Source organism: Gorilla gorilla, chromosome 21 (assembly GCF_029281585.2).
Source record: "Gorilla gorilla gorilla isolate KB3781 chromosome 21, NHGRI_mGorGor1-v2.1_pri, whole genome shotgun sequence".
Taxonomy (NCBI): Eukaryota; Metazoa; Chordata; class Mammalia; order Primates; family Hominidae; genus Gorilla; species Gorilla gorilla.
Window position 1 is genome coordinate 23,657,248 of NC_073245.2, and position 132,309 is coordinate 23,789,556.

Below are 132,309 nucleotides of genomic sequence, written 5' to 3' on the forward strand. Positions count from 1 at the left end.
CAAGCTAGACCAATCACAATTTCTGTCCCATATGCCACTTGAGTTGAGTTGCCAAATCAGTTGTTTCTGAGACATCTAGGAGTGGCATTGTTGGGGGAAGGTTTTCAAGGTACTTCTGACTGAGATTCCTCGGGGTACCTGGGTCCTGTCATTTGGCAGATTGTTTAGCATTTAATTTGAATGCATGAGCTGTGTGCATCATTCCACCGTAAATCTCTTATTTACTTGCAAGCCATGAAATGAGGCCCGGAAATGAGACCCAGCTTTGCCCAAAGGTGAGATGGAGAGAGTCAGCATAATCTGAAGATAGGATAAAACGAGGAGAGCCTCTCTCTCTCTCTCAAGGCAGTCAAAGTGGAAAGACAGAAGGTCTCAGAACAGCCAATCACAGCTAGTCTTTGCAAGGCCTTCCAGGCATGGCAATCTGTCTTCTGAGCCTCCAAATCTCACCAGCCAGATTATGGACACCAAGGAGCTAGCGAACTCTACCACTGACATGCTTCCAAAATACTCATCTCTATGTATGGTGGAGGCCTTGGCCATTATGTAGTCTATATTACTAGCTCCTAGATCTAAAATGTAAACGAAGTTTCCCTTTTTCTTATTCTGCACCATTCAACAATACGAACTTAGGACCTTAAATGAGTTTGGTCAACATTTTTACATTTGAATTCACATAAAATTATCTTCAAAGGAATGATCTTGCCCCCAGTAAAGGGTAACTCCAATAAAAAACTTGCCAACCTTATGTGAAAATGAAATGAGTTGTTGGGGAAGGGAAGGCATTGAGAATATTTTCTGAAGTGCAATAGTAATAATAAGGTTAAATATTTCATTCAATCCTTAATACTGCTCTAGGACATAGGTACTGTTAGTATCACCATATTAAAGTTGGAAAATCAGGTCTAAAAGAGCTAAATCACTGGTTCCAAATCACTTATTACTAGTGAATGGCAGGGCTGGGATTCAAAACCAGGTTGACTGACTCCAAATTCTATACAGTTAGCCATTATGCTAGTTCCTACATGCCAGTCACTGTGGGGACCCCATTATTCGTCTCGCATCTTAAAGTGTATTGCTAGCAGGGTCAAAGTCATGTTTTTCAAACCTTTGGATACTGTACTGCAATGGCTTGGCACTAGGGAACATATCCCAATATCTGCCTACCATAGCATAATATAGCCCTTCTCTGAGTCACAAGCAAAGTCATCTCAAAAGGAGGGTAAATCTGATGCGATAGTGGCAGATATCTCACAAGTGGATCATCATAAAAAGTTCATATAAGCAATCATAACAAATAATACATCATTTTTAACATTGAGTTCTCAGAGAAGAGAACTTCTTCCTTGCAGATATGCATAAAAGGCCAGCATGAGGAAACTGAGCCCAGATGGAGAATGAGGTTTCTGTATCAGATAGAATGGGCTAGGTTATGCTGCAGAAACAAATGACTTCCAGTGTCAATGGCTTAAAACAAGGTTTATCTTTTTACTTATGCTATGTGAACAATGTCAGTTGGGTGTTCATTTGGCTACCTTGGGAGTGACCTTGGAAAAGAGGGAGAGAATGTAGTGAGGAAGAGCATGTAGTGAATTCTATATTGGTTCTTAGCATTTCTATGTGGAAGTGATGTACTTTCTTCTGCCTGCACTTATTTCATTGATCAAAGAAAGCACGTGGCCACATGTAACTTTCAGTGCATGGGAACATTGACTTCCATATGCCCAAAAGATGGGGGAGCTGAAACAGAGCAACCACGACTAATGACTACCTTGCTGGCTTGTCAAAGAGACTTGATCGTGATGAAGGTACTCAAGTACTCACTGCTTTCCCTTGTGTGCCTTCCCTCTGAGAGTGAAGAAAACATACTGAAATGCCAAAGACTGCCTGAAAAACTTCCACATTGATGATAAATTGAGGGAAAAGGACACTTCAGAACATATTTGGATCTTTCCATCTTGAAAGGAAAATTTCTTGTGAAGTTTTAAGTGGCCACGCTTGATTATATCAGACAATTTAAAAATATTTCACTGATGATAAAACATGGCAAGTGAAGATTATGATTTCTTGAAGTTTCCCTTAAAGGCCGAGAGGAGAAAAGTCCCCGCTAGGTAGCATTGTCCAACACTCCCAGGGAGATGAGAAGGGAACCCTCAGAGAAAATGTACGGGGGTGGGGGTGACCGAGGAAAGCATAACCTATGGATGCCCAAGTGCTATGAATTAAGGAAGAAACCTTTATGACTTTCCTATTTCTGTAATGTTCTAAAATGTTCCATTGTCAATGTTAACAGTCAAGGTTAGTTCTTGTCCAGGGCAGAGAATATGATAAAATGTCATCGGCAATCATTGGAATGGGATTTTCACCAGATGAGCAGAGGCAATCAGTGTGACCACAGCCTGGAGTTCCATATTGGGCACTTCTTTCTAGCTGGTCTTGGATTCTCATTGCATTTCATGTATCTAATCCCCCACCCTCCCACACTTCCCCAAAAAGGAAAAGAAGAGAGAATTAACAAAATTAATAAATACTCATCAGTCACCGAAAAAAAAAACCCGGTAGTATAAAACCAGTGAATCATGATATAGTTTCTTGTTAGCGCAGCAGACATCTATTGGAGCATTTTTCCCAATCTCTCTGTTTTAGAAACTATTCAGAGAACTGCTTCCTGATTCCCACTGATCACAGCTAATGGGGTGAGCAGCAGATATAAGCTGGGCCTAAACTTTGCCCAATCACATTGTCTCTCCGCAAATTTAGTGCTTAGAATATTTAAAAAATAATTTTAATGTTTTAAAATTTTGAAAAAAATCTCAAAATTTCAGAAAAGTTTCAAGACAGTACAAATATATTTGATTGTTTTTTCTTTTCTCCTTATTTTTCTTTTTTTCTTCTTTCTTTCTTTTTTTTTCTTTTCTTTTTTTTTTTTTTGAGACAAGGTCTTGCTCTGTTGCCCAGACTGGAGTACAGTATAGCGGTGTGATCATGGGTCACTGCAGCCTCCATCTCCTGGGCTCAAGCCATCCTCCTACCTCAGCCTTCTTAGTAGTTGGAACTATAGGGGCAAGCAACCATGCCCAACTAAAAAAAAAAATTTTATTGTAGAAACAGGGTCTGACTATGTTGCCCAGGCTGGTCTCAAATTCCTGGGCTCAAGCAGTCCTCCTATCTCAGCCTCCTAAAATGCACCCAGCCAAATATATCTATTTATTTCTAAACCATATGAGAGTAAGCTACCAACACAATGACCCAACACTCTTGGGGAGCTTAGTGTTTTTTATTTCCTTCAGAAAAAGACATTCTCCTATACAATCAAAATGCAGTCTGCAAAATCAGGAAATCAATACGAATACATCACTACCAGTTAATCCTCAGGCCTCATTTAAGTTCTACCACTGTCCCAATAATATCCTTTATAGTAAAAGGGTCCAGTTCACAATCATTCATTACATGTCTCTTCATTAGGGCTTAGACAACTTAAAGAATTTTGAAAGTTAGTCTGACGCAGTAAAACAAAGCCATATAAACAGACATTCAGGGAAAAGTAAGTCTTCCCTCCTGTGTGACGCCCAGAGGCAATCTCTCTTACCAGTGTCTCATGCATGCTTCTAGACCATTGACCATCTACCATACACAAGCACAGTTGTGTACATTATTGAAGAGGGATGTCCAAGCCTCTCTTAGTTCAGGGAAAAATAAAATCAGGTCTAGGAGTTCTTCCTTTAAGAATGTTGAATATTTATTAAGAACTTTATTGTTCACCATTAAGACAAAGGTTAAAGAATTTCCAAGTGAATATATTCACCAAAATTTGTAATACAAAAGTCACTATTCACTTGGAGAAGATAAAAATTCTTCTATTGTCATACATTTGACATTTTACTTCTCTCTTTATAAACATTAAGAATCCTTTGTCATTTAGTTGTTTCAAATGCTTGGAACATCTTCCAGATTATTACCTAAGTTATAAAATAGTAGTGTGAAAGTTGTTTTTAAAATTGTGTTAGTTGATATATAATATTCACAAGTAAACTTACTAAGCAGTTGTTAATGTTGCATTATGTATAGTAATGTAAGTTTATTTATATAATAATATGTTTTTATCTTAATGACATCAATGTGAAAAATTCAAACTTTATTCCTGAAACTTAAATATAAAGCACAAAATCTTTATTTATTTATTTATTTTTGAGACAAGGTCTTGCTGTCACCCAGGCTGGAGTGCAGTGGTGCAAACATGGCTCACTGCAGCCTTGACCTCCTGGGCTCAAGTGATTCTCCCACCTCAGCCTTTCAAGTAGCTGGGACCACAGGTGTGCACCACCGTGCCCAGCTAATTTTTAATTTTGTAGAGATGGGGCCTTGCCATGTTGCCTAAGGTGGTCTCAACTCTTGGGCTCAAGCAATCCTCCTGTCTCAGCCTCCCAAAGTGCTGGGATTACAGACAAGAGCCACCACATCCCGCTATTTCTTTAATAACATAGAAAATGGACCTATAACTTAAAATGTGAAATTCTGATGTGGTCATCTTATTCCACTTGCCCAGTGGGCTAAGGAGAGAGATGCATTGGCAGCAATATTAGCAAATATCAATACAAATACAGGAAACAGAGATGAGGGGAGGAGCGTTTCTGAGGACATTCTAGTCTCGGCTCCCAGTCCCTTCCTGAGCATCGATTGCTTTCTTGCCTTTGGATTCTATGCTACAAGACTCTACAGTATCCTTCTAATAAATACCCATGCTCATGTCTTTTTAAATTTTGCTTAAGCTAGTTTGAGTTGATTTCTGTTATGTGCAACATTCCTAAGAATATGATTAGGGAAGTGGAGGGTCACTTGAGCCCAAAGAAATCTGAAGAAACACAATTCCCATATGGTTTTGTTGTTTTTCTTTTTTTGAGATGGAGTCTCACTCTGTTGCCGAGGCCGGAGTGCAGTGGCATGATCTCGGCCCATGGCAATCTCCACCTCCCAGGTTCAAGCGATTCTCCTGCCTCATCCCCGCCGAGTAGCTGGGATTACAGGTATGTGCCACCACCATGCCTGGCTAATCTTTGTATTTTTAGTAGAGACGGGGTTTCACCATGTTGGCCAGGCTGGTCTGGAACTCCTGACCTCAGGTGATCCGCCCTCCTTGGCCTCCCAATGTGCTGGGATTACAGGCATGAGCCACCGTGCCTGGCCCCACATGGTTTCTGATGCTCCGTGAGCTCTCCAGAACTGAAAGATTATGACAGACCTACAAGTCTAAATTATGGATCCAAATGGAGGAAATGTGTAAATCAAGTAATTGTTTTCCGAGTTTTTGTTTAGTTGAAAAATGAGCTGTTGTCAGAGTTATCCTGTTCCATCTTTTAGAGTTGTTCCACTTCTAATTAAAATGTCTTTCCTGTTAGTTTAAGTTTAATAATTTTTCCAAAAAAATTAAAAAATTTAATCCATTTTAGTGACCATTTCCTGTCCTGCTCATCAGATGAACTTTTTGAAGTATGATTGAGTACACTATTTCTTACTAATTCAAGAGAAAAGACACTGCTAATTAATTTCAGATTTTAGTAAAAAGACATTTCAAAAACGTAACACTGCCACATTGGGGATAAAATTTCAACATGAGTTTTGGTGGGGACAAATCAAACCATAGCACTTCTCAAGACAAAAAGCATGTGTAGTGATGAAGGATAATGACTCAATTTTAATTTTTTAAAATTCATGAAAACAGCTTATAACCCCAAGGCAGGAATTTCTCACAACTTGCCCCAACACAATATAATTTGTTAGTCTATTTGCTTTGGCACTGTCAGAAAGCATGGAGTTTTCATCTCCACATTTTGGCCAAATTTGGGTAATGTAGAACCCACACTTAAGGTTGGGCACAGACTCTCACTCACACATTTTCATTTTCCTGTGCCTGATTCTGGTTTTCTCTTGGCAACTACTCCTTCATAAACTCTTAGAGGAAGGTGATCATGTGAACCCAGAGATGCTGAAAATAGTTTGTAACTCTTGTGCCAGTAGTGCTTATAGAACAAAGGGTCCCAATTGCCTTCTAAGGGGGTTTGTCTCACTTCTCTTGACTCATGTCCACATCCAGAAAGCTGGGAACCTTACAGTATTGAGCGTTCTATTCCAGGAATGTCAAGTTGCAAGCACTCTGACTACAATGCAATATAAAGAGTTTCTTTAAGAATATGGAGAAATGATCTGCAATGGTCTCAAAATAAGGCAAGATAACCCACAAAGACGATAGCCAAAGGCCACCATATTTGTCTTAGTATTAGGTAGGATATAGATAGAATGGCAAGTAACAGAGACCTGAGAAAACAAGGGCTTAAACAAGATAGGATTTAATTTTTCTATCACATAGAACTTTTGGAAAAGTCCATGGATGAAATGGTGGGCATGCTCTACAAAATCCTCTGTAATCTTGGCTTCTTCTAGCTTACCATCCATTGTTCCTAGTTAATAGTATGGCTTTTGTCTTCAGGACCTAAGATGGCTGCTAAAACTCTAGCTTTTACATTTGCATTCCAGGCAGTAGAGTGAAATGATGGAAGAAGGCAAGAGGCAAAATTAACTAGTCTGATGACTTCAAAGGAAGATCCCTAGAAGCTGTCATTTGCCTCTATACCAGGATACAAAGAAGAATGAGTAAAATAATCTTTATTAGGGAAAGCCCTAAACTCAACTAACAGGTTCTATTACTGTGGAAGACAGAGAGAACAAATATTTGGGAACAACCATTGTTCTCACTTACTATCACTTCAAGTTCCTTGGAGAGCATGCATAACCTTTCTGGTGGTCTGACCTGCTCAGTGATCCTATGCACTATGGCCCAACTGCTGGTAGAGAGCTTTCTCTGCTGATCCAGGGTGTTCTGTTTGCAAAGAATAAAGATTTACTCAGATAATCTCAAATAATAGGACATTTACTATAATGTAATATACTTTATAAAGGTGGGGGGTAGATGTTCACCAAATGGCCAATGAAGCAGATTTCATTTTTCCAATACAACTACAAAACATTTCCAGAAATCCATTTCAGAACTTTGCCACTCCCCCATTAAGGGGTGTATTTCCTCACCTGGGAAGATTTTTTTGATTGCTGTGACTGATAAAGTATGAATGGCAGAAGTGATACTCTGTGTCTACTGAGGCAAGGTCATAAAAAGTAATAGTTTCAGCCGGGTGCAGTGGCTCACGCCTGTAACCCCAGCACTTTGGGAGGCCAAGGCAGGCAGATCACCTGAGGTCAGGAGTTCGAGACCAGCCTGGCAAACATGGTGAAACTCTGTATCTACTAAAAATACAAAAATTAGCCAGGCCATGATGGTGGGTGCCTGTAATCCCAGCTACTCGGCAGGTTGAGGCACAAGAATTGCTTGAACTTGGGAGGCAGAAGTTGCAGTGAGCAGAGGTCATGCCATTGCACTCTAGCCTGGACAACAAGAGTGAAACTCCGTCTCAAAAAAAAAATTAAAAAAAAAAGTGATAATTTTCATCACCTTTGGAACTAAGCCACTATGCTCCCAGCTGACAGCCAGCACTAACTTGTAACTTGTAACACATGTGAAGGAGCCATCTTGGAAGCAAATCCTCCAGCCTTCAGGATAGCCACCTCAGCTGATGCAATGTGGGGAACAGGTGAGCCTTCCCCCATAGCCCTTTGCAAATCAAAGATTCTTGAGAAAATATATTATTGTGGTTGTTTTAAGCTGTGAAGTTTTGGGGCTATAAAAATGAATAACAAGAACTGTCAGAACTCAAGGAAACATCCATGATCAGGAAGTACAATATAGCTGGGCCTTGATATGTACTGGAATATACATTGAGGAACAGGAGGGTCTTTCAGGATCTAATATGGGTCAGGTGACCAGGTTATCTTTGCACACTTGGATATCAGTCAAGATCCAATTAGTAGACAGAAACAGTAACTTGAACAAGGTAAGTTTAAATAATTATTCATTGTAACAGGATTAGAGTAACAGAGAATTGACAACAAAGGAATAACTGGGGTTTGGGAAGAGAACTCTAAAGAATATAGGAATCATGGATATAGGGAACATCCACTATACCTAGTACTGAGATAGAGCATTCAAATGAGAGGCAAATCTGGAAAAGCCTCTTCTTCCCTGTGGGCTGAGGTCCGAACTTCATTGGTGAGGGAGCAGCTGTGGCACATACTGGACTGTGAGAAGTTACTGGGGTGCCACACTGGCAGGACTTGATGGGAATCTGGCTTCTGGAGAGCAGGAGAGAAACCTTCCACAGGAGTTGGACACAGAAAACCAATAGAGAAAAATGAATAAAACCAAAAGCTGGTTCTCTGAAAAGATCAAGAAAATTAATAAACCTCTATTTAGAATGACAAAAAACAAATGGCAAAGACAAAAATTACCATATATTATAAATTAAAAAAGAGATATCACCAGACCCTTCAGACTTCAAAATGATAATTAGGAAATACTACCAAAACACCCGTTAGGTCGAAGTGAGGAGTGCCTCTGCCAGGCCGCCCATCGTCTGGGAAGTGAGGAGCGCGTCTGCCTGGCCGTTGTGCAACCCTCCAAGTGTGAAGTGACAGCCTTGTGTGTGATCTTTCTCCCCTCCCCAAGTTTGCATTTTCGACATTAAAGTTTACTTTTTAATAATAAAAAAAACCCCGTTATGCCTATAAATTCAAGAACTTGAATGACATGGACTAATTCCTTGGCATACACAAACTATGAAAATTCACTCAAGAAGAATAGATAACCTGAATAGTCCTATATAACTAAATAAATTGAATTTTTACTTGAAAACTTTCCTATGAGAAAAACTGGTTTCATTTAAAGATGCTTTTAGTCAGGTGCGGTGGCTCATGCCTGTAATTTCAGCACTTTGGAAGGCAAAGGCAGGCAGATCACTTGAGGCCAGGAGTTCGAGAACAACCTGGCCAACATAGTGAAATCCCATCACTACTAAAAATACAAAAATTAGCTGGGCGTGGTGGCAGTGCCTGTAATCCCAGCTACTTGGGAGGCTGAGGCAAGAGAATAGCTTGAACCCGGGAGGTGGTTAGCTAGCTGGCTAGATAGTTTTATTGACAAATTCTACTAAACACTTAAGGAAAAAATAACACCAATTCAATACAGTGTTTTCCAGAAAATACAAGGGGAAAGACTACTGGCTTCATTTTATGAACTAGATTTGCCCTGATATCAAAACCAGACAAAAACATTGCAAGAAAACTGTTGACCAGTTACCTTCATGAATACTGTTTCAAAAATCCATAACATTATATTATCAAATTCAAATAATAATATATTAAAAAGACAATACATCACAACAAATGAAGTTTATCCCAGGAATACAAAGCTGACTAAAGATTTCAAAATCAATAAATATAATTCACCATTTTAACAGGCTAAAGAAGAAAAACCACACTTGAAAACAACAGATGCTGAAAAAGCATTTGGAAAAAATGCAGCATTTTTTCATGATTAAAAATTTGCAGAAAACTAGGCAAAGGAAGAAACTTTCTTTACCTGATTAAGAGCATCTCCAGGTAATTTTATACTTACTGGTGAAAAACTGAATGAATGCTTCCTTCCTAAAATGGGGAGCAAGATCGCTTCTTGGCCTTTTGGCTAAGATCAGGTGAAGACGGGGAGCAAGATATTATCTGCTCTCACCACCTCTATTCAGCATTATACTGGAAGATCTAGCAGTTGTACTAAGGCAGGAAAAATAAATAAAAGGTATGGAAATACAGAAGGATGAAATTAAAATGTCTCTCTTCATAGATGACATGGTTATCTTTGGAGAAGAATCTTTAAAAATCTACAGTAATCTCCTAGAATTAATAAATGAGTTTAGCAAGCTTGTGGGATACAAGGTCAATATACCAAAATTAATTGTTTTTCTATATTCTAATAATAAACAATTAGAAACGGAAATTTAAAAGTATCACAATAGTACAGAAAATATTGCAACACTTAGGTACAAATTTTAAAAAATATCTGCAGTATACAAAAAAACAGAATACGCTGGTGAAAGAAACCAAAGAGTATAGAAGATATATACCATGTTCACGGTTTGGAAAGATTCAGTATTATTGAGATGTCAATTCTCCACAAATTGATTTATAGATTCAATGCCCTTCTAAAATAAAATCTCAGCAGGCTTTTTTGTAGGTATGAAGAAGCTGATTTTTAAATGGCTTTATATTGAAAGGCAAAGAAACTAGAACAGCCAACACAATTTTGAGAAAGAACAAAGTTAAAAGAATTACTATAAAGCTACAGTAGTGAAGATAGTGTGGTGTTGGAAAGAGGATATAAAAATAGATGAATAAAACAGACTGGAGAATCTGGAAAGAGACCCAAAAAAAAAAAAGGCCAATTTGTTTTTATTTTTTATTTTTAGTGACAGGGTCTCACTGTGTCACCCAGAATGGAGTGCAATGGTGTGATAGCTTACCTCAAACTCATGGGCTCAAGCAATCTCCCTGCTAAGCTTCCTGAGTAGCCCACCACAACCGGCTAATTTCTTAACTATTTTAAGAGAATAAACTAGGTATTGATGAAATGTATCTCAAAATAATAAGAGCTATTTATGACAAACCCACAGCCAATATCATACTGAATGGGCAAAACCTGGAAGCATTCCCTTTGAAAACTGGCACAAGACAAGGATGCCCTCTCTCAGCACTGCTATTCAACATAGCGTTGGAAGTTCTGGCCAGGGCAATCAGGCAGGAGAAAGAAATGAAGGGTATTCAATTAGGAAAAGAGGAAGTCAAATTGTCTCTGTTTGCAGATGACATGATTGTATATTCAGAAAACCCCATCGTCTCAGCCCAAAATCTCCTTAGGCCAATAAGCAACTTCAGCAAAGTCTCAGGATACAAAATCAATGTGCAAAATCATGAGCATTCCTATACACCAATAACAGACAAACAGAGAGCCAAATCATGAGTGAACTCCGATTCACAATTGCTTCAAAGAGAATAAAATACTTAGGAATCCAACTTACAAGGGATGTGAAGGACCTCTTCAAGGAGAACTACAAACCACTGCTCAACGAAATAAAAGAGGACACAAACAAATAGAAGAACATTCCATGCTCATGGATAGGAAGAATCAATATCGTGAAAATGGCCATACTGCCCAAGGTAATTTATAGATTCAATGCCATCCCCATCAAGCTACCAACGACTTTCTTCACAGAATTGGAAAAAACTACTTTAAAGCTCATATGGAACCAAAAAAGAGCCCACATTGCCAAGACAATCCTAAGCAAAAATAACAAAGCTGGAGGCATCATGCTACCTGACTTCAAACTATACTACAAGGCTACAGTAACCAAAACAGCATAGTACTGGTACCAAAACAGATATATAGACCAATGGAACAGAACAGAGGCCTCAGAAATAACACCACACGTCTACAACCATCTGATCTTTGACAAACCTGACAAAAACAAGCAATGGGGAAACGATTCCCTATTTAATAAATGGTGCTGGGAAAACTGGCTAGCCATACATAGAAAGCTGAAACTGGATCCCTTCCTTATACCTTATACAAAAATTAATTCAAGATGGATTAAAGACTAAAATGTAAGACCTAAAACCATAAACCCTAGAAGAAAACCTAGGCAATACCATTCAGGACACAGGCATGGGCAAAGACTTCATAACTAAAACACCAAAAGCAATGGCAACAAAAGCCAAAATAGACAAATGGGATCTAATTAAACTAAAGAGCTTCTGCACAGCAAAAGAAACTACCATCAGAGTGAACAGGCCACCTATAGAATGGGAGAAAATTTTTGCAATCTACGCATCTGACAAAGGGCTAGTATCCAGAATCTACAAAGAACTTAAACAAATTTATAAGAAAAAAACAAACAACCCCATCAAAAAGTGGGCAAAGGATATGAACAGATACTTTTCAAAAGAAGACATTTATGCAGCCAACAGACACATGAAAAAATGCTCATCATCACTGGCCATCAGAGAAATGCAAATCAAAACCACGATGAGATATCGTCTCACGCCAGTTAGAATGGCAATCCTTAAAAAGTCAGGAAACAACAGATGCTGGAGAGGATGTGGAGAAATAGGAACACTTTTACACTGTTGGTGGGAGTGTAAATTCGTTCAACCACTGTGGAAGACAGTGTGGCGATTCCTCAAGGATCTAGAAGTAGAAAGACCATTTGACCCAGCCATCCCATTACTGGGTATATACCCAAAGGATTATAAATCATGCTACTATAAAGACATATGCACACATGTTTATTGTGGCACTATTCACAATAGCAAAGGCTTGGAACCAACCCAAATGTCCATGGATGATAGACTGGATTAAGAAAATGTGGCACATATACACCATGGAATACTATGCAGCCATAAAAAATGATGAATTCATGTCCTTTGCGGGGACATGGATGAAGCTGAAAACCATCATTCTTAGCAAACTATCACAAGGACAGAAAACCAAACACCGCATGTTCTTACTCATAGGTGGGAATTGAACAATAAGAACACTTGGACACAGGGCAGAGAACATCACACACCGGGGCCTGTCGGGGGGTGGGGGGAGGGGGGAGGGATAGCATTAGGAGATATACCTAACGTTAAATGACAAGTTGATCGGTGCAGCAAACCAACATGGCACATGTATACCCGTGTAACAAACCTGCACGTTGTGCACATGTACCCTAGAACTTAAAGTATAATTATAAAAAAAAAAAGAGAGAGATGAAATCTCATTATGTTGCTCAGGTTGGTCTCAAACTTCTGGCCTCAAGTGATTGTCTTACCCCAGCTTCCCAAAATGCTAAAATTACAGGCTCGAGCCACTGTGCCTGGCAGGATTTTTTAATCAAAAGTTTTATTTTGAGATAATGGTAGATGTCCACGCAGTTGTAAGAAATAATACAGATTCTGTGTTTCATTTACCCAGTTTCCCTCAATGGTAGTATTTTGAAAAACAGTAGTACAATGTCACAAACAGGACAATGACATTGATAAAAATCATCTGACCTTACTCAGGTTTCATGTTTCACTTTTATTCACCTGTATGTATGTGTTAATATTTAGTTCCATACAATTTTATCCCATGTGCAAGTGCATATAGCCACCACCACACTTATGACACAGACATTTCCAGCACCATAAGGATCCTTCATGTTGCCCTTTTGTAACCACACTCACTGCCTTCCACACCCCTCCTTTTTTTATTCCCTGGTAGCCACCAATCTCTTTTCCATTTCTACAAGTTTGTCACTTCAATGATATTATATATAAGTGGAATGTTATAGTATATAATCCTTTGGAATTGGCTTTTATTCACTCAGCATAATTCTCTGGATATGTATCCAAGTTGTTGCATGAATCAGGAGTTCAGTCTTTTTATTGCTGAGTAAGGAGTATTCTATGGTGTGGATGTATCATAGTTAAACCATTCACTCATTGAAGGACATCTCGGTTCTTTTGAGTTTTTAGCTATTTCAAATAAAGCTGCTATGAATATTCATGTACAAGTTTTTGCATGAATATGAATTCCCACTTTTCTGGGATAAATGTTGAAGAGCGCAATTGCCACATTGCATGGTTATCGCAAGTTTAGTTTTATGAGAAATGGTCAAATTGTCTTTCAGAGTGGCTGTAATATTTTATATGTTGTTAGTATATAGAAATGTAATTGATTTTGGTATGATCTTTTATCCTGTGACTTTGCTGAACCCACAGATTAGTTTGAGGCTTTTAGTAGATTCTTTGTGATTTTCTTTTTTCTTTTTTGAGATGGAGTTTTGCTCTTGTTGCCCAGGCTGGAGTGCAATGGCATGATCTGGGTTCACTGCAACCTCTGCCTCAAGCGATTCTCCTGCCTCAGCCTCCCAAGTAGCTGGGATTACAGGCATCTGTCATCATGCCCTGCTAATTTTTGTATTTTTAGTAGAGACGGAGTTTCACCATGTTGGCCAGTCTGGTCTCGAACTTCTGACCTCAGGTGATCCACCCGCCTTGGCCTCCCAAAGTGCTGGAATTACAGGCATGAGCCAATGCGCCCAGCAATTCCTTGTGGTTTTCTACGTAGATAACTATGTCATCTGCAAGTGTGGAGAGTTCCACCTCTTCCTTTTCTATCTGTATGGTTTTAATTTTTTTTGCTCTATTGCAGTAGGTAGAAATTCCACTATTGTGTTGAATAAGAGTGGTAAGAGTAAATATCTTTGCCTTGATCTTAGAAGAAAAGCATCTAGTCTTTCACTATGAAGTATGTATGATGTTAGATACGGGTGTTTTGTAGATATTATTTACCAAGTTGAGGCAGTTCCCCTCTATTCCTAACTTGCTGAAGACATTTATTTATTTATTTATTTAGAGACGAAGTCGCACTCTATCACCCAGGCTGGAGTGCAGTCGCATGACCTCAGCTCACTGCAACCTCTACTTCCCGGGTTCAAGTGATTCTTCTGCCTCAGCTTCCCAAGTAGCTGTGATTACAGGCACATGCCACCATGCCTGGCTAATTTTCGTATTTTAGTAGAGACAAGGTTTCACCATGTTGGCCAGGCTGGTCTCACGGGGTTCACCATTTTGACCAGGCTGGTCTTGAACTCCTGATCTCAGGTGATCCACCCACCTCAGCCTCCCAAAGTGCTGGGATTATGGGTGTGAGCCACCGTGTCCGGCCTGAAAAGTTTTTATCATTAATAGATGTTAGATTTTGTCAAATACCTTTCTCATCAATTGATATGATCATATGTTTTTTTCTTAAGTCTGTTGATATGGCACACATCAATTGATTTTGAATGCCGAGCCAGCTTTGCATACCTGAAATAAATCTTGCTTTGTCCTGTGGTATATTTCTTTGCACACATTGTTGTATTTGATTTGCTAATACTTTTTTGAGAATTTGTATGTCTAAGTTCATGAGACAGATTGACTCTCTAGAATCAATCGCATTTCTATATACTAACAATGAACATCATCCTGTAGTTTTTTTTTTATTTATACTGTCTTGTTTTGCTGTCAAAGATATACTGGTCACATAAAGTAAGTTGAGAGGTGTTCATTCTTCATTTTCTCAAAGAGACTGTGAAATTTGTGTTATTCTCAAATAGTTGTTAAAATTCCCCAATGAAGCCATTTGGACTTGGTAGTCTCTTTTTTGGGAGTTTAATTAATTAACTAATTTCTTTAATGACTATAGGACTATTGGGGTTATGGATTTTATGTGGTTGAGTTTTGGTAATTGACCAATTCATTTTTGATAAAGGTACTCAGGCAATTCAGTGGAGGAAGAACAAACTTTTTAATAAGCAATGCTGAAATAAATGAACAGTTATATGCAAAAAAAAAGAGTATCAAGCAAACCCTAACACCTTATACAGAAATTACTTTAAAATGTAAAATGGATCTAAATGTATAACATAAAATTCTAGGATTTTTAGAAGAAAATATAGTAAAAGTCTTTGTAACCTTGGTTTTGTAAGAAAGTTCTTAGATAGGACACCAAGGCAGTCCATAAAAGAAAAAATTGATAAATTGGACTTCATAAAAATAAAACATTTTTGCTCTGTGAATGACACTGTTAAAAGAATGAAAAGACACAGGCCATAGAAAAGGAGAAAATATTAGCTAATCACATACATGACAAAGGACTTGTATATAAGATATATAAACAACTCTGAAAACAATAACAACTCAATTTTAAAATAAGGGAGCAGAAGACATGAACAGACACTTCACCAAAGAAGATATATGGTTGGTAAATATGCACATGAAAAGATGCTCAACATCATTAGTCATTAGCAAAATGAAAATTAAAACTACAATGAGATACAGGTAAATGCTTATTAGAATGGCAAATAAAACAAAAACCCAGTAGCCCAAAATGAGCATCAACAAAAACTGACAATATCAAGTGCTGGTGAAGACGTGGAGCAACTGGAACTCATATATGGGAACATAAAACAGTTCAACCACTTTGGTAAGTAAATTTGCAGTTTACTATAAAGCTAAATAGAAACTTACCAAATGACCTAGGTGGAAAACCTATGTTTCACACAACAACCTATACATTAATTACAGCTTTGTAATTGCCAAAAACTGCAAACAACTTTGTGTTATTTAGACCAACAGATGGTAAATCATTTTTCTACAGAAGAGGAAACCTAAGTAAAGTGTTGATGGTTTTAATAATAACAAACAATTTGTTCATGCCTCCTTGTATGTATACCCCTCTGCATTGTGACTTTGCCACTTGTTGGTTTAGGGTTTGGCCATGTGATTTTCTTTGCCAATGGGACAATAGCAAATGTGACACTGTTGGAGGCTTGAAAATGTTTGTGCATTGGGACTTACTCTCTCTTGCAGCTGGGAACCCTCCGTCACATGTGAGGCCTGGACTAGCCTACTACATGAGAGATCCTCTAGCCACCCTAGAACCATCTGAGTCCTCAGACATGCAGAGTCTCATCAATCCCCAGCTGAGCTGGATCTTAACTGCCCAGCCAAACTATAGATTCATAAGAAGGAATAAATGCCATTTTAGGCCACTAGATTTTGGGTGGTTTGTTAAGCAGTAAGAGCTAACAGATATAGTTGATATTAAATTAACTTGTCTCCAATCTGGTGGACCCAAAAGCAAATTCTTTGGGCCTCCTTTCTTTGCCTCTAAGTGAAGTAAAAAAGTGGTTCTCCATCTTTGCTGAACATTGGAATTATCTAGGGAGCTTTAAAAAATAATGACGTCTGGGCCAGGCGCAGTGGTTCATGCCTGTAATTCCAGCACTTTGGGATGCCAAGGTGGGTGGATCACTTGAGGTCAGGAGTTCGAGACCAGCCTGGCCAACATGGTGAAACCCCCGTCTCCACTAAAAATACAAAAATTAGCTGGTCATGGTGGCACGTGCCTGTAATCCCAGCTACTTGGGAGGCTGAGGCAGAATTCCTTGAACCTGGGAGGCAGAAGTTGCAGTGAGCCGAGACCGCACCATTGCACTCTGCACGCCAGCCTGGGTGACACAGTGAAAATCTGTTGCAAAAAAAAAAAAAAAAAAAAAAAAAAAAAAGATGTCTGGATACTACTGCTATATATATGATTTAATAGGTATGAGGTGCAGCCTGGCCACTAGGGTTTTTGATATACCAAGTGATTCTAATAAAGAGAAAAGGCAAAGATGTTACCTATCTAATATTGGCCTGCTTGGTAACGAACATGGAACAAATGCAGTCTCCACTCTCCTGCTCGTGTCTCTAGCATACCTCTCTCAGAGAATATGTAGTGACGATATTGTGTATCAAGCTGATCTCCAACATTTGCTGCTGGTGAAGCAAATCAGAGCTTCACCAGTATTAAGTTACTTACGACTTTTTCTAGATGATGCTACAGGATTGACCTACTCTCCACGGTCCCAACAGCAATAAAAACTCCAACTAAGTGTGACCTTAAGACCCACCAAAACTCCCCTAATTTGTTTGCTGAATTATGATAGTGGCCACTTTTTAATCCTAAATTTCACTACCTGCAATAATTTGAGAACCCTAAAGTTATTGGTGTAGAATATTTAACACCTGATAATGCTGTTCTCATTTTTTTTCCTACCTAAAAAATATCAACTCTTTGAGAAAAGGAGCCAGGGCTCTGTATGACTTATGTACTCAATTTTTTTTGTTATAATTATGTGCTTGACTAGTAAAATGAGATTTTACAATTAAATGCAGTGACTTAACGGGCTCAAAAACAGAAAAACCAAACCCAATGGCTCAGGTTCACAGAAACCTTAAAATCAGACTCTGATTTTGATTTTTGTGCAATTACTGCATTATGATTAAACAGTTTAAAGAGAACAAAACTTTTCCCCTGCAGAGAATGAAATATGAAACATAAATCTGTTTATAGACCATACTCATAAACATATTAAGATTCATGACCTTTCAGTGGTAATATGGGGAGTTCACAGATGTATCTAAAGAAATAATGTTTTATTTGGCTGAATAATCCAATAATCAGTGCTTTATGATAAAATCAATTCCCTGTTTGGATAGTGTGCATTTTTCTGTTATAATAAGCAATTTAAATGTCCTTTTTTTCTTCCCTTTACAGAGACTATTTATACTCCCTTATTATTTTGATATCACTCTGAGTTTTCCATCATTTTAGTCTTTAAAATATATGCTACATTGGTGACTTTTTTTTTTTTTTTAAATAAGAGACAGGGTCTTGCTCTGTCACCCAGGCTGGAATGCAGTGGTACAATCACAGCTTACTGTAAACTCAAACTCCTGGGCTCAAATGATCCTCCCATCTCAGCCTCCTGAGTAGCTAGGACCACAGGTATGCATCACCACACTTGGCTTGTTATACACATGCATGCGCGCACACACACACACACAGATGTGTATATATATTTATTTTGAGACAGGGTCTCCTGTCGCCCAGGCTGGAGTGCAGTGGCGCAATCTCGGCTCACTGTAACCCCCGCCTCCCAAGTTCAAGTGATTCTCCTGCTTCAGCCTCCTGAGTAGCTGGGACTACAGGCGCATGCCACCACGCCCGGCTAATTTTTTGTAGTTTCGGTAGAGATGGGGGTCTCACTGTGTTGGCCAGCCTGGTCTTGAACTCCTGACCTCAAGTGATATGCCTGCCTCAGCCTCCCAAAGTGGGGGGATTACAGGCGTAGGCTACCACGCCCAGCCTATGGTCTTACTATATTGCCCAGGTTGGTCTCAAAACTCCTGGCCTCAAGCAATTCTCCTGCCTCAGCCTCCCAAAGTGCTGGGATTACAGGTGAGAGCCACCTTGCCTGGTCAGTAGGTTTGATTTTTAATACCCCAAATGTCAAGTTTAACCACAAACCTGGTCAAATTCCTGTTGTCTTTCAGAAGTTACCATATTTATAATTTGCTCCAAGTTACAAGTCTGGTTTTATTTACATTTACTTATACAGCATATCTAATTTGACTGTCACTTGTCTATAATATTTAGACCAGATGAGATCCAAGAGTGTTAAGGCCTTAAAGATGTGTTTTAATTTTAAGAAGAATTAAGGTATCCTTAAACTCTACAGCAGCATATCCATCCTTCTAAAGTATTCCAAAAATCTGAAGGACAGACAGAAGACTTTTCTGTTGCTACCAAACAGAAAAACCACTGGAGAGCTCATGAATATTTCAAATGCAATTTACGAGCAATGCAACTCTAGAACGGCCTTTAAATGGAGTTGTCCTCTTAAAAAGTTAAAATCGGTTTTCAGATATTTTTCCAGAGAGTACTTTGAGATGCATAAAATGGAATAAATCAGTGCTATACAAAATAATGAGAATATTTCACACTTTTATTTACAAGTTAATTTCATAAACTATACTTAACATGACTAAACAACAAAAAGTTCTTGACTTCCATCCTTTATGGCTAGAAAAATAAATTATTTTAATAGTTATTTAAACATGCCTCCTGCTTCCAGAGAAATTAATGTATTAAATATATATATTTTTCAAATTATCCCTAACATTTACACAAACTTGAGTAGATACTGCTCTATTTTTACACAGAATTGTAAACAGCCTTTTAAAAAGCTAGAGTAACTTTCCACTAGTTAGAACTGAACATTGTAAAATATAAAAATTTTATAAACCCTATAATGCAGGTAATTTAATTATGACTAATCTGTAGGAATATACAATAAAAATTTGTCAGTCATCCACAATTAAGTACATTTATGGAGAAAAATTTTACTATGTCCAGAAAAAGATTTTATTCATGTTCTTGTAAGATAACTTTGTTCCCAATAAATATTCCCTCCTACTATTTCTGTACATTTTAGGAAAAGATGTATTCAATTCAAAAATAAGTAACATCCAGTTATTTGACTTTTTGCTTTTTTCTTGCTTGAAACTGCTCTGTTTTGGTTTTTATAGATTTAATCAACATTGACAAAGCAGGATCAATGGACTTCCTTTGTGATTCCTTTTCAATCTCACTCTCTTTTTTCTTTATTGCCTGAGTAAGTTCTTGTTCTTTCCGTTCTCTTTGCCGGGCCTTCTCCTCAAGGATTTTTTCCATAGCTTTTGTTTTCTTGAAATTGGGATCTGAGGGGTCCAAATTGAACAAGTGGGAAGTGTACATTGCCTGAAACCGTGCATCGTTAACATTTACCTGCAAATCCAAAAAAAAAAAATTAATTAATTAATTAAACAAAATTACTAAAGCAAAAGGCCAGAAATGGGGCCAAATTTCGAAAGTTGGTGAGTTGATTATATAAAATACAAACCTGAGTGTTTGTACTGATTCATTAGGAAACTGTTTTTCCATAGCTCTTTATGGCCTACCTTTGGACCACAACTTGTGGGGCACCCTGTTCTTATCATGCAAGGACAATGTATTTCAAAGGGAATTATAGTGGGCCATACATATACATATTATGGCCGGTAACTACAACGACCACTTAGACAAAATGACTGTAGCAGTGGTTTGTGAGGCGGGGCCTTCCCATGCTTACAGCACAAAATCAATTTCTTACCAGCATAAATAAGCCAATCAGAACATCTGCTGGAGGCCCTGAACTCTGAGTACATTTTAAGAAATTTTAATCTTGGTGACAAAAATAAGGAACTATTGAAGGTGATCCATGGATCAAAAGATTTAAAGACCACTAGGGCAAATAATCCATCTGAGATCAAGGTCTGGTCAGACACAAGCCCCAGATTTATCTTCTTTCTATAAAAACTTGTGGTTCCATGTTTAAGAGTATACCCTTAACTGCAGCCAGCCTTTGAGGGTTGCCAGGCAGATGGGTAACCAGCAGAAAGGGAAACACACGAAATACAAGTCCACCTGTAGATAGATTGTAGCTTTACTTAGTTATCACGAGGCCAAGGGACTCGATACCCAGAACAAGGAAAAAAATCCTGTAAAAAATACTTTTTATGCATATATTAATATATGAAGGCAGAATGACTACAAATCATTCTTTGCTTTTCATAAGGAAAGTAACTCAATAAAAACCTAACTGGAATGGGAGCATATGTGAAACTGACTCAAACAACAGAAGCTACAGAGTAGCCCCCAAATCCTTCTATATGCTACTTAGAAGCCATCTGTATGCTACCCTCCATTGTTTGAACAAATTTAAAATTTCCCAAATTTCCCCCATCTTACTCAGGGTCAGTTCTTCCACATTAATGGTTGGAAGTCATTAAGCAGTTTCTAACAGCTGTTTGTAGATTTTTGGCAGACGGCTCAAACTCATGCTTAGGGGACCCTGCAGCCATTAGGAATATGTACTCAACAAAAAGAGGAAGGAGTAATGGAAACAAAAAACACAGCAACTGAAAAAACATGACTTACTGCGCTAGCCACTGCACACAGTGAGTGTGACCCACTGTGACAGGAACCTGCTATTCAAGCAGACCTTTGCTGGTCTGAGGATCACTACATGTGATTCTAACATTAAAAACTACACATTTTTGGTACAATATGGCTACCAAAATACAAGTCAACTATTTCACCTGGTGCTCAACCAAAGAAACAATGATTTCATCCACCCTGGGATGAACTGGCTGTGCTGGATTAAAAGACAGTAGCTTTGGCTCCACCATCAGTCTTTCCGAAGACATTTTCTTTTTTTTCTTTTTTTTTTGAGACAGGGTCTTGTTCTGTTGCTCAGGCTGGAGTGCAGTGCCATGATCATGGCTCACTGCAGGCTTGACCTCCTGGACTCAAGCGATCCTTCCACCTCAGCCTCCTGAGTAGCTGGGACTACAGGTGTACGCCACTATACCTGGATTTTTTTTTTTTTTTTTTTTTCTTTTTAGACAGAGTCTTGCTCTGTCACCTGGGCTAGAGTGCAGTGGCACGATCTCGGCTCACTGCAAGCTCCGCCTCCTGGGTTCACGCCATTCTCCTGCCTCAGCCTCTTGAGTAGCTGTGACTACAGGCGCCCGCCACCACGCCTGGCTAATTTTTTGTATTTTTAGTAGAGACGGGGTTTCACTGTGTTAGCCAGGATGGTCTTGACCTCCTGACCTCGTGATCTGCCCACATCAGCCTCCCAAAGTGCTGAGATTACAGGCATGAGCCACCACGCCCAGCCAGCTAATTTTTTTTATTTTTCATAGAGATGAGGGTCCCACTATGTTGCCCAGGCTGGTCTCCAACTCCTGGACTCAAGTGATCCTCATGCCTCGGCCTCCAAAAAAGTGTTGGGATTATAGGCGTGAGCCACTGCACCTGGCCCCTAAGACATTTTCAAGGGTAACTTTGACTATGCTCAATTTCTATCTGCAGAGCTGACTTTAGATTCAATTCCAGCTTTAAGAGGCTAATGCCTGGTGTCCATGGTTACCTCAAAGTCATCCTCTATTAATTCCTTCTTTTTCATGAGCTGCTTTTTCTTCTTTTTGCTCAGATTCTGGTGCTCCACAATCTTGTTGTAATTGAAGTGTTTCTTACTGTCCTCGTCCTCATCCATCATAAGCAAAGCCATTTCAGCCTGTAGAGAGCAAAAAAAAGTTCAAATGTACAACAGTGCTTTTTTTTTCACCCCCAAAAAGGAGTATAGGGCAGAAGATATCCCTTCTAGAAAGGAAGACTCTATCACTAGAACTCTGGGGTACCACCTGTTGTCTGTAAACTGACTGTGGATTACCAAAACAAAGAGATCTTTGTATAGCAATAAGGTAGAATCTCTGGAAGCAACATTACTGAGAGCAGGAGAGGTAAAACCTTGTAGTTAAAAACCAGGCCCCATTTCACTTAGTGTGACTCATTAGTAGGCTGCAGGAACAAGAGTCCCCAACTACCCTCAAATAAAAAGTTCTCATTTTCACTTTTTCTTTTTGCGCAATGACGCTAAATCTAGCAAATGTTTATTTTGTGATGCAAATTATACTTTCTAAATGTGTAACTTTTAACAAGTAGGTTTTTTTTTTTTGCTTTTTTTTTGGCCTTTACTGTTTCAATACTGATACATTTCTATGAAGGTAGGACCTTAGTATCTGCTTCTGAAATCTAGTAAATGTCTTTTTACACTAAATGGGTATTTTCTACCAACCATGGGATTAAACGAGAACCCTCAAGAATCAAGTAAATAACCATGTACACTAGTAAAAATACAGGGTATGCTCTCGACCTTTGTGGATCTTCCTATATTACCACTTTAGACTGCCTTAATTTCCTTTTGTCACTGGCACTTGTAGCTGGCTTTTCAGAGACATTTTCCACAAAAATTGATTTTCTTTGTTGCTCTTTAGATAACTTTATGTGGCCAGTCAGGCACACTTCTGGACAGTGACATGAACATCAGCCCTAGGGGCACTGCTGCCTTCAATTCCTGCCTCAGCAAAATCACATATGACCCTGTGCCAAAATTACGTGTGACTCCGGACATAGCGGGTCACTGAAGCATAAGGTTCACTGCATTTCCAAGAATGTAATTTTGTACGTTAAATATACGTATTCACAATAAGAAAAACAGAAATTTGCATTTGACAAACCATAACCACAAACTGTATTCCAGGACAGATTCAGATTGAATTAAAACTTATGGCAATATTATTTTGAGGTTTTAAGGGTATTTTCTGCCCCAGGTATAGTAAGTGTTTTTAAAAGTGAGATAATTCCCTCTTAATTTATAAAAGAAAATAAATACCCTTGAATTTGAGGTTAATTTTAACTTTGTACAATTTGGAGAAATTATGTTTGGTAAAAAAAACACTGTATTTAGAAACTACACTGCTAAAATATTTAATTATGTCTCTTACAATTTAGTTATAAATGCCACTGCTAAAATAAGTTGTTTTTTAAAATTAGTGACATGTACAACTTCATTTAAATTGTACCTATGAATTATCCACTAAGCATGTAACAATAATTGTATTTTACCTTTTGTCTTTCTATTTCAATTTCTTCTTCTGGAGATGTGCCATCTTTTGCAGATTTTACCGACTTTTTATTTATACCTGGCACAACAAACCAACATAAGAGCGGTAAAAATTACAGGACTATCAGCAACATTCTGTTTATACTAGGAACAAAAATATAAGATATCTAGGAATAACCTTAATAAATGTGTTGAAACTAAAAGAAAAAAACACGTTACTGAAAGAAGACTGTGGGTATATGAATGGAATAAATACAATGCTTCTGCATGGAGTGACTGCGTGTTACAAAGGAAGAATTTCTTTCAAAGTAATGTATAATTTACATTACCTATTAAAAAAGAAAAACCATAGATCATTTCCACAGATGCAGAATAAGCATGTCCATAAACATAAGAATATTGATTAACATTCAACATCCATTCATAATAAAAGTAGTATACACATTTAATGAAATTCTAAATAAAAAATTCCATTCAAGGAAATCTTTACAAAGATTACATAGATTCCATGTACTAGTGATATAGTGTATTAACGTGTACTGAAAAGTGAAAATAACCAAAAAATTACTACACAATAAAAATGATGAAACAGTATATAATAAAATATAGCATCATCATTAGAAACAGAAAAGATTGTTTAATAACTGCTGTTGAGCAACTTGTTTCATTCTGGAAAAAAAGATCAAATTAAAGCCTTATCTCATAATACATAAGAAAATAAAACGCAGGTGAATTTAAGAGTTAAATATCAAACAAAATAAAACAAAGAACCCCTATGAGAAAATACAAGGGAACAGCTACTGTATCTTAAATAGAAGAAATATTTTCTTAGCATAAGAATACTGGAAGAGACAAAGAAAAAACCCCCAAGTGATTTGAATATATAAACTCAACACTATATATCAAACTCTCATCTGCAAAATGAAAAAACTTACCTTTATAATAATAATTTGACAGTCACTACCTGTAAATATAAGTTTTAAAAAACGCTTTCTCCTTCTCTGAAGAAAAATCTGATCTTTAGTGAACTTTCTAGCTCTATTACCAGGCAATATCACCAGGTAAAGTGGTTCCTGACCGGAAAATAACATGTATTGGGGTCTCTAAATGCTTATAACTTTGGGCTTCCTTGATACCATGACTCCTGTAACTGGTAAAACAGGGATCTGGAAGCTATGTCTAGGTGCTGTTAAAAAGCTCTCAGTTCCTATTTGGAACATGAGACTTCTCGCCCAGGGTGACTACTGTACACTGTGTCTCCTTTTCTTGTACCCAAGCTGTACTGCTGAGTGAACTGCCGTGAAGACTCGATGAAGAGAAACACCCAACACTGCCCTGCTGTGTTTCCTGGGCTAACTACCCATGAGAGCCAAGTGTGACCCACTCAAGCCTTTTGTTTGACCGCCTAGAGAGCCTAAGAAAATCCCCTGCTGGGCACTGTACCACCCTCAGCAAGTCATCTTTGGAACAACATGAAATCCTATGCCCCTAGATGTGATATAATATGAAAGATAAGCATTGCCTATGAAGTATGCTTGCCAAAACCATTCAACATGAATCTAATGGAACCACTCGTCTAACTTCCAGTTTATGGAAAATATAGTGGACCGAGTGGCAAGGAACAGATACATCTAGAATATAAGAAGGCAAATGTTATGGGAGGGGGAAGTGTATATGGTATCTTCTAGACTATAGTGAACTAAAAAGACTACTACTAAATATGTCTATTATATAGTAACATCTTGTGTAAATATATTTTTATGATATACCATAAAAGTATATGCATACACAAGTAAAATGGCAAAATGTTAACAACTGCCAAATACAGGTGCTGTTCACTGTATTATTCTCTCAATTTTTCTCAATGTATAAATTTTCATAATTAAAAACAAGAAATGGCTGGGCGCAGTGGCTCACACCTGTAATCCCGCACTTCGGGAGGCCGAGGTGGGTGGATCACCTGAGATCAGGAGTTTGAGACCAGCATGGCCAACATGGTGAAACTCTGTCTCTATTAATAATACAAAAAAATTAGCCAAGCGTGGTGGCCAGCACCTGTAGTCCCAGCTACTAGGGAGGCTGAGGTGGGAGAATTGCTTGAATCTGGGAGGCAGAGGTTGCAGTGAGCAGAGATTGTGCCACTGCACTCCAGCCTGGGCAACAGAGCGAGACTCTGTCTCACTAAAAAAAAAAAAAAAAAAATGACTGCTTCCATTATAATACTAATATCTTTCACTTATAAAGATTTCATGTAAATGAAAATATTAACACAGAGCAAAGAGAATTCACAGACAAAACCAAATGGTCAATAAACAGAAGGAAATTATTTCGCCTATCTCACAAATGTTAACTGAGCACTTATTATGTTGCGATCACAGCTCCAGGTGCTGGTGATACAAGCCGTGAACAAGAGGTTAAAATCGTCTCTCATGTAGTATACCTTCACTTGGGAAAGACAGAGGCAAAGCAGGACAGAAGGGTTGGAGACTGAATGAGGGGGCTGGTTTTGTTAGGGTAGTTAAGGAAGGCCTCTTCAAGAAGGTGACACACAAACAATGACCTGGATGAAGCGAGGGAGGTGATATGTGAGAACACCTGAAGAAGGGTGTGGCAGGAGAAGGGAATGGTCAAGACGGTTGAAGAACTGCAGCTAATGCGGTAACAGGATAAGCAAAACCTAAAGTCAAAAGAGGCTTTAGAAACTCCTCTGTGTGTATTAAGTCCCTGCGAATACTCTTGCACACCTGTCCAGTAGACATGCCCAGCCAAGAGAACATGCCGGCATAAAAGTGCTGCCAAGCTCACCTATCAGTGCTACCAAGCCATTTGTTTTGCACTTCCAAGAAGAAATATTTATTGTATGCAGCCCTTCTCCCTAGAGAAAATGCTCCTCATCACTGGTCCTATCTGAAATTTTTTTCAGGGAATAATATACAAATCTTAAGAGTATACTCTTTCTCTGTCTTAATGTATGTGTATATCCTTACACATATAAATATCAAGGTTCCACTTGCTTAGGGTATGAACCCCCATTCCCTAAATTTACCACTGCTCCTATGCTCTCAAGCCAAGAGCTCCTTTTGAAATGAATGGACAAATGACATATGCAAAATATTATTCTGTAGCAGGGAGAAAATTAGACTGTATATAATTAATATTTAAAGCAGATAAAGATCTTCACATACAGCTGTGGAAAGTAATTTCAAAGAGCCCACAATAAACTATTTCAGATTTTATAACAACCTGGTGAAGAGTCTTAAAAATAAACTTGAAAGGAGGACTGTAATAAGGGAGAAAGAAAAAAAAATCCCCAAGATAGGGCTAAACATGATATCCAGTTTTAGCATGAAGAAAATTTCTTTGCTAACAAAGAATTTACTATGATGTTAGACTGAAATGTTTAGTGAAAAGATAAACAATGCATACAGATCATTTCTGCACTGTTAATAAGATCAAATATTAAGAGATCACATCTACATTTTTTTAAAAAACATTTTTTCCTCCCTGGAAAATCTTCAGACTTAAGTTAGATGAACAGTACTAGGGAAATGAAAGTTTGTGTTCTAAAATATTGTCTTTATTTTTCAGTCAATCTTTTGTCAAGTAAGGAACCACATCTCTAGCTGGGTGTGGTAGCTCACACCTATAATCCCAGCACTTTGGAAGGCTGAAGGAGGAAGATTGCTTGAAGCCAGGAGTTTGAGACCAGCCTGAGCAACAAAGCAAGACCCCAGCTCCACATTTTTTTTTTTTTAAATTAGCCAGGCATGGTGCTGTATGCCTGCAGTCCCAGCTACTTGGGAGGCTGGGGCAAGAGAATCACTTGAACCCAGGAGAGTTCAAGGCTGCAGTGAGCCATAATAGCACCACTGTGCACTCCACCCTGAGTGACAGAGCAAAATGCTGTCAAAAAAAAAAAAAAAAAAAAAAAAAAGAAACTACATCTCCTGGGACTGCTGCAAAAAATACATATGGATTGATTCTATTAAGTCAATACTAACAGAGACTCCAAGTCAGATATTAGAGTTTTACAGTTAAATAAATCTAGCCAATCCTTACTGAGGCTAGAATCCTTTTAGGCAAAAAATGTAACAGAATACATCCATGGAAAAAGATAGTGTGTAAAAATAAAATTCATCTGTAAAGGAAATTTCATTTCCCATTACTTATAATGTCAGAGACTTGTTCCCATAATAAACTTCCTCCAGAGGGTTTAGTTGAGCAATTCATGTGAGAGAAGCTAAGAAAGTTCACTGGGGGGCAGATGGATGTGGTCTCAGTACTGACCAGATGGGAGTGGTAAGCGCCCTAGTGATTTACTCTTTTGTAGCAAGTTCCTGCATCACTTGCCCATAATCAGATGCAGTCTGTTAAGGATAATCTCCCTCTAGGCTACCACATTCTGGTGCTGCTTTACAATGTTGTAAAATTACAAAAAATAAAGGGAAGCCCACTAGGACTCAGATTCTACCAGCTACCACTGGAAAATTAGCAGATTTTTCTAATATTTCATTTCATTTTCATCTCATTAATGTGCTCATCCTAGATGATATTTTAAAAACTCTCATTTGACAACAAGTTTGTAATTTAGAAGGAAATCAAAGAAAAAATTATAAAAGATAGAAGAAAAAATTATAAAAGATCTCTAACATTGACCCTGGCACCTAATCTGAGCCAAACGCCAGGTCTGGCATCAATGAACTCATTTCCTCCACATTTTGAAGCCACATAAGTTTAGCTCTATGGGATTGCCTAGAGCAAAAATGTTATAAATGTACCCAAGTCATCTGGTTTACAATGTTTTTGTCCTGTTTAACTACAGAACTTGAACTATACACTCAAAACACTAGTGTGCCAAATTCATTATATCTTAAATATTTTTGAAAAGCAAGGTCTATATCCTTAGATAATGACTATATTTTACTTCCACCAGGTACTAAAATCCAAAATTATTTTGACAAACTAATAATGAAGGCAACACTGTAGTAATAAATCAATATACCAATGTAGGTCATCTGAGTTATTTTATTTCTACATTTTAAAAATTACAAACTGGCTGGGCGTGGTGGCTCACGCCGGTAATCCCAGCACTTTTGGGAGGCCGAGGCACGCGGATCACCTGAAGTCAGGAGTTCAAGACCAGCCTGGCCAACATGGTGAAACCCTGTCTCTACTAAAAATACAAAAATTAGCTGGGCACAGTGGCACACGCCTGTAGTCCCAGCTACTTGGGAGGCTGAGGCAGGAGAATCGCTTGAACCCGGGAGGCAGAGGCTGTGGTGAGCAGATACTACGCCACTGCACTCCAGCCTGGGCGACACAGTGAGACTCCGTCTCAAAAAAATAAATAAATAAAATAAAAATTACAAACTGGTAAATTTTGAACCAAAGTCCAACTCTCTTTAAGAGTACCTACTACAGATCCTTATATCTGGAAGGCACACAAAAAACTTCCAACTTCTTCCTGACTCCCTATGGGCATCCATTTCCCTAAGGTTATAAGCATGCTTCCACCTATCCTTAAAACCATCCTCCTGGATCATGAGTACAAAATGTTAACATTCAATATATTCTTCCTTATATCTTCTGGATACTGTTAAGTACAAATTTAGTTTTTGCTGGGGAGGAAAAGGTTCAGAATTGAGTAAAAACTTCTCATTAAATCCATCTATTTGAGCATATACATGATATATATCTAACACATATTTTAAAAGTCCAGTTATACCACAGGTAGTCAGATTAAAATGTAAAGTATGGGAAAACTGTATCATTCTCATATATTTAAATATTTTGTAACATGCTGAAAGTCATATGGGAGGACTGAGTGATTCTGACACTCAATAATTGTTGACTGAATAACCACGTACATGAATGGGGGCACACAGCTTTGTAATGTGCCTTTGAAAAGCCATGTCCAGCATGATTTAAAAGGGACATGCTCCTTTTGTGGCTCAGCTGGTTCTCTCTTTCTCTGCCTAGGCCTCCCATACCGCTGCTCTTGCCACATGTTCCATGGTTTTGGATCTGGCCTGGCCTTCAAATTTATACGCCCCATCTTTCTCCATTTTTGGCCATCCAGACCTGAACATTCTCCTTAAAATTGACAATTAATTTAATCAACCGCCTTAGGCAGTAACCTCCCGCACCTTGCCCCCTCCAATGACCTGTTTCTACGTCCCTACCCTATCTGCTCATGCAGAGTATCTGTGCTTCTGCAAGTGAATGAACAAACAGTATAAATCCATAAACCAATCAGGTAAATCTCTCATCCTTCTGCCACCAAATATACAAATTTATCTGCATTTGTATTTACTTTTATTTCCCCCATTTTCTGTATCTTAGTAACTTCTTTTCTGTTGGAACAATCCCAAGGGAAAGAAAACATGCCCTAAAAGCTCATATCTTTAAAAAAATACCTTCTCCTTACCTACATTCAGGTACTGCTCCACGTCTTTGCTCCCCTTCACAGTGAAACTTCTGAAAAAAGATCTACATTCTTGGTCTCTACTTCCACACCTTTCACCTCAAACTTTAACCCACACTAATCTACTGAAACCTCTACCACCTCACCAAGTGTCTGTGAGCCACTACATTAATACTGTTCCTCCTATTTCCCAGCCGCTCCTTCTCGGCTTCTTAAGCTTTTCCCATCCTTTCAGGTAGCACTTCCTCTAGTATGACAGATTAACAGTGCCTCATGTGGACTTCACCTGACCTTAGGGCCCATCCTGCATCCTCTTCTCTTATCACTGCTCTCTACTCGCACTGCCATGGGTTGAAGTACTATTTATATGCTACTGATCCTTAAGTCTATATTTGTACTCTGATTTCTCTGCTCATCTCTCAGACTTATATCTCAATATCAACCAAACACCTCCATTTGTATATCTAATTGACATCTCAAAGTGATTATGCCACAAATGGACGTATTTACTTTGCTTCCCACTCAAACTTATTGTTTCCACATTTCTTCCTAACTCAGTAAATGGAAGAACATTCTTCCATAGACTCAAACCAAAAACAGAAGTTATGCTAAATTTCTTCCTGATTTAGCAAGTATACTGCCAAAGTATATCTAGAGTTCCATTCTCTTCTCCATCCAATTCCACGAGCGGCATGCCAGGTAAACAACCATTATCTTTTGTCTAGAGCTCGGCAAAAGTCTGGTCTTCCAGCCCTCACCAGTCCTCAAACTGTTCTCTTTACAGGCACCAGGGTAATATGTTAATCTATACCAGATTATGTCTCATCTTTGCTTAAAGACTGTTCGGGCTTTCCACTATCAGTAAAGTAAAATCTAAATTTGTTGTCAGGACAACAAAGCCCTACAGGGGTAGTTTCCACTGAGTCTCCAGCCTGTCCTCGTACCAATTCCCTCTCCGACAATGCTCCAGCCACATTGATGTCTTTCAATTCTTACCACCACACAGTGCATTCTCACCTTGGAGTCTTTCTATCCACTCTCCCCTCATTTGCAATGCTCTTCCCCCAGCTCTTCATGCCTGACTCCTCATTCCACAGGTCTCAGCTCTAATGCCATCATCTCAGAGAAGCCTTCTTTGCCTACCCAATGTAAACTCCCATATCTCCTACTTCTATCCAGTTATATCTTCTATTTCTTTCCTTTAAAACATTTACCATACCCTCATACTATTTATCTGTCTAACATGTCTTTCTTTAAACCAGACTCCATGAGGGAGGCAATCCTGTTTGTATTATCACTACTGTATCTCTAGCCTAGCAGAGAGCTCAGCACCTGGTAGGCAATCAAAACAGTTATTATAGAATCAATAAACAAACATGGCAAGACACTAGCTTTTTGTCCTAAATTTTATGTAAAAAATTCTGGCCTTGCTGTTTTGCTTTTTCAAAACAAAACAAAACCCACTGCAAAACACACACACAAAAACAGAAAAGCCCAGATAGAAACAATTACCCTCTGGGAACATTCTGAAATCAAAAGTAAATTAAAAGCAAGCAAATTTTATCTATACCTTTTTTCTTTGGAACTTCTGGTAATAACTTTAGAGAAAGCTTACTCTCAATTTAAATGTGTTGATTCCAAAAAACTGGCTACCCCAAGCCATCAAACCATTTAACTTATTCTTTGAATCCTATTCTGAGTTCTGCAATTTGACCAGACTTCACATGCCAAAGGAAACATTTTGGATAGAGAACAAGGAAACTATAATGCTTAGCATTTCTCCATTATAAAGTTGGTTTCCTGAAACCAGAGGATAAGGCTAAAATCCATCATCTTCTAGAAATGACCACTCAGGTATGATAAAAAGCAGAATATGCTAAGTTTCCACTTCTCTGTCCAATTCCCAAGAATCCCACATTCTATAATAGACTTTATTTATCTTAATCTCCTTCTCATCAATAAAATGTCAGTACTAAAAAGCTGTAACAATCAGGAAGTAATTTTGAGCAATTCTGACTTTCCTGTTGAGAACTATTCTGGCCCACTAGTCACAAGGGAAAAAAACAGGGAAAGTTCATAAACTCCTTCTCTTTACAATGCCAGCTTGGAGCTGCTCCAGGAGCAAGCCTTTTGGGGTTCTTGTGTGTGGTATAATGATCGGGGAAGGCAAAATGCATGAGAACAAATGGTAAATCCTTACAGTGATTTCTGTACTGACTTACCAAGTATGGCCTGAACCTTACCAAACACATTTACACATACGCATTTCCTCCACATAATGGAGGAAAGAAAGAATGAGTAGTGCATATGAGGTGGAAACAAGGCTCCCTGGATATAGGAAATCAGATACCAGATAATTTAGGGATTCAAGGAAAAAGGAGTAAGGAAAGCTGGCTTTTTAGCTATAATTAAGCATAATGAGTACAAAAGGGATAAAATGAAACATAGATGCTTTTGTATATTTCAGCAGAAAAAGCTTTTATACGAAATTTCATGCATAAATTTTAAAAAATTATACACATATCAACATGCACATAAAAACAAATTCGTTTCATACTTTTAATTCTTGATAGACTTTGCTGAGAGGGACCTAGAATGGATACGCTATTAAAAATCAGTGAAAGCACACAAGAAAATATTTATTCCTCTTTCTATTTCCTCTCATTCTTTTATAGAGTCGATCTGACTGGCACTAAGGATATTTCCCAGAAAAGAATCCCCAGTAAACTATTAACCACATTATCAAAAGCCTCCTATATTAAAATTATCCCTTGTATGTAGAAGGGACAAGTTGACCCTTCCCAATCAGATTAATGACTGTATGCCACAGGACAGACTTGCTTATGTCACTAAGGGAGCTACACAAATACTAGCAATTTTAAAAGAATGATTAGTTTATATTGCTTCCATGTACCTCACCTTTGTCTTTAGATTCCAGTTGAAAACTACAGATATGAGCTGGCTTACCTATTTGTTTAACTTCTTCAGCAAAGTATGGGTCATTCAAATCAACATCAGAGGGAAGTTCCTCTTCACTGGCCTCTTCAGCAAGAGCCTTAAAAGTTGAATATAAAAATACAAAATTTCATTATTACAAGAATTATAATAAATGTATACCAAGAAAAACTGTATGCATTTCTTTTAAACCAAGTAGTTCAATCTAAAAGTAAATCAGTGGCCAAGCGTGGTAGCTCACGCCTGTAATCCGAGCACTTTGGGAGGCCAAGGCGGGTGGATCACGAGGTCAGGAGTTTGAGACCAGCCTGGCCAACACAGTGAAACCCCATCTCTTCTAAAAATACAAAAAAATTAGCTGGGCATGGTGGTGCATGCCTGTAGTCCCAGCTCCTCGTGAGGCTGAGGCAGGAGAATCACTTGAACACAGGAGGAAGAGGTTGTGGTGAGCCGAGATCGTGCCACTGCACTCCAGCCTGAGCAACAGAGCGAGACTCCATCTCAAAAAAAAAAAAAAAATTAAAAGAAAAAAAAAGTAAACCAGTTTTTAAATGGACCAGTTTATAAAACAACTCCCACCTAAGTTATTCTGTTTGTTCAACAAATAATTATAGAGGCTGGGTGCAGTGACTCATGTCTGTAATCCCAGCACTTTGAGAAGCTGAGGTGAGCAGATCACTTGAGATCAGGAGTTTGAGACCAGCCTGGCCAACAGGGTGAAACCCCATCTCTACTAAAAATACAAAAGTTAGCCAGGCATGGTGGCGGGCACCTCTAATCCCAGCTACTTGGCAGGCGAGGCAGGAGAATCGCTTGAACCCAGGAAACGGAGGTTGCAGTGAGCCAAGATGGCGCAACTGCACTCCAGTCTGGCGACAGAGCGAGACTCCATCTCAAAACAAACAAACAAACAAAAAATATAGAATACTTAATAAATGCAGGAAAACATGTAGGCCTTTTGGGAGAAATGGAAGTTATCAGATACATGGTTTCTGCCCTCAAAAATTTTACCATCTATTAAAGGAAATCAGACACATAAACACATAAATAGACAAATACATAAATAAAAATAATTCAAGACAGGAAGGGTTAGGAGAGACAAAGTGATGCAGACATTTGAAGGAGAAGAATACTTTTAGATGGGTGACCAGTGATGGGAGGTGGCATTTTCTCTCATAAAATTGAAAAATGACAGTGACTGAATTACTTGAAGTAGTGCACGGTGAATTATCTCTTAAATTATTAGTTACAACAATTTATTTGTTGGTTAAAGAAAATAATTTTTATTATGAAAATCTAAAACATACATAAAAGTAGGACAATGTAATGAACCCTCTGTTCTCATCGCCCAATTTTAACAATTATCTTGTTTTATCTATAAGCCACCCCTAAAAACTGTCAGGCTATTTTTAAGTAAGTCTGTTGGTTAAATTTTTCCTAATCTAATTTGAACAGACTTTTTACTAAATTAGCAAATTTAAATAAAGCAATCAAATCTATACAATAAATAGAACACATGTGAACTAAGATCAGGCTAACCAGACTGAATTTATCTCTAGCAATCTAAAACATCTCAAGTCATTTAAACAAAAATATTTAGAATGCCATTATTGTTAAACATCCTGCATGCAAAAAGAATCACTAAAGCCCTAAAGAATATTTATTTTGACATTAATGTCCTTTTAAGAACAAGTGCTTCTGGCTTTTTTTTCTTTTTTTGAGACAGAGTTTTGCTCTTGTTGCCCAGGCTGGAGTGCAGTGGTGTGACCTCAGTTCACTGCAACCTCTGACTCCCAGGTTCAAGTGATTCGCCTACCTCAGCCTCCCAAGTAGCTGGGATTACAGGCACCTGCCACCACACCCGGCTAATTTTTTGTATTTTTAGTAGAGATGGGGTTTCACCATGTTGGGCAGGCTGGTCTTGAACTCCTGACCTTAGGTGATCCGCCTGCCTCAGCCTCCCAAAGTGCTGGGATTACAGGCGTGAACCAACACGCCTGGCCAAGAACAAGTGCTTCTTCTTTTTTTTTTTTTTTTTGAGACGGAGTCTCGCTCTGTTGCCCAGGCTGGAGTGCAATGGGATGATCTCGGCTCACTGCACGCTCCACCTCCCGGGTTCACGCCATTCTCCTGCCTCAGCCTCCCAAGTAGCTGGGACCACAGGTGCCCACCACCACGCCCAGCTAATTTTTTTGTATTTTTAGTAGAGACGGGGTTTCACCGTGTTACCCAGGATGGTCTTGATCTCCCGACCTTGTGATCCGCCTGCCTCGGCCTCCCAAAGTGCTGAGTTTACAAGCATGAGCCACCGCAAACAGCCAGAACAAGCGCGTCTAAGAATTTTTTTTTTTTTTACCAAACTATTTTATGGATTCAGCAGTAACATGCTTTTAACGAAGAATATTTGCTATGTACCTACTCAACACATTTCTTTAACTGCTTTATAGATCTAAACAACAGCTAGATCAAAATACTAGATAACATGGCATATATCAGGTATTCATTTCTTCAGTAATAATTTTTCAGTATCAAAATTGAAACCACTGAGGAACAAAGGGGCAAAAATATTTTTAACTTGAAGAAAATTCTTGAAACTCCTATATACAAAGAACCTGTGGAGTCGGAAAGGATCTGTTGGAGTCAAGTCCGGTACTGAGTACTGTAGGGTCTAGAACACCCCGGACACTCAACAATGTATTTTGAATGCTGCTGACAAACGAGTCCAGACTTAGCCCAAATGAATGGAAAAAGTAAAAGCACAAACTCGAAGCTCCCAGCAAATGAAAATCAAACAGAATAGCTGCTACAATTCTCAGAATGACTACTTTATTGACCCCATGAGGGCCCACTTGAGACATCTCCAATAAACTGACAGCTTAACACTTGTGGAGTTATTTCATTTAGAAGATATTTTACTCACTTTGGGAGGCCGAGGTGGGCGGATCACGAGGTCAGGAGATGGAGACTATCCTGGCTAACATGGTGAAACCCCACCTCTACTAAAAATACAACAAAATTAGCTGGGTGTGGTGGCAGGCGCCTGTAGTCCCAGCTACTCGGGAGGCTGAGGTAGGAGAATGGCGTGATCCCGGGAGGTGGAGCTTGCAGTCAGCCGAGATTGGGCCACTGGACTCCAGCCTGGGCGACAGAGCGAGACTCTGTCTCAAAAAAAAAAAAAAAATATTTTACTGCCTACTGAGTTTGAAAAGGAGTTCTAGGGAAGAAGAGAGTTAGTTAGCACATCAATGGGAGCAGGGCTCTTACCCCACGTGGTGTTACATGTATATTATTTTCATACATGGTTTCTGGCTCATAAGTTCCTTAGCCCTTGCTATAGTCTTTTGTGTTCGGTCTTAAGAGCAGGACTGTACTCTTCCCTCACCTTTCTACTTGTGCATCTTAAGACCTTCCCCAGAGAGGGTCCTGCCCTGTAGCTGTGGGGAAGGACTGCTGGCATCATGAAGCTTCCATAAAAACCCAAGAAATGAGTTCACAGAGCTTCTGGATAGCCGGATACATGGAGGTTCCTGGAGGGTGGAGCGCCCAGGGAGGCATGGAAGCTCCACACCCCTTCCCCCATACCTTACCCTACTTCCTCTGTATCCTTTGTAATATCCTTTATGATAAACCAGCAAATGTGTGTAAATGTTTCCCTAAGGTCTGTGGCCATTCCAGCAAATTAATTGAACGTAAAGAGGGGGTCATGGGAACCCCAACTTGAAGCCAGTCAGTCAGAAGTTCTGGATGTCCAGACTTCAGACTGGTGTCTGAAAGGGTGGAGGCAGTCTTGGGGACCGAGCCCCCAGTCTATGGGATCTGACACTATCTCCAGGTAGTGTTGGAATTGGAGGTCACCCAGCCGGTGTCCACTGGTTAGTGTGTGGAGAAAACTCCCTATCCATTTGGTCACAGAAGTCTTCTTCTGTGTTGATAGTTGTAGTGTGACAGCACAGGAAAAACACAGTCTGAAAGAGTTTTTCCCAAAACACCCAATTTCTCCATTTTACTATCCATTTCCACAAACACTGACTACAATAGAAGTATAAAAATTACTCCACTGCATCATTCAGCTTTGCATCTCTCTACCCGTCACAGCGCTAAAAGTCAAAGCTGTACCAAAAGCATTATAAGAACCCACAGTATAGAAACAGTATAGTGGGGAACAGAAGAAAGAACACTGGTCTGAGTAACTGTGGATTCTGGTCTCAGCTTGGCCACTGGTATGCTATGTAACCTCAGACTAATCAGCTAATTTTTTTTATAACTATAAAACAGGGCTGGACTAGAGTTAATAATTTTAAGATTCCCCAAGCTGCAAAATTTTGTCATTATCAGTAACAACGCTCTAAGGCACACCACTTCCAGAATGCTGCATTTCAATCACAAGAGCACTTTTAGTGGCAAAAACCTAAGTGATCTGTACTATTACTGAGGACTCTGGAAAACTCTGGAAAAGATGCTATTCCCTGAACAACATGAGTCAAATCATATTGTCCACAGAAACCATATTAACACAGAGGAAATACTCTTATTTATTTATTTATTTGTTTTTGAGACAGAGTCTTGCCCTGTCGCCCAGGCTGGAGTGCAGTGGCGCAATCTTGACTCACTGTATCTCTGCCTCCTGGGTTCAAGCGATTCTCCTGCTTCAGCCTCCCAAGTAGCTGGGATTACAGATGCGCGCCACCACACCCACCTAATTTTTGCATTTTTAGTAGAGACGAGGTTTCGCCATGTTGGCCAAGCTGGTCTTGAACTCCTGACCTCAGGTGATCCACCTGCCTTGGCCTCCCAAAGTGCAGGGATTACAGGCATAAGCCACCGCACCCAGCCAGGAAATACTCTTGATAAAGGAATTTAATGACAATAAGATGACAGATGAGCCATAAGATAATACTGTAAGGTGAAAATGCAGGTTGAGAGATGGAAAGTATGGCATAATTTCACTCATGTTAAAAACCTCTATGTGCATATATCCTCAAGGAAAAATGTCTGTATGTACCTCTTTCGCTCAGAAACACAGAACAGAATCATACTGCTTATATCTATATATTAACTATGTGTTTTACGTAGGTGGCATGTAAATGTAAAATGTCAGAATGCAGCAGTTGAAGTGGCTCTGGACTGTGACCAGGCTTTGTACACCATTATGTGGCCATGATGAAAAAACTTTCTGCATTCTCATTTTCCTCTTTCTTAAAATTGGGATGATAACAAGGCCTACTTCAGTGAGTGGTTACATTTTGAGATAATGGATTCCAAGCACCTGGTACCATCTGATATATGGTTGGCATTCAACAAACATTTGGTCATAATTATCACTGATACCTTCTGTTTCCTTTTCAGTCTTTTTTTCTCTTTCTTCTTCTCTAAAAATTGTTCCCAAGGGGTCAGTTTATCCTTTCCTTCCAATTTGTTTTTGACCATCTCTTCTGCACTTTCTTTAAGACCTGAGGAAAAATCCAAATAGTTTAGCTTAAAATGTCTTATTGTCTGGCAATCACTTAAACATATAATTTATAAAGACAAATATAATTTATGCATATTTAATAGAGTAACAAAGATAACATGCAATGGTAAATATCTGTAATACCCCAATATCATACAGTGACATAGGACCAACTTCTATAAAAGTTATTTCCTAATAACAAACAATAACCTAACCAAACAAAATCAAAACAAACCAACAAACAAACCTAGCAACTTGATACATGGTCAAGCCACTAAAGAAAAATACTGTATTTAGGCTCAGCCTTCATTTCTCTAAACTTTTTTGTTTTGAGATGCTAAGAAAACTTCTGAACTAATTCTTCTCAGGATACTAATTTTTGTAGTAAAAGACAAGTGGCTTTTCTTGTCTTTAATTATCCCCACTTGCTTCTGTCATCCAAGTGAAAGCCTATGTTCTCTGCAAACTACAGGTTTTGAACAAAAATTGTTTAGTAAGGAATCCCTGTTGAAATATCCCATGAGCAAAGGATTCTCAATCTTTTCTCAAGCATTCTGTGAGGCCACATAGAAAAGATCAGAAGGACCACAAGTTCAGATTCCATTTCATCATATGGTTTAGCTCTTTCAATGCTGCTATTTGCTCTTATATTTCATCTCAAAAGGTCTTTCTTCCTATAGTCTGCTGTTCCCGATTCACGTTTCTAGGTATCTTATGCAATAACTAGAGGGGGTAACAAGGTGGGAGAAAAAGCCCTAAGGCTGATCTATCCGTTTACAAAGACCCTCATTATTGCCAAAGTAAAGGAAATGTAAATACTGTGCTGTCCCCTTTGATAATAAAGATGTTTTTTATTTTGTAGTAGTGTTTAGAGGACATAGTTGGGTGAATCTTTAAATATTTAGATGACACAAAATTCATTAAAAAAAATGAGACATCATCAAACCAGATCATCTTCTCAGATACATTCTAAATTCTAAGAAAGTAGAAACGATACTAAATACAGTTCTCTTTTGTTGATGAGTATATACAGACTGAGAACATTTAGCAATTTGTCTAAGAACATGGAGGTAGGAAGCTGCACAGCTAAATTTTGAATTCCTGGTCATCCTCTCTTCTATTATCAGATACATCTAAAATGCTAGTTTGACCTACAGAATGAAGAAATATATGGCCCAAGAATAAAATCTAAAACTTTGGGCCTCTGGTTGCTTATCTGCAAAATGAATGGTTTAGATCAGAAGTATGCAACCCTTTCCTCCCACGTGCACTGATTTCCCCCCCTCAAAACATTTGGTAAAAGTAAAAATATATAAAACAACTAAAAACACTGCTTTTGGGCCTTGAGCTTCAACCAACAGTTTGAAACAGCTGAAACAGATCTCTAAGACCTTCCTTGGTTTTTAACCCAAGAATTAATCTCCAAATTTCTATAGCTTAGAAAAGTATTAATGTTAACCTATATGCACACCCAAGGTAACACAGATTTGTTTTTATGACATACTGCTGTTAGGATCTCTAACTTACAGGATGCCAAATCAGAACACAATTCTCAATTCAAAAATGTTTCTTATGAGAAAAACATAATTCACTTTAGTAAACAGTTTTCAGGAGAAATGTGTAATATAAAACCATGTTTAGATCTCTGATTCAACAGATAAACAGCACCTAAGAAATGTAAACTGGGATGTTCATTTGAGAGAAAGCAGCAAATTCTGATAAAACAAGTTGATTTCAAAGAACAAAATAATTTATGTATTCTGCCCATAGGTCAGCACACAATCAGTTCAGTCTAAAATTTTAAATGTACAGTGTTGTATTATTACATGTTTAAATAATACTCTTTGAAGTATTCTACTATAATTTCCTCATGCATTAAGACTGCAATACTTCAAAATACTAAACTAATATAGAAATTTTTTCACCAAAAAAGTTATTTTCTGATTTTGATCCAAGCTCTACTTCTGAATCACCATGATGCTAAGGAGGGTTCTATGTTGTTGTCTCTTAGGTGACTAGAGGACTGGGTTGATGTGTCTCAACCTTTTTTGGAGGGATGGATAGCATGAGATTTTGATAAAAGTTATGCACTCTAACACTGTACTGGAAAAACTTGCATACAACGTTCAGGAGGTTTATGACTATCCAAAGATCATCTCTGTGTAATGATCCAAGAGCTTAAGGTAAAGAACATTTATAGGAGCTGAAGAGGTCTAGCCTGGGGGAAGATGAAAGTCCATTCCTGTAACTTTGAAGCTTAACAGCATTGACATTTGTAGGTTCTACATCAGGTTTTCTCAGTTTCAGTATTATTGTTATTTTGGACCAGATAATTCTTTGTTGTGACAGGCTATCCTGTGCACTGGAAGTTATTTAGCAATATCTCTGGTTATCCACTAGATGCTAGTAACCCCAGGTGTAATAATCAAAAATGTCTCCAGACATTGCCAAATATCCTCTTGGGGGGCAAAATTACCTCTAGCTAAGAATCACTGTTCTAGACAATCATTAAAAATCATTTCTAAAAAAAAGGGCTATGTCAATATTTGAACCACATAAGTGATGGTATTTTACTTGGTGCTTGATTATATGTCTTCCCAATTTATAAGTTTCATCTGAGCAGTCCTTTCTTCTAACTAGACCAAAAGCAGCTTAAAGTCACCTTCTTTAGTATTTCATAATATTTAGCATAGTGCCAGACACATAGTAAATACTTAATAAACACTTAATTGATCTGTCTTAAAGGAGGGATTCTTATTTCAAGCCAACTGTTTGATCTTTCATGTTTGGAACATATTCTAACAGAAAATGAATCAAAACTTTAGGATCGAAATAAATGGCCTTGATCCTCAAGTGGTTCATGTGGTTAAAAACAAAAAAGAAAACGACCTATAACTCTAAAATAACTCGTGAAATGTTTATTCTTAGGAAGTAATATTTTTCTGGTACTTTGTTTACAACAATAAAGAAACAGTATCTTCAGTTTAATACAGTCTGTAATTTTTTTTTGCCTGGCTCTCACTTAATACACCCAAATAGCAGCATAAGAAACACATTGCAATGAATTCACACACCACCATGATAACTTAAAAAATGCTTTGTTCTTGTTGTCATCACGAGGTCATTTAAATCTCTTGCCGCAGATCACAGCTGTTTATGTTCTAAGTTCTTAAAAATATGCCCATCCCAGAAGCCTCTTGGCATAAGTACGAGAACATTCTTCAGAGACAGTTTTAGCCTCTGAGAGCAGCCACTATGTGACTGAAAAACAACTTCATCGTAACTGCTTTTAGTTCTGCACAAATTTGTTTAAAAAATTTTAAGTGCATATCCAAGGACTTCTGAATTAGTTAAAAATAACATCAATAATCCTACAAATAAGGGGCAAAAACATCTTTCAGAGCCAACCACAAACATAGATGACTCAATTATGACAATAATAATTTAAGCACAATCCATTCAGAATTATTCTGGCAGTTTGCATACATATAAAAATATTTTTAAATATCCTTGCAAAACACACAAAAATAAGAGTATACATTCTGCCTACCTTATTCATTTGAAATATCTGAAAAGTCTTCAAAGGGCAGGAGATGAACAACTTAAAATAACTCCACTAGGTACTATAATCGGCTTTGGTCATAAAAACAAAATGTATATTTAAACATTTCTGATATAGGCTGAAACCAGCACTCTTTATTTAAACCTGACTCTGTAACACTCAATTCCAAAAGCAGCTTTTAAAATCTAACCAGCCACCACCACTGCCACCAAAACTTCAAATTTGGAATCCACTCTGAGTATAAGGCTTTTTTTTTGAGACAGAGTCTTGCTCTGTCACCCAGGCTGGAGTGCAATGGTGCAATCTCGGCTCACTGCAACCTCCGCCTCCCAGATGCAAGCGATTTTCCTGCCTCAGCCTCCCTAGTAGCTAGGATTACAGGCGCACGCCACCATGCCCGACTAATTTTTTTTTGTATTTTTAGTAGAGACAGGGTTCGCCATGTTGGCCAGGCTGGTCTTGAACTCCTGACCTCAGGTGATCCGCCCACCTGGGCTTCCCAAAGTGCTAGGATTACAGGCATGAGCCACCACACTTGGCCGAACCGAGTATAAGGCTTTTTAGAGGAAAACCACTGGCCATGCCCTGAGGAACAGTGTCATCAAAGACACTCCTTCAAACTCTCCACCCCAATGGTGTAGGGAGAAGGAAGGACACATTCACTCACATAACAGGGGTCACAGGATATTTGGTCCGGATAAGTAAACAGGATCTTTGCCAGGGCCATTTTTTCCTCCCTGGTAAATTAGGGTGACTATGTGCATAGGATATCCTTAAAGCATACTGGATAAGCCAAGTGATCAATCTTTCAAATAAGACATATGAAGATCTGAAGTGTTTTGAACTTGGTTCAGGATCTTACAATTTCTTGTGTGAACTTCTGTAAATCCCTCTCTCCTAAACTTTTTTTTTTTTGGAGACAGGGTCTTGCTCTGTTGCCCAAGCTGGAGTGCAGTAGTGCAATCACAGCTCACTGCAGCCTAGATGTCCCAGGCTCAAGCAATCTTCCTACCTCAGCCTCCTGAGTAGTGGGACCACAGGTGTGCATCACCATACCCAGCTAATTTATTTTACTTTTTGTAGAGACGTAAGTCTCACTATGTTGCCCAGGCTAGTCTTGAACTCCTGGGCTCAAATGATCCTCCTGCTTCAGCCTCCCAAAGTGCTGGGATTACGGTCATGAGCCACCGTGCCCAGCCTCTCCTAAACTCTTACAGTACCATGGTCTTTTATTCTCTAGCATTTGTCACAGTTGGAATTATATATTCATTTGTGGAATTGTAAAAATTATTATTAATGGGTATCTCTCTTAATAGGCTCCAAGCTCCATGAGGGCAAAGGTCATAGCCTGTTTTTCTCTTGCTGGTAACTCTAGTGGCCAGTGAAAGGTGTGACATACAGCACGCACCTTATAAATGTCTGCTGAATAAAAAAGCAAATAAAAGAAAAAAATGAGTCAAATTTGTTCCCAACCTTACAGACTAGGAACAACAATGCATAAAATTAAAAAGTAAAATAACAACTAGCCTTGTGAACAACAGTAAATAGCGAAAATGACCAATCAGGCAGAGCCAACAAATACTCTTTGGGTGCACTTAACACTATGAGAATAGTGTTATACAGAAACAACACAGTCATAAGGATAATAAAGATGAGGGTACAGGAAGCTGCTTAGATAGGCAATTGCTTCTTATATAACCCTCAATTCTATATCTTCCAAAACATTCAGTGAAGCATCCATAGAAAATATGCCCAAAGTATGTGATCAATGAACACATGTTTTTTTGTTGCTGATTGTCTAAAAGCTACTTAACTGGGTAGAAATTGCTTTACATTTGTCTTGAATTTGAGCTTATCATACTCTTCTTCCAAATCGCCTTTTACTTTCCCTTGAAATGATGTCTTCCACTTACAATCATATTTACTTTACTGTAAATCAAGCTGCCCCTGCTTCTTAGAATCAAATATTCTTAAAAGCTAACTTCAAATACAAAACAACATTTGGGCCTCATTAGGGAGCTATTGTTTCCTGTATTTGCCTGTACTTTATTTGTATGTTTTCTTTGTCTTTCAAGTAGTTTGTAATCACAATGTACACAATATCAAGCTATCCTAGTACTGATGAACTAAAATTCTGGCCAAGTCTGGTGGAGTCATTCTGCTAATTAGTTTACGGCAAAGAAGACTGAAGAACTACTTGTTCTATTGTTATTTTTATACATGTTTATGGACAAGGTCAAAAATAAATGAAAACTTTTAGATGTAAGAAAACGAAAGGAATTTCTTGGAATCCAGTCACAATAAGAAAGTTCAAACAAAAAAAAAAAAAAAAAGAAAGCTCAAACGGAAATATTAAACTAGATTAGAAGCAAGGAGTTTTCCTTGGGGACAAACACTGATCTGCTATGGTCTTATATGGATCTTTGGTTGTAATGGGTTGCTGGCGAAGAAGCCAGCACACAGAATTTGAAGCCTGATCACGGTGGGAGGTCCCAGCAGAGACCACTACATTAAGCCAAGATGCTTAAGGGTGCTGTCAGTGGGTGATGTCCCTTCCCCCACAAATCAGAGAGAACACATGCCTGTTTGGGCTTTGGTTATGGGCAGAAAGAGGGAAGTAAAAATACATTTTTCCCCCATAGATTTATAACCACAAACCCCTGGGTTTGTGGCTGGAATTCACACTACTTGTGTGGCCCAAAATAATCCAATCCAAAAACTCAGCTTCAGTTGGTGTTGGATTGGAAGTGCCCTTAGGCATCTGGCAAATATTTTTTAAAAGAAGTACTTTTGACACAGGCTTCTGCAATTCCCTTAGGTAAAGAAAGATTCAAGAACAATGAGATCACAATCAAACTTCACAGAAACAAACTATAAGAACCATAAAGACTATGAATATTGGAATTATCAGATACAAAATATATATCAGCACTTTTAAAAAACAAAAGAAGAAATTAAAAGATCAGACTAACAAAAGGATAAGACTAGAAAAAAAATAAACAGCACACTAGACAGAGGTAAAGAAAGAATTAATGAACTGAAAAACAAAAGTGAAGAAATTACCCAGCATGTTGTAGAGATTCAAAGGGATGGAAAATATGAGTTATCAGATTGAGAGTTAGAATGTACTACACATATTAAACAGGATTTCCAGAAGGAGAAAACAGAGAAGATTGGGAAAATGTAATATTCTAAGAGAAAATGGTGGAAAAGTTTTCAGAACTAACAAAAGATGATAATCTTCAGTATTTTGGGTATTTAATTCCAAGCAAGATTAAAGCTAACAAGCAAAAAATGAGCTACATCAGAGTGCAACTCTAGAACACCTAAAATATGTTAAAAGCCAGGTACCCAAGACAATACTGTAGAGCAAGATCACATCTCTCCTGACAGGATTCAAAAGTGGGCCCCGAGGGATTAAAATACTTGTTCTTTAGTCACACTGGCTTCCTGACTTGCACAGGAGTCAAGAGGAAGTCTTGTGAGCTCACAGTAAAATTGCCCCTTCCCAGAAAGAGGCTAAGACGGGGACTGGCTTGGTGCATCCAAGATAATAGCCAATACCCTTCCCTCCCTAATCCTCAATATTCACAGCCTCACTATCACAATCTGCCCCGAGGAATCATCCCACCAGGAATAATCTATTTATGCCTTTTCTCCCTATTCATTTTGGTCACTGCAAAAAGCCCCTAATCATCTTGTCCCCCTAATATCCCATGTTCTCATCCCCAGAAGGTAACAATACATCAATTCTTCTGCCCCATTCCCTGCCAACTCTCTATCACTAAATTCTGTGGAATTCACAGTACATCATCAGCAGAATCTCATTATATCTCTGAACATTTTCTTTATCTTGTTCTAACTGAAACCTGGCTCTCCACCAAGGATACCACATACTACAGTCCTTTCAATTGTTGCTTTTGGTTTGCATTTTAGTTCATTTTCTTCACAGAACCCCCATACAAACTGGCCTACAGGTGGGCTAGATGTGGTGGTCATTAATGTTCTTCATCCAGTTTTCTGAAGTGTGGTACTGGTCTAGGGATAGGCAGACCAACTGACCAGTAAAACACAGAGCCAAGCAACAAACCCACAGTTCTGAAACTCTGGTACATGAGAGGTGACATGTCAGATGGAAAGGAGAGATTATTCAACAAATGGAACAAGATAAAAAAGATTTTCTATATGGCACAAGATAAAATCAGGTCCCTACCTCATATTAAAAAAAACAACTCAAGGACTTAAATGTCCCAAACCTTACATCTTTTGGTAAAAAATCAAAGGGAACATTCTTCTCATCTGGACAAAAAAGAGTTTCTTAGATAAAACAGCAAATATTAAGTATAAAAGATAAATCTGATAATATTAAAATCAAGTATTCTTGTTCATTAGATGACAGAAGAAAGTGGGAGAAGAGAGGAATTACAAATTAGAAGATATTAGCTGTCTTATACAAGACAAAGGATCAGTATCAGAAGTAAATAAAGAGCTGCTAAAAGCCAACAGGAAAAGCACAAACAGTACAACAGAAAAATGGCCAAAAAACATCTATCAGTATTTCACGGAGAAGGAAACACATGTTCAATCTCATTGGTGACAAGAGAAATGCAAATCAAGTACTGCTGGTGGAAATGTCAAGTAATACCACCACCCTTATAAAGTTCAACATTCATGGTCAGGTGTGGTGACTCATGCCTATAATCCCAGCACTTTGGGAGACCAATGCAGGTGGATTACCTGAGGTCAGGAATTCGAGACCAGCGTGGCCAATGTGGCGAAACGTTGTCTCTACTAAAAATACAAAAAATTAGCCAGGTGTGGTGGTGGACGCCTGTAATCCCAGCTACTTGGGAGTTCGAAACCAGTCTGGCCAACATAGCAAAACCCTGTTTCTACTAAAAATACAAAAAAACTAGCCGGGTGTGGTGGTGAGTGACTGTAATCCCAGCTACTTGGGAGGCTGAGGCAGGAGAATTGCTTGAACCCAGGAGATGGAGGTTGCAGTGCTGAGATCATGCCATTGCACTCCAGCCTGGGCAACAGAGTGAGACTCTGTCTCAAAAAGAAAAAAAAAAGTTCAACATTCATATACCTTATGACTCAGCAATTATACTCCTAACACAAATACCCAGAAAAACTTAAACGTGTACTAGGGGACATGCATAGAAATGTTCCTAATGGCATGATTCATCATAGTAACACCTAAGAACAACTGAAATGTGACAGGAGTATGAATATACAAACTATAGTATAGAAGTTAAATGGATGACCTACAGCTACACAAAATAAATCTTAGCAATATAATATTAAGTGAAAAAAAAATCAGTCCCAAAATGATTTAAAAGTATCCCAAACACACCCACACTTCCTCCCACATTAACAAAGTTAACAACTTTAATATCACAGATACGTGCAAATATCACAATTTTAGAACACTTTCATCTCTTCAAAAAGAAACCCTGTTCCCGCCCTCCCTCCTGTGGCAACCACTAGCCTACTTTCTGTCTCTATAGATTTCCCTGTTCTGGATACTTTTGATAAAATATGTGGTCTTTTTGACCGTCTTCTTTCACTTAGCATAGTATTTTCAAGGTTCATCTATGTTGCAGCACGTATCAGCACTTCATTCCTTTTTATGTACCCATTATCTCTTAAGAATATTTATAAGTTATATAAAACTATATACAATGTTCCAAAGAAGACATACAAATGGCCAACAGGTATATGAAAAGGTGCTCAACATCACGAGTATCAGAGATGCAAATCAAAACCATGATGAGGTATTACCTCACACTTGCTAGGATGCATATTATAAAAAAGACAAGAGATAACAAATGCTGGTGAGGGTGTGTACACGGTTGGTGGGATTATAAATTGGTACAGCTATTATGGAAAACAGCATGGAGGTTCCTCAAAAACTTAAAAACAGAACTACCATAAGATCCAGCAATCCCACTTCTGGGTATATATCCAAAGGAAATGAAATCAGTATCTTGAAGAGACATCTGAACCCCTATGTTCATTGCAGCATTATTCGCAATAACCAAGATAGGGAAACAACCTAAGTGTCCATCAACAGATGAATTAATAAAGAAATAGTGGTACATATATACAACAAAATATTATGCAGCCACAAAAAAGAAAATCCTGCCATTTGTGACAACACAGATGATCCTAGAGAACATATTATGTCCGGTGAAGGCAGACACAGAAAGATAAATACCTAGTAGAGTTCATTTACATGTGGAATCTAAAAAAGTCAAACTCAGAAGCAGAGAGTAAAACAGTGGTTGCCAAGGGCTTTAGGGTGGGGAAAATAGGGAGATGGTCAAAAAATAGGAATGTTCAGTCACAAGATGAATAAGTTCTGGGATCTAGCATACAGAATGGGTGGTGATGGATGTGTTAATATCACGTAGTAATCATTACACAATGAATATGTATATTAAATCATCACACTGTATAGCTTAAATATATTCAATCTTTGTCAATTAAATATTTTTAAAAAACTATATACAGTGGAAAGTAAATGAATAAATACTGAAATCTGGATAATGGTTTCCTCAAGTATGGAGTGGCAGGGGAGGATCAAACAGGTAAATATAAGTTATTGCAAGGTTCTAGCTTTCGTAGTGGGTGGTGGGTTCACTTACTCATTATAACAAACAAACAAACCAATCAATAAAAAGAGGCCCATGCCAGACCATTGATGAGAGACTGTCTTAATCTATAGATTATGATTACTCCAATTATGTACACCAGAGATACTTAAAAATAAAGAGGTTAAGTTTAATGAATTTGACCATATCACACTTCTGTTCTTCAAAAGACACTATAAAGAAAGTAAAATCACAAACCAGGAAGAGACACCTGCAAAACACACTACTGATAAAAGACCAGCCCAGAATATATGAAGAACTCCTAGGAATCAGAATCAATAAGACAAAGAATACATGAATAGACATTCTACACATGAGGAAAAACAAACTGTTCCTCCTCATTAGTAACCAGGGAAATGCCTAAGTATTTCTTTAAAAACTGAAGTCAGGTCACGTCATCTCCATTTCCCATCTCACACAGGGTGAAAGCTAAAGTCCACCCAGAGATGTAGAAAACCCTTTGTGATTTGGCTGCCTCTCTGACCTCATCTTCTGCTTTCCATACCCTGGCTAACTGTGTTCCAGCCACACTGGCCTCCTTATTATTCTTGGACACATCAGTAATGTTTCCCCCCTCAGGGCGTTTGCATTTGTTGTTTCCTCTCCCTGAAATGCTCTTTCCTAGGATAACACATGGTGACTACTATCATTTCCATTAGGTCTTTGCTGAAGTGTCACTGTAGCAGTGAAGCCTTCCCTGACTATCCAATTTAAATTGCTACTCATTCCCAACCATAAACTTCCTATTCCCCATTTAGGCTTTAGGTTTTGGTTTCCACAAGCTTTAATCACCACCTGAGATTGCATATATTTTGCCTATTTGTTTACTAACTTCTCTCCCTCCCCAGGCCACACACAATAGACTGCAGAGCCCATTGAAGGCCTGGACCTTTGTCTATTCTGTTCAATACTCTATGACAAGAACAGAGTCTGGTATACAGTAGGAACTCTCAATATCTGGGAATACACATACTAAAACCATGAGACACCATTACTTATGTACTCAAATGGCAAAAATGAAAAAGCCTGATAATATCAGTTAAAGGTAACGATAAAGAGCTATGGGAACTCATACTACTGGTGAGAGTATAAGATGGCACAAGCATTTGGGAAAACACATGACCTAGTAGAGGTAATTATGAGCATGTTACAACCAAGAAATTCTACATGTATCCAAGAAATTCCATGCATATCTTCGTGAAACATCCAAGAATATTCACAAAGGCACTGTTTCATAACAGAAATAAAGTATAATAATGAGCAATAGAACAGATACATTGTGATAAGTTATACAATGGAATTCTCTGTAGCCATGAAAATGAATGAACCATATACACATATGTGGATATGGCTAACTCTCAAAAATAGAATGTTTAATTTTATTTTTTACTTTTTAGAGATGGAGTCTCGCTCTGTGGCCCAGGCTGGAGTGTATAACGGTAAGATTTTGGCTCACTGCAACCTCCCCTTCCCGGGTTCAAGCAGTTCTCCTGCCTCAGCCTTCCAAGTAGCTGGGATTATAGGCACCTGCCACCACACCCAGCTAACTTGTATTTTTTTAGTAAAGACAGAGTTTCACCATGTTGGCCAGGATGGTCTCAAACTCCTGACCTCAGGTGTTCTGCCCACCCCAGCCTCCCAAAGTGCTGGGATTACAGGCATGAGCCACCATGCCTGGCCCAGAATGTTTACTTTTTAAAAAGGCAAATGACAAGAATACACAGAGGATGCTTTTATAAAGTTCAAAATTAACAAAACTACAAAATAGACTATTAGGAATAGATGTATCTGCGGTAAAACTATATAGAAAAGAAAAAGAATGATTAATACATAACTGGGAAGTCACACAGAGGACTGCAGACACTGGTAATGTCTGTGGCTATATGTGTTCATTTTATTTTTATTATTTGACACAGAGTCTCGCTCTGTCACCCAGACTGGAATGTAGTAGCATGTGATCTCAGATCACTGCAACCTCCACCTCCTGGGCTCAAGAGATTCTCAAGCCTCAGCCACCCAAGTAGCTGGGATTATAGGTGTGTGCCACCATGCCTGGCTAACTTCTGTATTTTTATTAGAGATAGGGTTTCACCATATTGGCCAGGCTGGTCTTGAACTCTTGGCCTCAAGTGATCTGCCTGTCTTGGCCTCCCAAAGTGTTGGGATTACAGTTGTGAGCCACCATGCCCAGCCCATTTTATTTTTCTTTAAACTGTAAATACACACTTTAATATACAAATATACACACATATAGTATTTCTTTAATCTATGACTTTTTCCCCACAATGAAGTATAAACATTTTTTAAAAGACAGTAAAAGAATGTTTACCCTTTGACAACTGTGTGCTAAACAGCTTTCACCTGCCTCTTTGTCAGTTAATCCCCATCAAAATAACTTAAACCTAAATTTTCTGACTTTGAGGCCTCTATGCTCTTTCTGTAATCACAATAAACTGTTAATGCTATCCCAAATTTCATTATAAGCAGGTCCTACAGACTGCATTTGAAAAATCCGCCTGTAAACTGGTGGCTTGACATTCAAGGGTGCCTAATCGTTTTCTTCCCTGGAAGAGTTTCCTGTCCACAGAAGCTATGAATATAGAAGGATATACTGAGGCTGGGGTACAACCTAAACAGCATTTCTAAGTCAATTTCAAACACTTCTTTGTTATAAAAAACAAAAAGAAATGATAAACATTTCAACTTCCCTAGCATTCCAATATTTAAAAACATTTATAACAGTCACAACTAAATTCAAACTTGATTTTTCTTCTTGCAATCTAAATATTTTCTTCCATATTTATTAGGGTGAGTTTATATAAGTTAACCATAATTCCTCTACTTTTAAAAAGACTTTCCAAATAACTACTAAGAAAGCAGTACCTTCCCAACCATTTTCCTACATGGTAGACACAATGACAATGTTTGTACAGCATGATAGAGAAAACGGAGGAAGCAACCAGAGAAGAAAACAGCCTAGGGGCTCTGGTGGGCCTAAGGATGAAAGGGATCAAGATTGTGGCTAATTTGTCATCCACTGGTGGTACGCTGGTTGGGAATCCTTGAAACAGAGTAATCCTTTAAGGTTTACTCTTTCAACTTTTGTATTTGTAATTAACTGGCTACTTCATTGGCAGTGTCCTTTACGCAGTATTTGAAAGAGTATACCAGAGAAAAATGAGCTGTATATTAAAAAAAAAAAAAAAGAGGGCTGGGCATGGTGGCTTATGTCTGTAATCCTAGCATTTTGAGAGGCTGAGGCAGGCGGATCACGAGGTCAAGAGATAGAGACCACCCTGGCCAACACGGTGAAACCCTGTCTCTACTAAAAATACAAAAATTAGCTGGGCGTGGTGGTGCACGCCTGTAGTCCCAGCTACTCATGAGGCAGAGGCAGCGGCAGGAGAATTTCTTGAACCCGGGAGGTGGAGGTTGCGGTGAGCCGAGATGGCACCACTGCACTGCAGCCTGCCAACGGAGCGAGACTCAGTCTCGAAAAAAAAAAAAAGAGAGAAAATATAGAATGAGGGTAATAGAGAATCAAAATAATATTAACATTTAGGACTTCAATAGTCACATGTCAGCTAATGATGGAACACTTTCTGAGAAATGTGTTAGGCATTTTTATTGTTGTGCAAACATTAAAATAGAGTATACTTACATAAACCTAGATGGTGTATAGCTTACCGCACACCTAGGCTAATGTTAAGACCTTTTTATCGTGTGAACATCATAATAGAGTATACTTATACAAACCTAGATGTTATAGCTTATTACACACCTAGGTTACATGGTATGACCTATTGCTCCTAGGCTACAAACCTGTACAGCATGTTACTATACTGAATGCTGTAGGCAATTGTAACACAATAGTAGTATTTGTGTATCTAAACATAAAAAAGGCAATGTGTTGTGCAAAAATATGACAGCACTAGTTGATAAGAACTTTTCAGCTGCACTATAACTCTTATGGGACCACTGTTGTGTATGCAGTCCACTGTTGACTGAAACGTCGTTATACAGGGTATGACTGCATTTTCCACAGCTTGCCTTATAAAGCTCTATTTCTATTCTTGTCAGTTCTCTGATGACAGAATCTACTAAAAATCTGTGACAGTTGTTCTGTCTCCTAGTTTTGTGATCTTAAGCAAGTCTATGCTTCAGTTTTTCTCTCCTGCAAATGGGGTACTAGCCACCTTGAAGAACTTCATGTAATATTGTGTGTGAAGCATGTAGAATAGTTCCTGATACAGCACAAGCATCCAATAAGTGCAAACTTCCCCTTCCTCCCTCAAAGGATATATATATATATATATATACACACATATATATATATACACATATATATATATACATATATATAAATATACACATATATTTTTTTTTTGAGATGGAGTCTTGCTCTGTTCCCCAGGCTGGAGTGCAGTGGCGCGATCTTGGCTCACTGCAACCTCCGCTCCGAGGTTCACGCCATTCTGCTGCCTCAGCCTCCTGAGTAGCTGGGACTACAGGCACCCGCCACTAGGCCGGCTAATTTTTTTTGTATTTTTAATAGAGACAGGGTTTCACCGTGTTAGCCAGGATGGTCTTGATCTTCTGACCTCGTGATCCGCCCACCTCGGCCTCCCAAAGTGCTGGGATTACAGGCATGAGCCACCATGCCCAACCCCTCAAAGGATATTTTAAAACGTAATTCTTCCGGATCAAAATTATGCATCTAAGAATTTTTAAAATTCCCCTGTTTACAGCAATGGGATCCTAAAATAAAATATATTTTATGATGCTCTAAGCTGACAATGCTTAGGAAAAGTCTGATTAAGTCCTACAGAGACAGACTTCCAATTATTATTTTTTTTTTGAGATGGAGTCTTGCTCTGTTGCCCAGGTTGGAGTGCAACGGCGTGATCTCAGCTCACTGCAACCTCCACCTCCTGGGTTCAACCGATTCTCCCACCTCAGTCTCCCGAGTAGCTTGGATTACAGGCACCTGCCATCATGCCCGGCTAATGTTTTTGTTTTGTTTTTTTTTTGTATTTTTGTAGCAACGGGGTTTCACCATGTTGTGATCCACCCACCTTGGCCTCCCAAAGCGCTGGGATTACAGGCGTGGGCCACCGCACCTGGCCCAGACTTCCAATTATTAGGAAAGCATATACCTTCAAAGTGTGTGCTTCAATTTACTACTAAAGCACATCATTCCAAATACCAATGGGAACTCAGTGGTTACTTATCTCTGGGCATACACAGACTTCCAAATTATTAGGAAAGCATATACCTTCAAAGTGTATGCTTCAATTTACTACTAAAGCACATCATTCCAAATACCAATGGGAACACAGTGGTTACTTATCTTTGGGCATACACAGGGTCAGGTTTTCAAGGTCAAGCTAAATAATTTTACAGATAAAAGTTTTCCACATCACTGAATGGGCAGATTGAGCAAGGATATGTCTTTTTTATTTTTTAATTTTTTTGAAATGGAGTCTTGCTCTGTCACCCAGGCTGGAGTATAGTGGCATGATCTCGGCTCACTGCAACCTCCACTTGCCGGGTTCAAGAGATTCTCCTGCCTCAGCCTCCCAAGTAGCTCAGACTACAGGCACGAGCCACCATGCCTGGCTAATTTTTTGTATTTTTAGTAGAGACGGGGTTTCACCATGTTGGCCAGTCTGGTCTCTAACTTCTGACCTCAGGTGATCTGCCCACCTTGTCCTCCCAAAGTGCTGGGATTACAGGCATGAGCCACCATGCCTGGCCGGGTATATCTTTTGATAGCTCATTTGATTACAGCTATCCCACCACCCACCCTCAGTAAAGATTGAATTGAGGAAGGAAAGTACCCTCTCACTCCCACACAAAACCAGCAGATTCAGGTTGCGCAGCCACCAGTTCAAGCCATAGGAGTTTTTACTGGCTTCACCACAGACCTCAATTCTGAAAATTACCATTGCATATTGCAAACAGTGAGCAACTGTCTACAACAGTCTAACTTAAAAGACATTGAGAAAGGCTGCAAATCTTTCAGAGGACAGAAAATGGCAATATGGTCCCAGAGTGAGATTAAATTTTGTATCAAACCAAAGATCTACAGAGAAGTACTTATGCCCTATCCAGGCTGGGCCCAGTGGCTCACGCCTGTAATCCCAGCACTCTGGAAGGCCGAGGTGGGTGGATCACCTGAAGTCAGGAGTTCGAGACCAGCCTGGCTAACACGGTGAAACCCCATCTCTACAAAAAATATAAAAATTAGTTGGGTGTGGTGACGTGTGCCTGTAGTCCCAGCTACTCGGGAGGCTGAGGCAGGAGAATTGCTTGAACGCGGGAGGCAGAGGTTGCAGTGAGCCAAGACAGCCCCACTGCACTCCAGCCTGGGCGAAAGAGCAAGACTCCCTCTCGAAAGAAAGAAACAAACAAAAAAGTAAAGTACTTACACCCTATCCTTTACTTGGCTCCAAAACCTGCTATGGTAGGAATCAGATTTTATTTTGTGTATAATTTTATCAGTATTTCTGAGCTTTCAAAAGTTAAACAATAAAAAGTTCTCCAGCTGGCACAACAAATTAATACAATCCTTTCAAAAAGCAGGGCATGGTGGCTCATGCCTGCAATTCCAGCGCTTTGGGAGGCCAAGGAGGGAGGACAGCTTGAGGCCAGGATTTTGAAGCCAGCCTGAGCAATGTAGTAAGAGCCTGGCTCTACAAACAATAAAAAATGAACTAGGTAGACACAGTGGCACACACCTGTGGCCCTAGATGCCTGAGAGGCTGAGGCAGGAGGATCGCTTGAGCCCATGAATGAGTCATGATCAAACCACTGCATTTCAGCCTGGGCAACAGAACAAGACCTTGTCTCTTAAAAAGATAAATAAATAAATAAATAAATAAATAAATAAATAAATAAATAACACCTGAGAAGAGACACGAAGATGCTATACTCAAAAACGTATCTGTGAGAAAATGTAATAAAAGGTTATTATGTTATCCATTTAGCAAAACTTTATGAAGAACCTACAGCATAACATCAGGGCCCAACTTTTCAATTTTGCAATAATGAAACTGTTGAAAGCAAGTAGTATGACTGAGTTCTGTCAAAATAACACACGGAACATGTGCAACGAAAAGTGACAGCTTACTAGCCAGGCAGTTAGAATACAGATAGAATAATGAAGGACAACCACAAATAAAATAGCGAAAGTTTTGCTTTCCAGACCAAAGAATTCACAACTTCAAACAAATCAGCACAGCTGTGGGCTATGGGAAAACAATACATGTGACAAGTTTTCTTTTCTTGAGCTCATTTGTGGCAGATTGCAAGTTTAAGGCATAGTTATAAAAAGAAAAAAAAGGTATTAACAGTATAGTCTAGAAACGGTGGCTACACATGCAAACAGCGGGAAGGACTGTATTAACAGAATCATTCTAGATCTTTGCAACCAGAGGATCTTGCTGATTTACATATTTTAACTGGAATCCTGTGCAGGGATGTGGGGGGGAACCAGATCAATTAACCTGAAACTTCATAAGGCATTGCAATTTTAGCACTTTCTGAAACTACTAGTAGAAAAATATCCTTGCTTTTTGCGTTAAATCTTTTTAAAAAGCTTCTTGGAAAGTCTCTTTTTAAAAATTAAATCGGCTGGGCGTGGTGGCTCATGCCTGTAATCCCAGCACTTTGGGAGGCTGAGGCAGGTGGATCACAAGGTCAAGAGATCGGCCAACCAACATGGTGAAACCCCATCTCTACAAAAAATACAAAAATTAGCTGGGCGTAGTGGCCCACGCCTGTAGTCCCAGCTACTCAGGAGGCTGAGGCAGGAGAACCACTTGAACCTACGAGGCGGAGGTTGCAGTGAGCCAAGATAGCACCACTGCACTCCAGCCCAGGCGACAGAAGAAGGTCTCAAAATAAATAAATAAAATAAAAATAAAAATAACAATAAATCAATATTATTAAGAGAGAAAACAGTCTATCAAATAATTCAAGAAGCACTGAGAAAATTACCAGCAATCACATGGAGGAAATGTATTAGCATCATTTTTAGATAACTCTTAAGTGCTTCTCATTTTACACATTTACAAATTATACATTTCAAACATGACTCCAATCTTTTTTGCACAGTATGAAGTTATAGCTTATTACCTTACAAACTCCTCATAGTCAACCTGTTAACTGGATGATTCAAGGAAGGAGCTCACGCTTAGGTTTTAAAATTCTAGCCACTTACCAGCTGTGTGACTTCGTACAAGTTACAAGAGTGCACTGTGACCTGGTTTCCTCCCCACCACCAAAATCTGAGGCAAACTACAAATTCTTTTAGCTTATTTTTAAGTTCAGGTTTTCCATTTAATGCCCTCTTCTATACTCGATTCAAAATCTTAAACATCTGGTTATTTTAAAAGTTCTGGCCAAAACAAAATTTTCTGAATATATTTCAAATAATGAGCACATTGGCAATAAATGAAAATGGAGCCAAAACTAAACAGTGAACAGGTTTTGAGACATCTAAAAATTAAAATGCTTGAAACTGGGCTGCCTAACAAAATGAATGCCCAACTAATTCAAAAACATTTTTACTTCTAAATAAAAAGAATGAATAATACAATGGCCACATATGCATGTCACTGATGTCTCTGTTTAAGCTACTCAATGGAACAACTGAACAGAGAAATGGAGATAAAATAAATGTGGCAGGGGAGGACGAAGGATAAAGAACAGACACCAGAATAAAAATGAAATTACAACTGTGAAGAGTGGAGGAGGAAAAAGCAGAACAAAGGAAGAGCTACATCCCTACTCCATGCCCAAGGAATAGGAGTCAAAAAGGGACGCCTCTTGCTGTGTGAGACAGTAAGAGAAGTCCTTGCCAGCGTGAGGCAGTAAGAGGCACCTCTAGTTTTCTGGTTTCCATGTCTCCTTCCCAAGAGTAAGTATTCTAGAACTCTGTGTGCTCCTGCCAAGATATCCCAATGACATTCACATCCCTACCACTATTAAAGCTTTAAGACGATCAAAACTAATCTCAAAATCCCTTTATTCATACTTAAATCTGCCACCACATGAAATTTACAATTTCCAAATCATTCCTTCTCCCAAAACAATGCTGAACATCCTCAATGACTAAAGCCATTCTACTCACTAGTCAGTTTCAGTCAGTCATTAGTCATTAACAAAAGCCCCCTTACCCGTTTATCTGCTAAGTGGAGTTTCACTAAAACTTACCTCTCTTCTGAGGACACTGCTTCCCCTCTATCTCTTTTAGCAGGTGAATTTTTCTCTCCCACTGTCCCTGCGACTCACTGCCAATTCCCATCCACTGGCTGGCCCTCCTCCCCAGTGCCTCCACTCTGAATATCATATTTTCAGGCTATACTAGATAGACTACACTCTTCCTTATTGTAGATATCTTTTTTGTAGGCAAATTCTTCCAGAACCTGATGTAGATATCTAATGACCACAGTTGCTCTTCTCATTTTAATTTTAGCTCACTGCCACTCTTTCCAATACTCCTGTCATAATTCTTGGTGACTTCAGTATCCACACAGATGATCCTCTGAACGTACCTTTGGCCTCACAGTTCACTGACCTCCTCTCCTATGGTTCTACACTCTACCCCATCTCAGAAATTCACTGCCAGGATTGTAAACAGGTTATGTGATTACCCAAAGTTGCAATCCCACCACAATCTTACTTTCCAAGCATCCTACTCTTCTACCACCAGCTCCAATCTTTTCATTTTAACCCATTTATGCCTGAGGTTGCAATTTTTTGAATTTTTGCAATCAAACTTTGAGCAGTAGGATATAAATAACTTCCACATGCTTAGCATTCCAATAATGGACCACTAGGCATAAGTTAATCTCTCTAGTAGTCTGAGACTAACAATTCCCTTGGTGTGAAAGTGGCATCGTGCTTATAATGGAAGCATGTCTTAGTTTTTGAAAGTTACATTTTGAAGTGCTTTTTTTTTACGTGTCATGGTGCTTGCAACTTTCTATCAAATATTTTAGAAAAAGAGTTGCCTCTACTTACTGTCTCTAATTCCTCTCTTCCCATTCTTCCTTCAAACCATACTACTTTCATCCCCCATCATCCCACAAAAACCATTCAATATCACCAGTGAGCTTCACACTGCTAAATCCAATGGTCATTCTCAGCCTGCATTTTATTGACCCATATTCTCACTGAAATGCCTTCTTTATTGGCAGGCTGAATACCCCGCAATTCTGAATTTCCTCCTGCTTCTCTGATAGCCTCTCCAGCTGCTCGGAATGGTCCAGGCTCATGTCCTCTACCTCTAGATGTTAGAGTGCTCCAAGGATCAGCTTTTGAACCTTCCTTTTTTACCTATATTCACTATCTTGTTGTTCTTATTCACTTTCAGAGATTTATACAATGAAGATTCTCTAATTTATATCCCTACCAGCCCTGTACTCTTAACTGTATAACCAACTGATTCCTTGGCATGTCTATTTAGGTATCAATGGGCATCTTGAACTTAATGTATGAAAAAAAAAAATTCTTGATGCTCCCTTGCAAACATGTTTCATCCACAAGCTTCATTATCTGAAAATTACTCCAACAGCCATTTGATTGATCTCCCCAATTTGGTCCTTGCCCCCCACTTTAATCTACTTATCTATAGCAGCAAGAATGATCCTGTTAAATATAAGTCAGATTTGACTGCTCCTGAGCTCAAAACTCTCCAGTGGTTTCTCATCTCAGTCACAGAAATTCATGTCTTTATAATGGCCTACAAGGTCTTCATGTCTGGCCCCAAACTACCTCTCTGATCTCAGTTACTTCTGTCCTCCACTGTAGTCATACTGTTCTCCTTGGATTCCTCAAACACAAGAGACAAAGTATAGCTTCAAGGACACTCCTATGCTACTTCCTCTGCTCACACAGTCTTCCTGGGCCAGGCTCACTCCCTGATCTCTACTTTCTTTAGTTCCTGGTCAAATATGTTTCTTATATATCTGTCACCTGTTTAGTCTCTCCTTCACCGGATTATAAGATCTGTGAGTTCAGGGATTTTTATGTTTTGTTCACACAGTGTATAGAATAATTCCCGGCACAGAGTAGGTATTCAGTAAGTATTTGACAGAATAAGGAAGAGAAGTTGGGGTTCTGTAGAGTGCCGAGTAGAAAAAAGACCAGCTATCCATTTCACTAATATCTATTAAGCCAGAGATAGCTAAGAAAAACAGGACTTTTACCATAATCAAAATTTTAAGATTATAAACAAACATGCCATTATTTATTTCTGGATGGAATTTCATATATATTGTTTATATTCAGCTTGCATTATCTACAAAAAATATTATGTAGATTAACTGGACTATTAATACAGGGGAAGTTATATAAAGAGTTAAAACTGATTACACTTCATTTATACGTGTATTACAAATTCCTCAACGAGGTACATTTCTTGATGAAGGCCCAACTGGCTAATTATATGCATCACCTTATATACTCCTTAGTAAGTTGGCAGGATACCTTTAGCAATGCATTGAGATAGGAAATACAACTTCACATACATCAAAATAATTAAGTATAACTTTCTTTAAAAATTTTATAATTCAACATTTTTACTTATTTATAATCCTAATTAATAAAATTGTATTATTACATTTCCATAGGAACTAAAATATTGATAGAAAGAGTAGCTCATTCCAGTTGTTATGCCCACAAACCTGTTATCAGTTCCCTTAATACTTACCCTTAAGAAATTAAACTCCTCATGTTACTATACTGTATAACCCAATGTAAAAAGGTAGAACGTTTAAATAGTCTAAACTAGAATTTCTTCTGAAAAATCAAACCAAACCACAACAAATGTTAGTGATTAAGAGTACTTATTTTCCTGAAGAGGCTAATATTTTGGAGAGTCAAGCCACAGAACCAATGAATGATATGGTATAATCTCATACTGACCCTCCGTGGTTTACTGAAGCATAACATCAAAAAAGTCCTGAGGTTCAGGGTAACTGTTACTGAAAACACACATTTCTTAAGACATAAATTCACTGAAATACACATGTCATGAAAGTACTTTGTAGTTTATAACGTTTGTAAGTATCTCTAAGCAAGAAAGTGGTATTATTAGTTCCAATTTCCATATGAATAAACTGAGGTACAGAAAGATTGCTCAATGATCTTATATGTATAGCACACAGAAAAACCCTTTACACTTGCATGTGCATGCGTGCATGTACATAAGGATTCACAGATAACAATACCCCATTAGGGGCCTTCAAAATATTACAGTTTAAGACCTTTGAAACTCATTATACATTAAAATATCAATTCTCCCCTATTCAATTAAAAGTAAAAAATATATACCCAATGTTGACGATAATTCCATGAAACTGACACTCTTACTGATTGTTGAAGGTATTATAAGCTGGTACAACATTTTCAGAAAGCAATTTGGCAATAACTTCAAGACACAAAAAGTATTCATGCCCTTTCTTAGTAACTCTATTTCTGGGAAACTATCCTATGAAAATAATTCGAAATATGGAAAAAGCTATAGGTTATTTATAACATCCCAGATACTTGGCATCTGGGATTTAACATTTGAGGTTTTGACACTGGTAGTTTTAACAGCTTGTGAGAGAACCACAGGTTGATCTACAGCACATGTAGAGTTGCTGTGTGAGCAAGGAAGTCATGTAACTAACTAGAGAGTTAAGCCTGAATGCTAGCATCAGCTTCTCATTGTGGCCTGGTTGTTCTCTACTAGTCCTGACATGCTTGGAAACATTCCTAGGCTGGGAGAGACGAAAAACACACCTCTGTTTTAAAAGTTTTTAAAATTAAAAGGCCCTAAAAAGGCAAGCCAATTACTTGGCTGCTCATGAAAATGAAGAAATTTAAGAAAAGCTTGTTATTTGTGGGTTTGAGATCTGTCCTATTTTTTTTTTTCAATGTTATAAGTCCACTGTAGTGAAAGATTAGAAATCTGATTGAATATTCAACAACAGAGAAATGGTAAATTAAACTGTAGTCTTCTTAACCAGTGGTTGAATTAGGATAGTGGAATTACAGATGATAATCTTTCATTTTACATTTTCACTTCATAAGGTCAACATTACCCTAATACCAAAAACCAATACGAGGAATGAAAACTACAGATCATATTCCTCTTTGTCACAAGTACAAATATTTTTAATAAAATATTACTAAATTAAGCTGGGAATATATGATAAGGTACCATGACCAAGGTGGGGTTTATCTGAGGAAACATAAGCAATGCCTATAACTTCCAGTTACAGATAACAGGTGTAAATACCACTTTTAGGTATTTGCCCTACATTACTATGTTTTGTTTGTTTGTTTGAGACAGGGTCTCATTCTGTTGCCTAGGCTGGAGTGCAGTGGCATGATCACAGCTAACTGCAGCCTCAACCTCCTTGAGCTCAGGTGATCCTACCACCTCAGCCTCCCCAGTAGCTGGGACTACAGGCGTGCGCCACCACGCCCAGCTAATTTTTGTATTTTTTTGTAGAGATGGAACAGTTTTGCCATGCTACTCGGGCTGGTCTCGAACATCTGAGGCTCAAGTAATCCACCCACCTTGGCCTCCGAAAGTGTTGGGATTACAGGTGTGAGCCCCTGTGCCCGGTTTCATAATTATGTTAATAAAGACGCAATCTAGATGTGGTCCATTTAGTGTGGGAACCTGTATCATGTATCTGTACCTTACAACTGGCATTATATATTTCTGAAATATTTGCTATAAAACACCTCAATCCAGTTTATTTTAGATCTGCTTTCTCAGACAACTGAACACTTCAATTTAAAAATGTTCATATTAAAATATATTCAATAAGCTCATTCTAAGATTAGAATTAAACTACAATATATTCAACTTAAAAGACAGAATTCAACATTTCTTAGAATCATAAAGTCAAGGGACTCAAGTAAAATATTTCTTAACAGACATCTCTGAGTAGCATAATTATGTAGCCTTATGGTGGAGATTTACTGACACAGAGAGCTCAACCCCTTAAAGCAGCCTTCAGTTCTTCTGCGAGACAATTCTAATAATATAGAGAATTCCTCTTTATATTATTACATTAAAATCTACCTTCCTTCAACTTTTATCCACTGGCAGTACTGCTAACCTGTGAGGTAATAAAAGAGATTAAGTCTTCATTTACATATTCTGCAAGTATTTAAAAATAGCTGTTAAAATCACTTTTTAGACTTTTCCTCTCCAGGCCAAATCAATTGAGTTCTCCCAACCTCTTGTCATATTATACACCGGTAAACTTCATTCGTTCTTACCACCACTTCCTGCAAAAGCCATACATTTAAAACAAATGGGTTGCAACACAGCACTTCATTCCTGTAGGAATATGCAGCAGATCATCCTAGCAAATTTACTGCAATAGCCAGTGTCCATCCTAGCAAATTTACTACAATAGCCAGTCAATCCTCAAATATCAAAATACCCTATTTTTTTCCCAGATAAAAACCCACGCAAACAAATGTTTTATTCCCAATACAAAAGCATGCTACTTATAAAAATGGAATTGGTAACAGAACACTTTTAAGTTTTAAGCAATGGTATTCCTACAACTGGTTAGTACTCTTTCTCCTAGAGACTAATATAGGCTAAAGAACTGAACCCTTATCCAAAAATATATCTGGTTTTAAAAGTTATACACATATATAATATAAACAGCAGTAATCTATAAAAACAGTATTGACTGCAGAAGTCCATGATGATTTGCCCAACAATGTTGAAAAAAATGTGTACAGTAGTCCCCCATTATCTGAGGAGGATACATTCCAGGACCCACGGTGAATGTCTGAAATCGTGGATAGTACTGAACCCTATAGCTAGCATGTTTTTTCCTATACATCTATAGCTATGATAAAGTTTAACTTATAAATTAGGCACAGTAAGAGATTAACAGCACCAACAATAAAATAGAATAATTACACTGTAATAAAAGTTATATGAATATAATCTCTCTTTCTCTTTCAAAGTATCTTATTGTACTATACTGGGTAACAGTGAAACCATGAAAAAGGGGCAACTGCTGTTTACTACAGAATGATCCCATTTATCCCAGTTTTTATCTTTGTTTAGCTTTGACATGATTTTAATTAGTTTTGTACTAGTACTATTTTACTCTACTATGCTATATTTCTTTGACTATTCGCAGCAAGATTGAAAATCGAAGACTATGTAATACATATTTTGTGTTAGTGAAACCTCATGAATTAAGGACTAGTGGGGGTTATGGAAGAAAAGGTCACTTAAGAATTAAACATTCAAAAGACGTGTAACAACTTTAGAACACATGGTGCCTGGATTCAAGTTTCTATATCTTGAGAATACAGGCTCAAACTTAGGAAAAGCTACTCTGATAAATGGACAGGAAAAATTTATAGTTAGTAAATCAAAGAAACCAATTAAGAATAAGTTGGTAAGAGTCTAAAATGCTAGTCATTAAGTTAGTTAAATGGTGTATGCAAATATGATGTTAAGGTCCTCACCAAAACATTTCCGGCTCCTTCATATTTAAAATGTACTCAACATACTGAAATTCGAAGAGAAAACATTTAGTATCTAATTCTTACCTGGAACCCATTTAATTTCCATTTCCATATCATTTTCTTTGCCTTTCTTTTCTTTTTCTTGAATAACCTGCAAGAGCTGCCTGTATTTAGCAATTTGTTCTTCATCATCCTTCTGACCTTTCTTTGTTTTCCCATCTTCTTCTACATTGACTCCATCATCACCTAATGAAAAAAAAATTCACTTAATACACAGAAACAATTCATTTCTAACTCGTGTTCAGATCTTATGGTCACTCTCTTTTAAAAGATGCTGTTAGACCACAGGATATCAAAATCAGACTTAAATTTCTGAATATTAAATGAAAGACTTAGGGTCTCATGTAGAATAAAAATCAGTTGCAATATAAATTTGCACTGTCATAGCAGTATGCTTGGGAATGCCCCTTTTTATTAAAATTTATATTGGATAATAATTCTACAGTCACATAACATCTTTGGGCTTCTTTTTCCTATAAGCTGCAAGATAATGAAGATGGCATTTTATCCCTCTTTATGTCCTCCACTATCCAGCACAGTGGCTTTAAAATGTTATGCTGAATAAACGTAGGCTGAATATTGTTGGGATGAATTCAGTTTGCAGCTATTCAGACTGAAGAGAAGAGATAAAGGCAGTTGTTTATAATCCAAACCTAAGAATACTGGAACCTTTCCATTTTTGAGCAAGCATGCTTACTCCAACGATCTCATTAATATATTAAGAATAAAAACGAATTAGGAGTTACTTCAATTAATTTCACTGTGTGGAAAAACATTCACATCTGCATTTCCTAGTTCTGCAAAAATAATTAAAATACAAAGAAACAGTATAAAATTCACAGGCAACAAATACCCAAGAAAACTAATACACCAAAAAGTTTGTTCTACATTTCCACTGCAAGTCTCCAAATCAAAAACAAATCAGAAACCTGGGTTTTAATGCAAAACATACAGACTTATTGAATTGACTGTCTCAAGTAAAGGAAACTCTACTAGCAGGATAACGAAGTCCCTCTCCTCTATAACCTATGGCTAACTGCTCACCAAAAATGTCTGACATTATTAAGCATTTAGCTGGGAAACATCAGTGTTAAGAGATTGTCCTTGTATCTTTTTTAATTTTTAAAATTCATTTTGTCCTTGTATCTTTTTTAATTTTTAAAATTCATTTATTTTTTCTTTTTTCAGCAAGTTAATATAATCAATGTCCTTATATCTTAAAAAAGTGATATGGAAAAAAACTGGTTAAGTAAATATTTCTATATGTATATATTGTTTTCTTAAAATAAATAAAAAATGGTCCAGGACATTCTTTCCATCCTATCACACTTTTATTTTCATTCAAACAGCTGAAATTCATTTTTTTCCTGTTTGTGCTTTGTGCCACAATAATAATGTTGGATGGAATTCTGTCATGTATCCTGTAATTCAATGGATAAAACATCAGGAACACATTAACAAATGGCAAAGTATTTCTTTCTATTAAAAGCTTACTTCTGAAAACATAATTAGAAGCAAGCTCCTTCCAGGTTGAAATTTTAGTGGTAAGTCTCTGATGGCTTACTTTAAACTGATTTTTTCCAGTACTGAAATTTTACAATCTGAAGCTCTAAAATGTGGGATAAGTCATGTAGCTCTGTTTTTCCCAGTTCAAGGACACTAGTTTGTGAAACCCTTAATACTATATAAGGAGTGAAAGAATAATAATTCTAACAGTAAGCCACCCTGCTATGCTCTCTTATAAACAATAACCAGAAATATTCAGTAGCTTTAAGGCATTTGAATATGCTGATGTATCTATGAGAGGTACTAAATTACAGATTATAGTAAATTTGTAATCAATTAAAATGCAGAAGAAAAATATATGCTTTAAAAAAACTTGGTGTATCTCAAACAAAAAGTCATTATTTATTAAAGTTTTTTTTTTTTTTTTTTGAGACAAGAGTCTCGCTCTGTCACCCAGGCTGGAGTGCAATGGTGCGATCTCGGCTCACTGCAAGCTCTGCCTCCCGGGTTCATGCCATTCTCCTGCCTCAGCCTCCAGAGTAGCTGGGACTACAGGCGCCTGCCACCACACCCAGCTAATTTTTTTGTATTTTTAGTAGAGATGGGGTTTCACCGCGTTAGCCAGGATGGTCTCGATCTCCCGACCTCATGATCTGCCCGCCTCAGCCTCCCAAAGTGCTGGGATTACAGGCGTGAGCTGCCGTGCCCGGCCTATTTATTAAAGTTTTAAGAAATAAAAATACAAGATACAAGGTACATCATTTCAGTCTTTCCAACCATAAGCCTGGTATTATTAGATCCTCATTTCACAGCTATGGAAAAAAGATATAGGGGGTTTAGTAAACCTAATCTATGTATGGTTAAGTTAGGATTTGAAACTAGCAGAGCCCAAGCTCTTAACAAGAATGTATTAACAAATTAATGCTTATTTATTCACAATATTAGCTGCCCTAATGTCAAAAATGTCATTTTAAAATTTAGTTCAGTTCTCCCAAAACAGAAATCTATTTGAACAACTTGTATCCAATCTTCACAAGTGTACATAAAAAGTTATCTTTTTTCCTTTATCTTACAGCTGATAGTGAAGAAACACTATCCAGAATTTTCGGAAAAGTTCTAAATGCCCATATAGGCATACAAATAAAAAAGAAATACTGATAAATCATTACGTCTTTCTCCACATCTATGAGGGGAAAAGATATAGATAGAGGAAAATTGAAAAAAGGACTCAGCTGTTCTGTGAACAATAAAAAATAAAATGGTCATCTAGTTATTTGGAATGCCAAAAGAATTAACAAGCATCAGCCACTAAGGCCTTTAAAAAAATGTGAGGCCCTTTGCGCCCAACTTAACTCCCATTGCAAATACACATTTTCAAAGAGTATTAAATACTTAAGCAATTATGTGGTTGTATTAATATGAGATGTCTGAAAAAAGAAACCAGAATGATTAAACATGATTTTCCATACTGTTAAGGAGTAGTATTTTATGAAAAGCTTAGAAAAATGAAGCAGTGTCTTCAGGAGTCTAAAAGAAACAATGATAGGCCAATCATCGGATCTCGAAAACTCAAAAGTTTAATGGCACTATGGTCATACTAAAGAAGCATTTTAGGATTTAATTAATTTGACATTTAGGCTATAAAAATAATACATATACAAAAAGAAAACAAAGCTATGAAAAATGTTAAGCTACAAATTAAAGAATATTCATTCTTGCTAATTTAAAATACTTTTATCTATGTTTAACATTTATGTGTTCTTCACTTTCTGTCAGCATTAAATCTCTTACTCATAATTTTTCATGATTGGCAATTCTATTAGATAAGAAGAATGAAGATGTGAAGGTATTAGGCAGACAATATCAACCAAAAGTTGACATGAAATTACAACCCGGCAACCAGTTTCCAAACAGAGACAGATCAAATACAGAGAAAAAGGGTTTTGGGGCTTTATGTCTACAAAGTGAGCTATTTTAAGCAAAGAGCATATACATTTAAAAGTACAGTTGATTCTTCAACAACATGGAGGTTAGAGGCACCAACCCTAGGCACAGTAGAAAATCCACACGTATCTTGATTCTCCCAAAACTTAACTAATAGTCTACTGTGCAGTGGAAGCCTTACAAATGATACAGTCAGTTAACACATATTTTGTATGTTATATGTATTATACACTGTATTCTTACAATAAACTAGAGAAAATAAAACATTACTAAGAAAATCATAAGGAAGATAAATATATTTCCTACGCCTTACATGGAAGTGGATCATTGTAAAGCTCTCCATCCCCATTGTCATCATCACACTGGGTAGGCTGAGGAGGAGCAGGAAGAGGAGTTGGCCTTATAGTTTCAGGGGTGGCAAACGCAGAAGAAAACCCATGTATAAGTGACCTCACACAGTTCAAACCCGTGTTGTTCAAGAGTCAACTGTACACCATTAATCATTTCGAACATTTAAAAAAAAAAAAAAAACAAAGGCCAGGCACAGAGGCTCACACCTATAATCCCAGCACTCTGGGAAGCTGAGGCAGGTGGATCATTTGAGGTCAGGAGTTCGAGACCAGCCTGGCCAACATGGTGAAACCCCATCTCTACTAAAAACACAAAAATTACCCGGGCATGGTGGCGGGCACCCGCAGTCCCAGCTACTTGGGAGGCTGAGCCATGAGAATCGCTTGAACCCAGGAGGAAGAGGTTACAGTGAGCCCAGATTGTACCACTACACTCCAGCCTGGGTGACAGAGCAGTACTCCATCTCAAAAAACAAAAACAACTTAAATAAAGATAAAGATAATTTGAGAACTTCTTAACAGCAAGCTAGGTACTTCAGACTAACCCTTTCACTGAAGACATTAAGTTGGAATTAAGTTGGATTAAATATTATTTTATAAAGCTTCAAAGAGGTTAAGAAAAGAAAGAAAAGTTTCAAAGAACTGTCAAGTTAGAGAAGACTTACTATGTCAAAACCAAGAAGGGAATATTAGAGGGATGACTCCAGGGTAAAGACCTGTTTTGCTCTGAGATCATTTCCTGTTTCCTGATCCACAGAACAAAGAGCTATGAAAGTCAACTGTGGTTTTAGCAGGCTTTCAGGACCAAGAAGACAAAAGTTAAAGACCAAACAAAAGAGGGAATTTCAATTAGTACCCTGACACCCAGCAGCCACCCAGAGGGATATACTCCCAGGGAAATGGTCAATCTGAAGTAAACCAGCCCTCATGCAGACTTTAATCATCTGCAGAAGCCAGGGAACCTAAGCCTTAACATTTGGAGAAATGTGGTTCTAAACCAACCAAAGTAAATTGAAGTTTTCTCTGATCAAAGATACCCTAACTTCAAATGTCAAAGTAACACACAAAATTAACTAGGCACACAAATACACGAGAGAGAAATACCTTGTAAAATAAGACACCAACCTGAAAATACATGAAATATTAAAACAGAGACTATGAGTAAAAAATATAAAAAGTGGTATTTCTGACTTGAGAAATAGCCAAATACAACCTCCATAAGTAAAAAACATAATAACCAAGATTAAGACTGAATGGAGAGGTCTATCAGCAGATTTAACACTGCTGAAAAGACAATTAGTGATCTGGAAGATAGGTCAGAAGAAAATATCCAGAACGCAGTACAGAGACAATAGATTAAAAATTTCAGAGTAGAGATAGGCAAGATATAATGACGAGATCTAACATGTATTTAGTTGATGTCCTAAAAGGATAAAGAAAAAAACATCTGAAAACATAATGGCTAAGAATATTCCAAAACTGATGAAAGATACCACTCCACAAATAAATGGAACCCAACAACAAACCTCAAGCTCCACAAACAAAAAGAAATCTACTCTTATACTTATCATAGTAAAATTGCAGAAAGACAAAAAGAAACAGAAAACTCTAAAAGCAGTCAAAGGAATAATTATAGAAACAGGGAGTCTACTTTTTAACTAGTTGAAAAAATGGAATGTAAAAATATTTAATCAATCTAAATGATGCTCTTATTTTTAAAAAGGCAAATGAGGGGGGATGCCTAAAAGATTGTTTTACTGGTTTACTAAGAAACTGAGTGACCATATGCATTAGGACAAGTCTAGAAGGCCATGCTTGGTTAGGTCAGGGTTTTAAACAAAATGTTTATAGTTAAAGAAATTCAGGCAAAGAAAATATTTTTTTTTAAATCAATCACTATCTACAGGTATATATAATACTATGCATGCGAGCATATCTGCAGACAGAATTTGGCTTTCCCTGTAAAGCTACTGCCAAAGACCCATGTCCATTAATGGTCACTGAAAGATTAACAATACCTTGTAGCTCCTCTTCTGTCTCCTCTTCATCTTCACTAGAGGAAGCTAAGTAGGCTTGAAAATCCATGTCCAAAAGCTCTTCCTTTTTAAACTTCCTGTTGAGCATTGTAATTCTTTCATGATCAGTCTCATCCCAAGTGATTTCCACCTTTCACCAACAAATAAGAAAAAATAACACACGAAAATGGAAATGTCAACTCAAACTTATTGAAGAATATATACCATTAACCTGGATGTTTAACAGTAAGTTAAAAGTTAAGACACATTAAAACAAATACATGAATGATATGATTAATAAATAGTATCCTATTTGTGAAAATGGAACCATTTCTATTAACTTGTACCTCCTCCCAATTCTCTGCTATCTACAGGATACTCCATTACTGACAGTAAAAATTAACCAGTGTCTAAATTAATTACGGTGCAAAAAAACTAACAAAATGTACTGGTAAAAGAGTTAACATTATGGGCCAGGCATGGTGGCTCACACTTGTAATCCCAACACTTTGGGAGGCCAAGGCGGGTGGATCACCTGAGGTCAGGAGTTCAAGACCAGCCTGGCCAACACGGTAAAACCCCGTCTCTACACGAAAAATTAGCTGGGCGTGGTGGCAGGTGCCTGTAACCCCAGCTACTTGGGAGGCTGAGGCAGCAGAATCAGGAGGCCTGTAATCCCAGCTACTCAGGAGGCAGAGGTTGCTGAGATCATGCCATTGCACTCCAGCCTGGGCAACAAGAGCAAAACTCTATCTCAAAAAAAAAAAAAAAAAAAAAAGTTAACATTATGAATCAGTGAAAACATGTTTTTTCACCTGGAGTTCTAAGATTTCAGGAAATCTGCAAACTATATGAAATCTGTTGCTAAAACAAGACAATCTCAGTGGGGTCCATTTTAAAAAAAGATTAAGAACCACTGATGAGAAAAGCATCTATTAGTTCGAAGCAGTTTAAACCTCCATGATACATGAATTCATCTGTGACATGACTGATGTGGTGATGACTAGCTCCTGTCCTGTACATAGCCCCTATTCTCATATAAGGCCCTGCCAGATATTTTATCTTCATCATAGGGTAGATCCCACATCCATTTTAAGAGATCCTTAAAATCACTGCCACCTGTCTCAGAAATTCCAGCTAGTCAGAGGATTCAGAAATGATCCCTATTCTGACAATTAAGCCTGAGCTGATAACCACCAAACCACTGTTGGAACTAGGACAGATGTTGATGATACAGCCAGGACCCAGGAACTTTAGACTGGCTGGCTGGACAGGCTGGCCTTGATCATTATGTTGGTCCTGAAAATAACATGACTTTAATTTCATGTGACTGAATTTTTTAGACTTTGCTTACTATGTAATGGTAGAGTTTTACTACACCCAGTAACTAATCAATGCCATACAGTGCCCACCACGGCATAGCAGGTGAAAGATACAGCTACTCTCTCTGCTACCAGTCCCTCCTCAGAGAAGCACGGTGATTTATCACACAGGAAAAGCAGAGGGAAGCTAGTGTGGCTACTGCAGAGTACAGCTGTGGACAGAAAGGTTATTGGGAGAAAGAAAAAGGAGAAGGGAGGCCAAGGCGGGTGGATCACCAGAGGTTGGGAGTTCAAGATCGGCCTGACTAACATGGTGAAACCCTGGTCTGTACTAAATATACAAAATTAGCTGGGCATGGTGGCGTGCCCCTATAATCCCAGCTACTCGGGAGGCTGAGGCAGGAGAATCACTTGAACCTGGGAGGCAGAGGTTGCAGTGAGCCAGGATTGCACCACCGTACTCCAGCCTAGGTGACAGAGTGAGACTCAGTTTCCAAAAACAGAAAAAAAAAAAGAAAAGGGAGAAGGGGCCAGGCGCAGTGGCTCACACCTATAATCCCAGCACTTTGGGAGGCAGAGAGGGGCGGATCATCTCAGCTTAGGAGTTCAAGACCAGCCTGGCCAACATGGTGAAACCCAATCTCTACTAAAAATACAAAAATTAGCTGGGTGTGGTGGCACACACCTGTAATCCCAGCTACCGGGGAGGCTGTGGCAGAAGAATCACTTGAACCCAGGAGGCAGAGGTTGCAGTGAGCAGAGATCACGCCACTGCACTCCAGCCTGGGCAACAGAGCAAGACTCTTGTCTCAAAAAAAAAAAAAAGAAAGAAAGGAAAAGGGAGAAGGTAGTCACCTAAGTAATAAACTATTTCAATAGACAAAAACCTTTTGGCTATTTGTTACTAAGCATTAATGTGACATCTATTATACCTTAATTATTCCGTATCAATTCTTTTTACAGTTTTGAATCATCTGCAGAAAAAGGTACTCCTATTTTAAATTTTTCACTAGTTTTGTTTAACTGTGCTGGGAGGTAATTTATTATCCACTTCCCCTTATTCCCTAGGATATTAATAACTGATGTATTAGAGTGCATAGGAGATACTCTTATTTTAAATTTTCCCTAGTTTCATTTAACTGTGCTGGGAGGTAATTTATTATCCACTTCCCCTTATTCCTTAGAATATTAATAACTGATTTATTAGAGTGTATAGGAAAGACAGAAGACTGTATAGGAGAGACAGAAGACTGTACAGGAAAGACAGAAGAGAAAAAAGAAACATCAGCAGATAACTGACACAGGCTTAAATGCGTAACAAGAATCTGAAAATAGGTTCACAGATATGGTAGAGGCAGACACGTTTGTGTCTCATTTCTATCTGTACCCATGCATTAAAAATTTTGAATACTTTGAGGCTGGGAGCAGTGGCTCACGAAAGCTGTAATCCCAGCACTTTGGGAAGCCAAGGCGGCCTCACTTGAGGTCAGGAGTTCAAGACCAGCCTGGTCAACATGGCGAAACACTGTCCCTAGTAAAAATACAAAAATTAGCCAGGTGTAGTGGTACACACCTGTAATCCCAGCTACTTGGGCAGCTGAGGCACGAGAATCGCTTCAACCTGTGAGGCAGAGGTTACAGTGAACTGAGATCATACCACTGCACTCCAGCCTGGGTGAGAGAGCGAGACTCTGTCTCAAGAAAAAATAATAACAAAAAAATTAATACTTTCCATTTTTAAAGATGCTATAATATCCAAAATCTCTTCATAAAGCAATAGAGTCCAGCTACATATTTTTTAAAGTTAAGAAATACCGTTGATGTTCCCATTGCAGCAGAAGTGAAATATTTTGGTTTATATGCTGTTAAATTCACTTCTGAGGCTACATCCTTAGGCTCATCATCAAAAGTAATATCATCTGGTATAAACCTAAGAAGTAAAGAAAAAAAAATTTACTTAAAGTACGCTGCAGTGATAAACAACCACAGTTTAGATTCTCATCTAATTAGTTGTAGTTTATACATACACAAACTTTCTAAAAGACACACGTTTAAGAGACAATGTTAGACATAACCTTTGTATATTTCTGAATGAATTCATCTTTGTATAAATTTCTGAAATTCATAAGCTATAACTCTGTAATTCCACTAAATTTAAAAGAATGCTGTATAGATAGAAATCCTGCATTAGGAGTCAGTTAATGAGTCAGGTGCAAGCACATGTGGGTCCCTCACATTTCAAAAAGATCCAGACTTCTGATAGTGCAGTCATTGACTACATGTTTTTGTTGTTGTTTTTAGAGAGAGGGTCTTGCTCCATCACCCAGGTTGGAGGTTCATGGCATAATCATGGCTCACTGAAGTCTCAATGGCCTGGGCTCAAGCAATCCTCTACAGGTGTGCGCCAACATGCCCGGCTAATTTTTACTTTTAAAATTTTTTGTAGAGACAGGGTCTCACTATGTTGCCCAGGCTGGTCTTGAACTCCTGGGTTCAAGCGAATTTCCTGCCTAGGCCTCCCAAAGTGCTGGGATTATAGGCGTGAGCTACTATGCCCAGCTGGGTATATTGTATTTTGAAGATCAAATATAATTATTAATGGGTAAGCATCGTGAATACAAAGTATCATATACATGAGGTGTCACTGAAAACAAGGGAAAGCTTAAGGTTGATTCTTACAATTTCCTAATTGTACATTTAGCCATTTACATTTAGAGCAGTGTTGTCCAACAGAACTTTCTGTGACAAGGGCAATGTTCTATATCTGCTCTGTCCAAAATGGAACAATTATTTGAAATATGACTACGCAACTGACTTTTAAATTTTAACTAAAATAACCAAATATGACTAGTGGCTACTATACTGGATAGCATGGATCTAGAGACAACAATCTGTTTTCAAATTCCTCTGCCCCTTCCTCCATGCATTTTTAAAAGTTAACTTCATCTGGTTCCTAGCTCTAAAAGCAGCTGCAAGGAAATATTATTGTGTAAGGTACACCATCTTAAAAACAGAGCCAATATGTCTGAAAGGACAAAGATGTGGGGATGATTCATACATAATACTTTAGCATTTTCTTGTTTGTTTTCTTTCTTAGGAGTGATGTTCCATGGGATAGAGTTAACCGAAAAGCAAAAAAATCATTTTAGAATATAAAACAGAGATCACTACCAGTTCAAATATTTTACTTCTTATAATCATGTTGTACTAAAAGATTAAATTGGTAATACATACACTGGATTACCTTAGATCTATGAAAGAACAACTACTTTCAAATTCCAGGCCATCACAATCCTCATAAATTTTACTAGCTGTTTCCGGAGAATCACAGTCTACTACTGCATAATAGTACTTCAGTCGTTTGAATTGATAATCTCTCAATTTTTCTCTAGACGTCCTAAAGTGGGAAAAACTTATTAAGCATACTTATACAGAAACACAAAAATTTCCCTTTAAAAAATAAATGTAATTCTTTCAAGAAAAACATATTACAAGCTGGCCTTCATACCAAGCCATCTTTCCTTCATGACTTTGCCTTTATAAACATTAAATACTTAAGCTCAACTTATTATTCTCACAAGGTACAGATATTTGGATTGGAATTTGGTATCTAGGAAAGGAGTGTGTGGGAATTCGTGTGTTTATCTATAATTTAACTCACAGAATAGTTACTTTGCTATCACACACTGCCTTCTCAAGTAAAACCAATAAAGATAATTCTATTATAAAATATGCTAGAAAACCATTAGCTAAAAGACATTCCTGATCTTGCAAAATGTTTGCTTAAGAGTCTATAAGTTTGATTTTGCTTAACTACAACACATTCTTTTTTTTTTTTTTTTTTTAAGGTTCCACACAAAGCACTGATACAACGCATTCTTTGAAGGTCTTCATCTGCTCTCTCCTGTCACTAATCTATTTAACCCTCATTTTTATTAAGTGCAAATATAGCTCCACCTAGTGGCTTAAAAACTATCTTAAATTATTTTCTATATTGCACCATGATGATAAAAAGTTTTATCATTCTTTCACTTTTCTATTTGATTCTCAAATAAGAAAAAATTATATAATTTGAAGGCAAACAGAGCTTCAATGATGTCTAAAAAAAAAAGCAAAACGTACTAATTCAGAGCAACGAGGCTGAAAGAATTCAAAAGAACTCCAAATCAGTTTAATCATGAAATGTTTTTCAAAAACTGCAATAATTACTTTCATGAATACAGAAATAGAAATATACACAAACAAAAATCTTCTTGGAATAATGTACCACTTTTAACAGACTTTAAATCTGTTTTGCAACCTGTTTTAACCATGAATGGCACAAGTATAAACTTTAGTTTTAACTATTAAGGTGACCAGAATTCTGAACTAATGACATGAATTTATGAGGTTTAGTTTTATGTTCTATAGTGATTTAATACCAATCTTTTTCTGGGGCATCTTCAGGAATACTTAATAGCTCTACTGGTCCTTGAACTTGCTCTTCCTTCATCCTCTCCTTTCCAAATTCTGAAGGATATATCTAAACAGAAAAAAATAGGATCAATGTAATTTGTACATTCCTTTACACAAATATCTAGACCTGTCGAAGTCAGGAACTCTAAAAGTCACAACTTGACTCAATGAAAACAGTAAGGGTGACTCACTTCCAAATCCACTATAGGAAGCTAGAGCATCTTGAGAAATTTTATTTAAAAATAGATCACTTTGGCTAGAGACTAACAAGATACGAGGCTTGGAAACAAAAATAAGAGTATCTCCTCCACATACCACCTGGGACAAGATGGTTCCGAGATCCAAATGAAAAATTAAAAGCAAAACAAGATGCTAAGCTCAAGGAAATGTGAATATAAACACACACATGAAAAATGACTGAATTAGTTTACATGAAATACAGAAAAATAAACATATAATGAAAATCAATTTTGTAATAACCAACTTATTTCTGTCATACCATTTATCCAGTGCTTTCTTTTAAAGAAATAGAACAGAACTGACGACAACCTTATACAGATTAGGTATAGTCTCGATATAAGAAAAAGAATTCACTCTCACCAGGTGTGGTATCTTCTAAAATCTTGCCTACTTTAAGAGTCAAGAAATAATTGTATTAATGACATTGTTTTGATACTACTAGGCTTAATATACATTTTTTAACGAACACATGCTTTTTTAAACTGTCTGAAATATGCAATTTATCAACAAGATGATCCAAGTTTTTCTTACTAACTTGAGTTGTGTATTTATACACAATAGGTTTAATATGTAAGTTTATAATATATATGTAGTCACATCTTTTGATCCTTTTTTTTCCTCTTTTCTAAGTCTAGAAATTCTCACTATTGCCTAAAACACAGGGTTTTTAAATTGTTTCTTTGGCTTGACTTTTAATTTTTTTTTCCTTTGCTTCATCTAGAATTTCGCTGGAGCTATTAGGAGGTGAAGATCTGAACCAAGTTCTCTATCCAATGACCTGTTCATTTGTCCAAATATTCAAGCAGCCTATTTTGATCTAAGTTATCATATGAACTCTTTCTGTCTATTCTGTTCTACCAATTTGTCCCATTTTTACCCAAACCTGCCAACCCCCATAGCATCATGAAATGTTTAGATATTGTAACTTGTAGGGTGAGTTTTTACACTTGATCTTAGCCAAAAGGCCGAGAAGCGACAGGGTTTTTATATTAGCATAATTTCTCAAAAGTTTATTAGCTAGTCTAGGCCGGGCGCGGTGGCTCACGCCTGTAATCCCAGCACTTTGGGAGGCCGAGGCGGGCGGATCATGAGGTCAGGAGATCGAGACCATCCTGGCTAACACAGTGAAAACCCGTCTCTACTAAAAATACAAAAAATTAGCCGGGCGTGGTGGTGGGTGCCTGTAGTCCCAGCTACTCGGGAGGCTGAGGCAGGAGAATGGCGTGAACCCGGGAGGCGGAGCTTGCAGTGAGCCGAGATTGCACCACTGCACTCCAGCCTGGGCGACAGAGCGAGACTCCATCTCAAAAAAAAAAAAAAAAAAAGTTTATTAGCTACTCTTAAGTTGTTTATTCTTTTAGATGATTACTGGTATCCTTTTTCTTAACTTTGACTTGAACTGGGATTTTGATCAAAATTACCCTAGAACAGTAGACATAACATCTTTAAATATTTAAACAGAATAATACAGGTTGACCATCCCAAATCCCAAATCCAAAATGCTCCAAAATTCCAAACTTTTTGACTGTCAACATGAGGTTCAAAGGAAACGCTCATTGGAGCATTTCAGATTTTGGAATTGCGATGCTCAACCAGTAAGTATACATAATGCAATTTTATTTCAAAATGTGAAATTCTAAACACTTCTGATCCCAAGCATTTTGGATAAGGGAGATTCAATCTCTAATAATGATTGAGGGCAGGGCTATTTCAGGCACTGCACTAAATACTTAGTTCAAGCTCCTTTATACTTAATCCTTACAATCACCAATACTATTGTTATATCCATTTGGATATACTGGAAAGATGTAAACATACTTGAGAGATTAATTAAGTGTCCAGGATCACATAACACTTATGAGAATCAAGATTTGAACCCAGGTCTGTAATAATGCAAAGCCTGGATTCTTAATTATTAGGTTGGCTTAAAATATGGTATCCTCAAAATTTATGTAAGTTTTTCAAATTTATCAAGTGTTACAGTTTACTTCACATAGGTCATTTGTGTTTATTAAGGTAATTTCCAAGAACTTTATGTGGTTTTGTTTCTAGTATAATTAGATTTTTTCCTTAATTGGCCAGTGTTAGCAATAAGGAACGCAATTTATTGTTAAAAACACTTCTTATATGCTGTCCCTTTACTGAGCTTTTATTTCTTTGGATTTTTAATGTGTAAACAATCATATAACCTATCAATAATAATAATTTCACCTCTTCCTTTCTAACATTTATACCTGTTACATAAGTTTCACACTCAATTGGACTGGACAACTTCCACAGTATTTTCCTAAAAAGGAAAACTATGGCCAAAAAAATATATATATATATCAGATTTAACTTAAAATGCCTAGAAATATTTATTTCAAAATGAAATCAATTCTCACCTTGACAGAAAATATTACACCTCCTTTGGGTTTAAATGAATTGAACAGAGCCAGCAAATCTTTTGCCTTTAATCTATCCCAGTCCATGTTACAAACTGCTAATCGACGTGTAATCTGAGAAATAAGAAGAATTAAATAGTACATAATCCATATCATTCTCAATACTTGAAAAATAAAGATTCTAAAAATGTAATGCCTTCTGTCCCCTATGCTCTGAAATTAACAGTACAGGAGTTATCTAAGCGTAATTCAGTATATAAAAGAGAACTTCAAACGAGCCAAACAATAGTAAAACCATAACAGGTAAGTACTTTCTCTTACTTGGTTCTTAATTCTTAAATCAGAACATGATCATGAGCTGATTTTTTAACTACCAAGTTTGTTAAACTATTTTGCCATGCATGCATGAGTAAGGAAGTTGAGTATGTTACCCTGCAACATTTCTATTGGGTGCCGTACAAACAGAAATACAAACTACTAGCTAAAGCAAGTATTAAAAATTTCATGCAACTTTTAATTATTTATGTAGAGCCTCTTCTTATCTGCTTGGATGTCTTCTAGTTCATATAATTATATTCCATATCAAATTTTAATCAGAATCATCAAAAATACTATTACCAATAAGCTTTTCCTACTTAATGACATCAGTTCTACCAGCCATAAAAGCTGCTTGTACTGTGTTTTTCACAAATAATCTTGTTTATTCAAAAGGTTACCTCATCAGCACGAGGAGCATCTTTATCTAATTCTCTCCAAGCATGCTCAAAACCAGATTCTTCTGGAAACATATCTGCCATATCATCTTCATCTTCAGAACTAGTTTCTATATTTCCTTTACCCCTTGCAAGATCAGGGCCACTGTCACTTTCATCATCATCCTCACTATCCTCATCTTCATCCTCCTCTTCATCTTCATCCTCATCTTCATCATCACTTCCATCATCATCATCACCTGAAGCTCTACCAACACTTGTAATTTCATTTTCAGATTCCTCATCGCTTCCTATTTCACTAATGCTTTCTGAATCTTCCTCCAGAGCATCTTTGTCAAACATTTCACCATCTGTTGAGTTTTCATAACCATCACTGTCTCTTGTCATTATGGGTTGAACCACTGTAAAATGTTAAAGGGGAAAGAAATTAAGAAAAGATATATGCTGAATTAAACTGAATCCAAATTATCTTGACATCAACTCCGGTAAAAATATAATTTCTATGAAACACAGTAAAGGCAAATATATATTCAGTAAATGCTTAGTCAATTTTTATGATAGAAATCCTAACCATAACTTCTATGAAACAGAGTAAAGGAAAATACACTTAACCAAGTTATTTAATGGAAATCCTAACACATGCTCACATCATGCAAGTAGATCCAGACATTCATTCAATACTTAACAGTGTGCCTGCTACGTGCTAAGTGCTCAATATACAACAGTTGGCAAAAGAGAAGCAAACAGTGCTCTCAGTGAAACTTCTAGCTGAGTGAAAAGAATACATGGATATCAAATAAAATCAATATATAGGAAAAGTTAAAATCACAACTAAGATATCCCAGAAAGAATGTTTTCTAAGGGGATTTAATGGGGTCCCTAAGTGAGTGATAACTGAGCTGTTACTTGAAGGATGAACAGGAGTTAAATAGTCAAAGTTTGACTAATAGATGGAAATTTGTTTGAAAGATCAAGGAAGGTACCCGTAAAAATCTGCCAATAGGAAAAAGCCAACCATCATGTCCAGATCACAGATAGCACAGAATCAAGTAACAAATGGAAATGAAGAGTTAAGTAGAGGCCAAGCTATCAAAAAACCATATAGAGAGCTTGGACTTTTTCATAAAAGCAATGGGAAGACACTGCTGTTTTCAAAAAAGAGGATGTCATCTTCTTTTGGATATTGTCATCCTCAGACTTGCATATTGAAGAGATCACCTTGACTATACTGTAGAAAACTGACTTGGGAAAGTAAAGAACAGATGTGAATATAGTAAAGGTAGTACAGTACAAAAAGCAAGAAATGAAGGTAGCACTAAGTTGGGTGGCAGTATGTATGCAGAGATGCACATGGATTTCAGAGTCAGTCAGGAAGTGAAACCAATAATTACCGACTGGAGATTTGACATGGGGACTGGGAGTTTTGGAAGTGTCAAAGATGAGTCTTAGCTTCTTAGCTTTCAGAGCTAGTTAGCTAAGAAGATGGATAGATGAAAAGGGAACATTGGAAATGAACTAGTTTGTTTGGTGGAGGGAAATCATGAGTTCAGTTTTGAATATGTTGAATACAAAGTGCCACTGAGTCATGTAAAAGAAAGTATCAATAATAAGAGTGTACAGCTCAGAGAAGTCTGGGTTGGAGATCAGTGACTCATTCATATGCAGTTGACAACAGAAGCTGTGATGTGGATGAGATCACCTATAAAGACAGAGAAATAATATTTATAATTTTTCTGCCAGGTCTTGAACTTTGTAATCAACTGTCATGATTAGCAATACACCAAGACTGAAAGACTGTTTTTGCTTAAGATGGAAATTTTAGTCCTCACAACTCTGAAAGGGCTCATTTCCTACTTCTAAAGCAATCACAGGCTTCTATCTACTGGGTGTGTAGATATATCTTACGTGTTTTACTCATCTTTAAGTTGGAGCTTATGTTTCTGCTTACAGGCTCTAAGTTTGGAAAATTAAAAGCAAATTTAAAAGTTTAAGATTTAGAATGAAATTGGAACTAATTTTCTCTTGGTCCTATAATCTTATAACAGTTATTCACTGACCAAATATTTACTGAGTATCTACTACATACAAAGAATTGAGCTAGGATAAGGGAAAAGAGAGAAGATTTGTAACACGATCTCATGCTCTTGATGGATTCATAAATAAAAGGTAACCATTTACTGATTTATACATCTATGTTCTCAATCACCATACAGTGAGAGACATCTAAATTTGCCTGCAGAGAGGTATTTATAAAAAGGCTTCACAAAGATACAACTTGACTTGAGACTAACTGAATGAAAAGGCATCTTGTTAGAAGGAAAAGCAGGAAATGGGCTTTTATGTTACCACCACAACGAAGCAGGGATTAATAAAAATAACTAGCCAATAGAAGTGAAAAGCGCCAAAATGAAAGCATTGTCACAGGTTCTATATATGAGATCTGAAAAACACAACATTGAAAGTTACTATGAGGTAAGCAGAATTTACTTTTAAGCAACAAGCTTAGAAATAACATCTTACAGACCCAGTCTATCTAGTATTGCAATATTTCTCAACTGTCAGTCATTATACCATTTTCATGATTTTTGAATATCTTTTTTTATTAAATTGAATTTTTTAAAAGTTAGTTTTGCTCTAAACAATATTCCTAAAGTCACAGAAGTGATAGGGTAATTACATTGTTTTCTAAGATGTTGACACGGTACATAACTATTAATATTTTAGAAGTTTGAGTATCATCAAAAATCTTCTCACTTATGACAATGGTACACATACCACACTTTGGGTTATATAATAATAAAGTGTTGAGTAAGAGACTTAAAGAGGTCTTCTATTTCAATGTTTTTAACAATATCAACTGCATTCAGAGTATTTATTCATTCAATAAGCATCTGCAGCTGAGCACAGCTGCTCACGCCTGTAATCCCATCACATTAGGAGGCCAAGATGGGAGGATCTTGAGCCCAGGAGTTTGAGACAAGCCTGGGCAACATGGCAAAACTCTTTGTCTCTACAAAAATACAAAAATTAGCTAGGCATGGTGGGGTGCACCTGTGGTCCCAGTGACTCGGAAGGCTGAGGTGGGAGAATCACCTGAGCCCAGGAAGTTGAGGCTGCAGTGAGCTGTGATTGCACCACTGCACTCCAGCCTGGACAGCAGAGCGAGACCCTGTCTCCAAAAATAAAAATAAAAAACCCCAAAAAGTATCTGCTTAGAGCCCACAATGTACACAGCCTTGTGCAAGATAATGTGGGGTTACACAAATATAAATGTCTCTATTCCTAGACAGTATTGCTCTAGTAGTGACTGTAAACATTACTACTTATCCAGCTACTTCAAAAAAAAAAAAAAAAAACCCCAAAAAAACTGCTTTACCATTTTCCCCCAATTATAAACATAATGAATGATCATTACAAACCAAAAAAAGTTAGGAAAATATGGTTAATAAATAAAACAAAGGTGACTAGCAGTAATTTTTCATTCAAAGATAACTGGTTATTTTAGTATACAACCATATCCCTAAATTTCTTTTCTTTAATTTAAATACTAATTTGTTTAAAATAACTGGTCATATCGTTATTTTGTAACCTATTTTTAAAACTTCATAGATCACAGATGTTTGCATATATTTAATTAATCTCTTAATGATTTGTTACCATTTTAATTTCTATTTCTATTTTCATTTTTTGAGACAAGGTCTTGCTCTGTTGCCCAGGCTGGAGTGCACTGGCACGATCTTGGCTCACTGCAACCTCTACCTCCTGGGTTCAAGTGATTCTTGTGCCTCAGCCTCCCAAGTAGCTGGGATTACAGGTGTGCACCACTATGCCCAGCTAATTTTTGTATTTTTAGTAGAGACCGGGTTTTGCCATGCTGGCTAGGCTGGTCTCAAACTCCTGACCTCAAGCAATCCACCCGCCTCGGTCTCCCAAAGTGCTGGGATTATAAAGGTGAGCCACTGTGCCCAGCCAGTTACCGTTTTATTTTAAAAATAATGCTGCAATGCACATTCTTTGCACACATCCAATTATTTATGTAAAATAGATTCTGAGGAGTGCAAGTGCTGGGCATGAACATTTTATGATGACAAATACCACACTGCAAGTCCTCACATCACCTTTACTTCACAGCACTTAAAAAGTCCCTTGCACACAGTAATTGCTGTAATAACTGATGAATGGATAATGAACAGAAGATTATATATGGAGCCGTGTAATCCTTATTTATGAATAATGCCTTTCCTAGACTGTGGAACCAACAAAATTACTGCAAGCAACGTGGTGGGGTAGAAGGAGTCAGAAGACTTGAGCTGCAGTTCCAGGTCTGCATGTCCTTACATAAGTCATTTTAATCTTGTTCGCTGATACAGTCTTATTGCTCAAGGTAACTAAGAAAATTAAATGAGAAAAGATATGTAAAAAGAGTCTGTAAAATCAATCTAAAGGATTATATAGCTATGTTATATTAATTCAGTGCCCCAAATGAAGTGGATGCTAGACTAACTTACCTCACTAATTCAGCATCAAATCAACTTTGCTGCTGGTCCCATTCCAATCTTATTCTTCAATTTTAGTAACCGGATTCCTATCCTTTCTTCCCACACCTCAAGAGATCTGCTGCCTGGTTCCACTACAAATGTAAAATGGGATACCACCACTGACTCCCTAGTCCCTGCTATCCAGAATTCACTCCACTGCCTGATACTCTCTACCTTCACAGTGTGATCTCTGCCTATCAAGACCTCTTGGCCTATCAAAACCTCTTGGCCTATCAAGAACTCTTGGGCTATCAAGACCTCTTGGCCTATCAAGACCTCTCGGCCTATCAAGACCCCTCCCTGGATCCTGTAATCACAGGTCTGGCTCATTTGAACTACCACTGGTTTTCAGTTACATCTTCAACTATCAGCAACATCAACACTCAAAATTGCTTGCTGCTGGAGGTGACACAAAATTTTAATTAGTAAACACGTAACACAAACTAGAGCCAGCTGTCTCTCACCTAGTTCCAAACAATCATTTCTAGCTGCTACTCATTTTGGCCCTTCAAAACCTTATTATCTAATCAAACGGGACTACTGACCTCTTCTAAACATGCCCAATCACATCTTTGCTCAAAAAGTTCTTTCCATGTAGAACACTCTGGTCCTCAAACTTACATTTTTCCACACCCCAAAGTAGTGCGTCCCCTATGAATTTTTCTGATTACCACATCTTGAGTGACTTCTTCCTCCAGATTTCCATGGCTTTCTGCTAAACATCTTTTACGGCACTTACTATTATTGCATTTTGTATTATGGTTCTGACTTTCTTCTACTTTAGATCTATATTGTCCAATATGGTAGCCAGTAGTCACATGTGGTAACGGAGCACTTGAAATGCGTTTTGTCTAACTTGACGTTAATATGAAAATAGTATTAGTATGAAATGAGTAGAAAATGGGATGTAAAATATACAGACTTTTATATTGATTACATATTGAAATAATTTTGATATATTGGGTTACATAAAATATATTATTTAAAATAATTTTACCTGTTTCATCTTACTTTTTAATGTGGTTACTAGAAAATCCAAAATTATGTATTTCTACTGGACAATGTTGCTTTAGACAAGGGCCACTGCACAAAGTTTAGCAGGCTGTTATCCGCACAGGGGCATTTATAAAAGGACAAGAAGGGCTAAAATCAAGGCCATCCTACACTCACCAAGCCATGCACTCTGGAGGGGGCTGTGTCTGCTCAGGGGCAAAAAATCTGTTGCTTCAAAGGCGCCATCTCTTCACCAAAGTGTGACCCCTGGGAGCTCTGTGTGTCCAGAGAGCATGCCTTTTTCTAATTTGCATAAAGGCATCATATAAGCTAGCGACAGCCCTGAGATGGGTGACGACGCCTTACTCATATTCTGTCTGCCACATACTAGTGGCAAAGCAACTGAACAAATTAATGAATGAGTACTCAACTCTACCTATCCTCTTATTTTATTTTTGAGACGGAGTCCTACTTACCCTATTTATTTTATTTTACTTTTGAGACAGAGTCTCGCTCTGTCAGCCAGTCTGGAGTGCAGTGGTGCAATCTCAGCTTATTGCAACCTCCACCTCCCAGGTTCAAGCAATTCTCCTGCCTCAGCCTCCCGAATAGCTGGGACTACAGGTGTGCACCACCATGCCTGGCTATTTTTTGTATTTTTAGTAGAGATGGGGTTTCACCATGTTGGCCAGGCTGGTCTTGAACTCCTGACCTCAAGTGATCTGCCCGCCTTGGCCTGCCAAAGTGCTGGGATTACAGGCGTGAGCCACCATGTCCGGCCTACTTACCCTCTTTAGACACATCTCTTCTTATCATGTGATGACATATAACACTTTATCTGGTTAGAGAATATAGTTCTCATTAGGGCTCACCACTAATCAAAATCACGGTTTAACTTCAAGATTCAAATTTTCATGTCTGTCTTCTAGCACCACATCAAAAATTAATAATCACTGCGTATTTCTTTTATAGCTTTGTATTTCCAGATAAGCATTTGACCATTCCATAATACTATGAAAATACTTATTAATGTGTTTACATTTTTGAAAGATCAGTATAAAAATAAATAATGTAACACCCAAGAATCTCTAATTTTTTTCCAACCTACCTGATTGCACTTCTCTTCTTGTCTTAGAACACTCGATTCTGGGAGATTTCACAATTTCAGAGGTGCCTGAGTCTAATGTCCTTCGTTTTTCTTCGAGAGAAGAGTCTGTAGTATGTTGAACAATGTTTTTTTTCTCTTTCTTATTTTTTTGTGTAAATTCTTTGCTATCCTTCTTCGGACTTACGTTTGAATCTATCTTAAATTTACATGAGGTTTTCATTTTTTTAATTCCTATAGAATTATCTAAATCAGTTTTATTTTCAGAACCCTTGTGATTAGCCTTCTTGGTTTCTTTCTTTTTCTCAACTAGATTTTTTGAATCGATTTCTTTTTTAGTCTGGGTTTTTTTCTTCCTTATTTTCTTTTGACTCAATGCTTTGCTATCTTCACCAGAGAGATCGGAATCAGAATCTGAAAGGTCGTAAAAACGCTTCAAATCTTCTGTAGTGCTATGGCTAATGGGGCGCCCTCTTTTATCCACGGCATAGTTCAACTTGAACTTCTTGTCATGAAACATGGCTCGAAATCTCTTGTCAATTTTGACTTTTCGATCCTTTTCTGGCATTTCCCAAAATCTCGGGTCCTTTGCAACCCGTCTAAACCGCTGGTCACTCATTATTTCTTGTTTGGATGACATTTTTAATTCTTAATCTTGACCAAATGCTTGAAGAAAACAAATACTGAAAAATAAAACAAATGTTTTAATGGTAATAATGGTTAGTACAATAATTAAATGTTTTAAAACACATTAATTCACAATATATTCTAAGTTAAGTGTACATAAAATAGAGGTAACAAGTCTAATTTCACCTCTCCAACTTATTCTGGGTCACATGCAAAAAAGCAGAAACATACCAAAATATCCTCTTTCCATTACAGATCATTTAGAGAAATAAACTTAAGGTAGACAAAGCAGAATCCCAGGGCTTTATGGAGGGGAACAAATGTTTATTCGTCCATTGCTCTCACTTAGAATTTCTATTTGTATACCAGTATGTGTTACTAATTGAAGGCAAATGTAGTTAAGATTCCCTAGGCCGAGTGCGGTGGCTCACCAGCACTTTCGGAGGCCAAGGCGGGCGGATCACTTGAGCCCAGGAGTTCAGGACCAGCCTGGGTAACATGGTGAATCCCCACAAGAAATACAAAAATGAGCCCGGCATGGTGGCGCGCGCCTGTAGTCCCAGCTACTTTGGAGGCTAAGGCAAGAGGATCACTTCCACCCGGGAGGTCTTGGCTAGAGTGAGCCTAACGGCACTACAGCACACCAGCTGGGGCAACACAGTGAGACCCTGTCTACCAAAAAAAAGTAAGTAAGTAAGATTCCCTAGCCTCCGTTGGCCTCATTTGTTTCTTCACATTCTGGTCTCATTCTGCTTACTCCTTATCTCCGGCTACTGCCAACAAACAGCCTTTAGCTCTGTAAGACTAGCATTCTAACTAAACAGACCAAAATCAACTCAGGTTTAGCTAAGAAAGTTTCCTCTTTAAATCCGATCATCCTTCAAAAGTAACAAAAAGTTTAAAAATAAAAAGTAAATTTGAGTCTCCAGGTAAAGTCTCACACCAGTTAATAAATATCACTTCTTTCTATAATATCTTATTCTACCAGTGATGAAGGCCCAAATGAGCTCATTCCCCCAAAACATACTAGAACATATACATATGTGTGTATAAATTAATATTGTTCCCTTGTGAAAAGTCTCTAATGGTTTAGCATCTCTGGATGGGAATTTTGCAAAGAGCCAAAAGTCGTTGATTATTAAGCCCCCCCCCAAAAAAATGATTAAAAGGGCAATATTTCTTATTTAAAAATCAAGTCCTTTTAATTACACTAACTAGGAAAAAAATGAAGCTATCGCTGGTGCATTTACACATTTTTCGATGTATTACAGCACTTAACTCTCTGAGCAATCTTACGAGGTAGGTACCACCTCAACCAGGAGAAGTAATGCATGTATTGTAAATGTTTAGAAGGAAAGCACTCATTATATGTCAGATAATACGAGAGAGAGGAAGGCGACTGGACCTCACTCCCGACACGCGCCCGCATCCCCGTAGCCCACCCTCCCCTTCTGCCCGCTCTCTAATTCGGAGAACACAGGGCTGGCCCCTGAACTAGGGTCTCCTTTCCACCTCCTGTACCGCAGTGGGGCAGCTAACAGACTGATTCGAGAAGCGACCCTGAAAAGGATCGATGAAGTCTGAAGAATGAGGCCGAAAAAGCCTCAGGAGGAAGGGGCAAAACCCCTCGCAGATCCGAAAGAGATCCTGTTAGAGACTAGTTTTTTCCCCGCGCCACACACACACAGGGCCTCGAGCCCTTCATCTCGAGCTCTTCAACTCGAGTCCATCCCCACTCACCGTCCGGAGTCCTTACCAAGCCTCACGCGGGGCTCACACCCACAATCCTCCGCGTGACGCTCCGCCGTAATGGCAAGCGAACTAGGCCAAACTACTTGCACGTTCCCTCGAGAAGATCTTTGGAGTAGTCACAAAAGCCGCGCTGGCGCATGCGCACAAAAAGCGCCGGCAATTGGGGTCGCAGCTGGAGATGCTGCGGCCAGCAGGGCTCTGGCGCTTATGTCGGCGACCTTGGGCGGCGAGGGTCCCAGCGGAGAATCTTGGCCGTAGGGAAGTCACCTCTGGTGTCTCTCCCCGCGGTAGCACCTCGCCGAGAACCCTGAATATCTTCGACCGGGATTTGAAAAGGAAACAGAAGAACTGGGCGGCCCGGCAGCCCGAGCCGACCAAGTTTGACTACCTGAAGGAGGAGGTGAGCCCGCGGGGCGGCGGGGCGGGCGACGCGGAGGCTTGTTTTCCTCTCCGCTAGTTCCGGCTCGGCCCCGAGCTCACCCCACCTCGCCGTCTGACCTTGACCAGCAGCCCTGCCTCTCTCGGCCTCTACTGTAATCACGCAAGGCCTGGCCTCGGATATTTGTAACATGCTTTCATTCATTCATGCATTCATTTCGGCAACGTCCTTGAGGCTGAAAGGACCTTATAGAGGCCACCAGTGAAGCTCCAGAGAGGGAGAGAGTGGGAGAGAAGGTCAGGAGGACCCAAATCATCAGGGCCTTGCAGGATAGGGACTTGGGGTTTTCTTCTGTATCTGCACTGTCCAGCCAGTATGGTAACTGCCGGCCACACATGTGGCTGTTGAACACTTGAAAGGTGACTAGTCCAATTGAGATGTGTTGTAAAATACACACGAGTATAGTGACTTAGTATGAAAACAGGATGTAAAATAGCTCCTTAAGAGCTTTTATATTGATTACATGTTGCAGTGATTATTTTTGATATATTGGGTCACATAAAATATATTAAATATAAATTTAAATTTTTCAATTAAAATCTCTCTCGTTTTTACTTTTTTTCTTATGTGGCTACTAGAAAATTTGAAATTACGTATGTGGCTCTCATGATTTTTGGTCAGCACTGCTCTAGGGGAATGTGAAGCTCTTGTTTTAATCAGTGGAGTGATCTGATTTATGTTTTAGGAAGATCAAATTAAGATTTCTGATTTGTCTTGGCTCGTTTGAGAAACCTTTCTCCCTGCCCAGGTGAGCCAGAGACTGAGGGTTTCTGCTTTCAGGACACGCATTCCCAAGTTCAGGCCTCAGTAAATTTTTATTCAGGAGTGGAACAAAGTTGGAGTCAAGTATAATGCAACAAACAGTTATTGAACTCATAACTTGAGCAGAGCTCTGTGCAAGTACAGGTCTGATCAGATGATTGACAGGGTGTCTTTCTCAGGAAGTCTTAGGCTGGTAATGTCTATTATAGGAAGTTTACTACCAATAAATTTTTTGTGTCTCACTTGTAAGGCATGGTGCACGTACTACACTGCTGATGTCGTGTACTTAGAAGATGTGCGCTCATAGCCCTTTCCCTCCAAAGAAAGCACCTGGACTACAACTTGATTGAGGCCTCGCCAATTTGTGAGACTAGAACAAATAAGATAAAGTATATGAGAGTTCTTTTTATAATAAACATAGGGTGTTCATATTAGGAATGACGTACAAGGTGGACTCCTGGGAAAAACATCTACGCTTCCTTCTCCCTTGCCCTTCTCTCAAAAAGCAGGTACATCTGTGTTTGGAACTTTTAAGTCCTAAGAGCAACTCTGGGGTGTTTATGAGGGAATGAGTGGAATGTGGGGAATACTAGACTCCCACGTCTTTATTGCTACCAGATGAAGCTAGGCCAGCAAAAGGTGGTGCTTACCTTATGACTCTTAAATTGGGATGGGATTGGAGCAGGGGAGGTGCACTTTCCTCAGATTTGGCTTTTTCTAACTTGCGAATGTCACTCAGAAAAGTTGTTCATTTATGAGTTCCACAAAATGTGTTAGTCATCAAATAATAGAGTTTTTCTTAAGTGACCACTTACATACTCATCTACAATAAACCCCAACTAACTAATTTTTCACTTTGTATACCTCATGCTAATATCCGTGGGCAATAATGTGCCTGTTGTGTTCCTTTTGCTTTTCATCCTTGTGATCTTATGTCACATGGAATGTAAAGGCCACATATATATGTGTGTGTGTGTATATATATATGTATATTTTAAAAAATATTTAGTCTGGATTTCATGAAATTGACTTCTGAAATAATTTGCCTCAATTTTGTTTCCTGGTGATTTGAGAAGAAAGTCCCTGTGGTGAAATTGAAAAGGGGATAAAGGAAGTACTTATTTTAAAACATAAGTAACTTGTGGATTGTTGAATACTGGAAAAAGAGTGTTACTTCCCCATTAACCTACGCCTCGTGTAATCCTTCAGGTTGGAAGTCGGATTGCAGACCGCGTATATGACATACCCAGGTAAGTGGTGGTGATCATAATACAATACCATCAACTTTTGAGTGGAAATTCAGGAGATTAAATGCTGAGAACTTGCTATCTGAAATGGCAGAACCTGGAAGAATTTACTCGGACTGGTGATTTAAATCACTCTGTAAGTCTCCTTTTTCTTATCTGGAGAGCAAATGTTTTCTTCATTGTTGCCTGAAAAAAGAAAAGAATGTGTGGAAGCACAACTCGTATCCATCTCCAAGCCTGAATCCCCTTGATTTGGCCAAAAGCAAGTAATAGAAAGATTGCTCCAAAAATGGAGATACTTAACAACATGCGAATTTTTCACATCCAAAGCCTCTGTACCTAACTGTGCCATATTGCCTGTGTTCATCATCAAGATATAGGGCATTAGGTAAATAAGGTTATCTACCACCAGGGATTCTCCAGCTATGTACTATGATTTTGACAAAGCTTTTTAAAAACAAATTGCAACGGGGCTCTTTTTGTTCCAGTTTTTCAGGAAGAATGTTCTTAGTAGATAAAATTTTAAGTTTTCTTATTATAGGTTTTTTTTTTAAAACCTACGGCCTACGATTAGATGTCTGTACCAATGTAGCATAACATAGTGTATTTAAAGGAGACAGCATGGCATGGAGGATAATAGTTCCAGCTCAGGATTCAGACTGACCGAATTCAAGTGTTGACTGCCCCTTATTAGTTGAGGTACTTGGTTTGACTTACTTAGCTTCAGACACTTAGCACAGTACTTTGAACCTGGTACATTTTCAGTAAAAGTTTAACTGTTACTTAAGTTCTTATTTTTTAGTTTAACATTAATACTTAATGGTATTTCACATGATGATTTCTAAGTATTCCACTGCTTCAAGAAGTCTGAGAAATAGGGATAATTATTGATAAGTATGTCAGTTATTTTCAAGTTAATTTACATTAGCTTCTTTGCATTCTTTATCTGGATGTATTATTGAGTTAAAATATCCTCATTAAATCTGTTCTTCGAGTCCACATCATGGAGCCACCTAGTGGAAAGCTGGCTCATCACGAGGTCCTGTGGATAGCTAGCAGACAGACTTGCCTTGTACTGTAGGCTGTGGTATATACAGCTTGTAAGGTGAGGCCGAAAAGGCAGATGATGTAACCTTCTGGAAGTTGTGTTTACTGGAATGATTTTACTTAAGAAAAAATAATTCTTAATTTATAGACTATGTTATGGACAGAGCATAACCTCTGTGTCTTTTTTTTTTTAGAAATTTCCCCCTTGCTTTGGATCTTGGTTGTGGAAGAGGTTACATTGCACAATATTTGAATAAGGTATATTTATTCAATGACTTAATTTACTTTGAAAAGTAACATTGGCTAATTTTAAAGAAAGACTTTCCTAATCAGTTTAGCTTGCAACATATTTAGATTTTAATTATATCAGAATTGTTAATTTGTTTTTTTTTTAAGTGGTAGAATCAATGGTGGTTTTCTCCCTTCTTTAGAATTTTTTTCTTAAAGGGTTTTTCTCTGAATCCATTATATATTATGTTTCTACCGATAATTTATTTGAATCTATAGAAGATATATTTCTCTTTGTTCCCACTTTGTTCACATTTTTTATAATTACCATAAAAATCAGATTGGTATTCATACAGAAAATGTGACTTTTAGCTAGAAAAATATTAATTTTATCAGTTGATTAGAAATCTTTCTGTATCATTAAATATAAGTAGCTTTATTAATGCTTATAACATTATATTTTGCACTTTATAATTCAGACCATGAAGACATTAATTTATTCTTTTAGCTCCTATGTATACGATATTGTGCTGGACACAAAGATGAAAGTGGAATTTCTTTTTTTTTCTGAGATGGAGTCTCACTCTGTTGCCCAGGCTGGAGTACAGTGGCACGATCTCAGCTCACTGCAACCTCTGCCTCCCGGGTTCGAACGATTATCCTGCCGCAGCCTCCCAAGTAGCTGGGATTATGGGGGTGCACCACTATGCCCGGCTAATTTTTGTATTTTTGGTGGAAATGGGGTTTCACCATGTTGGCAAGGCCGGTCTTGAACTCCTGCCCTCAGGTGATCCGCCTGCCTCAGCATCCCAAAGTGCTGGGATGACGCGTGAGCTACTGCACCCGGCCTTAAAGTGGAATTTCTTTTTTTTTTTTTTTGAGACAGAGTCTCGCTGTGTTGCCCAGGCTGGAGTGCAGTGGTGCAATCTCAGCTCACTGCAAGCTCTGCCTCCCAGGTTCATGCCATTCTCCTGCCTCAGCCTCCCGAGTACCTGGGTCTACAGGTGCCCGCCACCACGCCCGGCTAATTTTTTGTATTTTTTGGTAGAGACAGGGTTTCACCATGTTAGCCAGGATGGTCTCAATCTCCTGACCTCATGATCTGTCCGCCTTGGCCTCCCAAAGTGCTGGGATTACAGGCGTGAGCCACTGTGCCCAGCCTCATAAAGTGGAATTTCTACGTAAAATCTGCTTAGATAAAACCATAGACTTGGGCCAGGGTGAGGAAGGGAGTGGTGAGGCTCCTAAAACACTATTATTGGTAATAGTAAATGCCATAGAAATGGTGCAGTCATTAAAGTGCAACAGGAATTAAGGGAAAAGAAAAAATCAGTAGGAGTTCATGTGGTCAAGGCTTCTCAGGGGGCACAGAATCTGACCTGGGATTTGAAAGAATTTGAGTTGGTGGTTCCTAGCATTGGAAATCAGGGCATGGCAGGAGGAAAGGCACAGAGGTAGAATGCTGTAGGGTGTGATATAGTGATGTTTAAGGAAGATTAATCTGGGGATGGCATTCGAGAAAGATTGAAGAAGAGAAAGGGTAGAGAAACCCATTAGAAGGCTGTGTTAAAGGCATTGCAGGCATGAGAAATAAAGGCCTGCCACCCATGCAGAGCCAGCACATATAAATGATGGGATGTATGAGAGAGACCTGGAAGTATCAACAGAACTTGATGACTGATCAGATATGGTAGGCAGAGCAAATCTATTCTTTTAGTTACTCAGGCCAAAAAACATTTTTATTGATTCCTCTTATATCCTTCTCTCCACATCTAATCCGTCAGCAGCTTTTATTTGCATTTCAAGATATAACCAAACTCTTATGTCTTCTTGCCACCTTCCCCATCACCGTGCTGTTCAGCTATCATCACCCCTTGCCTAGATTATTGCAGTAGCCTCCTATTGGTCTCCCTGCTTCTACCTTTGTCCCTGACAGTCTGTTGTCATGGCAAAGTATCCTCGTAAAACACAAATCAAATCATTGTCAGTCCTCTGCCCAGAACTGTTAGTTTGCCATCTAATTTAGTAGTAATCCAGAGTCCTAATCTATAAGACCCTCAGGATTCTGTTTTTTTATCATGTCTCTGATCCCATCTTCTTCCTTTCACTCCCAACTTTTCAGCAACCCTGGCCTCCTTGCAGTCTGTCAAACAGGCCAGAGCTTTGCTCTATGCTCTTCCCCAAGATATCTGTGTGTCTTACTTGCTCACCTGTCAGATCTTTACTCAGCTGACCTCATCAAAGATTCCTCCCGTGACTGCTTTAGAAAATAGTGCCCCTGCTCTCTGCCGACTAGTTGCTTTATTTGCTTCCATAGCACTTACAAGCTCCTGATGTATGTTTATTTGGTGTCTTTCTTCTCTTACTGGATTCGCTCATTTTTGATCACTACTAAATCCTAGTACCTAAATCACAATGAATATTTATTAAATGACTATTGCAAGATAACTTTAGAGTTAAAATTACACCTTTTGTGACTGGAAAATTCAGGGGATGTGATGTGGCAAGGAGCACGGGATCATTCCTGTTTTAGATATGTTGAGTTTGAGATGGCAGTGGAATATGGTAGTATAAATAGCTGGCAGGTAGTTGGAAATGTGGAACTGGAATTGGGGTATTGAGGTTAAGAGCATTGACTTGAAGCCAGGGCTTCAAACTTCAGCTCTGCCACTGTCTGTGTATACTCAGACCTTGGGCCAATCAATTGCTCTAGACCTCAGTTTCTATAAAATATGATCAATAATACCCATCTCAAAAGGTTGGTAAGAGGATTAAGTGAGGCAAAGTAAACCTGTCAAAGGAGGCTATAGTTCTTATTTGGAAGTCCCTTTCCGAAGTGACAACTGAAGCCGTAGAAATAGGTAAACTCTCTGAGGCAAGAATATAGAAAAGAACCTTCTGCAATTGTACTTAGGGTTGGGAGAAAGAGGAAGAGCCAATAAAGATGCCAGGAATAGTAAGATGGAAAGTGTCTTAGGTATCTTTTGATTGTTGAAAGCAAAAATGCGTTGAAGCCAGTTTAAACACAGAGACATTTGTTACAGAGAGGCTCTTATGTAACTCAGGGATCCAGAAATAGAGCCAGGCCTCACAAGAGATGGGAACTTTGAAACACCATGACAACGTTCCTCCTGTTCACATGCACTCTGGTCCTACATGAATGCTGTCTGGTTGCCTTCATTCTTTTTACTCCCTGTAGTCTATCCATAGTAGTGTTCATCAGTGTGTGTGGCCCCATATGAATACGCTACACCCAATGGTGAGCTGAAGCTAGCTTAGGCCAGCCTGTGAGAGCCAATTGTCAGCATCTCTTCCCAACCTCTGTTCTGTGACATCATATTGATAGCTTGACATCAGCCCTGGTGGGAATATTTATACCATGGAAGTTGGCAAATGCTACAAAGCAGTCCCTGACCAAGAGCCAGCACACCACTGCCTATACCCTGAAGTCTAAATGTTCTTCCAACTCCAGGGACCTCTGCTATTATCTCGAAGTCTCTTAGTTCAAATTTTCAAGTGAGAGACAGGGATAGATAATCCTGTCCATCTAATTCTTCACCCCTCACAGGAGTGTGCTGGAGCTGGCTCATGAGAGCCATTGAGCACTCTCTTCCCAGCTCCATATTTAGCAACATCATGTTGGTAGCATGAAATCTTTCCAAGTTTCAGACAGGGAAGCGGGTGTGGGTAAAGTAAAAAAGGATTGGCTTCTCTAATAGAGAAGGGCAGCCAGAGTAGAAGCTTCTGAAGAAGCTTCTAGTAGGCTGTTGACAATGCTGTGCTTCAAAGAGGTCAGGTGAAGCAGGACTGAGAGCAGTGAGCACAGACTGCAGATAGTGTTAGCAGAGCAGTGAAAGCAAAGAGATACCCAGAATGGGGAGAAAGAATCTAGGAAGAAGTAGAGTTGTGGATTATAAACCAAACAACCAGAAGGTACCTAGAGGGAGGAGATTTTTTGTAATTGGAAAGCGTGTGCCTGTTGTAAGGTGGAGGAAGGAGACACAGAAGACACAGACTAAAGATTGATAGAGATGGAGATGGAGAGAGCAGGATCCCAGAGAAAAGAGGGCTGAGGGGGAAAGAAAGTGTTTTTCTGGTGCAGAAATAGCACAGTCTCCTTTCCTTTTGGAAGGGAGAGAGGGTAGGCGAAACAGGGAAAATGGAACCCTAAGCCTCTACCTGTAAGTCTTTCTTTACTCTGTAAACTCTTTGGATGAACAACTAAAAGGCGGGAAACCCGTTGCAGGTCCTTTGTGACACAGGAGTGGGGAAATTAGCTCTTAGCATGTTATGCCATGGAAAAGTTAACACGGAAGCCCTCACCCAGTGTAGTAAATTCGGAATGTTGAATACGCATACTCATGTTCTCTATTTTATTACATATAGTTAAATACAGCAAAGGATATGTGTTATTAAAAGTATTTGTGTACCATAATGGTTTTATGCAGAAAAATACCTTTACAAAGCTGAAAATTAAAATGTAATTAACACTTTTACCTTTAGAAATGTCAGCAATTGTTTGTGACTGGATTTGTTTGTTTCAGCTTTAGTTATTCCATTGCAGGAAACTATTGGAAAGTTTTTCCAAGCCGACATTGCAGAAAATGCTTTGGTAGGTAGCTTTTTAATACTGTTGGTTTCTAATCTCGTGATGTGTTTTCTCATATTTTATTTCTTTATTTATATTTCCTTCAAACTAGCTTTCTTTTCTGACACATGAAAAGGAACTCATACAGGAAATATCAAGAACAAAGGAAAAATCACCCCTAGTCCTACCATTCAGAGGCAACCATTGGTGGCACTTGGTCTCCACATTTGCAGACATATAACTGTCCCCGCCCCCCCAACACACAACTGTGTATGAACATTACTATGCTAATATTCCATGTTATTTACAGCACATCATTTTTTTTGTCAGTGAATTTATACTTATGTGTGTCATATATCATCTTTTTAAATGGCTACATGGTATTCTAATATATGAATACTCCATAATTTATTTAGCTAAACTTTCTATTGAAGGGCAGTTACATTTCTAGTTTCTCAATAACCAACACTGCGGTGAAAATCCTTATGTGAAGCCACATTGTATGTTTGATTTATTTTTTCCGTGGGTATAAATTCCTGGTAGCGGAATTTATGGATTCATTTTGATGTTCATTTAAAAATTTTTTGACATACATCTTCAGACTGCCCTTAGAAAGACTGAACAATGACAAAGGTACTTTTTACTACTTTGCTTTGGCAACACTGGGCCAGCCTTTTCGTCTGGGTCAGTCTGACAGCTGCTGATATCTTTTGACTATTGGTATTTCTTATGCATTTTGTAAATAATTTTGTGACATGCCTGCACCTTGTCCTCTTTAGCTATCTTGTGTTTTTATTCTAGGTGATTTGTAAGAGCTTGGTTTTTAGGGATATTAATCCTTCATTGTATATGTTGTAAATATTTTCCTCAATTGTTTACATTGTTTATTGATTTGTATTAATAGAAGTTTTTAATTAGTTTATCATCAAATATATCAGTCTTTTCCTTTACAGTTTCTGGCTTTTGAGTTATGTTTACCTAGGCTTTTTCATCTAAGGGTAAAATGTCTAGTCCACCCATATTTTCATCTAGTACTTCGGTTGTTTCACTAAAACTTTCAGCCTTCTTTTTTTTTTTTTTCCTGAGACAGTCTTGCACTGTTGTCCAGGCTGGAGTGCAGTGGTGCGATCTCAGCTCACTGCAACCTCCGCCTCCCGGGTTCAAGCGATTCTCCTGCCTCAGCCTCCCATGTAGCTGAGATTACAGGTGCGTGCCACCGAGTCCAGCTAATTTTTGTATTTTTAATAGAGACGTGGTTTCACCATGTTGGCCAGGCTGGTCTCGAACTCCTGACTTTCAGTGACTGCCCACCTTGGCATCCCAAAGTGCAGGGATTATAGGCGTGAGCCACCACGCCCAGCCAAACTAGCTTTCTGAGATTTGTTTTGGTGTGAGGTTGGTATCCTGTTTATGTTGTTTCAACTAGTTAGCCATTTTTTCTGGCTGATGTTAAGTCATTTAAGAAATGCTTTTTGGGTGCCTTCTCTGTGCCACCTTTGGGAAGGGGGGTAGAAACTGCCAAGTAAATATAACATTGACTTCAATTTAACAAACAGTGATTGTGTTAGTAATTGAGATTCTACATAAATGTGATTTTGATCTTTTGTTTTCTTACCATTAGAAAAATCCCTTAGAAACAGAAATACCTACTGTCAGCGTTTTAGCTGATGAAGAATTCCTTCCCTTCAAAGAAAATACATTTGACCTGGTGGTTAGCAGTTTAAGGTTGGTAATCCACTTTTTAAAAACCGTATGTTATAAATAGATCATTCTTGCCATAAAGTTTTGCTATGAGGCCAGGAGCGGTGGCTCACGCCTGTAATGCTAGCACTTTGGGAGGCCGAGGCGAGTGAATCACTTGAGGTCAGGAGTTTGAAACCAGCCTTGCCAACATGTTGAAACCCCATCTCTACTAAAAATACAAAAAAGGTAGCTGGGCGTGGTGGCATGCGCCCGTAATCCCAGCTACTTGGGAGGCTGAGGCAGGAGAACTGCTTGAACCCGGGAGGCGGAGGTGAGCCGAGATTGTGCCACCACACTCCAGCCTGGGTGACTGAGCAAGACTCTGTCTCAAAAAAGAAAAAAAAAATGTTTTACTATGACAAGGTAAAGCATATAGGTAATGGAATACATTCTTAATAACTTTTTTAAAAACCACAAACCAGTTATCTTGGTTTATAAACTATGAGATTTCTCTAGTAAAGAAATATTCTGTGCTCTCTGGTAGAGATAATATGATATAGTGCCTCAACTTCTTTTTTTCTTTCAACTTTCCACAACTTCCTAAAGTTCATCTGTGATAGAAGATTTTTCTCCCCAGTGCATCTTAATATTTTGGAATTGCTCTTGTTGGGAGCAGGAGTTTGAAAGAGCATATTGGCTCCTGTATTCAAATGTTAGAGCAATTCCAAAATAATAAGTTACATTGGGGAGAAAACCCTTCTAACACAGATGAGTTTAGCAAGTTGGGGGAAAAAAAAAGTTGAGGCACTATATCATATTATCTCCACCAGAGAGCATAGAATATATTCTTTCAAACTCCTGCTCCCAACAATCATAAACTCATTCTGGACAAATTCTGGACAAACTCATTCTGGACAAACTCAAACTAGGACAGCTAGTTTTCCTTTAGCCTTAATTCTTCTGGCCAGGTACAGTGGCTCACGCCAGCAATCCCAACACTTTGGGAGGCTACAGTAACAGAACTGCTTGAACCCAGGAGTTTGAGACCAGCCTGGGCAACATAATGAAATGCCATCTCTACAAAAAATTAAAAAATTAGCTGGGCAAGGTGGCACATGCCTGTAGTCCCAGCTACTTGGGAGGCTGAGGCAGGAGGATCACTTGAGCCTGGGAAGTTGAGGCTGCAGTGAGCCATGATCATGCCACTGCACTCTAGCGTGGGTGACAGAGCAAGACCCTGTCTCAAAATAATAATAATTCTGTACCAGAATGTAGTTCTCAAGATTACTCTTTTCCCTTTATGTTTTCTACTATCTTCCTCCACATATGTTACACAAACATGTATTGCAAGTATATATCAAATAGGTTATAGGATACAAGGCACTGAGCCAGATTTTTGGGTGAATACAAAAATGAATTAGGGATCCTGTCCTCAAATAACTCAGTCTAACAGAAAAAATATCTTTGTGGTATCTTCTTTCTCCTGTCTTATAGTCAAATAGATTTTCTTTCAGAAGTTCAGCAGGTTCTCCACGTCCAGTTCAACTCTTTTGATAGCTGTTTTTAGGGTGACCAGTCATCAAGATGTGCCCAGGACTTTGCCACTTTTGGCCTGAAAGTGTTATGTTCTGGGAAAGCTGGTCACCCTTGATGTTTTCTTTCGTGAGTGTGTAATTCCTTTCCTGGTTTTTTAGATGTGCTGAACAAAGTTAGAAAACTACTCACATTCTGTCATGAAATGAAAAATATGCAGAGCCTTGGTCTATAAAGAACCCTGGGCAGGGAGTCAGAACCTGAGTTTTTAGGTTAGCTCATCTGCTTGCTATTTGCAGGTGACTAATTCTGTTGCTTTCTGTTTTCCCATAAGTATGATAGAGTTTATAATATGAGCTCCTTAGTTTTTAAAGTATCTAATACTTGTCGAAAAGCATTAGGAAAGATAAACATGAGCTTAACACAGTATGGTTTGAAATGGACATTCAGTTCTGTCCTGGAACTCAGCATAAGGGGAGGCAGTTCTACCAGAAAAGTGTGACCATACTCTAAGGAGACTGGGAATATGACTTTCGCTGTCATGCATGACTACACTCTAGGTGAGAGTAGGGTCAAAAGAAAATTCAAGGGCCGGGCACGGTGGCTCACGCCTATAATCCCAGCCCTTTGGGAGGCCGAGGCAGGCAGATCACTTGAGGCCAGGAGTTCAAGACCAACCTGGGCTACATGGTGAAACCCTGTCTTTACTAAAAATACAAAAATTAGCCGTGTGTCATGGCGCATGCCTGTAATTCCAGCTGCTCGAGAGGCTGAGGCATGAGAATTGCTTGAACCTGGGAGGCAGAGGTTGTGGTGAGCCAAGATCGCGCCACTGCATTCCAGCCTGGGCAACAGCAAGACTCTGTCTCAAAAAAGGAAAAAATTTAAGAGATTAAGTTTCAGTGTATACAGCTCTGGTGTTTGTTTTTATCACCTTAAAAAATGGATGTACCACACACCTACTAGAATGGCCAAAATCCAGGACACTGACAACACTAAATGCTGACAAGGATGTGGAGTTCATTATTGGTGGGAATGCGAAATGGTACAGGCACTTTGCAAGACAGTTTGGTTGTTTCCTACAAAACTAAAAATACTCTTAGCGTACGATCCAGCGATTGCATGCTCCTTGGTGTTTACCCAAAGGAGATGAAAACTTATGTCCACGCAAAAACCTGCATACAAATGTTTATAGTAGCTTTATTCATAATTGCCAAAATTTGGAAGCAGCCAAGATGTCCTTCAGTAGGTGAATGGATAAACTTTGTTGTATCCAAACAACAGAATATTATTCAGCACTAAAAAGAAACTGTCAAGCCATTAAAATATTTGGAGGAAACTTAAATACGTATTACTGAATGACAGAAGCTAATCTGAAAAGGCTACATAGTGTATAATTCCAACTGTGACAATCTGGAAAAAGCAAACTCTGGAGACAGTGAAAAAGATTGGTGATTGCCAGGGGTTGTGCAGGGGAAGGATGAATAGGTGAAGCACAGAGGATTTTTAGGGCAGTAAAGCTACTCTATGATACTATTATAATATTGGATATATGACATTACACGTTTGTCCAAACCCTTAGAATATAAACACCAAAAGTGAACCTTAATGTAAACTATGGACTTGGGGGATAATCACATATCAGTATAGGTTCATCAGTTGTAACAAATGTACACTCTGGAGATATTGATAATGGGGGAGGCTCTGCATGTGTGGGAATAGGAGTATGTAAAAAAATCTCTGGGTTTTCCTCTTAATTTTGCTGTAAACCTAAAACTGCTCCAAAAAATAATTAAAAATAAAGTCTTAAAAATTGATTTTTTTAAAAATGGGATATTATTGGAAAACTCACAGATTCAAACTTTTGATGAGTTATACTGTTTGCCTTGAAAAAATTTAGATCTGCAGATAATTTTTTTTCTAAGAAAGTCTGACTTAGAATAATACTATATTTCTGTAGCTTAATTGATTTAACTGGTGAGCTTCTTTGAGCATTTTTACTACTTTTTGCAAATAAGGTCTCAGAATAGCACTGTTTAGATAAAATGCCTAAGTAGGAATGACTTCTACATAATTCAGTGATGAATAATTAGAAAATAATCATATCAGATTCTTGCAGTTAGGCAAAGTGATATATTGACATGGGGAATTTTCTGGTGTGACACAAGGCAGGTTTTCCTCTAGGAATATTTATAATTTTAAAACCTGTATGAAAACGATCAGTGGATGTGGATATGCAGTTTTAAACTTCAAAATTAACACCTTTTTATGGGTTATCATTAACCTGGTGATAATTTTACTAATTAATTGTGCCAATTAAGCTAAAACAAATCTGTATTCTCATATTTTAGTTTGCATTGGGTGAATGACCTTCCTAGAGCACTTGAGCAGGTAAGAAAACTTATGTTCATTCAACTATCTTGTGTTATTTTCTTTATTGTTAGAAACCTACAGATGTTTCTATTTTCACAAACTATTTACTTGTAGGTCTGACAGTTGGGAAAGAAATCGGTGAAATTATCTGGTGCCATTTGGCATATTAGTAGTACATTGGGCAACTCTCCCTGAGAATTTAAGAAATCTAATTGTAGAGATAAGTTTTAAATATTTATGAAAAGCTTAGGAACTGTGCAAAATAATATTGAAATCATAAGACATTCTCTATGTAGATTTCTTCTTACCCTTAGTTGCCTATAAACTTTTTGCAAGTAGGAACCTACTTATTTATATTTGTATTTTCTCCATGTCTTATACTCAGAGAGTGCTAGGTAAATTTTTATCGATTGACACTTATCAATAGACAGGTGAGAGGCAGGTAAAAAGTATGTGTTCAAAGGAGAGAACAAGATCCCTGTGGCTTGACGTGGCCTAGAAAAGCTTCAAGAGGAAAGTACTTGAGCAGGGCCTTAGAGGGTAGGTAAAGTTTGGATTGGGAAGGCGTTCTAAGAAGGCAGAATCACAGGATAGGTGGAGAGGCACAAGAGCCTCATCAGCATTAAGGAACAAAAAGGAAACCTGTTTGGGGGACTAGTATAGTGCTGGGAAGTGAGATGTGATGTATTGGGACAGTATTTAGGAGGATTTGAGTGTCAGGTTGAGGAATTTGGAGTTTATGCAATTCAGAGCCACTGGAGCACTTTGAAGAGGAAAATGACATCATTATAAAGCTGGTGGGCAAAATAATAATGGCCATATCTGAACACGTATGATTTTCCAGGTTTCAATTACCGTGCTCTGTTTTATATTTGTGTTAAATAGCTCTGCGAGATATATTTATTTTGCTGATTAGAAACTGATGCCTGGGCTGGGCATGGTGGCTCATGCCTGTAATCCCAGTACTTTGGGAGGCTGAGGTGGTTGGGTCACCTGAGGTTAGGAGTTCGAGACCAGCCTGGCCAACATGGTGAAACCCTGCCTCTACTAAAAATACAAAAATTAGCCAGGTGTGGTGGCAGGTGCTTGTAATCCCAGCTACTTGGGATGCTGAGGCAGGAGATTCTCTTGAACACGGGAGGCGGAGGTTGCAGTGAGCTGAGTTCACGCCATTGCACTCCAGCCTAGACGACAGAGTGAGACTCTGTCTCAAAAAAAAAAAAAAAGAAAGAAAGAAACTGATGCCTGGAGCAGTTGGTTAAATTGAAGGGAGACTGTTTCAATGGTCCAAGAATGAGATAAACTAAACTTAGGTGGTAATGGTAGGAGTTAAAAGGAAGAGTATTTAGGACTCTACAAAGAAAGAATCAACAGTTTGGTGACTGATTAGATCTGAAGATCAAAGGGAGGAGGCAAAACTCGCTTTGAAGTTTTTGAGTCTGGATTAGTAAAAGTAGGGGAAAGAATTTTAATGATCAGATAAAGGGAATAGAAAATGGCAATAGAAATACGGCAGTTGGAAAGGGGAACTGATTTGATAAATAGATGTTTTCCTTGTAGGGGTTGGAGGGAGCAGGGACGGTGAGTATGCTGAGAGACAAATGTCCAGGGAATAGGCAGTTGAAGATGACTTTAGACTTCTGAGAAGATGGCCAAGCTGAAGTTAGAGATTGGAAAGTGGTCATTGTGAAATCATGGAAGTTGATAAGCTGTCTGAGGGAGAGCGGGGAGCTGCAGAATTCTGAGAACTAAGTCTTAGGTATTTGGTTTAGTAGAGTTTGATGACAAGAGGAGGAAGCAACACTAAAGGTGAAGAAGGGAAGGAACCAAAGCTTTTACAAATTATTTACTTAATACTGCTTTTAATTGCTTCATGATATATTAAATATAAATTTAAGACAGTACTTTTATTAGAAGAGCCTACTGTGATTTGGATTCTGGTTTACTTCAGAATCTACCTTTTCCTGTAATGGTCCTCATTGCTGAGAATAGTCAGTCAAACTAGTTACAGCTTGTAGTCTGAGAGTGAGCAAAATCTGTGATTCTGGAATTCTCTCTGGCCATTATTTTCCTTAAGTTACTAATTAGAAATTGGTTTTGTTTTAAAGCTGGACAATAAATCGATTACTTCTCTTTAAAGAAAGCTAATATGTTACTAGGTTAATGCTGTGAATCATAATGATTTCTCTGTAGCTTTTTCTGCATAATAAGGCACCCCAACTTGATGGCTTAAAACAACAACTATGTAGCCCATGATTTTGTGGGTTGGCAGTTGGGGCTGGATTTGGTTAGGAAATCTGGGTCTGGCTTGGCTCATCTGTGTGTCTGTGATCAGCTGCCAGATCGTCTGGGAGCTAGCTGGTTTGGAGGGCCTCGGTGCACACAGCTGGCTGATCTTGCTCTACATCTCTCCTCCTCCTCTAGGCTAGCTCAGGCTTGTTCACACATCGTGGCTGGGCTGGGCTCCAAGAGAGCAGGTGGAAGCATGCAACACATTTGAGACCTAGACTTGGAACTGGCACACTGTCACTTCCACTGCATTCTTTTGGCCAAAGCGAGTCACAAGGCCAGCCAAGATTCAAGGGGAGGGGAAATAGACTCCCTATCTTGATGAAAGTTGTTATTGAAAACGACATTTCAGAGGCCATAGGTGCAGGGAGGTTTGTGATTTTTGCAGCCTACCCCAATTAAATTTTTTTTTCTCTTTCAGCATTTTTCTGATTATAAAACTAAGTTGTATACCTATTAGAAAACTTGAAAACATACAACATATTTTTATAGGCATTAATATTAGTGAATGTATAGTTGTCTTTCCAAGTATATTATGCATCATGATTTTCTGACAGTTGGTTGCATTAGATGTTATTTGTTAAATTATGTGATTATTAATTTGGCAGAATAAGAATGGTTGTCATAAAATGTTAATTTAGACACTATATATTTATTTTTTAACATTTATATATATAAAAATTTGAATGATTTTGTTTTCTTATATTTATTACAGATTCATTATATTTTAAAACCAGATGGAGTGTTTATCGGTGCAATGTTTGGAGGCGACACACTCTATGAGCTTCGGTGTTCCTTACAGTTAGCGGAAACAGAAAGGGAAGGAGGATTTTCTCCACACATTTCTCCTTTCACTGCTGTCAATGACCTGGGACATCTGCTTGGGAGAGCTGGCTTTAATACTCTGACTGTGGTAACTATCAAGTTTGATTAACCCATAACTTACACAGTTCAAAAAAGAACTTCTTATCATTTTAAAGATAGAAAACTGTATGTGTTCATGGTTTCATGGCACTCTTTCTCTCCCCTTTTTTTTCTTTTTTTAAGGGAAAAGCTCTGATTGACAATGTTTAGTTTGTATAACACATCTTAATTGACACAAGGTAGGAATGTATAATTTTTTACTGTTTGTTACCTTAAAAAGTAGCTCAAAAAATGTATCATAGTTAACAAGACAAATTTCTAAACATACAACTCCATTAGAATCTTCAAATCCAGTATTAGGTGTAAAAAGGGCCTTAGAGTATTCCAGATGATAGAAAGAAAAGGGGATAAGTAGGGGAACCTGTAATATTACCACCAATAACTACCCCCAAACAGTGCCATATGAAGCAGAAATGAGAGAATGTGTGTTCTCAAGGCCTAGGGTGAGATCAAGGCTAAAGAAGGTAGGACAGGGTGCTGTACTCCATTAGGGCTAGAGAAATCTCGAAAGAAGACCCATAGGCAATCAGTGAGTAATAAGCATGAAGTCAGCATGGTACGGTGACGGGGTAGGACAGTAGGACTTTGTTCTCCAACAGGAGTAACTTGGATCCTTACCCTATTTCTTTACTAGATAGGGAAATTTGAGTAACTTACCTTTTTGAGCATTTATTTCTTTTAAAAATGCAAATGTGTGGCTGGGTGCGGTGGCTCACGCCTGTAATCCCAGCACTTTGGGAGGCCGAGGCAAGTGGATCATCTGAGATCAGGAGTTTGAAACCAACTTGGCCAATGTAGTGAAACCCCGTCTCTACTAAAAATACAAAAAATCAGCGAATTGTGGTGATGCATGCCTATAATCCCAGCTACTCGGGAGGCTGAGGCAGGAGAATTGCTTGAACCCGGGAGGCGGAGATTGCAGTGAGCTGAGATCACGCCATTGCACTCCAGCCTGGGCAACAAGAGTGAAACTCCCGTCTCAAAAAAAAAAAAAAAAAAAAAGCAAATGTTACTCACCTCAGGTGGCTATTAGTATTTAAAGAGATAAAGGGTGTGAAGTACCAAGACCATGGTAGATGCTCAGCTTACATTAGCTCCTGCCTTCCTCTTTCCCCATCACTCTACTCCCAGCATTTTTCTAGAACTAGGCTTCCAAGAGACAGCCATCTGGAGAGAATGATTGCCCTCTTCTTCCTCCCTCCACTAACAGTCTTTCTAAAGGATGTCATTACTGTCTTCAGAGATCAGTCCAGTAGACTTAATATGAATTTCCAAACCCCTCAGGCCTAGAAACAGCCCTAAACCTGATTAGTGGAAATAGGAATTTCTTGATGAAGAAAGCATCTTGCTACATAATTAGAGATGATAAGCTTAAACGCTAAAATAGCTGTTTGGCATGATTTTGTGTGAATATATTCATGAAATCAACCGACCGAAAATAGATTGTGTCATATCCTTCCTTGTTTTTATAGAAGCAAGGGGCATGGGCAAGCAGGGCGCCTGATGTTGGAAAGGAGCCTCCAGGGAGGGAAGAATTAACAGGCTGGAGGACTAGGCTGGGAACTGAAGAGAACCCGGAAGGCTTCACACCTGTGACTAGTGTTGACCTTTTGTTAACTTTTAAATGGCCTGAGTCCATAGAAACTGCATTCTGAGAGGTTGCTCGGCTAGAAAGCGGAAAACCGCTTCACATGAGTGCTCTACTTTGTAATGAAAATAAACACTATTAATACAGGCAATTGTACACTGAAGGATCATTGTATTTATATTTGTAATTGTATAAGTAACACAAATATATTTTGGTTGTAACTATTAAGCTATACAGATAAAGCGAAAGTCTGTCATTCCCCCTTAATCCTAAAAATGCTTAGCTCTCTCTTGAGAGTAAGAGTTCTCAAAATTTTGGTCTCAGGACCCCACTACACACTGAAAAGTTATTAAGAAACTTTTAAAGGGCTTTTTGTATAGTGAATTAACATCTGTCAGTATTCACTATATTAGACATTAAAACTGAATTTGTTTTCATATTCATTTAAAGCTAACAATAATATACCTATTACTTGTTAACATAAATGACCCTTTTTAATAAAAAATAACTATGTTTTCTTTTAATTTTTTTTTTTTGGGGGGGGACAGTTTCACTCTGCCACCCAGGCTGAAGTGCAATGGCGTGATCTTGGCCCACAACAACCTCTGCCTCCCAGGTTCAAGTGATTCCCCTGCCTCAGCCTCCCGAGCAGCTAGGATTACAGGCACGTGTCACCACGCCCCATTAATTTTTTTATTTTTAGTAGAGATGGGGTTTCACCATGTTGGCCAGTCTGGTCTCGAACTCTTGAGCTCAAGTGATCTGCCCACCTCAGCCCTTCAAAGTGCTGGGATTACAGGCATGAGCCGCTGCGCCTGGCCATATTTTCTAAAACAAAAATAATTGAAAGCGAAGAATGACATTGCTTCACATTTTTGCCAGTTAATATGCACCTTAGTAACAGAGCTAGATTCTCATGTCTGTTTCTGCATTCAAGTTTCTTGTTACACCATGTGTCATGTCATGTCTCCTCTAAAATAACCCATTGTAGAATAAGAGGTAAAAAGCCAAATAGTATCTTAGTATTATTATGAAAATAATTTTGACTTTGTGGACCCCCAAAAAAGTCCTAGGGACCCCAGGATTCTCCAAACCACACTTGGAGAACTACTGTCCTAGAGGTAGCTACTATTATCAGTTTAGTGTGTAACCTTCCAGACTTTTTTTTTTTTAACAAGGACTACTTTATATAGACAGTCATATGTATTCACACATTTCTGAAACTTTTTTTATTAACAGTATATGTATTTCTAATATACTGTTAATAGTTTTCTAAATTGGTATGGATATATTTGCACTCCTTCTTAATTTCCGCATATTATTTCCTAGTATGAATGTACCACAGTTTTACTTAACTATTTACCTGTGAATGACCTTTAGGTTTGTTCTGATTTTTTGCCAATAGTAGCAATGCTGCAGTGAATATCCTTCTATACAAATTCATTTATGTATTCAGTCTTGCAACAAACATTTACTGAGTACCTTCTGTGGGTCCGGCACTATCCTAGGTACTTCAAATATAGCAGTGAACAAAACAGAAATCCCTGTGTGGTGTTTTTGGGTTTATAGCAGGCCTGTTGGTAAACTTTAGACAGTTCAATAACACTGGGATGTTGTACACAAAATTTGTGGTGGTGGTGTTCATAAATGGAGGAAAGTACCCATGGTTTTCATCAGATCTTGAGAGAGCTAATGTAGATTAGGAACCAGTGATTTAAAGCCTTTTTGATAATATTTATTTAACTTATAGTATGGAAAAAATTTCCTTTACAGTCTACCCTCTTGAGAATCGTCTCCTATATTGCTGTGTCACCAACCTATCACTGAGATGAAAAAAGAATCTCCGGGAATGTAAAGCCTCTAAAAAGTATAGGAGGTGTAGGACTGGGATGGTGTGGAGACGTGTAGTGCACATTTTCATGAGGTGATGTTAAAACATTTATACGAGGTCATACAGGTTAGTCAGCAATATTACAGGACTCAAAAGTTATTGCCCATTAGGAAAAAAAATGGTATTTCTGCTAATCACCAGAAGAAAGTTAAATTATGTGAACTACACATGGTTTTCTGTGGTTTTAAAGAATGAGTTTTAGAAAGATTTCTACTAAAAATGTTTAACCTGATGTTAAAATGTTTAAAAGCCTACATTTCTATTAATTGGGAAATATAATTCAGAAATACTATCCATATTCTCTAAAAGTGAGCCTAATGACTCATACTTTAATATAATGTAAAAATATTGGTGTAGAATCTTCTTTAGTTTATACAATTAGAAAGTTGCTGATTTAATAAGAAAGTTATGAGAATGTCTTCTTGAATCATTACATTTATCCTGTGAAGCATGTATACAGTTTTGTTTCTGAAGTGCTGTATTAATATTGTGTCCTGGCCAGGCACAGTTGTTCACTCCCATAATCTCAGCACTTTGGGAGGCCTAGGTCGGAGAATCACTTCAGCCTGGGATTTCAAGACCAACCTGGGCAACATAGGGAGACCCCATCTCTAAAAAAAAAAAATTTTAAATTAGCTGGGCCTGCCTGTAGTCCCAGCTACTCGGGAGGCTGAGATGGAAGGATTGAGCCTGGGACGTTGAGGCTGCAGTGAGCCATGATCTCACCACTGCACTCCAGCCTGTGTGACAGAGCAAGATGCTGTCTCCAAAAAAAATAATAATAATGTGTGTTCTAATTCATTTTCTAAAAATTCCCATCCAAAAAAGCTTTTGTATAATCAGCTATACAGGTTTATGTTGCATACATTAGATATATTACTTTTACACTACAATGGATTTTTATTTTTAAAGTGAAATCGAGTCAAATTAGTATCATATAGTTGTATTTACATCTTAATGTATTTTCATCTTAATGAATTATTTTCAGAGAATGAGCATTCTAAGTAAAGCTGATTTCCGTTTTAGAACTGAACTACCAGACTAGTACTTTAAGAGAATGGTGCAAGGCCTGGCACAGTGGCTCACGCCTCTAATCCTAATACTTTGGGAGGCCAAGGCAGGCAGATCACAAGGTCAGGAGATCGAGACCATCTTGACTAACACAGTGAAACCCCGTCTCTACTGAAAATACAAAAAAATTAGCTGGGCGTGGTGGCACATGCCTGTAGTCCCAGCTACTTAGGAGGCTGAGGCAGTAGAATAGCTTGAACCTGGGAGGCGGAGGTTGCAGTGAGCCGAGATCGCACCACTGCACTCCAGCCTGGGCGCTGGGTGGCAAAGTGAGACTCCGTCTCAAAAATAAAATAAAAAAAATGGTGCAGATATGGTCCCCTTTTAATTTAAATAAGGCCTTCAGCAAAGCTGTTGTGACATTCTTTTGATTGAGGTGGAGATAGTGCTTTTAGTTGGTTGCACTGAAGAATTGTTTTCAAAGGATATTGCTTAATGGCTAGATAACAGCCTGGAAAGAATTTTGTTTTTAATCGTAGGATCTCCTCTTAAAAATAGCTTGTTAATATGGAAAAGTGATGATGAATGTTCATGGTCCCACTAGCTAGAGGTCTCATTAAAAAGCATACACAACCTGATACACGTATATGTTTTTTTAAAGAAGAATAATGTATATATAGAGTGATACAGTGGGGTGTAAAGTGAAACGAAGTCTCCTCCTCCTGACTTCTCCCTCTGTTGCCCAGGCTAGAGTGCAGTGGTGAGATCTCCGCTTACTGCAACCTCTGCCTCCCAGGTTCAAGGGATTCTCATGCCTCTGCCTCCCAAATAGCTGGGACCAGAGGCGTGTGCCATCACACCCAGCAATTTTTTTTTTTTTTTTTTTGAGATGGAGTCTTGCTCTTTCGCCCAGGTTGGAGTGCCGTGGCGTGATCTCGGCTCACTGCAACCTCTGCCTCCCGGGTTCAAGCGATTATGCTGCCTCAGGCTCCCGAGTAGCTGGGACTACAGGCACCAACCACCACGCCTGGCTAATTTCTTGTATTTTTAGTAGAGATGGGGTTTCACCATGTTAGCCAGAATGGTCTCGATCTCCTGACCTCATGATCTGCCTGCCTCGGCTTCCCAAAGTGCTGGGATTACAGGCATGAGCCATCGTGCCTGTCCCTTCTCCTGACTTCTCAAACCCTGGTCCCTTTCCCCAAAGATTTGTTAGCTGTGTCTTAGACATCGTTTCAGATCCACTTTTTTTCATAGACCCATAGAATACACTTATGTCATTTAAACTTATATAATATTACGTGCACTCTTTTGCTTTTTTTTTTTTCCGGTCAATAACATATCTCGGAGATTTTTTTCCTACAGACATGTATCTACCTTATTTTTTGAGAACTGTACAGTATTTTATAGAATACATATTCTTTAATTTGTTTAACCAGTCCTCTATTAATGATGTTTAGATTTATTTTAGGCTAGTTTCCAGCCAGGCGCCATGGCCCACGCTTGGAATCCCAGCACTTTGGGAGGCTGAGGCTGGTGGATCACAAGGTTAGGAGATCGAGACCAGCCTGGCTAACACAGTGAAAGCCCGTCTCTACTAAAAATACAAAAAAAAAAAATTAGCTGGGCGCAGTGGCGGGCGCCTGTAATCCCAGCTACTCGGGAGGCTGAGGCACAAGAATCGCTTGAGTTCAGGAGGCGGAGGCTGCAATGAGCGGAGATCACACCACTGCACTCCAGCCTGGGCAACACAGCAAGAATCCGTCTTAAAAAAAAAAAAAAAAAAAAAAGATTTATTTTAGGCTAGTTTCCAATAAGAATAAACCCCTACTTTTAGTGCCTAACACAATAAAGTTTTATCACATCACAGCTGCATGCTGGTGGGACAGCCCATCTCCGTCTTGTAGCTGTGCCATCTGGCCCTCTGTTCTGTAAGATCACCACAGCAAAAGAGATGGCCTGGAAAAGGCTCTAGCTCTTAACTGTCTTTCCCCTCCTTTCTTTGGCCAAAAGAAATATGTGTTTGAGATTGGGAAGTGTCAAGGAGCACCTGGATATTTGGGGAGCATCAGTGGTCTCTGCCACTGTACCAACAGTTAAGTCCTGTATCAGGCTTCAAAAAGAAGAGGAAGTCATTACCCAGTTGTTCATTTGAGAAACAAACTCCACATGTATCAGCAATGTGCTCATTTCCTAAACAAGCCTATTGGCTGCATTACTAGATGTAGAATGAAATATTTTGATTCTAGGTGCCCCATTTTAAGAAAGATTGATATTGACACTGTCCAGGGACCTGTAGTCAGAACATGTAAGGATCTACAGATTTTTGTGTCCTGAAGGTTTTCAAAGACTTGGAGGAGAGGGCGATGGTTTGTAGGGTACAGAATACTCTTACTCTGTGTGGTTCCCAAGGAGAGAACTAGAACCAATGATGGAGTTTTAGGATGATTTCTCTCACAATGCAGGATATTTAATCAGCAATTAGAGACTTTCATAAATCAAACATAAGCCAGATGACATCTATGAAGAATATTGTAAATATTTTTTGCTTAGCATGGGAGATTGGTCTGGGTAGTCTCTGAGGCCTCTTTTTAAATCTGGAATTTTGTATCATGAATGTCAAATGAATATTTCTTTTTCTTTTTAAATAGGACACTGATGAAATTCAAGTTAACTATCCTGGAATGTTTGAATTGATGGAAGATTTACAAGGTAAGGCACTTTAAAGAATTTTTAGACTCCACTGGGAAAGGTAGGCCAAAAAAAAAGAATTTTTAGACTCCATTTGAGAGAAACATTTTGAGAGCCAGCTCTTTGGCAGGCACTGGGCAGACCACTAGGGATCCATTGTTGAGGAGAAAGCAGACTGTCTTCATGGAGCTTCTAATATAAAATGGAGGAGGCAGGCACCAGGCAGCTGTCACAGAGATACGTGTTAAATTAGAATTATGGTCAGTGCTATGAAGTAGAGGCATATAGTGCTACGGCTGTTTGTAAAAAGATGGCGGGACTTTTTTTTGAAAGGTGCGCTTCAGGATGATGGAACACATTGGTGACTTCCTTCAGCCACACTTGGCAGCTGAGATACAGGAAGGAAGGTAGTTGAGTTGGTTTAGAAGTAGGGTTTTGTCAGGGGGAAATGTCCCAGTCTGGGAGACTCAAAAAGAAGTGTTATCTGAGGAAGTAGCAATTGAGCTGTGCTCTAAAAAAAAATGGAGATGAATTAACCGGGTAGACAGAGTAGGCAAGTGAATCTGAGGCAAGGAGAACAGCATATGCAAAGGCCCTCCTGTGAGAAAGAACATAGCAGGAACTGAAAGAAGGGCATTTTGGCTGGTGTTCAGGGAGTAAGAAGGAGAGAGTTAAGTGATGACCTTGGTGGGTCAACGTGAGTCACAGATCAAATGCAGAAGTACTTTATAGGCCTTGTTAAAATTGTTTGCCCTTATCTTAAAATGCCCCTTGAGGCATCTTAGAGAGGTAACGGTATCAGACTTGGATTTTGAAAAGAGTAGATTGGCAGATAAACTAGTCACGAGATTAATTTCAGTAAAGCTTGCCGAGAGATGATGGTAGTTTGTACTAAGGTGGTGGCAATGGAGATGAAGAGAAGCAGATTCATCCCAGAGATATTTAGGAGGTAAATTATGCAGTTCCTGCTAGTGGATTGGCTGTGGGCAGATGAAGGAGAAAGACATTTGAAGCTTAATTGCTGAGTTTCTAGCTCACATAGAGAGATGGTGTCCTTCATTGATAGAAGAAACAATAGAAGAATACCAGGTGTGGGCAGGTACAGCCCTTGAGTTTACATTTGGATACATTCGGTTTGAAGTGCTTTTGAAATACCTAAGAGGTTATGTCAAGTAGGCAGTTGAGTATGCGGGTAGGTAGCTCAGAGGAAGCTACTGGCTTGGTTAAAAAGTTGGGAGTCAGTTGTGAATAGGTGGCATTCAAAGCATTTGCCTAGGATAAGAACATGGAGTGAGCAGACAAAGTGGCTTGGTACTGAGGCTTTAGCAGGTGGGTAGACGACGTCTGAGCCTACAAGGAGACTAAGAAGGAGTAGCCAGCAAGGTGTTCCAGAAAAACACCAGAAAAGTGTAGAATTGCCTGAACCAAAGGAAAGAAAGAATGTTTCAAAACAAAGGGAGCACTTAGCAGCGTTAAAAGCAAACTATGAACTGAAAAGGAAGTCCGCTAGATTTAGGAACAAGAAGGTTATTGGTGATCCTGGTAAGAGCTCTTTTGTTAGAGTGAGGAGAGTAGAAGAGGAGTAGGTTGAGGAGTAAGTGGAAAGTGAGGAACTGGAGATAGCAGATATGTGCTGTTCTTTCAAGAAGTCTGGTGGTGAAGAAGAGGTGAAGGATGGAAAGGTTACAGGTGTCAGAAGAGAGGAGAGGAATAGAAGTTGAGATGAAGTTGTTTTTTTTTTTTTCTAAGACTTGAATTTATTTAATTGCTGACTAGAAGAATCTAAGTGCTTTCCTAGAAGAGGTGACTCTAGAAGAGAGAGAAAAGATAATTGATGATGACAGGTGTCTGAGAAAGTGGGAAGGGTGCAATACAAAGGCCAGTGGAGGGGTTGACCTTGGTAAGGGGAGAGGCAAAGTTATAGCAGGAAGGGAGAAGAGGTAGCACCAAAGGATGTAGGTGTTTATGTTTGAAAACAAGAAGTTCCCATCTTGTGGGTCTATTTTTTTTTGTCAAACTGGAAGTAATATATACTAAGAATGAAAGGGTCAGAGTTTTGAGAAGTGAATGGAACCATTTGAAATAGTCATTATAGGGAATGAGAAGGTGAACTGACCATCAACAGGAGGTGGCAGCTCAGGACCAGGCACGAAAATCGGATAGTTGAATTAGGTTGGGTTGGGGGTTTGCTAGTTAAAAGTGACAAAAAGACAAAGGTAAAAGATAACTCTAGGAGTATAATTGAGATAATAGGTTAAAGAATCTTAGCTGGAAGAAAAGGGAAGTGGGAACAAGAAAGAGTGAGCTGATAAATTGGGAGGAAAAAGAGGAGCTGAGCACAGGTGGTTCCAGTGTGGTCAGGGAATGGTCATGGTTGAAGTTCCTGAACACACTGGAGGGACAGGAGGGTATGGTCAGAAAATGAGATGTTTGATGATTTTGGAAGTAAAGCAGTTACAAGTGATAACGGTCTGGGACGTGTCTCAGGTATCAAGGCAGAGGTGGTGTGATGGAGTGGTTGATTAGAGATGAGATTTTAAAATCTTAACTTGCTGATTATTAACATGAAGTCACCCAGGATGGTGGCAGTACTGGAGTGTAGAGGAAAACTGAGCCAAGTGCCAAACCTTTCAGTGAATGAGGGGAGTGACTAGCCTGATGTCAGACAGCAAGCAGGAGTTAGGAGGAGATAACAGCCTTCTGGTGTGGGGCCTCAGCAGGGTGAAGGTGTTTAATAGGGTAGGGAAGTAATGGCTTGGATGAGGCTTCAAGGAGTAAGAAGGATACAGACCAAACTCTGAAAGAGGTTAGATATGCAAAATATATGTAAAATATATGCAAAAATAAACTATTACTTGAAAGGGATGCTGGAGAAGCAGTTTCCTCAAAAGAGAGCTTCAACTTGCCTCCTTTGTGGGAATTTGTGAGGTGGTTCTTTCATATATATAGACTAACATCAAAAATCGTTTTGATGAATGGGGGAAGCTAGAGGGGTTAAAGGTATGTTCTGTGAATCCAGAACTACACTTACCTAGGGGAGCCTTCATCTGGATCCTGAAAAATTGTAAGATGATTTAAAGAAAGAGGATTATACAAATAAGTATCTAGTCTTTACTTACAGATTTATAGTCTTTTGTGAGCATTGTTGTACTTGCTTCCTTAAGTTACGAGTGAGAAGAATTAGGGCCAAAGAGAACAGTTGCCTGTCAAGTGGCAGAATTAGCTGCCAAACTCATGCTTCTTGGCTCTGCCCTGGCACTGTCTGAACTGACCCTGTTCCTTCTTGTGTTGCCCATCTGTAACAAGGTTCATTTGACCTATCGTGCAGCCTCCTCTGAGTGTGGAGCTTCTGTCACTCTGCAAACAGAAAGATGCGTAGCTGAAATCTTAACCATTGTCGTCAGTTTTCATTCATTAATAGAGGGATTGGCAGCCTGTAGCATGCATGGCCAGGATGACAGAGGATCAGTAATAAGTCGCACACATCCCTTCCCCAGCACTACCCCAAGGACTTACCTGATGTAATCAAGGAGCCACTTTATCCAAAGGCTTGAGAGATGATGGTGGGCTGATGATATATCACTCGGGCTGTAATGATAAAAATATTATTCAAATACAGCATTTATTTTTGTTCTGCTGTAGAATCTGTGTTCATGATTCATTTCAAGAAAAGAGAAACATACTAGAAATTAGACCTCTCTGTTGGAAAAAGTTACTTCCCACTGATTTCAACATATGAACAGCGCTTAACTCTGTGCTTAGTGCAGTTCTCTGAGGTTTTTCTAATACCCTAATTTTACCAGTGAGCAAATTGAGGCATCGAGAAGTTAAGTATCTTGTCCATGGTCACACTGAATCTGTAGTTACAATTTGAATTCAGAGTCCTATACTGCATATTTGATATGTATGTGGTTCTTTTAAATTCAGGTTAACATGTATATTCAGCAAAATGTATTAATCTTAGAGGTACAGACAGCTGCTTGTATTTTAACCACCATCCTGAACAAAATATTGAACATTTTCAGTCTCCCAGAAGGTAGCCTTGTGCTCTTTCCAAATTGATAACCCCCTCTTTTCCTAAAGGTTTCTTGTTTGTTTGTTTTTCAAATGGAGTCTCACTCTGTCGCCTAGGCTAGAGTGCAATGGCACGATCTTGGCTCACTGCAACCTCTGCCTGCTGGGTTCAGGTAATTCTCCTGCTTCAGCCTCCCCAGTAGCTGGGATTACAGGCGTGTGCCACCACACCTGGCTAATTTTTGTATTTTTAGTAGAGACAGGGTTTCACCATGTTGGCCAGGCTGGTCTTGAACTCCTGACCTCAGGTGATCCACCCACCTTGGCCTCCCAAAGTGCTGGGATTACAGGTGTGAGTCTCCTAAAGGTTTTAAATAGACCATATATTTTCAGAAACTATGGCCTAATACTTTCAGATGCTTTCGTAGTGCTTCTTTTTCTTAACTGTAATGTCTGTTACAGAAATCAGATGTCTTAGTTTTTGATACATCTTATCCTTAGGAATATTAAGAGGAATTATTAACACTTATAAAATGATATTTAACAAAATAGATATAATCATTAACAGGTTGGTTTTATATACCTTCACTTAGCGTTTATTGAGCATCTACCCATGTGCCAACCATGGAGCCAATGGTGGAAATACATAGTTCCTGATCTCAGGGAGGTTATATTGTACTAGGGAAGAAGAACGCAAAGATAGAGACAGACTCCTACATTCAACTGTAAAATGAAATCATTTATAATAAAGTACAAGGAGAAACACAGGAGGAAAAGGCCCTAAATCTGCTTAGGGGGTCAGGAATGCTTTTGCAAAAGAGGCAGCACCTAAACGAAAATGAGTTTGCCCGGAGAATGAAAGGTGGGTTGAGGTTTAGGGGAGCTAACATTGCATCCACATGGAGGTAGAATAGGATATGCACATGCTTCACTCTCCTGATTAAGGAATGGTACCATAATCCAGTATTCCTTGAGTATATAGAACGGGGAGATGATGGGAAATGAATAGGATCAGAGGCTTCTAGATTTTTTTCAGATTAGCATTGTAATGTCTTGGAAGAATTTTGCATAGAGGAGAGAAAATGAGATAGATTTGTGTGTGTTAGAAAGCTCACCTTCCAGCATTGTTTATGAGGCATAGTTTATGAGGAAGGGAAGACTAGAGCTAACATGGTTAATCTGTTTGTTTTTTTTTAATGTATGAGGAAACCCAGGCAGAAGTTAAGTAACTTGTCCCAGATGATGTAATTAGTGAGTAGTAGAGCCAGGATTTAAACCTAGTCGAACAGCCAGATTTGTATGCTGAAATCTTAGCCATTCTGCCTTGGAAAAAGTCAGAGGCAGATGAGATGGGAAGAAGCATAGTCAGGGGATGATGGAGGCAGGGAGACCGTGGGAGACTTTCAGGTGTGCTATTCTGCTGACTAGAAGATCATGTTACTTCCAAATTTGTTTCTGGTATTTTACATTTGTGGTGTATTTTTTTTCTTAATGGTTGTGGTGTGTCTCATTTGAGCTGCTATTATTAATTCACAGAAAAAAGTCCAGAATGTTGACCTAATTTTACAAAACAAGCTGCATATCAGCTGATGAATGCATGAGAAATTTTCAAGGCTTTCACAGTGGTCTTAAGGTAAGTTCAGTTATTTTTTTAAACAATACTCAGTATTGTTTTTAGTAAACCGTAATAAATTAGGTTTATTTTTGATAAGCAGTTGAACTTCACCTTAAAAACGCTGTGAAAGTCTTAAACAGTTAACCTACTAGCCAGATTTTTCTGTTATCTCAAAGCCCAGGGCGAGTCGGAAGTCCCAAAGTTTCAGTTTTTCCCAGGTGGTCTTCAGTAGAGGTCCCCCATGATGCATTAGGAGGTGTTACTCTTTTGTAGATGGCAAAACTGAAATTCGATAGAGGTTGAATGACTTTGCCCCGGGTTATATAAGAGTTAAAACTGGGAGTGTGATCCCAAAGTCCAGATTCTTTCCACCACCCTCACACTGCTTCTGCAAGAAGGGAGTTTCAGTGTGGCAGTGTGAGTGGCTTGTGAGGGAAGGCTGGAGTGCTGCACAGTTACCCCCTGTGCTCTGCAGTAGTGCTCTTGAATTTCTGTATGGCTGATGTAGGTCAGACCTTCAGAGAGTGTTATGCCTACTAATCTTAATTAGTATATCCTAATACTGATTGTTAGAAGGCATTTTAGAATTTCTAGTGCATCCCATGTTTATGTCTAAAAAATTAAATCTCTTTTCTACTGGTGTTGTCCATAACTAATGCATAATTAAGCCATAGCAGCGAGAAGTTGAGCAGAAATGAAAGCACCATACCTGAGCCAACAGACTCTTCCAGTGTGAGACCCCGTTTACCTCTGGTCACTTGATATGGTTAAAATGTGAGCACTAGAAGCCTTTACGGAGCATCTAGTCTGGTCACTTTAAAGACCACAGATGATTGGCCCAAGGTTATCCAGCTGCTTCATGACACTAAGAATATGATCCACCTTTTTCTTGATGATAATTAACCTACTAGTTTGTGTCTGTCAATCTTCATGAACTGGGGTTGTTACACTTACAGGATTTTAGTAGCAGAGATTCATTATTTTAGAGAATAGTAGAAATCTTCTGAGATTAAAGAGAAGAAAGAGGTTTAGGTACAGCTCATTTGTTGATTGTTTTTAATAAGACCATTGAAAATATGGTAGATTATTATTTTTAAACTGTGAAAGAATACTGATATTGGTAAGTTTATTCATTTGTTGATTTGTGAAAGTAGAAAAACAAAACTAAGAAACTAACATTTGATCATGTGTAAAATTTAATATAGAGAATACATATGAAGGATTTTTATTTCTGAAATTCTTTTAATTTTGCAGACTGGCTTAAAATATGCTCAAAGTAAATTTAAGTATTTGTATAAAGAAAAATCAAATATACAACGTTAATCTTAAATGAACAATAGAATAATGCTTAACCTAGCTTTTCACCATCAACTCGAAGGAAGGAAGTCTAAAAATTTTAAAACATTAAGAGAAGTGCCTCCAAAAGAATGCACATAATTCTTTCCTAATGTGGGATTAGTAAAAATTAGTAAAATATTGTAAATCTGAGAACACATAGTAGCTTTGGTACTATCTAATGAGTTTCAAAGCCATCTTCCAAGTTTCACAGTCATGCTTGCATTATGGCTTAGGAGTGAGGCATTGTTGCACTGACCTGTCCTCCTCCAAAGAGCAGCTAAAAGCATGAGATGTGACATCCTTGGTAAAGTTCTTGCCAACTGCTGACAACTCACCTGGGGTGGCAGTCACCTGGCTTTTGCCCAGCGGGCTTACTTTAGACCATTGCTGGCAAGTAAAGCATTGTGGAGCTGCCTCCTGAAATTTCACTTGCCTGTCTTAATGTTGAAAAAGTTTCAAGTAGTTTCGCTTTAGAGTCACTAAGAAACCTAGTTATAATCTGAAAGTGAAATGAGATTTAGGTTTACATGACCCTTAGAGAATGAGGACAGGTATACTGTTAGATGAGATGGGATTAAGTCTGTGGTATTGAGCTGTTCAGGGTGTTTGCTGTATTATCTCAAACTACCTGTAGTGTATTTGTAGGTATGGGTGAGAGTAACTGTGCTTGGAATAGAAAAGCCCTGCTGCATCGAGACACAATGCTGGCAGCTGCGGCGGTGTACAGAGGTAAGGGGCGACCACTCTTTCACCCGCCTCACCAAGGCACTTGTGCTGTATCATGTTGATTCCCTTCACGTTGCCAATGCATTTTCCATTCCCATTAAGGCTCCCTTAGACTTCTTGTCCTTCCTCTCAAAACACAGATCCTGTAGCTTTTTCCAGACAGCCTTTACTATTTCCTTACCCTCAGTATTAAGAATTTTTCATGTAAGCTGTTCTCAGAATCTTACAAGTATCCTTGTACCCATTTCTTTTTGAAGAACATGACCTTTATTGAGCAGAAATTTTTTCCTACTTGCATTTTTTCAGACTTTAACCATTATTGTCTTTTTAGAAATGTACAGAAATGAAGATGGTTCAGTACCTGCTACATACCAGATCTATTACATGATAGGATGGAAATATCATGAGTCACAGGTAACGTTACTAAGATGGATCACTTTTCTTAGTGGGTTCGTGTTCAGATTATTGTTTACTAACTTGGGGGAAGGGGTAATGTAAGACAGCATTAAGGGCTTTAACTGGAGCTGTGTATTATCTATCTACTTCTAATATCTTTAATCTTTATTATTTTCAGGCAAGACCAGCTGAAAGAGGTTCTGCAACTGTGTCATTTGGAGAGCTAGGAAAAATAAACAACCTTATGCCACCGGGGAAAAAATCACAATAAATATTTATTCAGTGTTAATGTCGTCCAGAATTTTCATCAGAAATGGATAGCTTTCACATCTAAAATTATTATATTTTGAAGCAAGAAGCACTCTAAGCTATTTACTAATAGACTTTTCATATAATTAGGAAAACCTAATATCACATCTGTAGTAACCATTTCAGTTTCGTATTGTTTCTGTTTTCATAAGGATACGGCTGAGTGTCTTTGCAGATTCAGCCTGAAAGCAAAGAAAATATTTCCCTAAAATATTTGCAAATAATGTTCACATATGTAAATGCCTGGGAAAATATTACTCATGCTGACCTTTTATACCTTTTTCTCCTGCTTTGATCTTTTGTTACTTCTGTGAGAGGACCACAGCCATGGAGATGAGAGGAGGAACAAGTTTGTCGGTGCTTTAGAGTTCTGGCTCATTTAGATTGAAAACACAGACTTTTTATAATTACTATTGTAAGGTACTTAAGCCAGAATTGTATTTGTCATACTGTTTTCTTTGCCTTGAAGAGGAACAGATGAATATGCACCTTCTCCAGAATTATGTGGTTTTAGAATTTAGAAGAGCATGTATCTTTATTAAATCCCTCCTCAACTCTTTATTTTTAAAGCATCTGAATTTAACCTTATTTCTTTTTTATCTCCATGATGTGGGTGGGACCACCATGGTTTTACACCCCACCCTACCTTAGGGAAGAAGAAAACATTTTAAAGAATGCCAGAAGTAGAATCACATGTAACAGTCTCTGCACAGTCATCAGTTTATTGTTAAGCTTTCCTTTGTAATTTCAGGGCTTAAGCACTATTATCCTAATCCAAGTTCACAGTCCTGTTGTTGTCGAGGAGGGTTCAAAATCATTTGGAAATAATTAAGCTCAGACAGCTTAGGATAGGTGAGAAGAACATAGAGGAAGCAGGGAGAAGGCTGAGAAGCAAGCAGGAGTGAGCGCTAAGTGTGTTGTTTCCAGTTAGCTATTTGCTGTCTTTTCCATTTAACCTGGGCACTGCCCTAGCCTCATCTTCAGCCTTCAGTGATCTATAATAGCATTTCCTTCTGTCTCCTCTCAGTCTCTCTTTCGCCTTCCTTCCCTCCTTTACTGTATTAGCAGCAAGCTCTCCATGGGTTGGGGCTGTGTGTTAGCCTGTACGTAGCACATGGGACTTTGCACATAGTAGATATTCAGTTACATTTTGAACTAATTATATAACAAACTTGCCCTTTGAAAGACTAAGTTATAGTTAAAAACCAAGATTTGTAGGAGAAAAATTATTGTTCCCTTCAGTTGGAAAAATCATCGATATTTGAAACTGGGATACGCTTGGTAGCTTTTTTGTTTTAACACAAACCTGTGAAGTAGAATTTGGCATTTTGTTTTTTGGGGTTTTTTTTTTTTTAGCTTAATTTTCAGAACTTGAAGAGAGAGAACAACAACAAAAAACAAACTGTGCTAGCCAGGTGCAATGGCACATGCCTGTAGTCCCAGCTACTTGGGAGGCTGAGGCAGGCAGGAGTTCAAGGCTGCAGTGAGCTGTCTGTGCCACGGCAGTCCCACCTGGGCAAAAGAGGAGACCTCATCTAAAGAAAAATCCACCAAAAACCCTGTGTTTTAAAGTGCAAACTGATGATGGAGGAATGGGTAAATTCCAGGGGTCTATATTTCCAAAAGGACGTGTTTTTGTGCATTAATACTTGTTTTTGAAGAACACATCTCAAAGTGTTAAGTGGCTGTTGCTGAGGAAGGGGACTGAGGAACTGGGTGTGTGTGTGTCATTCTGTTTGAATGTCTGTCAAGGGTATAGAAACTAGGAGGGAGACTTGTACTTTTCACTTTTTAAACTTCCTGTAAAATTTGAATTTTCCAAGCAAGAATATTACTTTTGCTTATTTAATGTCAACGGAATTATATGTGGATGGTGGGGTGGAGCTAAGGATGATTACTCTACTCTGGCTATCCCAAAAAAAGCTCCATTTGTTTAAAAAAATTAAGTACATCAAACACAGCTAATTGAGGACCCTTATTGTTTAATGTGAGTGATTGTAGTGAAAACACTTATTTTAGTGTGTATAACACTAGTGAAATTATTTTTGTAGTTAAATCTGCTGGAAGTGTGCTATTAAGCTTTTATTGTTTGGAGCCCTCAGGAAACTAATTTTTCTGAATAACCACATTTTCCAAATGATTAAGAGCTCATCCTTTTAAGCAATGAAACTTTTAAAAAGTCTTTATCAAAAATTTTTCATAAATGTTATATTCTTAAATGGTATATGATAAATAATCATCTTTTTTGTTGGTTTATTTTTTTATTTTTTATTTTATTTTATTTTTTGAGATGGAGTCTCGCTCTGTCTGCAGGCTGGAGTGCAGTGGCGCAATCTCGGCTCACTGCAACCTCCGCTTCCTGGGTTCAAGTGATTCTCCCTGCCTCAGCTTCCCGAGTAGCTGGAATTACAGGTGCGTGCCACCACGCTGGCTAATTTTTGTATTTTTAGTAGAGATGGGGTTTCACCATGTTGGCCAGGATGGTCTCAATCTCTTGACCTCGTGATCCGCCCACCTCGGCTTCCCAAAGTGCTGAGATTACAGGCGTGAGCCACCAGGCCTGGCCAATAACCATTTCTTGATAACCCCACAGATATTATCCATAAACTCAAGTTGTCTGTATTGCTTGTTCCCAGACTGGTCCCAAGAATGCTGTGGTTGGTTTTGTGTCTTCCAGCACTTTTCTTATTTGCTGTCAAGTTGTCAATCTCAACACCTTGACCAAAATGAACTTTCTTGAGTCATTTCTTCTCTGTTTAGCTATAAGATTAGAATTCATACTGAAAGATTTCTAGGACTTGTGTATTAAGGTAGGAAAGAGGAACTAGGTTCTGGGAGAAAGACTCCTTTGGAATAAAATGCATGAGCTTTATTGGTTCCTTTAACAGATCTTCATTGAGTTTCATGTGCCAGGCATCCAACTAGTCTCTGCTTTTATAGTTGTCAGTCTGACAGGGCTCTAGAATGTGCACACTGTGACACCTGTTGGCTGCCAGGAGACTGGCTTATTTCCTGGTTCTTAGCAATATTCCAGGTTGGCCTGGAGAATTCCAAAGGTAAATATGAAAATGTATACCTATAAAAGAGTTTTTGCTTTATAGGAGGAATTTGTAGGATTTATTGAGATGTAAGCTACCTATATACATCAAGTATGTGATATGATTATAAAAAATTACAGAAGTGTGTAAGTCATGAAGTACCTGTGAAGTACCTGTGAGGGAAGTTTATATATTTTTTCAAACTCTTTTAGTACCATTTTCATCCACTAGGTGGAAGCAATTACAGTATGACCTGCATTAAAGACATGTACAGTTTTTTGGCCGGGTGCAGTGGCTCACACCTGTGATCTCAACACTTTGGGAAGCTGAGACGGGAGGATTGCTTGAGCCCAGGAGTTTGAGACCAGCTTGGGCAACGTGATGAAACCCTGTCTCTACAAATAAAAAAAAAAATTAGCCAGGCATGGTGGCACAAGCCTGTGGTCCCAGCTACTCAGAAGGCTGAGGTGGGAGTATTGCTCGAGCCCAGGAGGTCAAGGCTGCAGCAAGCTGTCGCACCACTGCACTCCAGCCTGGGCAACAGCAAGACCCTCGTCTCAAAAAAGAAAAAAAAAGTACAATTTTTGTATTGATTATGTATTCCTTAAGTAGGAGTGGAATAAAAGTATTTTACCATGGGTTGGCTTCTGTGAAGGAAAGAAGTGAATATTAGTAGATATTTGGAAAAAAGAAAGATAGTTGATGCAGCGATGATTATTCTGTTCCTTTGTAAGTTACCATTAGCCTCTCTTGCTTTGAAATATTTTGAGCTTTTTTGGGGAGGGGTTGTGGTTAATGATGTGAAATTAATCTTAAGGAAATTTATCATAAGCAGACTTGCCTTTTCAGATATTGGTATATTTTAATTCTCTACCTGAATACATACATGACAGATATTTTACCATGCTAGTTTAAAAAACATCAATTTGAAAATACTAGAAGGTGGGGTGAACACTGATAAGTTACTGTTAACAAATAAGAAAATAATGCTTTGCCATCTGTGGTGGTTTTAAAATCTATCCACAAATTTTTGATATGCTTCTCTTTAAGACAGGACACTTCATTCCCCTCTAAGTACAGGCTGAGTTTAGTGATTCCCTTCCAACAAATAGATGGTGTGTCACTTCTGAGACTAGGTAATAAAAGGCATTGCATCCTCCTTACTCCCTCTTGGATCATTCACTCTAGGGAAAGCCAGCAGCCATATTGTAAGGCCACTCAACTCCATGGAGAAGACCTAGAAGTGAGGAGCAGAGGCCTCCAGCCAAAAGCCATGTGAGGGAGCCATCTTGGAAGCAATTCTCCAGGCCCAAACTTCAGATGACTGTGGTCCCAGCCAATGCATTGACCACAACCTCATGAGGGACCCTGAGCTAGAACCACCTAGCTAAGCCACTCTCAAATATCTTATCTACAGAAACTGAGATGATAAATGTTTGTGGTTTAAGCAACTGTGTTTTAGAGTAATTTGTTACACAGCAATAGATAACTGATACACGATACACTGTCTTCAGGAGGTGTATTAGGGTGGGCAAGATATTCTGAGTTGTTATTTTCAGTATAAAACATAGCCCCCTTATTTACAATTAGGTAAAGTTAACATAAACTGTATTACTTTTGTTCTCAGAGAACACCAGACCTGAAATGCTCTTGCCTGGAGGTTTGATTCCATGATATCTTGAAATAGAACTAACTTCCCACGTTAAGTAGGCCTCAAATTTTCTTTCCTGGGAATATTAGGATAAATTTTTTGGAAGCCTCGATGGGCTAATTTCCAAATGAAATCAGAGAATTTGGGAAGACTGATCATGAGAATTCAGTGAGCTACACAACTGCACACAGATTCTTCAGCCAGTTCCCTTCTGCCGTAGCTGTTGAGTTGCGACAGCTCATTAGGATGGACTGTTGACACTGCATACTTGTTACCAGGCTCACAAATGAGTACAAGGATGTGGAAATAACAAGGACTCTTTAAAGCCAGACTTGATCGTACATTGTTAGTCACTGCTAAAACCAGGCAAAAGTAAATTGCCTGCACTTTGAAAGTGGCCATTGTAACCCGGCCAGTGTCTAGACTCTTCATTCAGGAATCACACGTGTGGCCAGGATGCCCATTGCTAGTTCTGTCAGAACAGGTCTGGTGGTAGAATATCAGGAACACTTACCAGGTGTACTGTTTTTGTGCTCAGAGTGTTTGTGCTCAGATTGTGAGTGGGAGATTGGGAAGAGTAGAATTCCAAAGAAAGACTTGCCAGTCTGCCATAAAAAACTATGGAAGTCAAAGAAAGGTCAGGGACTGGGAGTCAGGTGGTCTGGGTTTAGTGCTGGTCCTGTTTGTTCCTAATGCTGGGGCAGACTCCATCTCTCTGACCTCAATATCTTCATCTGTGAAATTACAGGTTTGCTAATTGGTGAGTCTCAAAGGAGGCTCCAGCCTGCCTCTCACATTCCTGAAGGGCTTTTTCAAACAACACTTCCACCTTTCTCTCCTTGGTTGAGAGTCACAGCCAGAGGGAGCTCATGTTAGAGGTGGGAAATGGTTGCGAGCCATTGGACAGGATGATCTCAGAGGAGCTTTTCAGCCTGACCCCAGAACCTGGGTCCCAAGGCAAAGTGGACAGGAAGCCCTCCCATCTTTACAGTTTCTCAGACTCTCTGTTGACCTTTGGGGACTTCTTTTCCCTTCAAAGTAGACTTTGACTTCCCCTGAGGATAAGATTTAAGAAGGAAGCACAGCATGATTTACTTTGGGTCCCTTAATCTTTAAAAAGTGAGTCAGCATGCTGGGGTTTTTTGGGTTTTTTTGTTTTTGTTTTTACTCCTGGGCTTAAGCTCCCAAGGAGCTGGGCTTACAGGCATGTGCCACGATGCCCAGCTCAATAATGCATTTTGTTGTTGTTCTTTGAGACAGAGTTTTGTTCTCTCGCCCAGGCTGGAGTGCGGTGGTGCCATCTCGGCTCACTGCAACCTCCGCCTCCCAGGTTCAAGTGATTCTCCTGCCTCAGCCTCCCAAGTAGCTGGGATTATAGGCCTGCATCACCATGCCTGGCTAATTTTTGTATTTTTAGTAGAGACAGGGTTTCACCACATTGGCCAGGCTGGTTTCAAATTCCTGACCTCAGGTGATCTGCCTGCCTTGGCCTCCCAAAGTGCTGGGATTACAGGCGTGAGCCACTGTGCCTCGCCAAAGAATGCATTTTCATTTTTAAGTTTCTGGGTCACAAAGGAGGGCCCCAGACCCTTATATGTCCAGCATGGATAGCCTTCTATATTTGCCATGGAAGATGACATTTTCTCATAGGCATCAAGCATTCAGCATTTGGGAAGTGTCCCTTAGTTTTGCACAAAGTTCCCAGTTACTTGTCTAGGTGACAAGTCCTGGCTGCAGAACAGGAAATGCTCAGGCTTCAGGTGGCAGCACTCTGGAGGACCAAGTGAAGAAATAGATACGAAAGTACTGGTTGTCCGTGTAATTTCCTGAGGAGCCAGCTGAACACTCACGGTTCTCCACAAAGGAGCCTTCTTTTAACCTGTACACAGCTGTTACGGATTGGTAAAGCCCTCTTGAAGGCGCCCTTACTGTGCTCTCACCAGGCAGTGTGCTAAGCCTTAGATATCCATTCTCAATTCACATTTCATCCTCAGTTCCCTATGAGATATTAGTACTATTGTCCCTATTTGTTAGATGAGGAAACAGGCTTAGGTTGTGACTTCTCCAAGGTCACATAAGTGACAGAGCCAATTTTGACTTCAGTCTTGTATGTGAAGGAAACAGTACAATTAATTATTGTAGTATGCTGCCTTCTTTGGAAGTCAAAACCTTCTGTGAGCTCCCAGCCTTTCTTCACATCCTCCCTTCCACCATACCCTTGAACACTCCAGCCAGCATATTAGAACCAGTCAGGCAATTGCACCCACTGTCTCCAACACTTGCTCAGCCCTGTCCTTGAATCCTTGTCCCTGCAGAACTGCCTGCACTCCAAACTCTTCTGGGTCCCTTCTACTGGGAGATCTGTCACCCTTCATATCCAGCTCTTTTTTGTCCCGGGCCATCTTGAACTTTCGTTAGTTCCATCTCCTTTAGCACTTTGTACATTGTTTCCTGTTCATGAATTCTGCCTCTTCAGCTAATTGTTTAGCTTCCTTGAGCATTGGCACTGCAATAACCAGGGTTCCAACAGCCCCAGGGAAAGCCCAGATAGAGTCACTATGACCCCTGTGAGCACGGCACAGCAGGAGACCGGAAGAACAGGCAGTTAGCATCAGGCACGTTCAGCTGCAAATTCTAAGGATCAGCCACTCAATTGGGATTCAAAGCTAGACTCCTATCTCAGAGGAATCTGGGTCCCAAGGAAAAAGAGACATGCATGTGAATGATGGGGAGAAATACAATTGCTGGGACTGAGAGACAGGGAAGGGCCTGGCTTTAGAGGGTAAGACTAGAACCATGATGTGCGGTCAAAGCAGGGCCTGCAGCACAGCTGACGGCATTATGTTATGGGGCAGGGTAGATTCCCATCCAGACAAGATGTTCAGCTATTATTAGATATAGGGTGGCCCAGTGGAGTAGTGGCTAAGATTAGCATGAGTTCTGAAGTCACACCCTCCCATTGGATCCCCTTTCTACCACTAACTAGTGTACCTGTGTTTAGTTACTCAACTGCTGTGAAATGAGAGCCATTCTTCAAAGCATCAATATAACACTTAGCAGGTAAAGCATCACACTTCTTAGGCTTAGGAAGCCAAGCTCATTAGATGCCTTAAGTGTCTGGTACAATTACTCTTACATTTATAGATGTTACAAAAGAAGGTAGAGGTGGAGCACAGGAGATGGAGAGGAGAATTTCCAGAGGTAAATGTGGTTAGCAAAGCTGAGGTAAGCACGTGGATATCTTTCCTGTAAAGTTTCGCAGAACCTTCAATGTAATTCTGAATCTCCCAAAGCAGGCTAAATTTTAGGACATCTTCCAGACTTAATGGTCCAGTAACCCTTTTATCAAGGAGGATCATGTAAGACCTTGAACTCGTTTGGGGAAACATTAGCCTAGCACAATGCTAGGCATTGTACAGGCTTGTTAAATAATTTGAATAATTCTCGAAAAATCTACATTCAATTATCAGAATCTGTTCACCTGCAAAATTGTTTATGAACTTTCTCAAGGCAGTCAATGCAATGGTTAAGTACTGGCTATGTGGTCTTGGACAAGTTACTTGACCTCAGCTTCCTCTTCTGTAAAAGAGGGATGATGGGCCTGGCGCAGTGGCTCACGCTTGTAATCCCAGGACTTTGGAAGGCTGAGATGGTGGCGCACACCTGTAATTGCAGCTACTCAGGAGGCTGAGGCAGGAGAATTGCTTGAACCCAGGAGGCGGAGGTTGCAGTGAGCCAAAAAATCACACCACTGCACTCTAGCCTGGGCAACAGAGTGAAACTCTGTCTCAAAAAAAAAGGAGGGATACAGTGTTCTCCCAGGAAGGCAATTGTGAAGATCAAATGAGCTAATAATACATTCAGTCAGAACAGTGCCTGGCACATAATAAGCATGATATGTTAGCTATTATTATTCTAGACAGAATGAATTTCAGGGAAGCTCTTAAGAATAAACTATTGACTGCTGTTGTAGTGCTAGTTTACCATTTGTTCTGCATTCAATTCCCTCTTGCTTACTTGGAAGACTGATTAATAGACAGGTACTGCTTAAAGTCACTGTCCCTTTTTAAAAAAGAATAAATCACTTGACTCAGACAGCTATTTTGCTTCTATGGCAAAGTCTAAATAGAATTCAAATATAAGAAATTCATTTAATGCTTTATTAGGTGAAGATTGAACATATTTTCTTTTAGAGGCACTTCATCTTTACCTAGAATTATTTTCTGATTAATGAAAATACAAGTTAGGATAATTCATTTCACACCAGTACACACCTCAAAAAACAGGAAGTAAATGTTTCCATATTGATACAGGTACAAATGCTGGATGAAATTAATTAGGTGGCCAAAAAACAGCTAAGAATTCAAATCTCACAGCCTAAAAAATAATTCTATTCTTGCCACACATGAAAAGATTTTTTAAATTTTTTGTTATAGACAACTATAACAACACCTCTTAACACCTGAGAGGCTAGAGTGAATTATAAAACTTTTGAGCTATAGGACATTAGAGCAATCTTGTTTTGCAAATAAGGAAATTGAGTTATGCAGAGAGGGAATGACTTGCTTGAGGTCATAGCTAGGGGTGGAGAGAGAGGACATAGGTGTTCCAGTGTCTTGCCCAGAAATCTATGGCAGGCTTGACAGTTACACAACCCCAGCTCAGCCACAGGCCCAGACAGTGCACCTGCCCTCCTCAGGAGGTTTAGAGAAAGGTATGAAGGTTCTCATGGTCCCTTGGGGAGCTCTCCATTCCAAAGACCTCCAGTGAGGAGTCCTTCACAAAGTCCAGAGTCACCCCACATTGAATTTGTTTAGAGCAAATTTCTGTGTTTGCAGGTTACGACAGACCTCAATGGGCTGTGTGTTGAGAATAAAAACAAAAAATACTGTTCCCTGGGTCTCACTCCCAGAGATTCTGATTAAATTTGGCACTGGGAGTTTTAAGAGCTATAGCCCCTGCTCCAGAGCAAGAGTTTTCTGAGCAGAGAAAACTTCTACGTGAATCACAGACCCCTTTTTACCTCCCCACCACTTCTGTTGCAGTCAGGAATTTTGAAGAACTGCTGCTGCTGCTGTTGTGTTGGTTCTGGAAACACGTGTGTCATTGCACACTTCACGATGGATTTACATTAGAGAGGGAAGTTGTGTCAGACTGGCCTGGGAGTGAAGCAGGGTGGGTGTGGACAAGTTCTTCATTCAGTACTTATTGAGCACCTACTATATACGAAGCTCTGGACACCGAGAGATGAGAGGAACCTGATCACTGCCCTCACAGAGCTCACAGCCCAGCCAACTAGAGACCACAGGGAAGCTGACATTGTGCGTTTTCTTGGGACCAAAAATACTTTGATTGAAGCAGCGATGTGGAAGGCACGGTGCAATGCTGATACTTGGATAAATAGGACAGGGTCCCTGCCTTCGTTACACTGGTATAAGGTGACATGGGCAGTCAACCATAGTTCAAAGTAGAATATAAGAAGTGCCAGGAAAGATGTCTGACCATGAGCCTTACGAGTTCCAAGGAAAGTGAGTGCTGTCTGTGTGGTGGAACAGGTGGTGTCAGGAAAGCCTTCATCCATGTTTTCATTCATTCCACCCAAACCACACCATGCCGGGTGCTGGAGTGTAAGGAGGAAGAAACCCCAGCCATTAAGAGGCCTCCAGCCAAGTGGAGCAGAACAACAATAAACAATACAGTATTTCTTCAATTCTAAGTGCCTTCGACTACAAATTTTATCCTGATTTTGGAGATGTTAAAATTTGGAAAAAGGTGTATTTTAGAATTAATGAAATAAAGAAGTAATAGATAACTCAGATGCTTACTATCGACCAGGCACTGTCCTAAGTGCTTATATGTATCACTTTTACTTATTTAATAAAAGGCAATTACATGCAGTGACAAGTGGCTTTTGGGAAACACAGTGAATAAATGAGGAAGTGAATGAATAAATATTAGAAGAATAAACCCTTAATAAACCCTTTGTCTTCCATCCTTAGACCATCTGGAGAAGGCAGTTCCTGGCCTAAGAATTTAGATCCTTACAAATGGTAAATTCCAAACTTTAGTGTTGTCAAGGAAACCACTAAGAGATAGATATAGATAGCTCAGTAATGATCCCATTCCTTATTTCTAACAAGTCCAAAGAAGCAGTGGTGTGTATCTGTGTGTGTGTGTGTGTGTGTGTGTGTGTGTGTGTGTGTGTGTGTGTGTTGTGAGGGAGAAGGGAGATACAAAGAATTAAAAAACTGTTACTCACAGGCAAGGCGCAGTGGCTTACACCTGTAATCCCAGCACTTTGGGAGACCCAGGTGGGGAGATCACCTGAGGTCAGGAGTTTGAGACCAGCCTGGCCAACATGGTGAAACACTATCTCTACTAAAATACAAAAATTAGCCGGATGTGGTGGCAGTCACCTGTAATCCCAGCTACTCAGGAGGCTGAGGTAGGAGAATTGCTTGAATCCAGGAGGCAGGAGAGGTGGAG

General features: G+C 38.7%; 2 protein-coding genes across 10 annotated transcripts; one reads left to right on the forward strand and one right to left on the reverse strand.

The window, feature by feature from the left end:
* Window positions 1–19,313: 19,313 nt before the first annotated feature.
* ESF1 (ESF1 nucleolar pre-rRNA processing protein homolog) lies at window positions 19,314–88,554 on the reverse strand. Of its 2 annotated transcripts, none has more exons than XM_019017468.4 (14): window positions 88,447–88,554; window positions 86,067–86,746; window positions 79,431–79,828; window positions 78,715–78,828; window positions 76,057–76,157; window positions 74,880–75,032; window positions 73,451–73,565; window positions 70,317–70,464; window positions 64,523–64,684; window positions 38,584–38,705; window positions 33,268–33,355; window positions 23,879–23,955; window positions 22,341–22,487; window positions 19,314–20,152 (listed from the first exon to the last, which is right to left on the reverse strand). In XM_019017468.4, exons 2-14 carry the CDS (start codon window positions 86,701–86,703, stop codon window positions 19,859–19,861), a joined length of 2,556 nt encoding a protein of 851 aa, XP_018873013.1. In that variant the 5' UTR covers window positions 86,704–86,746; window positions 88,447–88,554; the 3' UTR covers window positions 19,314–19,858. The 2 variants fall into 2 exon arrangements, with proteins under 2 accessions (XP_018873013.1, XP_018873012.1); XM_019017467.2 differs by having other exon boundaries at window positions 88,431–88,506.
* A 66-nt stretch (window positions 88,555–88,620) lies between these two features.
* Window positions 88,621–121,114, forward strand: NDUFAF5 (NADH:ubiquinone oxidoreductase complex assembly factor 5). Of its 8 annotated transcripts, none has more exons than XM_004061822.5 (11): window positions 88,621–88,842; window positions 90,853–90,893; window positions 92,132–92,195; window positions 96,730–96,777; window positions 98,375–98,478; window positions 102,321–102,360; window positions 105,347–105,544; window positions 112,697–112,757; window positions 120,349–120,432; window positions 120,761–120,843; window positions 121,004–121,114. In XM_004061822.5, exons 1-11 carry the CDS (start codon window positions 88,621–88,623, stop codon window positions 121,094–121,096), a joined length of 1,038 nt encoding a protein of 345 aa, XP_004061870.1. In that variant the 3' UTR covers window positions 121,097–121,114. The 8 variants fall into 8 exon arrangements, 7 of the variants coding, with proteins under 7 accessions (XP_004061870.1, XP_055229508.1, XP_063558318.1 ...); XM_055373532.2 differs by lacking the exon at window positions 88,621–88,842 and adding an exon at window positions 89,037–90,152; XR_008674672.2 differs by lacking the exons at window positions 120,761–120,843; window positions 121,004–121,114 and adding an exon at window positions 118,287–118,383.
* Window positions 121,115–132,309: the final 11,195 nt, after the last annotated feature.

Bases quoted from the DNA above. Each gene is read 5' to 3' on its own strand.
- ESF1 (XM_019017468.4), bottom strand. From the start codon at position 86,703: ATGTCATCCAAACAAGAAATAATGAGTGACCAGCGGTTTAGACGGGTT. The intron at 79,829-86,066 runs GTAGGTTGGAAA...AACATTTTACAG, and splicing joins AAGAAGAGAAGTGCAATCAG to TGGTTCAACCCATAATGACA. The intron at 20,153-22,340 runs GTAACCATGGAC...TTGGATTTGCAG, and splicing joins TAATAGAGGATGACTTTGAG to GTAAATGTTAACGATGCACG.
- NDUFAF5 (XM_004061822.5), top strand. From the start codon at position 88,621: ATGCTGCGGCCAGCAGGGCTCTGGCGCTTATGTCGGCGACCTTGGGCG. The intron at 92,196-96,729 runs GTATATTTATTC...ATTCCATTGCAG, and splicing joins TTGCACAATATTTGAATAAG to GAAACTATTGGAAAGTTTTT. The intron at 120,844-121,003 runs GTAACGTTACTA...TATTATTTTCAG, and splicing joins GGAAATATCATGAGTCACAG to GCAAGACCAGCTGAAAGAGG.